Here is a 144179-nt window from a genome sequence, read left to right on the forward strand (position 1 = left end):
CGGACTGAACGACAGGATTCGTTTCACAGTTCCTGTAGGCTGACTCTTTCGTCCTTATTTTTAAATGATAGCGCAATGCTCGTTAACTTGCAGTTTCTAACTCTATTCTGACAATACATCCTATTGACCTTTAACCAGTTTTTAAAGAAATTACTAATTAATGCGGGACCCTGTGCAAGTAGGTAAGAAGTTGATGCTTTTTACCGTTGACACTGAACAGGATTTCAATTTAAATCACAGCGACGAATAAATACTACGAATCCTGTAGGCCAGGAAAAGTTCTGCAGAAACTGCAGTAACAGTGGGCGGGTGCTGTACCTGCAAGTACATTTACACTTTATTTGTACGCTCCATACGTTACGTAGGAAACGGTAGACGTTCTCAGATTTTTAAGTAAGAGGATTCAGGATTTTCTCTGCATTCCGAAAATGTTCCATAGTTCGCTTTTTCTTTAGGTAGGAGAGACTGTCGACCTATACAACAACCTACAAGGAAAAATAAGAATGGTAGGCCAGCAACGAAACGTTCAGGATGAAAAATGTGTCTTTAGCCCTTACGGTTCTGGACATCGAAAGAGCACTGACTGACAAAAAAGAAAGGTACCGGAGTGGGATTAAAAACCAGAGACGAGAGATATCAGTGAAGAGATTCAATGATGACATCTATCTCCAACGAAAGTGAGAAAGAATTTCAGGACCGGTTGAATGGAATGAAAAGTCCAATCAGCACATGTTATGGGCTGAGAGTGAACCGCCGGCGGCGGTGGCCGAGCAGTTCTAGGCGCTTCAGTCCGGAACCGCGCCACTGCTACACTCGCAGGTTCGAATCCTACCTCGGGCATGGATGTGTGTGATGTCCATAGGTTAGTTAGGTTAAAGTAGTTCTAAGTTCTAGGGGACTGATGACCTCAGATGTTAAATCCCATCGTGCTCAGAGCCATTTGAACCATTTTTGAGAGTGAACCGGAGAAAGATAAAATTAATAACAGGTAGTAGGAACGATACCAGAGAGCAACTTAACATCAAAATAGTGTACCACCTAGCAGAGAAAGTATAGAAATTCTGCCACATTGGAACCAAAGCGATGGACGAAGCTGACCAGCACACACGAAGATGTGTCTACTTGCGTCAAAGGCCTTAATTTGAGCAAGAAATTTCTGAGAATGAACAGCTGGGGCAAAGTGTGTATAGAAGTAACAAGTAGACCATCGAGGTTTTCGTGTAGATAGATGTTGGACGTTTGGTGTACTGGTAAGGTAGGATATGAGGAGGTTCTCCATAAAATCAGTGAGGAGAAGGGAATGCGGAAAACGTTAAAGGGAGAGTCGACAAGAAGATAGGACATACATTAAGTTTCCATGGCACATGAAGGAGGCGTAATGGTGAACACTGTGGGGAAAGAGAGACTGGAAGTATCTTAGATCATATGGCTGTCTGGGTGATGGGAAGTAAGCACTTCGCATATCCCTCGAACTGTTCTATTAATCAGAACACATTCCTGTATGGCTTCCTGCAATTCCAAGTTTCTTGGTCTTAATTCATCCAGAATTCCCTCACTAAATGAGGCAGTAGTGACGAATCAAAGGTTGGTCCTAATCACCTCTCATAGTTAATAACAACTAAAATAATCAAAGGGTTGCAGGGAAATGTGGAACTACAGAATATTATAATATGAACCAGGCCTACCTGTCAGCTTCGAGAATGGCAGCTTTTCTTTGTGCACGTCATGAAAATACAGGCCGTACATGGAAGAACGGAAGAATGGGAAATAACGTCCCTTCGGATGACGGGGTCACTATGAGTCAGAGCGTAAACTCCGACTGGGAAATGAAAAAGATCGTATATACGGAATCTTGTGGGATTTTTGCCTTGGTCAGTTTAGGGAAACCTTCGCAAAAATACTTCTTTAATGGCCGGACAGGAAATTATTTCCGTTTCCTTCGAATGGAAGTCCGGTATCTTAAGCACTTTAGCACTTTGCTCAGACCCGTCCAAGGACATAGTTTTGCTGTAGTGCGAAGTGTACGTACGAGGCGAGGGCTAAGGAGATCCAGAGTCGTAAACACTGTAGAATGCGTCGTTAGCGAAGTATGACAGACCCTTCCGCCCCATGACAGTGAAGAACTGTTGAATTGTCTAATATTGGCACGGAGATGGGGCACAGAAGCGCATGATGCGCTTCGCGACGTGAGTAAATATTTAATTTCGAAGGATATCCTTGATTCACAACCAAAGACATCTCTGCCAGTAGAGGCTCATACGTAGAGCACTGCATGGCAAGACAAGATTCACTCCAGTTATAGCTGCACTGGTTGTCAAGTACACATCGGTCGTTGGGAAGATGGATACCATTTCCAATATTACATCAAGCAGTTTTGCCCACAATGACCATGTGACTTAGTTATCGATTAGTGTTTCAAAATAATATCCGTGCGTCTCGAAGGAATTAATTAACCGACTAAGATATCAGAGCTTGGCAGACAAGCCAGAAACGTCATGCCTGTTCTGCCTGCTCTGACACGGGCGTATTGCCTTCTTATTCACTGGTACTATATGAAAGGAGTAAATTTCCCTTCCACTCTGTGTTGAGCATTCTTCATGTGTGGATACTAGCTGATACAAAGTTGGTGTGCACTCTGTATGACGGCCCAACTGGGTGATTTGTATATTTTTGTCGAGCTGTAAATGTACAAACAGGTTGGGCTACGAATCCTATTAAGCAAAATCGTGTAATTTATGGAAGGCAGTGCGTTTCATACCTGCCTGGTGGTCAGTCAGAACAATGTTTGCTGTATTTGGTACGTAATGACCTTGCGTAACCTTTGTCATAATGGCAGTTTATGACACACGACTCTCCTTGCCATTTTCTATAAAATTTCAAGTCTACAAAAGGCTAGCTGTTTCAGATAAAACTAGTTATCATGATCATAAATAATTTCTTGGATCTTGAATAATAAATGGTTATTTATAAGAATCTGTAACTCTGATCGCTCACTCGAACCTGACTGTAACGGGAAACAACACAAAAACATCATCCTCCAACCGTTTCTTCGTGGTCACCAAAAATCACGAGGGTTAGAGCATTAAAAGCAGAAATACAGATTCCATGTTCGATCGCCATCTTCGACACATTTCGTAATGACAGTGAAACTTAATTTCGATCAACAAAGCAGCACAGGAAATATCGTTTCCTTCATCTACGTACATACTCCGCAATCCACCATACGGTGCGTGGCGGAGCGTACCTCGTACCACAACAAGTATCTTCTCTCCCTATTCCACACCCAAACAGAACGAGGGAAAAATGACTGCCTGTATGCCCCTGTACGAGCCCTAATCTCACTTACCTTATGTTTGTGGTCTTCCCGCGAAATGTAAGTTGGCGGCAGTAAAATTGTACTGCAGTCAGCCTCAAATGCTGGTTCTCTAAATTCCCTCAGTAGCGATTCACAAAAAGAACGCCTCCTTTCCTCTAGAGACTCCCACCCGAGTTCCTGTAGCGTTTCTGTAACACTCGCGTGATGATCGAACATAGCAGTAGCAAATCTAGCGGCCCGCCTCTGAATTGCTTCTATGTACTCCCTCAATCCGACCTGAAAGGGATCCCAAACGCTCGAGCAGTACTCAAGAATAGGTCTTATTAGTATTTTATAAGCGGTCCCCTTTACTGATGAACCACATCTTCCCAAAATTCTACCAATGAACCGAAGACGACTATCCGTCTTCCCCACAACTGCCATTACATGCTTGTCCCACTTTATATCGCTCTGCAATGTTACGCCCAAATATTTAATCGACGTGACTGTGTCAAGCACTACGTTACTAATGGAGTATTCAAACACGGCAGGATTATTTTTTCACCTGCATTAATTTACATATATCTATATTTGGAGTTAGCTGCCATTCTTTACACCAATCACAAATCCTGTCCAAGTCATCTTGTATCGTCCTACAGTCATTCAACGACGACACCTTCCCGTACACCACAGCATCATCAGAAAACAGCCGCTCATTTCTATACACTCCATCCAAAAGATCATTTATGTAGACAGAAAACAACAGCGGACATACCTCACTTCCCTGGGGCACATCAGATGATACCCTCTCCTTCCATGGGCCATCTCGTAAATTGATCTCGTTCCTTGCATTAATACACTAATACTTCGAGAAATTGTTTCTATGAATTTAACTTATTACAAGGATTTACGGCAGCAAGATGAATATTACGATTTGGTCTTTGAGAATCACACATCAAGTGATTTGAGTACCTCTGAAATACCTTTGAGCCCGTTCTCAAGCGCATGTTGGTAGCGAGAATGTGTATTTGTGTGTGTGTGTGTGTGTGTGTGTGTGTGTGTGTGTGTGTGTGCGTGTGTGTGTATGTGCGTGTGTGCGGCACAGTCGATAGCAGCCGCTGGCGAGCGCGCTTTACACATGGGCCGCCGCTTTGTGGCTCTCCGCTGGGACGTGAGTTTTAATATCCAGCTGAATGACGCCGCTGCTGCCATGTTTTTTGGATCACCGATCGCTGCCTGCGATTGCGGCCGGCAGGAGTACCATTCCATCCGATGTCAGGGCCGGAGAACGTAGCACGCATGAAGAATCATCTCCAGCGAATAATGACATCAGGGCGCCCACAGTGTTTGAACGCTACTTGATCATGTCTAAGAGTCTGTTCCTTCTTCATAATATTGCTGTTTATTGGCTCTTTATTGCTTCCGCCTTTTCTCCATATAGTCGTCTTCCGTGTACACCTTTACACAAAATTCACTCCATTATCCCACCTCCTCCACACCCCCACCTCTCAGACTTAGAGGTAAGTGCGACCAGTTGATAGCACGTCAAAAACGGAACACAATCGCGCAAGAAAACAGGAAGAAGGCAAACGGAACAGTGAAAAAAAATACAGTCAACGGTCCAAGCACAGAAAATGCGGACCGCTAGAGCAACGGCGTCATTGTTAAGTGGTTACAGTGTTGGACTGAAAAACGGGCAAGCCGTTCTGGGACCTACCTCCTTAGTGCCAATTTTTTTCCCGCTGTTCACCGTATTCAAATTTGTGTCTACGTTGAGGTGTAACGTCCGTTTGCGACAGCGAAGTGTAAGGTATGGGCCAAATAATGACAGCTGATTCTGCACAACTTCTCTGTTAGCAACCAAAGGAAAGTGGCTTTCGAATGGAAACTGCAAACGTTTGAAGACAAGACCACAAGTCAACCGTATCCTCCACCGGAAAAGAGGTCTGGTGTGCCTTACGTGGCGTTAGTGACACTACGTGTGTCATATGATATCAATCTCTTATCAATGAAGCTAATTTGTATGTCTGGTAAGTGATTGAGATATGCCTCCTTGCTCGGTTCAGATGTTCGTATGTATGTGAATGCGATCACTCCCAAGGAAATGATCAAAACTTAATAATTTTTCACTTAAGCTGTAATAAATGAATGTAACAGTTTCGCAATCACACAATATCTCTGAGCTCTTTCAAAACATATATTTTTAACGTTTTTGAAGTAGCATTCCGTTTTGGAAGTCTTGACCCTTGAGTTCCTTTATTGTAACATTGTTCACAGCTATTTTCATTTCTTTGAGACTTCTATGTGGTGTCTCGCCTGCTCTCATTATTCATCACATTTACTTGCCTCGGTAACGTATTCTTACAACATGACATAATCTATAGCCAATGTACAGTATGACAACTGTCAAGACTACAGAAAGAGAACAAAGATTTCAGTGACCAGACGGACAGTTCATGGTCTTGTGAGAAAAACAAAACGATCGAGTGAGTTTCATCACGGCTTCTCCGCTTTACAGTCAAACACCGTGACCACATATTCATTCTTTTTTGGAAAGTAGCCTTCCTGGGGGCAAACTGGTCAGCGGTCGCAACCCGAGACCTGGCCACCATGTCCCGTTCCTACCCTCTAGGAAATAAAGAAAGCGTGGAGTACATTTACAATGTTCATCGTTTGTTTATTTATTTATTTTCCTTTTCTTTCTTTTTCACTTTTATTTATTTATTCTTTGCATTAATATCAAGGAGAATAACAAGAAAACGGCGTCGCAAGGAGGAGAGCGCATCAAGACGTCAGACTAATTGAGACTAACAACTGAAACCTTCCCGTCTCCTCTACAATAACCTATGAAACCTTCGCTTTGGATTTCTACCTCTTGCTTAATAATAACATATGAAATCTTCCCTTTGAAAGTAATTCTCAATCTTCGCATACAAATTTAAATGCTTCTTATTAAAAGTTATTTTCTGATTATTTCAACGGAACGTAGAATGTGTGTTCTTCGTGGCCCTCTGTCGTTACCTGAAATAACCCAAAACTGTCCCTTACCTTTTTTACTGTTACTGGATCGCCATCTGACTGCTACATCGAACTGCGATATGAATATACTTACTCTGTTTTACTATACTCTATTAGCTGCTGGTGGGCTTTCATAATAACTGGCTGTATTTATTACCGAAGCCGACGTTATTCTTTAATAGCAAAGCTGACGTTATTCTTGAATTAATTTGACTGAAGTTACGTAATTCATAGTTAAACGTTTTCTTGACAACAATAAAATTTTGCAAAGTTTTACGTTGATGGTTTTTGGGATGGATTATAATCATAAATGCAATATTGCTGGCAAAAACTAACTATATTCTGAATGAAATGATTTTACAAACGTTGAAATGGAACTTAATTCTTACAATAATCTTACAACTAGCATTGCGCAAACATACCTTGAGTAGTCTTGAGTTTCTCAAAAAAATAATTCAATTATATTAGTTCCTCTTATGATAATAGTTAGCTGATGTCTCTGTAAATCCGTTTATAATCTCTTATAAATCATAGCTGGTGGCTGGCAGGCACACCGCTCCTCTCAACCTCTCGCTTCAGACCTGCTACCGACTCGCTTCACTTCTCGCTTACTACTGACTTCCTACGAACGTTAAAGTGCGGTCTCTCCTGCCAACTTTCTGGTGCAGACAATCCCTGCTACCATTTCAAAATGTATCAATGCGCGATCTTTCCCGCTCTTTTCTTAAAATGTATCCATACGCGGTCTCTCCCGCCGTTTTTAAAATTATATCAATGTGTGGTCTCTCTTGCCAACAATACTTTGATGCAGACATTCCCTGCTAGCACAATTACTTCCGACATGAGAAATATTAATTATTCCTACTTAATCCCATTAATAAAATATAAACATCCTTCATAAATTGTGGTTTGACAACAGACAATAGAAATAAACCTTTTTCAAACGTATAGTTTTCCCTAGAAGAACATTCCGAGAACTAGAGAATATATCGATTCTAAGGGTGGAAGAGGCGGGGATCAACTCTTCATGACAGAAACACTCCAGCTCTGGAGTGGATTAAGGAAGGCACTGCAAACATAAAAACACAAAATGTCAATGAATATTACTTATTTTGCTATTCGCTGAAAGATCAATGTCTGGTACCACTTTTCGAGTAATGCTGGTTCTAAGTCAAGTTCTGAAAATGAAGTCTGCCAGTGAGTTTCTGTGGGTGCATTTCGTTCTCTTCATTTCGTAAAAAAGCAGCATGTACTTGTAAGTCTGAACATCGACATGATCGTAGCTGCAGAATTGTAAAGTCGTGAAAATTTACTTTGAGGAAACAGAAGTCTACGAGACTAACTTTGCTGTGAAAGTAATCACGCCGACGTCCCTGAGTAGATGTTTAAGTTCTAGCAGCACCCGAGTTTCCCCACTGACAGAATAACCAGAAAATCTGGGAAACTGCGCAACACTTTGCAAGCTGAAAATCAGTATGATATGTCGATGTAGCTGCAGTTTCATTCGTTGAGTGTTCCTCCTGAGAACAAAAATGTATTTTCATTATGAAAATGTTGTGAAAACTATTAAGACGTTTATTTCTCTGCTCCCATATGATGAATACTTTCTTCGGTCATTTCGCCTAAAAGCAACTTTTTTTTATTTTCCCAATGTTCGCCTTCCAAGTGTGCATAATCGTTTACATGGAATCTATTATAATTTAGTTGTAAACTGAATTTTCTCGGTGTGTTGAAAGTGTTGAACCACGTTAATAAAACACTGAGTGTATGAATACGCCATCACTTACGGTAAACATATCAAATAGGCATCCTGCACTGATTTGTTAATGCTGATGTCTCTAACAATTTGAAGTTCCTAACACGACCATCATGTTACTCTCCGTATTAAGGGAAGACTCCACATTAAAAATGTTATTAAAAAATTAATCACTATTTCACAACTCTGGAGTGCTTACTCTTAGATCCCAAAACAAGTGGGCTGTGTTCGAGATTTATCACCATTAAAAAAAAATTACTTTTTCTCCAAAGTTGGTATAAGCTAAAACTGGGAAAACAAATTCCAATTTTTCAGGAAAATTGAAGCGAAATAATTGGCAGCCAGTCGTTGGAAATCAATTATTTTGCCTGTTGATTGTGTGAAAACAAATTTGGGGAATACACTGAAGTCCTGCTCAGTACAGTTAACAAGCTCCAAGGAAACTGGCATTGGCTTACAATTAGATTTCCCTGCCACTGTACCTTGTCAAGAAGACTGTGAATAAGTTCTTACTCATAAAATTCAAGAAAAAGGCTACCCTGAACTTGAAATTATTTTTAAGCGGGAAAGAAAACCTGCTTTCACCCAAATCGTTTCTACGAGTTTCCTTCTCAATTAGATTCAATGCACTGTTCTTTTCTGTTGATATCAAACATCCTTTTCCCTCTGTGATGTACAAGGAAGCGGTATGGATTGCCTTAGGATGAGGCTATAAGCTACACTAATGTGTGCAGATTACATGTGTTTTTAAAAAATGACCACTTATTTCAGAGTTGTAGGATACAAGGCATTGCTTCCCTGATGTGAGATACTACATAATTTTTTTCCATGTTGCAAAATATATTTTTCTGAAGCCATTCTACGTCAATGCTTATCTTCCATTTTCAATTATTCAGTTCAACGCTTCCTTGGTTCTACCTCATACTTACAATAATTACCACAATTATTGCTGTTGTAGGTTTGTTACCAACGATGTTAGTTTCAGATGCAAGAATTGCGTTAGTGATGAAATAACTTTCGAACTTCCAACGTATTTTCATTTGCTTTTACACGACCAAGCAAAGATCAGAGGTCACGCCCAACGGAACGTAGACAAACTATGTGACATGCAAAACCGTACATTACACGGCAAAAAACAAAATATAAAAACATAGTGAACATAGAAAGAACATGTTTTCGCGAGTAAAATATGTCTGAGAAACTTCTGAATCAGAATACAGTGCGAGGTGGCGCACGTTGGAGAGGAGTAGATTTCAAATTTCAGTCCGGGCATCCGCTATGCTGACAAATACAGCTATACAAATCAGAAAAGTCTGACGCAGAGGGTAGGTTTCATTACATCGTATATTCACGTTTAATCCCGTTCCATTCACGGATGGAGCCTGGGGCCGCTTATATCACCCTGCACAAGCTACTACCTGTCAAACCTTATCTGCGAGGTCTGTACGGGATAGACTCACGAAGTGCTGCACGGTGTTCGTTTCACTATACTCTACACAAATTCTAGCCAAATGCAGGGTGATTTTTCGAGTGTCTGTCACTCCAACGCTTCTGTTACACTCGTCCGGTTGTTAAACAAGTCTGTGACATTTTGAACCTCTCTCCTTTTTCAACAGTCCATGTCTACTGTTAGTCCGACGTCATGTGTTGGTACCACAGACTTGAGCAGATTTCATGTATGGGCCGTAGCTGTGTTTTGTATGCAATTTCTTTTGGAAAGAGGTGCAGTGTTTCAATAACTGAGTATAAATCATCCACTACAAAGATAGCTTACAATATCCTTGTTCTACCCTCTGAGTTTTTTTCGTCGCTCTGGGACCCTTAACAACCAGGAGTAACTTAAAAGATAGAGCAAATTCGAAGAAGAGCCTTACGATTCATCATGGGTTTGTCTGTTTAGCCAGAAAGTGTTACGGAGATTCATCGGCCAATCGAACAGCAGGAGGGAGACCAGCGTTATTGAACTATACAAGATGTTTAAAACATTTAGGTGTGACGTATCACATCACTGGGAACCACATTTGCTAGATAAAAAGTGGTCGCTTATACTTACCAGTGACGCTAGGAGTCCTTTAGCACCTACCGGTCCTGGGCCAGGTTTCACCGAACTACCAGGGTCTATTAACCAGGTGTGCAGCATACAAAGTCTACCACAGTAAGCTGATAAAGTTATTTTAAACAAGAATGACTGTCTGTAAGCACAGAGAATGACACTTGAGAAGTGAATAAGAAACTTCTGTTTAGCTTATCCTCCCACCTTTCACGCAGAGCCGATGAAGATAGGCAACACACACTGCGTATGAAGGTGGGTCAGCACCTGCACCGCTCCCCCTTTTAGCGGCACCAGCAAAACGATGAATAACGTTGTCAGGGAGTATCAGCGACCAATTTTTCTCTTAGAAAAATTATTCCCGATGCCATGATGTGTAAACCGTAGACGTTTGTCACAAACAGAATGTATACTACAACATTCTGTGGCTTGTGAAGTACTGGCATATAAGGATTGCGTGGTAGTGCAGTTCTTGACATGTGTCACACACGCTCATTAATGTGGTAGAATGCGGTATGTAGAGGGTCTCTGTGAATGCTGAAGGTGAAAACCATACATACATTTCCGAGATTTTGCTGGTAAAGGTAGCAGATGTAATGCGTTACCCTTTATGTGTGTGTGTGTGTCTGCGTGTGTAAGGGGGCAGGGGGGTGGATGGACGGGAGTTGGGGGAGGCTTATGGCTCATGGGCGCTCAGTGACAAGCTATCAGAGTCCTTACTAACTTCAGTGGACGTGGTAAAACGTCTAAAATGTGAAAACCTCTTATATAAAATTGCGCTTGTTTTCTACCTGTCATATTCACTCAAGCACACATATGCGTTATCTCAGACTCTTTAAAATACCATTAACTTTGTCAAATTTTCTAAAACTTTCTGTTAAAGGACAAGTAATAGAAGAATATATCCAATCAGCCAGCGACATGCTGCTGATAGCCCCCCCCCCCCCCCAAAAAAAAAAGGTCGATGATCCAGTTACTCTCATAATTATAACATATTTACAACCTACCCCTAAAATTTTAGTGGTCAGGTCGGACATTTCACAGTATCTTAAAAGTCAATGGGCAAATTTACAGGTAAATTACCGGCAGTACTCTTATATTATTACAAAACACAGTGAAATAAAACGTGGCGAACTGTGATCTGTACGCCACAAGCACCGCATATCGGAGTCTCCTCTCACTGGACAAGAAACGCAGTCCCCATGCACCGTGGGGATGTGTCCTGTGGCAAGACATGCGAGGATGACCGCATCTCGCCTATGTGGCTGGAAGCAGGTGAGCCACGGCCGTGATACACGCTGTACAAGTCGCAGCATTGCTCTGTTCGTCGACAGCGAAGTCACATTATGCAGGAGGACGGCTCACTGGACTACCTGGGTAGCGCCACACGCCTCCTTAGATGCTAAATCGGATGATTCGTTTCACTTCATACACATGGGACCTGGAACCCAGCAGCAACGCTGCCTTCCCCACTCTTTGTAGGAAGAGAAGGACGTCATGGATATTGCTGGATTACATTGTACGATAGATACAAATGTTTTACAGGGTGTAAAGGGCACTAACGGTCGCATGATGTAACATCGTAAATGCAGATAAAATTTTTCGCCATTTAATATCCGTTGATAACTTGTAATACATTGTTAATTCTGAATCTGTGAGCTTTATTACAGAAACTCCGATTAATGCGTAATGGATTTAGTAGTTTATTCAATTTCGACTGTGTATAATTGATAGTAGTTATAATGCAAACACTGTAAACTGCTGAGTAATCGCCAAGGGAACATTGAATGTATCGATAGCAGCGGGGAAATTACAGTAGTTGTGCCGTTGTTTATTTTTGCGTATGGAAAATCTCTGTCTTGCAGCGAGCAGAGAGGAGACACAGCAGTTTGAGTCTTGAAAGAGCGTGGTAGTGTTTGTTGGTCGCTCCCGCAGACGCAGGGTGCAGCTATGAACGTGCCAGTGTAGGCGTGCATACTTTATTAACCAGTGAGTATTGAGAGCACGGTACGAGAGGACAGGCGGAGGAAGCTGAAATTCTGACTACCGCCTGTCACATGGTTGTCCGTGGCTCTGGAGACGACTCATGGTTCTCAATCTGCAGCAGCAGCTCAGCATTGTCGTCAAGGGAACTGATTTGGAATTTTGAGAGTTAAGTTCACTCACTTACGGTAATGTAAAATTTCACTGGCAAAACTAATAACTACACATACAGCACAAATTAAGAGCGCGCTATTTCGTTTATTCTGTATTTAAATTAGCGACTGACTTCTGTTGGGTTGGTACGTATTTTATTATTATTTTGTTGAAAGTAAATCAGATGCTCATTTGCTTATAACAAATTCAATTGAATCTTTCAATAATTAAAGCAAACAGCTAGTCTTTTTACCAATTTTGCATTACGTCACGTTGAAGCTACTGAAAGTCATTTTTTATGTAATAAAGTTTCAATCACATCCAGTAAATTCATTTATCTTAGTTTTCAAAATTCAGTATTTTAGAATAAGTAACTACAAACTCAGTGCTTTCTGATACATTTATTTCCTTCTGAACGGTTGTGTTGTGAAAAAGCTTAACAATATTCTATTTCCACGTCATTGCTTGCTTAATTTTCTTTGTCATTGCCTTTCTTAGGATCTTGGGTAGTCCTTGCCCCAGTGGGCTGGTGACCGTCTAATTATCCCTGTTCTTTCTAATCATATTTTTTTTGTATTAAATATTGCATGGCACCCTTTCCCCCTATGTGGCTCGTGAGTGACTACACTATATTCCACCATTTCAAACTTATCCCTTCTTAGATTAGGTTTGGAATAGATTCTTCCTTCAGAAGTGTCTGTTGTACACTTTCCTACTGCTAACAGGTATTGTTACCGTTCAGTAACGACTGCCTTACTCACTGTAAAGCGCATAAACCATACGCGATCACGTTCATTCATATCGCAATCCAGTGGGCCAAATAGGACGGGTTACAAGCAGATGAGATTATCAGCAGCTGAGAGGGTACAAGCAGATGAGAGAGTTAGCAGTCGCAACACGTCTCATTTGCTCCATTACCCTCAAGACTGTATACAATTCTGCACAGAACAAATTAATTCTATAGGCCACCCAATCTTGACGACAGGAGCACGGGAAACAACATAAAAGCCAAGCGGTTCCATCTGCTGAGACTTATCTGTGACTTCATCTTCATAATTGAAGTGTAAGTTTAAAATTGAATAAAACGTTGCATTGAAGACATATGCAGGACAGAACTCTTTCCAGTGCCGCACCAAATCAGAAATGACTATGAGCCTCTACAATAACCAAGATGACAGTCGGATCCATCACTGGGTTTGGTATTTATTTGACCACCACCGAATGATTTCAACTCATGGTTCACGTAGATCTTAGACATCCTCGTTGCGTTGAATGATTGGAGAAAAGTTGTTGTTTAACCTGACAAGGACGATGTGGTATGTTGATGAGTTTTGAACGGTGACCTTACATACATGAAACACGGTGAGGAGTTGGCGCAACGATACCAGCGGCAACCGCCCTGTATCAGCACAAGGAATGGGTTAGGGGCTTATAATGCTGTACAGTCATTTGATTTCTTGTCAGTATCCCTGACTACATTGCAAACCTCTTCGTAGTTACTAGGTGGATTATGGATGGTATGGAGATATTAAGCTCAAAGACTCCAATTGTGCTTTCGCAGAGATATAAACTGTGCTGGAATCCAAAACAAACCCTCAGCTTTCACTTAACCGCATCATCATTCATTTCGATCATATATTTTGAAATTGATGTATTTTCTCATGGATTAGAATAAGACAAAGGTACAGAATTTAGCAAAAAGTAGTGTCAGATAAGTCACACAGCAAACGGATGCACATATTTCGTAAGAAAATAAATGACAATTTCTACACAGAATAAACTTAAAGCTAGTAAAGGTAGTTCCAAGTTTTAGTTGTTACAATTTCAACTACTACTACTACCACAGACATGAGTCTTAAGTGGATAAAGCGGCTGTCTAAACAACAGAATTAAACATTTTCATGATTTTTATGAAGGCAGGAATACTGTAACCACTCAGAGATCAAATTTGCTACGAGAATACTGCACAGAAACGTTACATCCATTTAAAATTTTTTTGCAGAGACCACATAAATCCACTGCAGCCGTGATAAAAAATAAAAGGAAATAAAATGAAACATGGGAACGCATTTCGCGTTGCTTCACTGATGGTGCGGAAAATTAATTTATATCAACAAGTACGCAGTACACGGATTCTGTGTGGAGTATTTCACTGGTGCGAGGCTGCCGGTAGCACACAGTCTTTCACCAAGTTATTTTTGTACAGTACTTGAGAGCTTCACTGGCAGAAAATCGTTTTAATTTATTAGTGCCGTCTGATTCATTTCCGTACCTGTCATACAGAAGCAGCCGTAGTGTATAAAATCCTGTGGCTTTTGTGGAAATTAAGACTTACTAGGGATCAGTAAAACTTCGAGAAAGGGAGTTCACTCTTCAACAGAAGATTCGCCCAATTTCCAAAGCTTTATACCAATATCTTATTCTACGATTGCTAAGTAACAGAAAACTAGAAGCAAGGATTCTTTCCTGGTAATAGTCGCCAGAGAGGCGAAATGAATAGAAGTTTATTGAGCTTATATTGAATGTACAACTCTCTACGTCGAGGACGAAGTTTTACAATAACTTTACAAGCCTTTGTCTTTTGGCTTTTCTCAAGAGCGATTCCAAAGCTCTGTACTCTGTCACAATTTGAAGTGTTTACTGAGATATGTTCCCTCGGTACCAGTTCTAAACACTATTAAGGACACTACATTTATTTAGCAGTAAATGATAGAAACGACTGCTGCCCCGTACACGAGTCGTTGCCACTTTTTCAGACAGTGCTCTCTCATTTGTTGCTTTCCTTATTTGTGTAGAAGCACAGAATTTATTTAGCAAAAACAACAGGTTTCACAGAAAATATCAAGCAGGAAGTCTTTTTTTCTCAGTGACCAAAAGAAGAATCACGGAGCAGAATACAAAAGACACACACACACTACGGGAACTTCAAGAAAATAACGTCATATTAAACTGCATCCATTAACTGGGTTTCTTAAACAAATAGCCGTCAACCAAATTCGGTTAAACTACGACATTCGAGTCATGGATAAACTATATGTCAAGTTAAAGGAAATACACTATGTGATCAAAAGTATTCGTGGATGAGGAAGGAAGTCCACTGAAGTTTTGTGAGGTCCTCTCGGGTGCGCGGACTTGTGTGAGGCCTTGTGTTGTCATAACGGAGGAGAAGTTCGTTTGCATTCGTCGATCATATCGAATGAAAGCGTCTGTCCGTTCCAATGCTGCAACAATGACAGCTACGTGCGGCGGGCCGGCGGGCGGGAGATCTGACAAGCTTGCTCGACCTTGTTGGATGATGACGGGTGCATCGCTCAACGACTCACCGTGCATTTGTCCACTGCTAGGTCTCCTTAGACCTTCTGCAAACGTGTATGAATATCTGCGGTGCTCTGGATTTCTCAATGATAACTTTCCGCTTGCAATCCACTTCCGTTACAGACGCTATTCTGAAGCCTACGCATATTGCTTCCACCTATCTCTACTTCATTAAACTATAGGGTTGAAGTGGGAATATTCCGCGATGTTCCACAAGAAATTCCACATTTTTTTTTCAACAGAAATTGGCCGACATAAAACATGTTGCTTTACTTATTGAATGCCTCTCACATTGCTTGTTTATCATCAGTCACAACAAATGCACGTACATCTACCTGACACCTTTAACTTGATGTAGGGTTACTTTGAAAGCTGATGATGATTTCTTAACGGAAACTATTGGCATGTGGAAAAAGTATACATTACAACAGCTTTTGTTCCACGTAGTGCGACGTGTAGACAACCTCCAGAATGGTGTATCCCGGGCAACGGACTACTAAGGCTGGACAGCGAGAAGTCTATGCCAACGGCAGCCTTACTAGATTTCTCACGGCTATTCAAGACAACGGCACAATAAAACGAAATGCAGCAAAGGCTCTTCTTAGAGCCAAACAAAGATGACGAAGAATTTTTGACATGGTGCCACTAGAAGCCTTCCTAAAAGACAATTTCCATTCCTTCCGAACTGACTATGCGAATGTAGACGAGATGTGGCTCAAATTCAAAGATATAGTAGCAACAGCAATTGAGATATTCATACCTCATAAATTGGTAAGAGATGGAACGGATCCCCCGTGGTACACAAGAAAGGTCCGAACGCTGTTGCAGAGGCAACGGAAAAAGCATGCGAAGTTCAGAAGAACGCGAAATCCCGAAGACTGGCTAAAATTTACAGACGGGCGAAATTTGGCACGTACTTCGATGCGAGATGCCTTTAATAGGTTCGACAACGAAACATTGTCTCGAAATTTGGTAGAAAATCCGAAGAAATTCTGGTCGTATGTAAAGTACACAAGCGGCAAGACGCAGTCAATACCTTCGCTGCGCAGTGCCGATGGTACTGTTATCGACGACTGTGCCGCTAAAGCGGAGTTATTGAACGCAGTTTTCCGAAATTCCTTCACCAGGGAAGACGAATGGAATATTCCAGAATTTGAAACACGAACATCTGCTACCATGAGTTTCTTAGAAGTAGATACCTTAGGGGTTGCGTAGCAACTCAAATCGCTTGATACGGGCAAGTCTTCAGGTCCAGATTGTATACTGATTAGGTTCCTTTCAGATTACGCTGATACTATAGCTCCCTACTTAGCACTCATATACAACCGCTCGCTCACCGATAGATCTGTACCTACAGATTGGAAAATTGCGCAGGTCGCACCAGTGTTCAAGAAGGGTAGTAGGAGTAATCCATTTAACTACAGACCTATATCATTGATGTCGGTTTGCAGTAGGGTTTTGGAGCATATACTGTATTCAAACATTATGAATCACCTCGAAGGGAACGATCTATTGACACGTAATCAGCATGGCTTCAGAAAACATCGCTCTTGTGCAACGCAAGCTAGCTCTTTATGCGCACGAAGTAATGGCCGCTATCGACAGGGGATCTCAAGTTGATTCCGTATTTCTAGATTTCCGGAAAGCTTTTGACACCGTTCCTCACAAGCGACTTCTAATCAAACTGCGGAGCTATGGGGTATCGTCTCAGTTGTGCGACTGGATTCGTGATTTCCTGTCAGGAAGGTCGCAGTTCGTAGTAATAGACGGCAAATCATCGAGTAAAACTGAAGTGATATCAGGTGTTCCCCAGGGAAGCGTCCTGGGACCTCTACTGTTCCTGATCTATATAAATGACCTGGGTGACAATCTGAACAGTTCTCTTAGATTGTTCGCAGATGATGCTGTAATTTACCGTCTAGTAAGGTCATCCGAAGACCAGTATCAGCTGCAAAGCGATTTAGAAAAGATTGCTGTATGGTGTGTCAGGTGGCAATTGACGCTAAATAACGAAAAGTGTGAGATGATCCACATGAGTTCCAAAAGAAATCCGTTGGAATTCGATTACTCGATAAGTAGTACAATTCTCAAGGCTGTCAATTGAACTAAGTACCTGGGTGTTAAAATTACGAACAACTTCAGTTGGAAGGACCACATAGATAATATTGTCGGGAAGGGGAGCCAAAGGTTGCGTTTCATTGGCAGGACACTTAGAAGATGCAACAAGTCCACTAAAGAGACAGCTTACACTACACTCGTTCGTCCTCTGTTAGAATATTGCTGCGCGGTGTGAGATCCTTACCAGGTGGGACTGACGGAGGACATCGAAAGGGTGCAAAAAAGGGGAGCTCCTTTTGTATTATCGCGTTATAGGGGAGAGAGTGTGGCAGATATGATACACTAGTTGGGATGGTAGTCATTACAGCATAGACGTTTTTCGTCGCGGCGAGACCTTTTTACGAAATTTCAGTCACCAACTTTCTCTTCCGAATGCGAAAATATTTTGTTGAGCCAAACCTACATAGGTAGGAATGATCATCAAAATAAAATAAGAGAAATCAGAGCTCGAACAGAAAGGTTTAGGTGTTCGTTTTTCCCGCTCGCTGTTCGGGAGTGGAATAGTAGAGAGATAGTATGATTGTGGTTCGATGAACCCTCTGCCAAGCACTTAAATGTGAATTGCAGAGTAGTCATGTAGATGTAGATGTAGATGTATCCATATTTTACAGATAAATGTAGAAGGACTATAAAAAGACAAATGTGAGTACTTGAGCAAATAAGCCATTGATCACAACAGCGTTATCATAACTCTTCAAGAATTCCAGCAAAATGAACATAATACAACCAAAGGTAAGGTTGCAGTATACAAAATGACGGGATACCTGTCATCATCAGTACACTCACTCCTTGATGTTAAGGGAGTGAGTTGCCAAGAGATCAGGGGCATAGAAGTAATCACTGTGGAGATGAGTGGCTTAACTGTTGTTTCAGTGTACGCACCATCGGCTGTCCAGTGACTCACTCCAGTCTTACCCTCTGTTCCTCAGCTGTGTATATGCTTAGGTGACATCAACAGCCATCACACACACTGGGAGTATAAAAACAGTGATGGTAATGGAGAGAAACTAGTAGAATGGGAAGAAGGTGAGAAACGCCAGAGAAGTGAAAACCTTTCTCTCTGCTAGACAGCAAACTGATACCAATTCTGACCTGTGGTTTCTCTCCTCTGATGAAAACACACTTCGTTTGAGACATACCGGTACCAGGAAAGTTCGAAACAACTTCGCAAGGAGACTGCGCTGCCCTACAGTAATCTGGAAGGAGTGGGGGGGGGGGGGGGGGGGGGGGAGGGGTTGAGATACCTATCACAAATTCCATTAACAAATCGAGATGGAATTTCAGGAAAACTAACTGGGATCAGTACACTCGTGAGGTCGACAGCAACTTACGTAGACTAGCCCCAAAAGTAGAAAATTGTAACACATTCGTGGCAGTGATCACTGCGGCAGCAGAACCCTAATGCTGCTAAAAGAATACTACATGAGCTAACCGAAGAGAGAAAGCGGAAAAGGATAGACTTTACTTCCAGTTTAAATTTCACTCATTCAACCAGAAAGGCGTGGACATTATTAAGGAAACTGGGCACTTAGACCAATATCTGCAATCAGCAGCCGAAGATAGCGCCATCAGAACTAGCAATAACACATCTAATCAAGAGATGAGAAGGTCTCCATAGATTCAACCACCAAAGAAAAGGTAAAGGATGAACTGAATGAAATCAATAGCTGTCTTCATGATATTACCACCTTCTCAGACTTCTTTGATTAAAAAGGTATAAATGAGGCTAAGAAAACATTGAAATTGAAGATATCATCAGGACTAGATGGCACATCCCCTGAATTTGTAAAACATAATGGGGAACATTTAAGAACTTGGTTGAAGAGGTAGTACAACGATATACTCGAGACTGGAAAAGTACCTCAACAGTTCAAATTTGCACACACTCTAGCAATCCTCAAGACAGTTGATGAACTCGCAAGTTACCAGCCAGCTGCGCTACTCAGCGTTTGCTTCAAACTACTGGGTCGACTTATCCTTGACAGACTTCAGGGAATAATGACTAATGTAACTCCAAAATACCACGCTGGGTTCAGAAGCCAGTGCTGCTCCTGCATTCGGGTTCTAGCCTTGACATCCTACACTGAGGTCAGATTCCAGAAGAAACTAAAGAAATCGGTGGCCTTTGTTGATATGTCAGCAGCATATGATACTGTCAGGCTGGGTGGACATTCTTGCTGAAACTAAAAAAGCATGCCCCTAATATGAATGACAACACTTGTGGGGTGTCCCATTTATCTTGACCACCCTAAATGACTGTTTGTGGATAAAAATTACAAAATGTTTCAAACAAATGTTCTTTAGCCTTCAGGGGGACATCAATCAGCATTATTGCCTTCGTTGTAGCTTTATTTTTTTTTTACGAAGATATGAACAGCGGTATGACTTTTTAAAATGGCATCCTGTATTTTTTTATTCCATAATTCATTTCCTCTCCTAAAGACCTATTCAAAAATGTATCACAATGTACCATTCCCTGAAACATGACGTTATTAATTACATAACACAGCATTGACGTTGACGCTCCCAGCACTCAGTTCAGGTACTCTGGGTAATGGTCGGCGGCGGTGGTCTCGCGGTTCTAGGCGCGCAGTCCGGAACCGTGCGACTGCTACGGTCGCAGGTTCGAATCCTGCCTCGGGCATGGATGTGTGTGATGTCCTTAGGTTAGTTAGGTTTAAGTAGTTCTAAGTTCTAGGGGACTGATGACCACAGCAGTTGAGTCCCATAGTGCTCAGAGCCATTTGAACCATTTGAACTCTGGGTAATGGAACACATCCAAATGCTGTCGTTGACAAATGTACACATAAGTAGAATGCACACCCGTCATTCCTTCAACCATCATCAGTTGAAAAGTTGTGTGACTAGAATGTGCACCAACTCATCTATGGGTAATGTAAGTTAGCAGAAAAGTAATTGCAATACTGTTTTCTTATGTGCAGGTACATTTAGTACAGTAGTTTAGTCATTTTAAATACTGTTGTGTAGAGTAGGCATACAGTAAAGGTTGTTCTTCCTACAAAATACATCGACCTAACGTTTCTTTTATTGTTGTTGTTGTTGTTGTTGAAGGTAGGCGAAATGCTACGCAGGCAGTGGAACTGTACAGAGAGCGATATCCTGACAAGAATCCACCTTCCCTACGGATGTTTTCTCGTCTTGTTGCGACGCTTCAGGAAACGGGAAGTTTCCACCCACGAGAACGCAATTATCATAGCACTCGCAGAGACGAAGCTTCTGTTGCTATGAATCCACATGTGGGCACACGACAGCTTGAACACGAGATTGGCATTTCTAAAACTAGTGTACATCGTATTCTTACTCGTCACCGGTACCATCCTTACGGTGTACACCAACATCAAGAATTTCATAGCAACTGTTTCCAGAATCACGTGCAGTTCTGTCATTGGGCACAGCAACTAATCCTCGCCAACCCGAACTTCTTCTCCAGTGTTCTATTTACCAATGAATGTTTCTTCTCAGACAAAGGTCAGGGAAATACAAGGAACATTCATTATTGGTCCAGCAACAGATGTAGCATTGGCGTCAATGGAGAGTTAACGTCTGGTGTAGTATGCTTGGCACTACAAATATTGGCCCTTATTTCATCAACGGTAGTTTAAATGGCACAGCGAATGCCAACTTCTTCAGACGAATTCTTCCTCCTATTCTGGATGATGTGCCGCTAAGAACCAGAATGTTTATGTGGTATAAACTTGATGGATAGCCAGCACATAATGCCTTGCCTGCACGTCGTGTTCTGAACTGGAGATATCCTGCCACATGGATTGGTCGAGGAGGAACAGTTACGTGGCCTGCTAGGTCTCCTGATTTAAATACTCTGGACTCTTTTCTTTGGCGATCCATTAAAAACGTGGTCTGTCGCGATATTCCAACAACTTCAGAGGACATGCAGGAACGTCTCGTGCTTGCTTGTAATAATCGTCAGGAGCCAACACTGGAAGCTGTAAATAATTCTTTCATTCAACGAGTTCACCAGTGTATTGGAGTCCAAGGTTACCACTCTGAGCACCTTTGAATGATCTACTCCTGGACAATAGTACAGGTTAGTCAAAGTCAGTTTTGTGTTATGCTTTTACTTGGTTTTAATTTGTTTTCTGATAACTATAGCAAGTGGACGAGTTTATGATCCCGGGCTCAGAGTCAACGTTGTGTTATGTAATTAATAATGCTGTGTTTCAGTGAATGGTATTCTGTGATACATTTTTGAATAGGCCTTTAGGAGAGAAAATGAATTACGGAATAAAAAATACAGGGCAGCATTTAAAGAAGTCATACCACTGTTCATGTCTTTGTAAAAAACAAAGCTACAACGAAGGCTGTTTTCCTGTACATACTATAATCACTATAAAGTACGTCAATTACAAAGTAAAAGCACCTGAGGCACAGACATTATCCATTAGTGTCTTACAAAACTACATCTTATAATTTACCTTTATTCATATATAGACGTCAGGAATATGCACACAGAGAACTGTTCATAACTCGACTTAGGTACAATATGACAAGCGATTAAAACCTGTATGTTGGGCTTTACCTGCCTAGGCACTATGGTCTTAAGTATTGTAAGCGCTAAAAAGGAACGTATTAACTTGCTATAAAGTCTCTCACCATCTATACATTTGTTTTGAGCAAGGTGCGAATCAACTACGAAAACCTACATAGGCACATGGAATTAAGGAATGCCAGGTCAGAAGCAAACCGAAGGGCACAGGAACCGGGGAGAAAATGACATGCGGACCAAGACTCCACGTACGCTCCCATCTTCATGGCACTCTTTTCGTCCATGGGCCTCACCGAATGGGGAATAATGAAAAACCATATTACTATGATACCAAAAACACAAGCGTTCTGGCTTCATTGACAAATATGTCTGTAAAATATAGAAATAAATAAAATAACGTAACGAAGACACGCTTGGCAGGCAATGGTAATCATCGAGTAAAGTTTTACTGGCGAAGCTGGCCAACTATATTCAACCTTTATAGCAAGTATTTACTTTACTGAGGTAGACCCTCCTTCCAGCACCTGAATGAAATGATGCGTGCGAGAGTGGAAGCTGTCATCAAGGCCAAGGGTGGGCCGACACCATACTGAATTCCAGCATTAACGATGGAGGGCGCCACGAACTTATAAGTCATTTTCACTCAGGTGTTCAGATACTTTTGTTCACATAGCGTATTTTGGAGATCGTGTTTTCTAAAGCGTCCGAAGGCGGTCCACAAAACATGAAGAAGAAATACTGCAGTTAATCAAATGGTTCAAATGGCACTATGGGACTCAACTGCTGTGGTCATTAGTCCCCTAGAACTTACAACTACTTAAACCTAACTAACCTAAGGACATCACACACATCCATGCCCGAGGCAGGATGCAGTTAATCGATGAAAGAACGAAGTACAAACATGTGCAGGCGAGTTCAGGAATACAGACAGACAAATAATTTTGAATGCAATAAATAGGAAATTCAGGGAGGCTGAGGCGAAATGGCTGCACAAAAAATGTGAAGAAATCGAGAAAGATATTTTAGTCGGAAGGTCTAACTCGTCGTTAGTCAAAACAACTTCTGTGAAATTAAAAATAAGGGTGTTAACATTATGAGTATAGCTTGAATTCCACTGTTAAATTCGGAGAAGATTGTGGGTAGGTGGAAAGAGTAAATTTAGGGTATGTATAGGGGGAAGATTAGTCTGATGACGTAACAGAAGAAGAGACAGGAGTCGATATAGGAGAGATAGGGGGTCCAGTATAACAATCTGAAATTAAAAGAGCTTTGTAAGACTTAAGATCAAATAAGACTGCGTGATGGAATTTCTAAAACCATTTCGGGAGGTGGCAACAAACATACTCTCCACGTTGGTGTGTAGAATGAAAGAGTCTGGCGATCTAACATCTGACTTTCGGTAAACATCATCCACACAATTCCGAAGCTTCGAAGAGCAAACAAGTGCGAGAATTATCACAAAATCGGCCAAACAGCCCATGAATCCAAGTTACTAACAAGAACAATATACAGAAAAGAAATTTGAGGTGTGTTGGATGAAGATCACTTTACTTTAAGGAAGGTGGGGGGACCAGAGGAACATTTACGAAGTTGCGGTTGATAATGGAAGCAAGACTGAAGATAGATCAAGACATGTTCATAGAATTTGTTGACCTGTAGAAAGCGTTCGCCAATGTAGGCTCCAGAAATATGTTCAAACGTCTGAGGAAATTAGAGGTGTGCCGTAGGGAAAGCTGGGTAACATACAGTAAGTACAAGAGTCAAGAAGGAACAATAAGAGTATAAGACTAAGAACAAAGTGCTCTGATTAAATAGAGTATAAGAAAGGGATGTAGTCTTTCGCCCCAACTATTCAATCTGTACATCGAAGAAGCAATGACGGAAACAAAAACAAAGTTCATGAGTGGAATTAAAATTCAAGGTGAGAGGATATCAATGATAAGATTGGCTTATAACATTACTATCCTAATTGAAAGCTGAGAAGAATTACAGGATCTTCTGAAATGGATGAACAGTCTAATGGGTAGAGAATATGAATTGAGAAACACCAAAGTAATTAGAAGAAGCGCCTAGAACGTTAACATAAAGACTGACGACCATGTAGGTAAGGAATTACGCTAACTAGGAAGCAAAATAGCCCATGATGGACGGAGCAAGGAGTACATAAGAAGCACATCGGCACTGGCGAAAATGGCATTCCTCGATAGCAGGAGTCTGCTGGTATCAAAGTGCAAGACAGCAGTAGTCTTGCGATTTGGTTTGAAATGCTATGTGCTAATGTAAGTTCACGCCTTGAGAGCAAACATTTTAACTTGTAAGCAGTCTACCTATCTACCGGCTCATGGGTCTGCTAAATTGATTCTGCCCTGTGAGAGTGGTTGTTGTTACTAACCTGCATTGGAGGTTATCATTTTTACCAGAATCTTAAACATAGCTTGACTGCAGAAATAATTTAATGAAGTGGTTGCCATCTCATTATTGTAATCAATAACTGATGTGTGATTAATATACCAACATGACACTAATATTTTGTAAAAAATTATGGCCAAAGTTTATTGGTCAATATATAGGTCAGACAACAAGAGTTAGGAGTGGTGACATATAAATCATGAACTGTTGGTAACACAAATAGACGCAGCAAGTAATTAGTGATTGGTTATCAATGGCAAAACTATCCAACTCTGAAGAGACTCTGATGGTTTAGTCTGCACCGTCTATGTTGGTGCAGCAGAGAACAAGTGGCAAGACTATGATTCTGTTTGCCGTAACAAACCGGAGCAGCAATCTATACCCCTTCCTAAGAAAAAATGGTTCAATGGCTCTGAGCACTATGGGACTTAACATCTGTGGTCATCAGTCCCCTAGAACTTAGAACTACTTAAACCTAACTAACCTAAGGACATCACAACATCCATGTCCGAGGCAGGATTCGAACCTGCCACCGCAGCAGTCGCGCGATTCCGGACTGAGCGGCTAGAACCGCTAGACCACCGCATACCCCTTTCTCGATGGAGAGCACTGTCTCACTTGACAGTTGTGATGCCTGCATCTGCAGAGTAGCAATGTGCGGCACCTGTAACTCGTTAGCATGGTCACGAAATATGCAAAATCATGAGGTGGTGATTCTGTTAGAAAGAACGCAATTACTCTCTGATGGAACACTGAAATCTGGGCATATTCCAGAGTGTGACACTCCCAGTCGCACGATGAACTAACTTGACTCACTTACATGGTAGTGTGCACAAGGAGATCAAACATCAAGGTGGCAGACCTGATACAAATAAGAATGTCCTCAGTGCAGTGAGTTGTCCGACATAACCGAGTTCTAAACTGTCGGTACAGTTAAGACTTCACTACAGACTCTACAGCCAAGATCAATGTCAGTGTGAAGCCATGCTTAGGATAAGTTTCCCAAGAGAAATCCACTCGTAACAATAGTGAACAGCAAAATCTCCTCTTCAAACCAGAGTCTGAAACTGAAAACTCTGTTTCTCCGCTTCTCCCTTTCCATGAAACCTCGGTAAACTCGAAAAATGCACCCATGCAAATGCCCCACAAAGGTTTTATGCCAGTGACTCTCGGGTCTTCTCGCTCACCGGATCTATCCTTCAGTCAGTCCTACCCGAAATTAGGAATATTGTTCTCCTTACTGGAGAAGCAGCCAACCCCTGACTTGCAAATTGCTGCGCAGGGGAGAGAAGATCTTAGGATCTAAAATTGTTTTTCCCATGGTCACTTTGGGCAGCGTGTTTTGAGTTTCCCTTTAGGCCTAAAGTGACAACACATTTATCACACAGATCATTATCTGGATATGCCGAACGTTACAACATGTCCGACCAGGGGCCTCAGCCAAAATGAGAGAAGTGCTTTTGTGTGCCAACATGGACCATTTCAATGCCGACATAAATGTTATGTTCCATCCCGAAATACACTCCTGGAAATTGAAATAAGAACACCGTGAATTCATGGTCCCAGGAAGGGGAAACTTTATTGACACATTCCTGGGGTCAGATACATCACATGATCACACTGACAGAACCACAGGCACATAGACACAGGCAACAGAGCATGCACAATGTCGGCACTAGTACAGTGTATATCCACCTTTCGCAGCAATGCAGGCTGCTATTCTCTCACGAAGACGATCGTAGAGATGCTGGATGTAGTCCTGTGGAACGGCTTGCCATGCCATTTCCACCTGGCGCCTCAGTTGTACCAGCGTCCATGCTGGACGTGCAGACCGCGTCAGACGACGCTTCATCCAGTCCCAAACATGCTCAATGGGGGACAGATTCGGAGATCTTGCTGGCCAGGGTAGTTGACTTACACCTTCTAGAGCACGTTGGGTGGCACGGGATACATGCGGACGTGCATTGTCCTGTTGGAACAGCAAGTTCCCTTGCCGGTCTAGGAATGGTAGAACGATGGGTTCGTTAACGGTTTGGATGTACCGTGCACTATTCAGTGTCCCTTCGACGATCACCAGAGGTGTACGGCCAGTGTAGGAGATCGCTCCCCACACCATGATGCCGGGTGTTGGCCCTGTGTGCCTCGGTCGTATGCAGTCCTGATTGTGGCGCTCACCTGCACGGCGGCAAACACGCATACGACCATCATTGGCGCCGAGGCAGAAGCGACTCTCATCGCTGAAGACGACACGTCTCCATTCGTCCCTCCATTCACGCCTGTCGCGACACCACTGGAGGCGGGCTGCACGATGTTGGGGCGTGAGCGGAAGACGGCCTAACGGTGTGCGGGACCGTAGCCCAGGTTCATGGAGACGGTTGCGAATAGTCCTCGCCGATACCCCAGGAGCAACAGTGCCCTAATTTGCTGGGAAGTGGAGGTGCGGTCCCCTATGGCACTGCGTAGGATCCTACGGTCTTGGCGTGCATCCGTGCGTCGCTGCGGTCCGGTCCCAGGTCGACGGGCACGTGCACCTTCCGCCGACCACTGGCGACAACATCGATGTACTGTGGAGAACTCACGCTCCACGTGTTTAGCAATTCGGCGGTACGTCCATCCGGCCTCCCGCATGCCCACTATACGCCCTCGCTCAAAGTCCGTCAACTGCACATACGGTTCACGTCCACGCTGTCGCGGCATGCTACCAGTGTTAAAGACTGCGATGGAGCTCCGTATGCCACGACAAACTGGCTGACACTGACGGCGGCAGTGCACAAATGCTGCGCAGCTAGCGCCATTCGACGGCCAACACCGCGGTTCCTGGTGTGTCCGCTGTGCTGTGCGTGTGATCATTGCTTATACAGCCCTCTCGCAGTGTCCGGAGCAAGTATGGTGGGTCTGACACAGCGGTGTCAATGTGTTCTTTTTTCCATTTCCAGGAGTGTACTTCCAACGGCCTGAAGCTCCCCAAAAAAGCCGGGGAGGGTACGAGACCACCTGATGGCTTCATCGATGGGTCCAGTCGAAGCTAAACATGGAGACGCTCGGTTTTCTATGGGCACCATGCTTTTACGCAAGGGGCTTTTATGACACTGTCGAAACTCCTTGGCCTGGCGACCTGCTTCTCTCCTGTGTCCCTGTCGCTGCCGTGGCCAGAAACGCCTGCCTAACAGGTAGATCCAGGTAGATATTCGCATCGTTCGTCGAAAGCATAGCCTCCACATCGGTGCGAGAAATTCTTCAGACTAGCATTACGTTCCCAGTAAGTGCATCGAGTTGTTCCTCTCCTTCATAGCTACACGTGGCTTCCAAGATCGAAATGTCCATTGAAAGACGTAGTATTAAATGACAAAATTTACAGCTTGTTTTCAACTCCAGAATATACTATTCGAAGGAGAGCTACCATAAGGATCGTGCATGCATTAACAATGTACATGCTCCCATCAACGCCTGCTCACGTTGAAAACTTTATGTTGTCTCACAAAACTGATGTCTAGGGTGTGATAACAACATTATTCAGTAACACTGAAGACGAAAGTGAGTGAGAAAGTGACTCGTGTTCGCTCAAAACGTAGGGATTAAAATGAGAAAGAAATTTCTGAGTATGTGTGTTTGGAGCACAGCATTGTATGGCAGTGAAACATGGACTGTGGGGAAAGAAGAAAAGAAGAGAAAGGCAGCATCTGAGATATGGTGCTACAAAAGAATTATGAAAATAGGGTGGACTGATAAGGTAAGGAAAGAGGACGTTCAGTGCAGAACTGGCGTGGAAACAAATATGTGGAAAACACTGACAGTAACAAGGGACAAGATTGTAGGACAACTACTAATCCATCACAGAATAACTTCTATGGTACTCGAGGGAACTGTAGGAGGGTAAAAACTGTGGAAGATTTAGGGACACATCCAGCAGATAACTGAGGATGAGGGTAGAAAATGCTACGAAGAGGTTGTAAGAGCACAGGAATTAGTAGCACCTGTCGAAAGAGTGATGATTCAAACGAGAAAAGTTTACTACCTTCTCGGACGCCCAGTCAGCTCCAGTTACAGCCAATCCTCTGGCCTCTTCTATGCACCCAAAGAAGTGTCATTTTGCATAGCATTCTCCTTTCGCCCCATCTCATTTATACAGCACAGAGCCTTCTCATGTACCCAAAAAGCATTCAGTAATCACTGAGTAACAATGTTAAAGTAGGAAAAAGAAGTTACATAGAGCACTGTACTGCCAGTCACTGTCGTTCTAGAACTTTATCTATGCAATTCCCACAGTTAACTTCTTCTGATCACTCATCAGTCTCAAATCATATGGAAAGGGCATGTAAAATTTCCTGTCACATTCGGATGTAAGTAAGGTGGTCTGCCACCTGACATAGGTCCTACCTCAGTCAAGCCCAGACGCATTCTCCTCCACGCAATGGTCTGTTGTCATACTTAAACTTTTCAGACTACATTGACAAGAAACTTTAACGGAACTTTCCTCTTCTGCCCATTAGAATTCAAGCCGTCACAAAAGCGAGGGATGAACACATCCTATATTAATTTTACATTGCTGCTATTTTTTGCTAGGTAAATACACTCCTGGAAATGGAAAAAAGAACACATTGACACCGCTGTGTCAGACCCACCATACTTGCTCCGGACACTGCGAGAGGGCTGTACAAGCAATGATCACACGCACAGCACAGCGGACACACCAGGAACCGCGGTGTTGGCCGTCGAATGGCGCTAGCTGCGCAGCATTTGTGCACCGCCGCCGTCAGTGTCAGCCAGTTTGCCGTGGCATACGGAGCTCCATCACAGTCTTTAACACTGGTAGCATGCCGCGACAGCGTGGACGTGAACCGTATGTGCAGTTGACGGACTTTGAGCGAGGGCGTATAGTGGGCATGCGGGAGGCCGGATGGACGTACCGCCGAATTGCTCAACACGTGGGGCGTGAGGTCTCCGCAATACATCGATGTTGTCGCCAGTGGTCGGCGGAAGGTGCACGTGCCCGTCGACCTGGGACTGGACCCCAGCGACGCACGGATGCACGCCAAGACCGTAGGATCCTACGCAGTGCCATAGGGGACCGCACCGCCACTTCCCAGCAAATTACTGCACTGTTGCTCCTGGGGTATCGGCGAGGACCATTCGCAACCGTCTCCATGAACCTGGGCTACGGTCCCGCACATCGTTAGGCCGTCTTCCGCTCACGCCCCAACATCGTGCAGCCCGCCTCCAGTGGTGTCGCGACAGGCGTGAATGGAGGGACGAATGGAGACGTGTCGTCTTCAGCGATGAGAGTCGCTTCTGCCTTGGTGCCAATGATGGTCATATGCGTGTTTGGCGCCGTGCAGGTGAGCGCTACAATCAGGACTGCATACGAACGAGGCACACAAGGCCAACACCCGGCATCATGGTGTGGGGAGCGATCTGCTACACTGGCCGTACACCTCTGGTGATCGTCGAGGGGACACTGAATAGTGCACGGTACATCCAAACCGTCATCGAACCCATCGTTCTACCATTCCTAGACCGGCAAGGGAACTTGCTGTTCCAACAGGACAATGCACGTCCGCATGTATCCCGTGCCACCCAACGTGCTCTAGAAGGTGTAAGTCAACTACCCTGGCCAGCAAGATCTCCGGATCTGTCCTCCATTGAGCATGTTTGGGACTGGATGAAGCGTCGTCTCACGCGGTCTGCACGTCCCTCACGAACGCTGGTCCAACTGAGGCGCCAGTTGGAAATGGCATGGCAAGCCGTTCCACAGGACTACATCCAGCATCTCTACGATCGTCTCCGTAAGAGAATAGCAGCCTGCATTGCTGCGGAAGGTGGATATACACTGTACTAGTGCCGACATTGTGCATGCTCTGTTGCCTGTGTCTATGTGCCTGTGGTTCTGTCAGTGTGATCATGTGATGTATCTGACCCCAAGAGTGTGTCAATAAAGTTTCCCCTTCCTGGGACAATGAATTCACGGTGTTCTTATTTCAATTTCCAGGAGTGTATATTGCAGTCAATGACTGTAAAATGTCGATGTATGACGCAATGCTTTCTGTAGCCACGAGAGGAAACGAAAATTCGGTTGAATAACTGAAAGTTTTGCGTTGCCGGTCTATCCATATGGTATTGTATCCTGTGTTCATAAGCTACACTCGTGTTATCTTTATTTTGTCCTAGTTAATTATCTGCTGAGTCACTGCAGTGTAAACCAGACCTTCGTAAAGTAGCGATTATTGTCGAAGATAACGGCTTCTCAATTGCGTTGAAACAGACGCCCGCAAAATTTTTGGCAACAGCTCACGAAACTGCAGCATCTGGATGTGTAACACAGGACAGAGTCTTGAGACAGGGTAAGTCACGCAGAGTATGTGGTCATTGTCAAGGTCCCAAAACAGCTCCCTTCAATCGATGCCACACGTGATCGACTGGGTTCATGGCTGAAGAACAGGCAGGCCACTCCATTCTGATGATATCAACACGCAGAAGGAGAGTGTTAACGACAACGGAACGATGAGGTCTCGAGTTACCATCCAGCAAGTTGAATTTGCCACCAAAGTATTGACGATACGGTCCAATTACTGGTGACAGAATCACTTTCCTGTATAAAGCAGTGAGGTTACCCTCAACAACATAGAGAGGTGTACAGTGACCCCATTAAGGCGACCTCAGAACATAACTACAAAACCACAGCTCTGCAGATGTGGGGCACAGTGTTCGAGACGTTCGATATTACCGGGTGGTCTCCAAATACGTTGTCTGCTATTATCGGGGTTCAAACATATCGGAGTGCCGACCGTAAACAACAGCGAACGACAATCCTATAGCGTCCTTTTTGCACGATTTTTTGTGCGTTTCTAAAAGAATCCATGTATAACAATATTTGTTTATGGTTTGTCTAATCTATTTTAATTTTTTTGCTTAATATACAGGATGTTACAAAAAAAGTACGGCCAAACTTTCAGGAAACATTCCTCACACACAAATAAAGGAACGATGTTATGTGGACATGTGTCCGGAAACGCTTAATTTCCATATTAGAGCTCATTTTAGTTTCGCCAGTATGTACTGTACTTCCTCATTTCACCGCCAGTTGGCCCAATTGAAGGAAGGTAATGTTGAATTCGGTGCTTGTGTTGACATGCGACTCATTGCTCTTCAGTACTAGCATCAAGCACATCAGTACGTAGCATCAACCGGTTAGTGTTCATCACAAAGGTGGTTTTGCAGTCAGTGCAATGTTTACAAATGCGGACATGGCAAATGCCCATTTGATGTATGGATTAGCACGGGGCAATAGCTGTGGAGCGGTTTGTTTGTATTGAGACAAGACTTCCAGAACGAAGGTGTCCCGACAGGAAGACGTTCGAAGCAATTGATCGGCGTCTTAGGGAGCACGGAACATTCCAGCCTATGACTCGCGACTGGGGAAGACCTAGAACGAAGAGGACACCTGCAGTGGACGAGGCAATTCTTCGTGCAGTTGACGATAACCCTAATGTCAGCGTCAGAGAAGTTGCTGCTATACAAGGTAACGTTGATCACGTCAGTGTATGGAGAGTGCTACGGGAGAGCCAGTTGTTTCCGTACCATGTACAGCGTGTGCAGGTACTATCAGCAGCTGATTGGCCTCCACGGGTACACTTCTGCGAATGGTACGCCTCTCAACAACAGATTCGGTGACCGAAGGATTGGTAGAGAGGGACCAATTCCAGGGCCTCCACGCTCTCCTGACCTCAACCCTCTTGACTTTCATTTATGGGGGCATTTGAAAGCTCTTGTCTACGCAACCTCGGTACCAAATGTAGAGACTCTTCGTGCTCGTACTGTGGACGGCTGTGATACAATACGCCATTCTCCAGCGCATCATACGACGGAGGGTGGATGCATGTATCGTCGCTAACGGAGGACATTTTGAACATTTCCTGTAACAAAGTGTTTGAAGTCACGCTGGTACGTTCTGTTGCTGTGTGTTTCCACTGCATGATTAACGTGATTTGAAGAGAAGTAATAAAATGAGCTGTAACATGGAAAGTAAGCGTTTCCGGACACATGTCCACATAACATATTTTCTTTCTTTGTGTGTGAGCAATGTTTCTTGAAAGACTGGACGTACCTTTTTGTAACACCCTGTATACGCCTATTGGTACTATATTTTCTGTCTATATTTAAGCAAAGTCTACTATACTGGTAGTTGAAGTTCTTTGCCTTGTATGTGAGTAAAGTATGTAAAATATTATGTAAATTATTTATTACGTTAAATGATTTTCTGATGAAATTTTGTTTTTAAAATTATTTGTGTGTTTAAACTGTTCATGTCTATGTAATTTGAAAATTGTAATAAATGGTCACGCTTAGGAACAGTGTAGGAAATAGGTGTTACGTAAAGGCCAGTGTGCTTTTTTTGGAAACGAAAGTGGCTCTGCGGAGTGGGAAAGGTGGCAAATTGGCGCGCTACCTAGAGCAGGTGCGGGAAGTAAGTCACACATCTGCAGGCTGCAGTGATTGAGGCAACATCCTTGTGGAGCAGGAGAAGCTTTGCCTAAAAATTTCCACAAGAATGCCTCGGATGAAGACTGCGAACGGCTTACGACATACCTGCGAGTTGCTGGGCTACTGTACGTAACACTGAACGACGGCAAGAAGAGAAATTTAGCCCATACAGAGAGATACTTGCAGGTAATATTGTGGGTAATGTTGCTGTCATAATTGTTCGCCACACCCAAGCCTACAGCCACCACATAAGATATATTTATATTTTAGTTTTGTACAGTTTGAACCATTAGTTTTAACTGTGTTTTGCAAATCACTCTGGAACTTCAAAGAAACTGGTTCATCCTGTTATTTCATCCTAATCATACACCTAGATAAGGTTCCTTTCTAGTGTTTGATTAATCCGAGTATCCTGTTTTACAGACTTATGGGGTGCCAAGTTAATATAAAGAGGCACCATTTAAATTGTTTTTGTGTAAATAATGAGAAAGTTTTCTTTACTACCGCGAAGTGTTATAGTAAAAGTTTGCTTACGTAAAATTCAGGCAGAGTGAAACAAAGTTACTAAAACCTATTAAATGAATATACATAGTTCAAAGAGTAATAGCTTTTGAAAGTACATTCCAGTAAGAAAGAGGTTTCCTTGAAGAGAAATGTTCAATATAAAAAGAATGTGCTTTAGTATCGTAGTATTTTAGTATTTAAATGTGTTGATTATGGAAAGTGCTTTTCTGAAGGTTCCCCGAGGCCAAGGTTTTTTTAGCTTCCTTGAAGTTGTCTACTGGGCTTTTTCTCTTTGAAAAACGTAATTAATTAGGGTGTAGTCCAACATTTTCTAAGTGGAGTAATATTTATTTGAAGAAGCAACGTAAACATGATCATGAAATTAGGCAAAATTTGTACTTCTGCTTTCCCAATACTTCACTGTTTCACTTGCTGGATAGGCCGGCAATCATTAGTACAATTTCAAACTACTAAATGAACTTGGAATTGAGTTGTTATAGCTTCAATATAATACTATTCGTTCTGCGTTTCTTTCTAACCGCTGGGTAAGATCTTAGGAAAAGAATTGAATAGAATTACTTATCCATTAGATACAACACACGGTCAAATCCTGTAAAAGGAGTAAGTCTCTTGATTAGCTTTTCCTGCTAACAGGACTATTCTCCCATAGTGTACTTTATTTGGAAACTAAACTAAATTTAGTAAGAGGGCTATACGTGGCAACATAGACACAGGGTTATTTAGGTATACTAAATTACAATAGTAGTGGTAGGGTTAGACGTGGCTTTTCCCGTGACATGATTATTTTTCTGTTAGGGTGTAGTGTACGTGGTATTTCGGTATATGACGCACTGTTTGCCATGGTTATCGAGGAATGGAGATTTGCATTATTCAAATGTCTCTTAACCGAGTGATGCAATAAATGACGTCGTGTAGCGTCTTCTGACACCGAATTCGGTTCTGGAGAGCTCAGCACACGGTTTCTATGACTGAAATGTCATAGATATCGACCACCCTATACACCTGTCGAACTTGGATAACCTTTTCGGTGTAATTCCTCAACTGTACCTGTTAAAGTAGAGCCGATTTCATGCCCCTAACACATCGTTTTGGTTCCGATGTACATTGCGAGCAACTTCCCTGGTTGACAAGCTTTCAACACGTAATGCAATGATGTGGACGCATCATCGGTCGCGACTACCCTTCATGGCATGATGGCACTCTACTGTTCCACACGCGTCTCTAACACATTAAACCTGCTACTTTACTTTCAGGTGAAATGCTCTAATCAATTAGAGAGCGGCGCTCTGTCCGTAATTAACGCTCATGGCAACTGTATTTACGCAACTGTACTTACGTTTACAAACCACGGTAGGAACGACCTTCCGATTGATACACAAACGGTCATAATAGCAACACACCTGCACGAAATATCGGGATGATGCAACACTTTAGCTGATTTGAGTAGTACTTGCTGATTAATGCTTAATAAATACGTACAGTGTTTGCCTGTTGACGTAGGAAAGTGGCACAATAAAAGACCCGTTAAGACTCACTGCAGTAGCTTTGTCATTACAGCTGCAGCGTCGAAGATGTCATCATCATCGCTGGCGGTGATCCTGTAAGCCGACCACGCAATTGTATGCAGGGTAATGGTGCTTGCCCTGCAAGCTAATCATCACTGTCCCACTAAATAGTATCCAGTCCATTGACCATAAGTGCCCTCGCCTTACAGTGTGTGTGTGTGTGTGTGTGTGTGTGTGTGTGTGTGTGTGTGTGTGTGTGTGTGTCTGTGTCTGTGTCTGTGTGCAACTCAAAGACCGGTATCTAACGGTATTTGAAGCAAATAGATTAACTACCTCACGATGATTAAATATATAAACATGTAGGTAGTCCAGTCGCAAATCTCTTACTCTATTTTACATTAATATCTTTGATTTTCAAGTGAAGGTTATAGAAATAAGATATATCTTTGATTTGACACCATTTTTATGTAGCTAACTACATGATTCTTGTATTACACTGTCTAATACAGAGATATGCAAGTGTAAGCAATTCAGTGGTAAATTCATGGTCTGTTCACATTAATGTGACCACCCCCACGTTCGACGTCAACGTACAACAACTACTGACATACGGCAGGAGTAGAACTAGCAGTGGAGGATATAAAACGTGTGTTGGGGAACGCGGAATATAGTTCTGCCGTTGTGGAAACGGGGCGATTTACCTCATGTTTAAAATGGAATGACCATTGGCCCAGCGTGAAAGCATTTCTCAATTCGCTAAGTTTGTAAAGTGTTTGAGTGTCGTGGTGGTTTAAGTGTATCGTGCACGGCAAAATGGTTCTATCCAAAACCAGTACAAAGGCAACTGCGGAGTACCACGGGCCACAAATGACAAGAGTGAAAGACGGGGGCGAAGATGGGTTGGGGCGAATAGACGTGTATCGGACAGGTGAACACTGATGCGTGCGACGTGAAATATCTCAAAGCAAACACCCTGCAACAATTATTCTCTAACGAATGTTTACGTGGAATTCCCCAGTGACCTTGTCTTTCTGGAAGGCGCAGTGGATCAACACCAGAGTACATGTATTCTTGGGGACAATGTCTCCACTCCTTCATGCTGTTTGTTTTTCCTCGGCACAATGACATCTACCAGCATCACAATGCAATGCATCACACGGCTCGTACTCTCTTGACCACCCAACTACCAAATTTCAACCGAATCGAGAATCTGTGCGGCCACCTCGATTGGGCTATTCGCGCAATTGATCCTAACCCCTAGCACTAAGGGTCATGTCACTGGAGTGGTCCCTGCTCCACATCCCTGGCGGTACCACTCAGAACCACATTAGTTTAATTCGTGCACGTCTCGCAGCGGTCAGGGCTGCAAAAGGTTGTTATTCAGGTTTTTGGCTGGAGGTCACTGTAATGTGTGACGTTACGCTAATTTATGCAAATAGCTTGGTACCCATCCGAGTATAATCTATAGAAAAAATGCATATCTTTGACCTCGACGCCTATCAGGTGACGGTTACATCAATTTTTGCTGCAAAATGTATCTTGAAATTTGGTTCCAGAAGTTCGCATCGACATTCTGACTGACCGCCCTGCTTGTTGTTGCATTGTGTTGACTGGAAAGGATGACGTGTGTGGGATACAAAATACATCTTAGCCAGTTTCGTCATCTTGTATCTTTTTTTAACTTTCCACGACCTCACATTTTTAAATTTCCTACCATCTGCCGTCGTTGACTTTGAATTTCCCCAAGACGACCAAAGTCAAAGGCCCCACTACTGTGGCGCCAATTAGAGGCGCAAACTTGATCTATGCACCAAAGACTACGTTGATGTATCACTAATACAAATGAATCGAGGCACTCTATATCCTAGCCCTTCACTGACATCGAAGCGTTTACTACACTACTGGCCATTAAAAGTGGTACACCAAGAAGAAATGCAGATGATAAACGGGTATTCATTGGACAAATATATTATTCTAGAACTGATATGTGATTACATTTTCACGCAATTTGGGTGCACAGATCCTGAGTTCAGTACCCAGAACAACCCCCTCTGGCCGTAATAACGGCCTTGATACGCCTGGGCATTGAGTCAAAAAGAGATTGGATGGTTTGTACAGGTACAGCTGCCCATGCAGCTTCAATACGATACCACAGTTAATCAAGAGTAGTGAGTGGCGTATCGTGACGAGCCAGTTGCTCGGCCACCATTGACCAGACGTTTCCAATTGGTGAGAGATCTGGAGAATGTGCTGGCCAGGGCAGCAGTCGAACATTTTCTGTATCCAGAAAAGCCTGTACAGGACCTGCAACATGCGGTCATGCATTATCCTGCTGCAATGTAGTGTTTCGCAGGGATCGAATGAAGGGTAGAGCCACGGGTCGTAACACATCTGAAACGTAACGTCCACTGTTCAAACTGCCGTCAATGCGAACAATAGGTGACCGAGACGTGTAACCAATGGCACCCCATACCATCAAGCCGGGTGATACGCCGGTATGGCGATGACGAATACACGCTTCCAATGTGCATTCACCGCTATGTCGCCAAACACGGATGTGACTATCATGATGCTGTAAACACAACCTGGATTCATCCGAAAAAATGACGTTTTGCCATTCGTGCACCCAGGTTCGTCGTTGAGTACACCATTGCAGGCGCTCATGTCTGTGATGTAGCGTCAAGGGTAACCGCAGCCATGGTCTCCGATCTGATAGTTCATGCTGCTGCAAACGTCGTCGAACTGTTCGTGCAGATGGTTGTTGTCTTGCAAACGTCCCCATCTGTTGACAGGGATCGAGACGTGGCTGCGCGATCCGTTACAGCCACGCGGATAAGATGCCTGCCATCTCGACTGCTAGTGCTAGGAGGCCGCTGGGTTCCAGTACGGCGTTCCGTATTACCCTCATAAACCCACCGATTCCCTATGCCGCTAACAGTCATTGGATCTCGACCAACGCGAGCAGCCATGTCGCGATACGGTAAACCGCAATCGCGATAGGCTACAATCCGACCTTTAGCAAAGTCAGAAGCGTGATGGTACGCATTTCCTCTCCTTCCACGAGGCATCACAACAACGTTTCACCAGGCAACGCTGGTCAACTGCTGTTTGTGTATGAGAAATCGGTTGGAAACCTTCCTCATGTCAGCACATTGTAGGTGTCGCCACCAGCACCAACCTTGTGTGAATGCTCTGAAAAGCTCGTCATTTGCATATCACAGTATTTATATATGTACATATATACATGCACACTATATATATATATATATATATATATATATATATATATAACTATTTATTTACAGCTCGTACAAAACTGTATGTGCTAGATCATTGTACTGCAAAATGATTGTCAGGTCCTGCATAAAGTGCCATCACTTCTGTCTCTATGATGTTCATTTTTGGAACACAACCTACGACCAGCTTAGAGACAGAAGTGATGGCACCTTCTGCAGGACCTGGCCATCATTGTGGAGGACAGTGCTCAAGCGCGTACAGTACAAGCTGTAACTGATTTGTCTGACTGAAGGCGCTGCTAAGTGCTATACCACCTACTGCACTCCCTTGACTTAAGGCCTCGTAAGTTCAACTCGATTTCTAAACTGAAGGAAACACTTTACGGTATTCACTTCAGTTCTGCTACAAATTCGTCGGTCGACAGACCGCTCCGCTCTAACTGTCAACACAACTGGCACTGCTAAGAGTATCCTACGACTTTCACATCGCTGCAACGGGTTATACACGATACTGGGGACTACTTTGAAGGCCAGTAAAACTTGGAAACACGTATCTATTTTGTACGAGCTGTAAATAAATATTTGCCACTATTCAAGTTCCAACTCTCGTATACCGATACCATTGTTATCGCAAGAACAGAAAACAAAGGAAATAAAATCACAAATAGAAGGAGGGAACAATTATAAACGAAGAGAGTGTTTCAGAGATAGCATTTAAAACGATGAGACAGAGATTTTGAATTAAATACAATTATTCGGAGGTGTCTTCGAAGCATGAAGAAGCCAAAGAGGGAATTTATATTTGGTAGGGGTCACATCTCATCAGTTAAGACCACAAATGGTCCTGGACAATTCGTTAAACACCCTGAAAAAAACTGAAATATCCAAAAGGGGTTGTCTGATGTCAGTGTAATTTCGTACATGTACATATCATCAGTGGGAATGTAAAGTATAAAAAGAGTTGCAATTTTGTGTGATAGATGGAACGGCCACCAGATTAGTGTTGTTCATCTTTGCTGCTGTTACAGGGGGTGGTACAGTGAATCAGTGTGAAGGACACTCGTCTGAGATGGTGCTGTCAACAGCTGGCAGATTTTGAATAGGGCCTAATTGTGTGTCCATTAGGCCGTTCGGTCGAATCGAGCAATATTCAGATTTGTAAGACAATCTGATGTGGCAGTGGGCCGATTTTGGAGTGCATGGGAGCATGAGGGCAATCATATCTACCGTCAAGGTTCCACTTGCCCAAGCCACTTGCCCAAGCACAAGGCCACATCACTGTAATCTGACCATCCACGTCACAACGCCTTGTGATGTACGTGACTCATTTCAGTTACAAAATTTGTCGAAATGTGAAGGAAACTTTCCTCCATGATCCACTCTTGGTAATTTTGACTACGAGTTTAAGTCAAAACTTGATTTGAAAAAGCTTGATAAAGTAGATTTTGGTTATTTAGGCTAAAAAGCAGCCGTTTCACTTCCGAAGTTAATGAGAAAAGGCATGTCAGAATTTTGATAACGATCCCAGCAAAATACAACTCACAAAGAATTCCCATAACAAATTTCGTAAATTGTGATGGAACCAGCTGCAATTGCCAAGTCATATAGTCTCGCACATGATAGTGAACATGTGGTAACATGAGGTTCCACTGAATGTAAACACAGTTCACGTATTTCGATACATGTCAATGTTAACGTTCCCGCCGTTAGTGCGCCTCCATTAACAGGGAGCGAGCTATGATTGGTCGGCACTCAGAACCTACTGGTTGACACCACAACTTACTCGAGTTATTACATAACACAACAAAACAGGTCAATGCACTTGATAAAAGTACTGCATACAAGTAAAAGTACGCGACTACAGAAACTACGAAACAACACACAGACTAATAGCTACAGTAAATAAAAAGCAAAGAAAGAGGTGACAGATAGTAATGAGTTAATGGTGGAATCAACGGTGGCAACACCGATAACGAGCAAACTTCACAGAAATTACATACATTCTAAGAAAAGCAAATATTAGGAATAGTTTCTCCCAACAAGAGAAGAAATTACAATGTTAACTGTTTAAAACACACTTAGTTTTAATAAGCAGAGAGCGCTTTGCATTGTAGCTTATATTTGACGTCGGTGCCCTCGATGTCATTAAAATGTGTTCGTCAGTTGTGAAATTGCAGCTGATACGTCCTCTTGCTTGGTATGATTGCTTCTGGCAGTTATTTGATCCTTCGTCGCATTGCTTCTGGCACGGCCGAGTCGTACGTAATTGTTGCTGTACAGAACTAAGTTCGTTTTTCTGTGATTGCAGTTTTCTTCACACACAAGATTCTGTTATCAACGTCCCATGCACAGTTTTAACATGATGTAACCTTCATTTCAACATGGCGATCGCGAAGTTACAGTCTATCCACTTTTAGCGAGAGTATCAAGACTGCGAATTCATAGTCCCAGAAAAAGCATTCCCACACGTTATAAATAGCTCAAATGTTTCCGCAGAGGCGGTTAATGTGTTCACTTTTGTGACAGTTCATTAAATAGCTAACGAATTAAACTCAGTTAAGCGAAAATAGACGGTTCTAGTTATGACAATTACTGTACATTCTTTGGCGGGGGGGGGGGGGGGGTCGATTCTTACTGTTGTTTGTAACACTCCACATAGCTTGCAGTATTCCAACAGCCTAATATTTTCTTTTATTATATTTAAGTAGAACTGGTTTAAAGCGTGGCCTAAACCTGAGAACGCGGCAGTAAATTTTAAGTGTTTTTCTATTTGTTGCGTTTATAGCACATTACACCGCAGTTCATACGACATTTTTGCATATTTGGTTTTAGATGGTGTTTTTATCAAAATAAGTTGACAATTAGCGTACTCAATTAACGCGAGATCCGTGTAGCAGCATAGATAAGGTAAAATGTAGTAATATTTGATACTATAGAAGAAAACTAAAAAATGTTGTAGATTGTCAAAGAAATGTGTACATAGTAGAAGGAGGAAGATATTTATGTAGTGCATTCAGCAATATCTTCACACTCTACACAACTGCGCCCGCCATCCCAGAACAAGTAATTCTGTTCTATTATAGTTTCATCTTGCTCCATAGCCTGTAGCACCCGGTGGTATAGTGTTACAGTCCCAAGCATAGGCTACTGTGAACAACCAGGAACGGCAGCATGGCCGTGAACGGGAAGCAAGGACTGACGATGAATGGCATCGCATTGTGTTCAACGACGACTCACAGTTCTTCTCTACTCCGGATGACCACTGTCGACGAATATGGTGGCGACCTTGGGAAAGGTCCCATTCATCCAGTGCTTTGGGGAGGCTCAGCGGTGTTACTCCTGCAGTCACCGTGTGGGATCAATCGGCTATGATTTCATATCACGGCAGTTAGTGATTGAGGGAATACTGATGGCACCACAGTACATCATGAACATGATAGTGTTGGGGTGCCATTTTTTAACAGGACAATAATCGATCACACATGGCACGAGTCTCTATGAACCGTCTACAGGATGTTGAGGTACTCTCATAACCAGCAAGTAAATTCTGCCCATGATAGTACACGTGTGAGATCATTTCGGACGTGAACTTTGTCTCAATGCTACTATCCACGATATCAATGACCAGCTACAGCAGTTGTGGGCCAGCTTCCCACAGGAGACCATACAACGGCTCAATGATGTCCTTCCGAACTGAATGTGCGCCTGTACCCGCGTCAGAGGTGATGGAGCGTCATACTGAGAAGTCGGCTCATACTGCCTAGTTTTTTGCCAACTTGACTCGATACTGAAAATACTGAAATATTATCCCACAGCCCCTCGAGCAATAAAGTTTCATTTTGTTTCCTTTCCCTTTCCGTGTGCTTCATCTTTTATGACAGGCACTGTATTTGTGTACTTCAAGATACGAGAAATCGGTATCAGAAAAGCTAATATTGCAAATAAAACTGGATGAGGTTTACAAACTATTTTCTGGAATGGCGTAGATTCAGCTGTAATAAAAATAATGCGAAGCGCATATGCAAAATATTTAGAGAATCTCTTTCGAAGAACTCATTCCCAGAAACAGTGACAACACTGTATTTTTCTAGTCCACAAGAAAGAAGACAGAGGAAAAAAGTAAAAAAAGTGAAGGAAACTCTGATTCCGTTTATTCGCCTACAGCACACTGCAGGCGACTGGTGTCATCAGTAAAACACTGCGTCACTTCATGTCTTCCGAACATAGGACAAGAGGATGTTTGATTTCTGTTCGTCCATCATGGCCAGGAGATGTTTGGGTTGTCTCCCAAAAATACTCGGCGTCAAAGCTACTGAACACTTCCTTGACATCACATAACGAATGTTCCTTGGGACCAGCTCCGACCCGTCTCCATGAGTTGCTTACTACATCGAAAGTTCATTGTTCAAGATGGCCCTTAAAGCTTTTGGTTCTTCGAGGAATGCCTGTTACGACGCGACCCTTCTGTCATTTGTATGACTTGCTTGTTTCCAGTGAATGTGTTCATGTGATTATAGATGTGAAATATTCTCATGAGATGTGAAAAGCTGAAATTGATTCATTATATGGAGCATTCTCTGCATTAAAAAGGTTAGCGACCTATACGTAACTTCCACCTTGATATCAGACAACCATATTTCGCGCACATCAAAAGCAAAAACCAAGTGGCTGACGGCCTGATTCAGACCACTTATTTGAAGTTTCTTCGGCAGACTTTGTGTAAGATTCACTTCTTACTTCCTCAAGAGGCTCCTCTTTTGGTCTCAAAAGTATCAGATGACCCTGCTATAGACCATGCCATCCCAGATAAACGTGATGCAGTCACCAGAATATGGTACCTGATGCACCTTAGCAGTCAGCGGCGCTAAATGCATTTCCCATTTTTTAAATAAATATATATCAGTCAGTATCTCCTGTCTTTCCTGGTGAATTTTAGAATCAGATTCATATATTCGATGGTCCGACCGGGATTTTAGAATTAGATTCATATATTCGATGGTCCAATCGGGATTAAAGACAGACATAAATATCCTGTGGCCCGACCAGGGTTCGATCCTGTGACCTTTCGGTTTCTAAGCACGCAGTTTTAAAGCAAGAAAGCCTTCTTTTTTTAAATTTTTATGGTGATCAGTAGCCTAATACTTATCAACTGAGGATTTTTTGTTTTGTATCTCCCGCCAGTTTTGCTTTTCCGACTGTGGTTCCTTCAAAATTTCTATCCGACACTCTCTGTCTTTTCTTTTCTAATTCTCTTTCTTAGTGGATTTTGGCCTTCTCTCTTATTTTTTTGATTAAAATTCATCGCGCTTTAAAACGTAAAAAAAAGAAATTCCTTTCTCATGATCTGGAATTTTCTATATGGTCTACTGAAGACGATTAGCACTCAAAGAGTGTCCGTCTTCGTTCAGTTCTAACTTGCGTCCGTCGTTAGTGAAACCTAGAGAGCTGATTAATAACTTCTGGAATCACTCGGCGTATTTTTTGCTGCATATTTGTTACGTGATCCTATCCGTCGTAGGTTCTACTGACTGTCCAGTTCTTCAGGGGTTCCTGTGGTTATTGAGTAATATCAGAAATGAGCCACGTACCAAGTGTACGACCAGCGTTCGCTTTCTTGGAATATGAGCCAGTCCAGCTGGATAATGGCATTCAAGTCTATGGTTATGGGGTTGGTTCTCATATAGAAAGCTAGTTTCTTCCTCGTCCACGACTAAACTGAATTTTTGTCAGAACAAACGAATCTATGCGCTATGATGTCCTGTAATCGTCATTTTCCGTAGGGAGGGGCTGGTGTGTAACTTCTCTCCTCTTGTACTTCATCATAGCGTACATCGAACCAACTGGTATCGACACCTGACTGCAGTAATTTGTCATAGACATACTTGCCAACTCCGTTCCAGTCTATCGACTGCTAACTCCCGTAAGGCAGGTGTATTGGTGTGTGCTGAAGCGCTTGTTAGTATTAAAAAAAAACCTGTGGAATGGTGGATGGAATCCTACCCCAAATAATTTGCCAAAATGAGGTGCCACTGCACATAACGAGGAGAGGTTCTACTTAAGGCATGAATATTGGCACCGACATGTCGACTGGACGACAGGCATTCAACAAGGTCCCAAGTCACAGAATTTCTAATAGGTGTTAAGTAACTGAAACTACAGCCTAGGCCAAAAAGTACGACACACTACGAAGGAATTATCTGAATGGGACGGAAGTCGTTAGATGTGACGTATATGTAATGACAAACAAACTAGTAAAGCATCAGCTACACGGACTGAGCAAGTCAGTAACGCATTGTTCAACGTCTGGCCCTTGTGTAAGCTGTTATTGGGCTTGCCATTGATTCCCAGAGTTGCTGGATGTCCTCATGAGAGATGTCATCCAAAATTTTGTCCAGTTTTGTTAGATCACCAGAATTACGAACTAGTTCAAAGGCACTATCCAGTCGTTCACAAATGGGGAGAGATCCAGGGACCTTTCTGGCCAAGGTGGAGTTTGGCAACCACGAAGAGACCTAGCAGAAACTCTCACCGTGTCCATACGGGCATGCCATGAAGGACAACGAAACTGGTCGTAGAATATCGTCGACCTACCACTGTGTTCTAATGATGCCGTGGATGACAACCACTGGGGTCCTGCTACAGAATGAAATGACGCCCCAGACTATCACTCTGGGCTGTCCGGCCGTATGGTGGGTGACACTCACGTTGGTATACTACTGCTGTCTGGGGAGCCTCCAGACACGTTTTCGCTAAGCATCATGACTCAATTCGAAGCGACACTCACCACTGAAGACCATTTTACTCCATCCATGAGATTACAGGCCCCAATGGCCTTCAAAGACATACCTGGAGACGCCCCAGAGAGAAGTAGGATACCAATCTGTTGTGATGGTCCTAAGTACCATTTCGTTTCATAGTAGGACCTCTTTGTTTATCATCCATGGCATCAGTACAGCACAGTAGTGCATCGACAATATTCTACGGCCCGTTTTGTTGCCCTTCATGGCCTGTCATCGTGGGCTTTCTTGTCAGCAAGAGAATGCCACCTGCTCACATCAAGAGTTTCTACTGCTAGTCTTCGAGTTTGCCGAACACTACCATGGCCATCAAGTTCACCGGATCTCTCCCCAGATGAGGGCGTTAGGAGCAATATGGGCAGGACCCTCCAACCAGCTCGGGATTTTGACGATGTAACGCGCTAACTGGAGGACATCCAACCACATTACCAATCAATGACAACACGCATAATTACTTGCATAAATGTTAAGAAGTGGACCAACGCGTTGCTGAGTTGCACAGTTTATGAAGTTTTCTATTAAATAAGTCATCCAATTCTTCTTAAGTTGTAACAATTTGTTTATATGTACATGTGCGTCACAATTAAATCCGTCGGCCACTGTGGCAGAGCGGTTCTAGGCGCTTCAGTCTGGAACCGCGCTGCTGCTACGGTCGGAGGATCGAATCCTGCTTCGGGCATGGATGTGTGTGATGTCCTTAGGTTAGTTAGGTTTAAGTAGTTCTAAGTCTAGGGGACTGATGACCTGAGATGTTAAGTCCCATAGTGCTTAGAGCCATTTGAACCATTTGAAGCATCTAACTCCATACAGGAATCAGAAATGGGTGTGGCTGTCGTTAGAAACGGTAGCTTGACACGGTTGTATGGCTAGCTAGATTGTCTAAGCAACAGCTGCAAGAAACTGTTCTGCCATGTTGACCGGAATGGGGAGTGCTGAAGCGACATACTTCGCTAATGCATATGTTTTAACGAAGTGAGCCATTTTAATCTGCAAAAGTGCCGTAGTTGGTGTTCTCGTTACGTTTATCCAAAGTGATTCCATTTTGTTCGTGCAGTGATTGTATAACATATCCTTGGCGTTTGCTTACGAAATGTGGACTATTGGTACTCAATGCAATTGGTGCCTCGCTTGTTCACAGCCCACCTGTAAGAGGACTTATTTTTCTCTACGCACAAGGATAAATTTTCTTTTTCCGTTTTGTTAACCTATGGAGATCTTTCGCGTACAAATTGAGGTTGAGTTCTTGTTATTGTACGGCCAGGGTATAAATCCGCTCTGCGACGTTTCATTGTAGGTTCCTTTCTTCATCGCTTGGTAGAGGGGTAGAAGGATCATTCACAGAACAGGTACTTTGATTAAAGGAAAGTAAACTTCGCAGTAAAGTCCACCCGTAACAGTTAGGTAAAAGACAGCTGAATGATATATATATATATATATATATATATATATATATATATATATATATATATATATATATATATATATATATATATATAATTCTCATTGATGGGTTTTCTTCCGTTGCTGGGTATTAAGAAATTTAAGTGAAAATGAATGTACAAAGTTTTTAATAACTCTACCAGTTTTATTTGCAAATACCGTAGTTCTGAATGGTGATTGTGAAGACGTTACTAATTGTTTTTGTTGCCTTCAGTTCCGAGACTGGTTGGATGTAGCCCTCCATACTGTGCAAGATTCATCATCTCCAATTACCTACTGCAACCAACATCCTTCTGAAACTGCTTAGTGTATTCATCTCTTGGTCTCCCTCTACGATTTTAACTCTCCACGCTGCCTTCCAATACTAATTTGGTGATCCCTTGATGCCTCAGAACATGTCCTACTAACTGAACGAACACTCCTTGTAATCACGTTGTACCACAAATTCCTCTTCTGCCCAGTTCTATTCAGTACCCCGTCATCAGATACGTAATCCACCCATTTAGCTTTCAGCATTCTTCTGTAGCACCACATTTCGAAAGCTTCTATTCTCTTCTAAACTATTTATCGTCCATGTTTCACTTACATATATGGCTACACTACACGGAAATACTTTCAGGGAAGACTTCCTGAGACTTAAATCTGTACTAGATGTTAAGAAATTTCTATCCTTCAGAAACGCTTTCCTTGTTATTGCCAGACAACATTTCATGTCCTCTCAGCTTCGACCATCATGAGTTATTTTGCTCCCCAAATAGCAAAACTCGTCTATTATTTTGCTCCCCAAATAGCAAACTTCATCTACTACTTTAAGCGTCTCATTTCCTAATCTGAATCCTTCAGCATCCCCGGATTTAATTCTACTACATTCTATTATCCTAGTTTTCCTTTTGTTGATGTTCATCTTACATCCTTCTTTCAAGACACTCACTGTTCATTCCGTTCAACTGCTCTTCTAGGTCATTTGCTGTCTCTGACAGAATGCCTCTAAGAAAACTAGTAGGGTCAATACTGCCTCTCGTGTTCCTACATTTTTTGTAGAATACAAACTAGTCATTCCCGTGGACGGCTTCTACCAGTTTTTCAATTCGTCTGTAAATATTTCGTCTTAGTATTTTTCAGCCATGTCTTATTAAACTGATACTCGTAGTTCGATAATTTTCACACCTGTCAAAACCTGCTTTCTTTGGAATTGGAATTATTGTACTCGTCTTGAACTCTGAGGGTATATTTCCTGTCTCATACATCTTGCTCAATAGCTGGTAGAGTTTTGTCAGGACTGGCTCTCCCAGAGCTATCAGGAGATCTAATGGAATGTTCACTACTTCTGGGGCCTTGTTTCGACTTAGGTCTTTGCTTAGAACTGGGTTTTCATCGGAGCTCTTGATGTTTATGCAAGTGGTACTCTTTCCTCCAAAAGTCTCTTTAATTTTCCTGTAGGCAGTATCTATCTTATCCTTAGTGATATATGCCTCTACATCCTTACATTTGTCTTCTTGCCATCCCTGCTTGGCCATTTTGCACTTCGTGTCCATCTCATTTTTGTGGTATTTGTCCCCTTTTTGTTTGCTTCATTTACTGAATTTTTATATTTTCCTTTCATCAGTTAAATTTAATATCTCTTTTGTTACCCAAGGACTTCTATTGGTCCTCGTCTTTTTACCTACTTGATAGTCTGCGCTTCACTATTTCATCTCTCAAAGCTACCCATTCTTCTTCTACTGTATTTCTTTACCTCGTTCTTGTCAATCGTTTTTTAATGCTCTCTTTGAAACTCTCTGCAGCTTCTGGTACTTTCAGATTATCCAGGCTCCATTCCTTAAATTCTCTTAGCAGTTTTAATCTACAGATCATAGGCAATGGATTATTGTCAGAGTCCTCGTCTACCCCTCGAAACGTCTAACAATTTAAAGCCTTGTTCCTAAATCTCTGTATTTCCTTTATATAATGTATCTGACTCCATCCAGTGTCTCCAAGCCTCTTCCACATAAATAACCTTCGTTCATGATTCTTAAACCAAGGGTTAGCTTTGATTAAGTTATGCTGTATGCAAAATTCTACAAGGAAAGCCGCCTCTTTCATTTACTACCCTCACCTACTACTTTTCCTTCTCTTCCTTTTCTTACTATCGGATTCCATTCCCCCATGACTATTAAATTTTCGTTTCCCTTCGATATCTGAATGTTTTTTTTTGTCTCTTCATGCTTTTGTAATCTAGCTGCCCGATTAAGGGACTAGACATACCACACTCCGATCCGTAGTACGCCAGTTTTCTTTCTCCTGATAACAACGTCCTTCTGAGTAGTACCCTCCCGTAGATCCGAATGGGGGACTATTTTACTTCCAGAATATTTTACCCAACACGACGAAATCATCATTTAACCATAAATCTGCATGCCGTTTGGATAAATTACGGCTGTAGTTCCCTCTTGCTTTCAGCCGTTCGTAGTACCAGCGTTACAAGGTCGTCTTGATTGATGTTACAGGCCAGATCAGTCAATAATCCAGAATGTTGCACCTACAGCTACTGAAAAGGCTGCTGCCCCTCTTCGGGAACCATACCTTTGTCTGGCCTCTCTATAGATATCCCTCCGTTGTGGTTGTCCCTGCAGTACTGCTATTTGTATCGCTGAGGCACGCAAGCCTCCCCACCAACAGCAAGATACGTGGTTCGCTGCTAATTATGAATGGTAATTTTTTCTGTCGCTTTCCTTTTATACGCATCTTTGCTGATTAAAATGTCTTTTTCAATAATGTACAGTGTGTAACAAGTCTAGCATACAGTCGTGATACTGCTGTGGAAAATGTTAACGTTTGACAGCTGAAACGGCACTAGCTCCCCTAACAACGAGATGGCAGCCCGTAAGATTAATGTTTCGCTTTAGTTATATTTCTAATTAAGTAAATAAATAATAATTTTTTTCTGCTTTTCAAGCACCAGTAAACTATGAAGACCCATTCACCATAGTGAAATAAATATAAAACGAGCGAATCTCACTGATTCAGTGACCCAAGCTATGACTTATTCATCAATAAATACTATCGAATGTATGTTAATTCAGCTTACTCCGCTGAAAGGAAGACAATATGAATATAGTATTTCATGCCTGAGAAACATATATTTGTGTTTCTGTCTTATAATGATAGGCTATTTTCCTGACACGTAGATGTTTTTTATAATACCTAATTGTTCGCACCTTCTAATACACGGATATTTTTGTAAAATTGATTATTTCTCCTTCAGAAGCGGTTCTAGGCGCTACAGTCTGGAACCGCGCGACTGCTGCGGTCGCAGGTTCGAATCCTGCCTCGGATATGGATGTGTTTGATGTCCTTAGTTTAGTTAGGTTTAAGTAGTTCTACGTTCTAGGTGACTGATGACCTCAGAATTTAAGTCCCATAGTGCTCAAATCCATTTTAACCATTTTTGTTTGTGGTTCAGATGTAGTAACAACGTGGAATTGGCTTCTTCTCTGTTAGAAAGTAGTTATATTGCTTTTGATTTTTAATCATTATATCTGTTTTGGTTAATGTAGGTATTGCATTCCAAACTCGATTGTTTTTTCCTTTCAGCTTCACTAATGTTGCTGGAACTGTAGTGGACGGGATTCGACTGTGTTGAGTATATTCACGACGTTTTTCTGCCAAAGGTCAGGTCTTCTACTGTTTAATATACATTTTCTGGTCTTAAAAGAAAATGACAATCTTCATTATATATCTGTAGGCACTATGAAAATTGTAAATAAACTGTTTTGTAATGTACCTCTCATACGTCCTCAGTCCTAGAATGCTAAAAAAGGACGAATGTGGTGTATTCATCTTTTGCAGTTTATTTCGGTACAGACGCCCCAAGTTGGTGAAAGCTGCTTTACAAACCAACATAAACAATAACGATTCTTCTTCTCTTCCACTAGATCCCGCCGAATTCAACAGTTTAACTCGTTGGCCGCATGGCGCGCTCCTGTTGCAATGGATAACATAGACGAGACGGAGTATTGCGAGTGTTATGTTAGACCGTGGTGTAACTGAGTATTACTTTTATTCCGATTCGATACGAAATCCCTTATTAGTATGTTTTTTGTGTGTGCAATAATTTTAATTTCATACTGATATTTCAAATAAATTTAATAACTATAATGCGAAAAAGCGAACTGATGTACGAACACGACAGCGAGAGTCATATAGACAGCTGAGAGTCGAGCTCTTGCGTGTTGGCAGATATGCTGTTAACAATGTGACGGGTCTGCGTCGGATTATAACGTATGCCTTAGAACGTTGGACTATCATCATAAATCTAATAATGACGAAGATACTGAGAAATGAAAGTGCAAAACTGTTTTGAGCAGTGTGAGTCCAGGTGAGTGCTATAAACTGAAACAACCATGGACGCGCGAGTGACGAGAGACTGTTGTCCGCTGGACTAAATTGCTTGTTGTGGCGTGACTTGCCAAAGTAATGTACTCTAAGGTCATTCATTTTCGACTTAATGAGGTTTCGTGAGAGTTAAAACATTAACAGCTGCAATACAAACAATGTAGCAGTTTTCTATTTTTGAAAGTTACTCGCCAGACTGTATTCGCGAGCGTGGAGAGTGTGGCAAAATGGAGGAAATTAATTTTGAACGTTTTCAAAATTGTGAAGGTGTGACCGACAAGCTACTGTTGTAAACGAACGACCTTCTGTTTAGATTTAATGTTTCTTCCAGAGGGCCTGCACCAAAAGGACGACAGAGAAATAATATTACTGTCAATTTGATCATGCACTAGACAAAATGATGTAACAGTTGCAGTTTGTCACTGACGGACCTGCTATCATTTCACCGCCGAACCACCTAAATTCTGACATCATCACACACCGTCTGCCACACACAAGTAAGTTCTCTCTCTCTAACAACTTGGAAAACAGTATCAACTATTTTAAAAGCGATTTCATTTATCAACGTGTGTTTCTTTGAATAGTCGTAGTCTCATCGTGAGTGGATTCAGTGCATATTGTCAATATTTGCCATTTTATTTCTCTACCTATATGGTTTGCAAACCCTGCCTCTCTTTTCATGTTGGTAGCAATTGTACGTATCTTTTGGGGGATGTTCTTTTATGTTGTGCCGGAAATAATCTTGTTAGGTAATTTTACGGATCTAAATGTTGTAGTTGGTAAAATGCGGTAATCTGTAACTTCCACCGTAAGTTTCCAGACTGACCAATCACAATAGAGCAGGTCATAACTCACTGATACCAGATATAAACACAGTTTCACTTCGGAATTTGACAGCTGTCAGCTTATGTTTACGTTTTGAAATCTCGTCATGCTGCAGCATTCTGAAAGATGCAAGTGAGCTTATTTGTTTTTGTAGATACCAAGAATGTTACAAATGGTATAACCGTTTCGTGAAAGTGTTCATGGCATCTTTGTAGTTTATATTCTTTTAGAGTTTTGTTTAGTAAATTCGAAAGTGATCTTTCCAGTAATTATTTCCTCCATCGCTAAAATCACTAAATTTCACTTGATTACCTTACCGAGTTGTATAGTTAGGTACATTAAAGGTCATTATGCGATGTAGTACAATTTCTGACATTGACATTTCAGTATCCAGTAATGGTGAAGAAGATAGTTCTGGTAGTCTCGAATATTAGGGTGCATTGCCTTTTCACCTATTTAGAAAACGTGCTTTCCGACCTACCAAACAGTGCTGTTACGTCTTTCGTCGAGGAATAATTTCCAGTCTGGCCGCATCCCCACGCAAGCGGCAATGTCAAATTTTAAGATGTAGAATAAATATTACTCTTTCCGTGGGTCGACATGTCCGTAGCCCATAATAGTTTGTTAAAGACAATATGAATCTAATAGTGACTACACTTTTTCCGTTTTTCCATACCTTTTAATTTATTCTAGGAGGTGTTAAAAAGAAATTCGTGTGAGTACGTCGTCTCTTACACCCGCTGACAGAGTTACCGTCGACCAACAGTTTTGGTGCTCTTGCCTTGAAATGGCAACAGTCTAGGCACTCCAGCCTTTATTAACGGGTCTGTTCTTTCGAGATACAAAGCGGACGACATTATGATGATAAGGAGTGTTTTATTACATTGCTCATTTGTTTTGCATGAGTCATGCTATCAAGCAAGGAAAAAAAAGTAACAGTCCAAAATACTCGCCTGCCGTCATTCCACCAATATCTACACCGATCTTTCCTTGATGTATTGCTCGTGGCAGTGGGTTCTAGGTTAATTATAATCTTAGCCTCGCTGTAAGAATATATCGCCCAGGCCGGCATGAGTACTCGCTTAATAAACACGTTCCCATTTTTATCCGTGCGTGTTATTGCAGTTATTTATGCCAGTCAGATAAGCCGCTAAGTTAATACGGCCACTACGAGCAGTTTCTTCGTGAGAACAACGGAGATCTATATAAAACGGTGGCGAGAATTGCCGCTGCTTGTGGGTCGCTAAATAAACCGGGGATTGTTTCTGACACGCATGCTTAATACCTCACATATTTAACGATTCACTGGCTGAAAGTTAAGTCCACCACTAACTTCATGTGGTTTTACTGGTGCCACTATTAAACTGCTTACGAACGTTTGGGAGTTTTGCACCGTAAGTGCACATATGTTCTCTTAATGCGAGAACGTGCTTTAAGTACACCTTCACTCTTTTTGTTTCCTTTATTTGCAATGAGAGTTTTGGTTTTCTGTAAATATGGATCAGAGTGAAACGCTTTGGAATCCGTATCACTATTGTGAGAAACTGATTGTAGTTCATAGTACTATTGTAAGGAACTGATGGTAGCTCATTGTCGCGCCATTTCTGAGCAAAATTTGAAGTCTCAAACACTTCTAGTTGGTAGGTGCGTCAAGCGCTTGTATTAAACGAAAGCACAAAGAATACTCAATAAAACTATTGAGCGTGTTTTTATTCATTATTCAAATAGTACATTATGTTGCCTGTATTCACGAAGACATTGAACTGTTAGAAACGTTACCAATCTGCAAAAATGCGGGCTTCTTTAAGTTCCAAATCTTTAAATACTTATTCTTTAAGTATTCGTCAACAGACATATACACTTGAAACGTGAGAAGTTTATTTCATTGTTTTTATTGCAGGCGGTGTCTTAAAAGTAGTTCACGAACGGAGGTCTGTATTTGAAATGTGAGAACTTTATTTCATAAACTCGTGTAATGTCTTACAATGTCGTTTTCCATGTTTCTTAGCGTTACGCGGAGCACCTAGGCATAATGAGGAACTGGACAGCTGATTCCGGTTTACAAGTTCTATTCAAATGTGATACGTTGTAGTCTGCAGTTTCTAATTTTATATACTATAATTTTTCGATAACAGTAATGTTTACGATCTTGTTCTAGTTGTTCATTAGCATGTTATCGTTTTACATAAAAATAACTCTGTAGATAGCTTATTTGCCTCTCCTCTATCGGATTCATAAACGGAAAAACTTTCTAGCCATAGCATTGATTCCAAACGAATATCTGCCAAATAGTTTTCCATACTTATCTTTGCAACAGCTACGTCTCCGGCTGAAAGATAAGTAACTTTATTTTCAGCATTTCGTACTATTACTACGAACTTGGAGTACTATATGTGATTATTATCACCTCTTTCGAAAACTAAAAATGATACACTATGATTTCACAGGTAACACGTAATTTCTTCTTACTTCACAATGACTGTAAATGTAAGTCGGAAATGTGTGATAGTCTAGGGGAAATTATAGTAATCTTTATCAGTAGTATGTCACCCTGAAATACTTTTTATAGGCTATTTATGTAAGGGGGGATGTGCATGTAATTGACCGAAAATGTCAATTGACAGTTTATTTTTATTTATGAGTAGAATTCATGGAAAATAAGTTCCTAAAGTTTCAATGATGAAATCGAACCCGAAGTGCCTGGAAATATTAAAGGTGTGACGCAGCCATTCTGTCACGCCCCATTTTTGAAGCAACAATTAATACCCACGGGGTCACTGGAATAATAACCCCTACATTCACAAGGAGAGGCTTCGAACGTCAGGATGAATCTGGGAAAAACCGGGCAATTTCTTCGTCCCGGAGAAAACCGAGAAAAAGCGGGAATTTTTTAGACTTCCGGGAATGTTTCATTGTTTTAGTTTTCAGTTAATTTTTTGTAAGAGCTGATACTCTTACAAAGAGTTTTACTGTATCCCGCTACTTCAAAATAATACTGCAACAATAAAATATAAACGAGAGAAAATAGCCAAAATAAAAACTATGTTTCAAAGGAAAAGCGTCATTTACATCAACAACATAGCGCAGTACACACAGGAAGATGTGTTAAAGGCTTTAGGACGAAGCTATACCATACTCCATATCAACAAACGGCTTCCGACGATCGTGGCTCCACTACTGTTTGTATTTGGTCCGCTTGAGGCTATAACATCCCAGCTCTTCACCAAATTATAACATCCCAGCTTCCTCAACCAAATTATAACGTTGCATTAGGAGGTGTCTGCTTCGTGCAAAAGGTCTTGAGTTCATATTGACGACAACAAGTAATTCTTCATTACAGACGTTTATTTACAAACAGAACTGACAGACTTCACAGACTCAACAACTGACTCTCCGAGCTAACCGCACTGCATATCCGAACTGAACTGACCTGACAACTCCTAGGTGTAGTAATATCTTTCCAAACAATGAGTGTCTTTGACAATGTTTCGTTTACAATACGATAGCAATTCACGACTTAAAACTAAATTAGACATTACAGAATTTTAGTACAGATTAAAGTAAGTAAAAGTCAGTACATATAAATTCTTACAAGCATAATTTCCAAATAGATTTTATAACATTTTTCTACCAGCTTCTGGATAACCTTCACCTGATTTGTACCGATGTTTCCAGAAATATCTTGACATTTGATTCTGGATATTTCTTGAGTGATTTAGAGCAACTATTTATATGTAAAATGATTTAAATCGTGTTTCAAAACGTAAATAAATCTTTTTTAGCAATATTTCTTGATACAAATCGTCTTTCGAAATTAGGTTATGAAACAGTTTTCACAAGTTTTCGTATTTTTGCGATCATAATATAGAATTTCTCCATAGAAAGTTCCAGAAGTGTGCATTAAACGTTCATTTTCAGACTTTCTCTTTAGCTGGTGAGTTTTTAAAAGTATCTTGTCCATATTATACGAAATAATTTAGCTCAAAACTGACAATTTATACAATTAATCAGAGCTACAGCAAACAGTGAGTCTTTCTTTTACAAAATGAAATATAATTACAAAATTGAATGAAAATAGGTTACTAACACTAATATATATTTACATTAATTCTATTTTTGTTCTTTCTGTGCAAAATGTCCTAATATTGACACAGTACAATATTTAAACATCACCAAAGTTTCCCTTTACATTTTTCATATCTGTATCGACATCTCCTAAAAGTCTACAGTATCGAATACTTCAATATGTCCTAATATGTCCTGTAATGTTACAAGGCGCATGCATCATGCGCCGTTCAGTCGCGTATGAGCAGTACCTTCTCCTGCTCCTGACTACTGGAAGTGTGGCAGAAGTAGCAACAGCCAGGTACTTCTACCCGGAAACATTTTTCTGGTGCACCGAAGCTGCCAGGTTCACGAATGGGCAGAGCAGTTTGAGTAGTAGTCAACGCGATCCGTGGTTCCGTTTAGAGATTTGCTGTTTCGTCTTCAAGTGAAACGAAGACCAAACGGATTTCTGTGACCAGGAGAAGTCAAGTCAACTAAAAGGTTTAATTACAAAAGGATAAAATATGTTACCAGTTTCAGTTATTTTACTTCCCCGTATTTGACAGTTGCATTAATCGCCGTGCAGAATAATGCATTTGTTTTTGTCGTTTCGCTAAATAAATTTGGCTTTCATTAATCCTTCCCGCAGTAACAGTTCCTTCCCGCAGTAACAGTCAATTTAGTTGAAACGAAGTGTTCATTCCACAGTACTGGCAATTGTTCGCTAATTCCAAGTGCACAATTTCATATTAGGGCACGAATAGCATTTTGCCATAGTAAAGAACCAAACGTGTATAACGCAGTACTGGTACTCCAAGAAAATCCATACGTCTCGAAAGCCGTACGGAGAAGCATAATATCAGGTTGGGCCCTACTTCATTGTGAATCTGGATATATGTATAGTACATTTTAGCATGGTTTACGACATTCCGATGCAGTTAGAATATTCTCTGATATCCTGTTTCTTCTATGACGTGATATAAAATCTCTTAATGCTATATATATGTTCGAACATGCGGACTTCCTTCCTCATTCGTAGCTGAGCACACGCAGTAACGCCTGTTCTCCGGCAACTGCTGAAACGAACCTACATCTAACAGATTGTGGGAAAATATTGCGGATGGTGCTATGAAAAGCATTGCTTTCAAAGTAAATTTCCTTTTAGGCAAGATGTGTGAGAATGTGCGTTGGATTTCTTAAATAACAGAGCGTTTGACACTCTTTTAAAACTTTGACGACCAGCCACATAGAACAATTTCGAGCCCAAAAGACCAGACATTTACGTCATTATTTAAAATTTTACTGGCGCGTTTGGGTGATGCACGTTAAGATCAGATAAGATTCAGTTTTCATTTCATAAACCAAAAAAAATGTAACAGAGTCAAAAAACGATCAGTATGTGTGAAATCATGTGTTTAAATCATTAACTTTTCCTATTTGTGTGTTCTCGCTACTAGAGACTGATGCCGGTAGTGGCTCACCACAAAACGTGTCCTATGCTACGAATTTCTGCTGTCATCGGCTGGCGATACCACGTGACATGAACTAAGATTAATTTTCAAAAGCGTATCGCAATCCCAATTAACCTGCTATGTTTGGTGGAATTCGAAATTATACTTCCGTATTACGAATATGTGTATAAAATCTTGACCACTCAGTGGGTTGATACGTTTTCGAGCTCTTTGGGAAAATATACTGTCACTTAACATAGAAAGTGCATTTTCACCTGGGAAAAATTATATTTTTAACTTAGAGATCAGGGAGAAACCAGGGAATTTTTTTCGGTGTCCGCTTACACTCCCTGGCATCCTGTTTGTTGTCAAGCCCACTCACACGTTTCTGGCCCATCCTGATCTTCTAAAAATATGTCTTCGTGGCAAAACCGAGAATTCAAATGAGTTTGTAAATTCACTGACATGGAAACGATGTCAGTTGTCAGAATTGCAACTTACTATGCGGTTATGATATTTAGTGAAAGGAGCACAGCGACCATGAAGGTATTACAATGGGCTTTAAGATAGGAAATTTCTCTCATCTTGAGAAAAACAGCTTAACAGCATCTCTTTGCAGCTGAGGGGAAGTCCGTTGAAGGAAAAGTCTGGTGAAGGAAAGAAGGCAGAAAACAAGAAACCATAAGAGAATCTTTGAAGGAAAAGAGGACCCTGCGTACAAATCTGGGGCCTTTTGAAGAAGTGACATAAGAAGAAACTTTAGGTTCAAATTTAAATTCAATTTTCTGACAATTATGTTTTTTGAAGTTTATGTAACTTTTTCTCATAATCTGTGAAGTCTACAATTATGAAGTTTTGTAACTCAACTCTATACATCAATAATCATAATTGTCCCAAGAGCAAATTTACGCTGACACACGGGGTAAAGTGCTTGGAATTTCACTAGAATTTTGTATTATACTTACAGAATTATAGTTAAAAATTATTAAACTTCACTAACTCGATATATTCAAAAAGTATTATGAGAGAAGCTTACGTTTTGCAGAGAGATTAAACAGAAAATTTTTGTAGGAATTTCGTAAATAGACTCTGAGGAAAAATACATATACTCCGTTTTGAAAATATTTTTTTAAATTTCATGAAAAAGTTAAAATATATACAATCCAAGAAACTTAACTGTAAATGTGTTAATTTCATGAAAACCATGGTAGAAACTTTCATTGCCTTATCTTCAAAACTACGGATTTCGTGCATATTTTAAACTGAATGCTTTTGTTGAAATGATAATTTGATCATGCAGTGGGCATCCTTGGGTTGAAGATTTGGGTATCGGTATTTATCGGTAAGTCTAGTAGAATCAAGAAATACCATTGCCCCATTTAACTGTTTGCGCCTTATATATTTTAGTGTGTTCTCTGATGATTCGTTTAAAGAAGAATTCTCTTCATCTTTATTTTTATGACAGAAATATGTTCACGCCTGTTTATCTGGGACTTATTTATTTCTTGTGCCTAGAGATCAAACGCATATTCCGTTTCTGCTTAACATTAGAAATACAAGCCAGAGACTTGTTTAGCTTGTAATATGTGCCTTACGATAAGTTCCAGCAGCAAAAACTCTCTCAATGCAAACGCGAAGCGTGAGTGTGGTTTTGTTGTCCTACATGGGACTACTCAAGTTGCCTTCGTTTCCAGTCTCCAACATAACCACTGTAGATGTGGGTGAATATAAGAACATGAAGACGAATGTTCTATATCCAGTTGGTGTACTGAATGATGACTGTCTTTAAATGTGCATAAAAGTAATATAATATCCATAACGAAGAAAACAAATTGATCGTATCTGGCTTTAAATTCAGCGGTAATTTTCTGGAACTATTGAAATATGTACAGATGATGTAGAACGGAAAGGGCACACGAAATCTGTAAAAGATGAATGATATATATACCGCTAGTCTTCCGCTAAAGTTTGGTGCTCTTATGGAGGTAACCATACAGAATTTAGGACGATCGAGTCTACATTGCTGCTCCAGCCTTTTGAGTCCTTCTCAGGTAGGCACGGCAGCAGACATGGAGCGAATTCAGAGATGTTGTTGTTGTTGTAGTCTTCAGTCCTGAGACTGGTTTGATGTAGCTCTCCATGCTACTCTATCCTGTGCAAGCTTCTTCATCTCCCAGTACCTACTCCAGCCTACATCCTTCTGAATCTGCTTAGAGTATTCATCTCTTGGTCTCCCTCTACTATTTTTAACCTCCACACTGCCCTCCAATACTAAATTGGTGATCCCCTGATGCCTCAGAACATGTCCTGCCAACCGGTCCCTCCTTCTTGTCAAGTTGTGCCACAAACTCCGCTTCTCCCCAATTCTGTTCAATACCTCCTCATTAGTTATGTGATCTACCCATCTGATCTTCAGCATTCTTCTGTCGCACCACATTTCGAAAGCTTCTATTCTCTTCTTGTCCAAACTATTTATCGTCCATGTTTCACTTCGATACGTGGCTACATTCCATCCAAATACTTTAAGAAACGACTTTCTCACACTTCAATTTATACTCTATCTTAACAATTTTCTCTTCTTCAGAAACGCTTTCCTTGCCACTGCAAGTCTATATTTTATATCCTCTCTACTTCAACCATCACCAGCTATTTTGCTCCACAAATAGCAAAATTCCTTTACTACTTTGTCTCATTTACTAATCTAATTCTGTCTGCATCGCACGACTTAATTCAACTACATTCCATTATCCTCGTTTTGCTTTTGTTGATGTTCATCTTATACCCTCCTTTCAAGACACTGTCCATTCCGTTCAACTGCTCTTCCAAGTCCTTTGCTGTCTCTGACAGAATTACAATGTCATCGGCGAACCTCAAAGTTCTTATTTCGTCTCCATGGATTTTAATACCTACTCCGAACTTTTCTTTTGTATCCTTTATCGCTTGCTAAATATACAGACTGAATAACATCGGGGATAGTCTACACCCTGTCTCACTCCCTTCCCAACCACTGCTTCCCTTTCATACCCCTCACCCTTATAACTGCCATCTGGTTTCTGTACAAATTGTAAATAGCCTTTCTCTCCCTGTATTTTACCCGTGCAACCTTTAGAATTTGAAAGAGAGTATTCCAGTCAACATTGTCAAAAGCTTTCTCTAAGTCTAGAAACGTAGGTTTGCCTTTCGTTAATCTTTCTTCTAAGATAAGTCGTAGGGTCAGTATTGCCTCACGTGTTCCAGTATTTCTACGGAATCCAAACTGATCTTCCCCGAGGTCAGCTTCTACTAGTTTTTCCATTCGTCTGTAAGGAATCGTTTTAGTATTTTGCAGCTGTGGCTTATTAAACTGATTGTTTAGTAATTTTCGCATCTGTCAACATCTGCTTTCTTTGGGATTGGAATTATTATATTCTTCTTGAAGTCTGGGGGTATTTTGCCTGTTTCATACATTTTGCTCACCAGATGGTAGAGTTTTGTCAGGACTGGCTCTCCCAAGGCCGTCAATAGTTCCAACGGAATGTTGTCTACTCCGGGGGCCTCGTTTCGACTCAGGTCTTTCAGTGCTCTGCCAAACTCTTCACGCAGTATCGTATCTACATCCTCTTCCGCTTCCATAATCTTCTCCTCAAGCACATCGACCTTGTATACACCCTCTATATACTCCTTCCACCTTTCTGCTTTCCCTTCTTTGCTTAGAACTGGGTTTCCATCTGAGCCCTTGATGTTCACACAAGTGGTTCTTTTATATCCAAAGGTCTCTTTAATTTTCCTGTAGGCGGTATCTATCTTACCCCAAATGAGATAAGCCTCTACATCCTTACATTTGTCGTCTAGCCATCCCTGCTTAGGCATTTTGCACTTCCCGTCGATCTCATTTTTGAGACGTTTGTATTCCTTTCTGGCTGCTTCATTTATTGCATTTTTCTATTTTCTCCTTTCATCAATTAAATTCAATATTTCTTCTGTTACCCAAGGATTTCTACTAGCCCTCGCCTTTTTACCTACTTGATCTTCTGCTGCCTTCACTACTTCATCTCTCAAAGCTACCAATTCTTCTCCTACTGTATTTCTTTCCCCCATTCCTGTCAATTGTTCCCATATGCTCTCCCTGAAACTCTGGACAACCTCTGGTTTAGTCAGTTTATCCTGGTTCCTTGTCCTTAAATTCCCACCTTTTTGCAGTTTCTTCAGTTTTAATCTACAGGTCATAGCCAACAGATTGTGGTCAGAGTCCACATCTTCCCCTGAAAATGTCTTAGAATTTAAAACCTGGTTCCTAAAACTCTGTCTTACCATTATATAATATATTTGATACCGTTTAGTATATCCAGGGTTTGTCCATGTATACAACCTTCATTTATGATTCTTGAACCAAGGGTTAGCTATGATTAAGTTACGCTCTGCGCAAAATTCTACCAGGCGGCTTCCTCTTTCATTTCTTAGCCTCAATCCATATTCACCAACAATGTTTTCTTCTCTCCCTTTTCCTACGCTTGAATTCCAGTCACCCATGACTATTAAATTTTCGTCTCGCTTCACTACCTGAATAATTTCTTTTATCTCATCATACATTTCATCAATTTCTTCGTCATCTGCAGAGCTAGATGGCATATATACTTGTACTACTGTAGTAGGCGTGGGCTTCGAGTCTATCGTGGCCACAGTAATGCGTTCACTATGCTGTTTGTAGCAGCTTACCCGTACTCCTATTTTTTTAATTCATTATTAAACCTACTCCTGCATTGCCCCTATTTGATTTTGTATTTATAACCCTCAATTCACCTGTCCAAAAGTTTTGATCCTCCTGCCACCTAACTTCACTAATTCCCACTATATCTAATTTCAACCTATCCATTTCCCTTTTTAAATTTTCTAACCTACCTGCCCGGTTAAGGGATCTGACATTCTACACTCCGATCAGTAGAACGACAGTTTTATTTCTCTTGATAACAACGTCCTCTTGAGTAGTCCCTGCCGGAGATCCGAATGGGGGCTATTTTACCTCCGGAATATTCTACCCAAGAGGACGCCATCATCATTTAATCATACAGTAAAGCGGCATGCCCTCGGGAAAAATTACGGCTGTGGTTTCCCTTTGCTTTTAGCCGTTCGCAGTACCAGAACAGCAAGGCTATTTTGGTTAGTGCTACAAGGCCAGATCGGTCTATCATCCAGACTGTTGCCCCTACAACTGCTGAAAAGGCTGCTGCCCCTCTTCAGGAACCACATGTTTGTCTGGCCTCTCAACGGACACCCCTCCGTTGTGGTTCCATCCACGGTACGGCTATCTGTATCGTTGAGGCACGCAAGCCTCCCCACCAACGCCAAGGTCCGTGGTTCATGGGGGATCGTAAAAGTCGATGCCGCAAGTAGCAAGCTGTGAAAGAGATGCATTAGTTTCTTATCTGGGAAAAAAAGCGATGTTGTTCTCAAGGAATCCTGTTCCACATATTTCTTAAATCAATATTCGAGGAAGATTGCCCTAGCCTGCATTTCCCGTAGCAATCGTGATAATGTAAAAAGAGAGAAAGATTAGAGAACGTAGTAGGCAGGCAGTCGTTCTTCCAGTGCTTAACACGTACAAAAAATAGAAAATTGGATGATGATGGTACTAGGAATCGTCCGTCACGATTAGTCTAGAGGCTTCCGGAATTAAAATTTAGTTGTAGAACATAGCGTAGCACACGCTATTTATTGTTCAGCCCTCCATGTCGTTCACCTGCAAACAAAATTTATGGAATCTTTCTATAACTTGTCCTTTCCAATATGTGATTTCTTGAAAGCAATTTCTTTGTGCTATTCTGTAATTTTTTTTAATAACGTACATGTTAATATTTTATTCATACTCACCACACATTTTATAAAACGGAACCGCGCATACAGGACAAACTGAGGCCTTTTTTTTTATCTGATACACATCACGCAGTTGGTCGCCATCAGTGCTTCATTAAATCCCGACAGTGACAGACTTCACAGAGTAATAAACGACTGGAAATGGAAGTAATATTTAGAAGTTCAAATAACGATCCTCTAATACCGTCAAGACGACCACTTTGATTTACTTTGTTATCATAACAGAAGCTTTCAAATTAAACATATTGATATTTACATTCGGAGGTTTTTTAATTTCTACTGCATTAATTATTTTCTATTTTAAATTTATCATACTTGGTGCGGAACTTTCACCTGCATAAGCTAAATGTTTCTTCAGAAAAATAAAACAGACGATTAAAGTCAACAATTCCTAGCAATAAATGGACACATGGAGCGAACCACAGCAATATTGCGACAGTAAAGAGAGTACTGAATAAATTTCCTTTACTTTACGTCTATGTTCACAAAATTTTTTATCAACAGGTTACTGGTTTCGGTCAGTGTCGACAATCTTAAGATCTATTTTACGAAAACAATATCCTTGTGAGAGTATTTAAGGTTTGCGGAACCTGCAGCTTTCGTTTGCATCTGCTTTCACTGCCTAGCAGTTTACCTGTTGGACTTCCCTAAACATGTAGTATCCTTCTGTTCACTTAGTAAGTGGATTTTCTCAGTAGAGAATTTCCATGGCGAATTACACGAAACAGGAGATAGTTTGGGATAAAAGAGGCCACTGATCATTCTCCCAGGATTTTATTTTCTTTTTTTTAAGAGAATAGCAGCACACGTCACTACACTGAACATTACTAACATAGTGAATCGAACGCCACTTTTTTGTAGTAAGTCTGTGCATCATCATCCCAAGGATAAGAAGAGCGGTACACATTAACTTCACGTGAAGTCTACGTATTGTCTGTGATAATTTGAGATAAATGAGTTCTTCTATCATGTAAAAGAATGCTTTCGTCTTGTTATATTTGATAACCATTTCTGTCTTTAAATTGATGTGCAACTGGCAGTTGTCGGCGTGGCGCTTTCGATTACATGTGAAATATAATAACGAACGTCTTCAGTCACTAATATTCCTACTGATGATCATCAGGTGTAATTTCGATCATAATTTTTTTCTTGCTCTTGATCTATCTGAGAAGAAAGTGCGTTCCTTTAATGAAAACACTTAGTGATTTATTATAAAACACCCGTAAAGTTTGCAGAAGATAAGTTACACGACAAGATAAAGTTAAGCAGGCATTAGATGATTTAAAATATTCTGTACTTAACAGAATGAATCACGAAAATAAAGTTGATAATGAGAATGTTAAAATTTAAGAACTCATGCATAAAGCCGGTTGAGATTTGAAAAAAGGAAATGCGCTGAAGAAGATAGTGTGCAAGGTGCGACATAAGTAATCCAAAAAGACTTTGCAAAATTCTTCCAAAATCCAAAAGCAGAAGGCAATTCTATCAAACTCGAACACTGATGTAATAGTTGTCGTTAATCAGAAAGGAGACACGCTGTAGCTGAAAAGATATAGACGCATCAGACTGACATTCGTAATATACCTGATACGCACTAAAATTGTCACTGTATGGATAGAGAAAAACGTTAGACACCGATGAGCAAAGAAAGGACTGGCTTTTGAAATGGGCAGAGTTCAACACACTATCTGCAAGTCTTGAACGAAATGATAAATGAAGGAAAGAATATCAAGTACCACGTGGCCTAGGATTAAGAGATTTTTGAAAGCTTTTGCAATATAGGCTATGTCAGTGAAGTGAAAGCAAACAGAGAATACGTGTAAATGGAACACATCTGACCTACCTACTTTTTGCTGATGACATTGTACGGTTTGCCTCGAGTTTAGATAAAAAGGAAAAAAAGAAGTAATTAGATTCGTAGAGTACGTCGGCAAGTAAGGCCGCAGATCAAGGAATGTGTGACTGAAGTAACGTCTACTTCAAACACAGAACAGAAAACATTTCACATAAACGTTACAATTACCAAATGGAGTGACTGATTCTTGGTATTTACCGAAGTTGAAACGGCTGAATAGACAGCAGAAGAAAGAAAAAAAATACTATAAATGATTTGAAGTTGTAAATAACAATTTTAGGCCTACAGTAATGAGACACGGAATTATAATGTCAAAAGCTGTTCACAGGAGATGGCACCACATCTGCACACACAAGTCACCTAACGCTCGTAAATTCTGGGACTGGGTCGTTGAGCAATGGTGCTCCCTTCAATCACATCCCAAACGTGTTCAATTGGGATCATATCTGGTGAGTTGGGAGGCCAGAACATCAATGGGAAGTCTTCACTGCGTTCCTCGAATTATTCCATCACCCTCCGGATCCTCTGAAATTCCGCATTATCTTGTTGAAAAATGCCACTGCAATCGGAAAATGTGATAGTAATGAAGGGGTGTGCTTGGTCTGCTACAAGTGCTGGATACTCCTTGGCCATCGTGGTGGATTGCACGAGCTCCGCTGGACCCTCACCTGTCAATGTGAATGTTCCCCAGACCACGACAGAGCTACCAGTTTTTCACTAGCCAGGTGTCAAGGAGCTGTTCTCCTAGAAGGAAACGGATTCGCGCACTCGAATACACATTATGAAGAAGATATAGGGATTCATCAGACCATGAAACTCTCTGCCACTGCGCCAGTGTGCAGAGCTGAGGGTCACGTGCCCATGTGGTGGTGTTAGCATTGGAACATGCATGGGTCGTCGGCTGCAGAGGCCTGTCGTTAGGAGAGTTCATGAAACTCTCTGCCACTGCGCCAGTGTGCAGAGCTGAGGGTCACTTGCCGATGTGGTGGTGTTAGCATTGGAACATGCATGGGTCGTCGGCTGCAGAGGCCTGTCGTTAGGAGAGTTTGGTCCACTGTGTGTTCAGGTGCAACTGGTACTCCACCCACCTTTATAGTCTGATGTTAGCTCCGCCACAGTTCGTCATCCTGTTTTACCAATACGCCCAGTGCACGATGTCCAACATATGTAATGAAGGCTGGCCACCACTCCCCAAAGCTGGCCGGGGTGGCCGAGCGGTTCTAGGTGCTACAGTCTGGAACCGCGGAACTGCTACTGTCGCAGGTTCGAATCGTGCCTCGGGCATGGATGTGTTTGTGATGTTCTTAGGTTAGTTAAGTTTAAGTAGTTCTAAGTTCTAGGGGACTGGTGGCCTCAGAAGATAAGTCCCATAGGGCTCAGAGGCATTTGAACCATCTGAACCCTCCCCACGACGTCTGAACGTCCTTTCACCTTGGTGTTGAAGATAGTAACCTCAGCACTCCTCAAACAACGGGCAAGTCGTACAGTTTCGGAAATGCTCATGCTGAGCATCCAGGCAACCAAAATCTGCCCTCAGGTAGATTGTGCCCCTTCTCCATCCCACACACGCACAGCACTCTCACTCATAGAAGCACCGTACATGACATTTTTCCATAGATCCCTTGGAAAGAAGTCTCTGACATGTGGAAAGAGTCGAAGATTTTTTTTATCTCAGATACATGGATATTGTACAATTCTAATGCAGACAGAGTTATGGTCTATAATACTTGTGAAGATATTCATCTATGGAGTAGAGTAGAAGGAGTTGCCCAACAGGAAGTTCTTTAATTCACTCTGAAACCGATCTTTATCACTTACAAATCCTTTGATATAAGCTAATAAGTTATTGAATATATTAGTACCCACAGATTTGACTCTTTTTTGAACTAATGTTAAGCTTTTATTGTTCTTATACAGATTTTGTTTGTTCTAGTAATATAATGATGTTTTGCACTATTTTGTGTAAAAAGAGACATGTTGGGAATGACAAAGGACATCAATGAGTGTATGTACAGAGAAGTAGTAGTTAGGGTACCAAGTTTCTGAAAGAGGTCTCTGCATGATGATCTAGGACTGACATCAGATGGAGTTCTAATGACTCGTTTCTGAATTTAGAAAATGTTTTCTTTGTGAGAGGAGTTTCCCCAGAAGATGATTCCATAACTCATTATTGAATGGAATTAGGCCGAATAAGCTAACTTCTTCATTTTTAAATCACCAAATTCTGCTATCATGTGAACTGCAACTGTAGCTGAACTAAGGGGTTCCATTAAGTCTAGGGTGTGAGTTTACCCACTTATATTGTGGTCAATTTGTAGCCCTAAAAATTTGACACTGGCTACAGCTTTAATTTCATTGTTTGAATAGATTATACTCATTGGGTCAGGTACGCTTTTTGAGGTACTAAACTGTATGTACTGGATCTTGTCAAAATTCAGTGACAATCCATTTGCTGTGAGCCACCCACTGATACTTACAAAATTTCATTAGCTGATTACTCAGTGAGATCACGGGAACTGTTTTGTATAGCAATAGTAATATAATCTCCAAATAAGACAAAATTTTCATTTTGGGACACTGCATATGGAAGGTCATTAATAAATAATAGGAGCAACAAGGGGCCTAAAATAGAGCCCTGGGGCACCCCTTGTCTGATAGTTTCATATTTTGAATGTCTATTGTTATGTGTCAGACTAGCAGGTTATATCGTCAGCAGGTTGTTGGTCATGATGTTGTGGCTGATCGTACTGTTGGGGCTGATCAGTGTAAACTGATGAAGCAGCAGATTGAAGAGTTTCTATCGGTAGTAGGTCGGTGGTGATAATGTTGTAGCTGAACAGTGTAACTGACCAACCAGCAAGCTGAAGAGTACAAAATAATTTAACTGCAGTAAGATTTGAAGCGGACAGGTCATGTGTGGGAGGACCAAGAAAGTCCTTCAAGATTTCAAGAGATATTAAGAAAATAGATGATGGCCTACTGGCTGGTGGGTGAATGACACTACGAAAGATAAACGTACTTTCGTACAATACAGGACTTTAATACATGTAGGTTTAGAGGTGATCCGTGCCCAACAGTGGATGGTAAATGGAGCTGTCAATAGTTTTAGTGAAGATCACAGAGAAACTGACACGTGACCTAAGGCAAATTTCCTGTCAAGTTGAAATATAGAATATACTCTCTAAAATTTAACGAGGGTACCGTACATTATCTGTCAGTGAGCCTGTATTGGGTCTTAAAAGTACGGAAAGGAGTGACGAATTCAGCTGCAGAAACCTTAGACCACTTATCCAGTGAAGAGTAGAAGCTAACAGAACATGAAATTAATTTCTAAAAAGTGCAGTAACATCTGCCAGAGAATTATTGTCACTGGATGCTAGAATCTCCAAACATTTGAAACTCAAGTGTGATTATGCACCATTTTATTTGTGTATACTCGCGTGTGTTCGCCAACTCTGTTGCATACGTAGTCCTCCGAATGTATCAGCACATAAAACAAATGAAAGATAACTGAAGATTAAAGAAATAGTCTCATAATGATAAGCATACGAGGGAGAACAAAAAACGGGATAGATAGAGAGAGAGAGAGAGAGAGAGAGAGAGAGAGAGAGAACGGAGAGAACGGATTTACATTGCCGTGAAGCATGTGTAGGACCCATTTCTGACGCTAGGCGTGTGTAGCACTGCTCATTGTTAGTTCAGTGCCCCTATTATTGTCGACCTGGTTTGTTCTGTTCATCTGCAGTGATTGTTTCTGCTAGCGCTGTTTTGTTCCTGTTTCGCTTTTAATGATGGCAAGTTTAAGTGAACGAAGAGCAGCTGTGAAATTTTGTTTTCTGTACTGAAACTCTTTTAACGTTGAATACAGCTTACTGAGATGACGCTATGGGAAAAACTCAACTGTATGCTTGATCTGCTCGATTTAAAAATGGCGACACGTAGATTGATGACAAAACATCGTTCTGGACGTCCATCAACTGCCCGAATCGACGAAAAAATTGAAAAAATTCGAGAGCTTGTGCTCACTGATCGTCGACAGACAATTGATCAACTGATTACTGGGTATCTGGGAACTATGTTCAATCAAACAAAGACACGATTTGTGACAGACAGGAGACTGGTTCGTCCATAACGACCACGCACCTACAAACACAGCCATCTCTGCTAGTTTTGGGCTAAAAATGATATGGATCCGTTGTCCCACGCGCGTTAATCGCCTGATCTGGCTCGTCTCACACTACGACACAACAACCTCACGGATACAAATAATTTTGCACAATTACAACTTACTCCGATGCTGAATCGCCATCTTTGATGCCGACGAGCCATACTGGCTCTTTATACCACCTTTCCATTTCATTTGGCTGCTCTTCAAGAACTTGGCTTAACACAAAACTTTTCAGTCACACGAAAGAGCCTGACCCTCGGTCAGCTCTTTGCAGTTTCAGTCATATATTGATGGCCCGCTACTCTACGTATTTTCTAATGTTGGAATCCTTCACTTGCGACAAGGGATGTCCCGTAGCTGTAACTGCTACATCTTCATGATTTTAAAATGCATTCTTTTCAGTAAAACTCTACACTTGTATGAAATCGACATTTTAATGTTCACTAAAGACTGCAGATGCACAAGCCGCTGAAGAAACAAATAAATAATACCACGTAACACGTATTGTGTACCGCATATCCACAAGAGGTATTCTTTGGGAAAAATCTAAACTTTTTTTTTTTCAAACAATGCGTCTGTTACAGCGTCACATTTCCTAAAAAGAGAAGCTGCTGTGTGATCGTACGTCTCCACTTCTTCGTGACCGAGGTGCAAACATGAGGATTCACTAAATCTATTATAACACAGGCAACGGCCTTTCCGCTGTGGTAACACCGGTTCCCGTCAGATCACCGAAGTTAAGGGCTGAAGGTGTGGGTTGCACTTGGATGGGTGCACTCAGACTTTGTGAGGCAAACTGAGGAGCTACTTGACTGAGCAGCAGCGACTCCGGTCTCGTAAACAGACATACGGCCGGGATAGTGGTGTGCTGACCACATCCCCTCCATATTCGCACCCACTGACGGCTGTGGGTTGATGATGTCACGGCGGTCGGTCGGTGCCGTTTGGGCCCTCTGCGGCCTCTTCGGACGTAGTTTAATTTATTAAAACACAATGAAATCTAACAGTATGCACACTTGGCACGCAACTTGGCACTTGGCGTTCTAGCAGTCAACATCAAAAAACTCCGCTTTTCCAATACCGACGCCCTTGACACGTGCTGTCCTATTCCGTGGCACCGTAGTATTATAATGACTTCATTGAAATATACATTGATGATGAATAACGGAAATACTTTCGACAACACTGAAACATACACTGAAGTGGCAAAAGTCATGGGATACCTTCTAATATCGTGTCGGATCTCCTTTCGCCCGATGTAGTGCAGCAATTCGACGTGGCGTGGGATCAACAAGCCGCTGGAAGTCCCCTGCAGAAATATTGAGGCATGCTCCTTCCATAGCCGCCCATAATTGCGAAAGCGCAGCCTGCGTAGAACTTTGTGCACCAAATTACCTCTCAATTATGTCCCATAAATGTTCGATGGTAATCACGTCGGGCAATCTGGTTGGACAAATATTTCGCTTGAACTATCCAGAATGCTCTCTAATCCAGCCGCGAATAGTTGTGTTCAAAAAATGTGTGTGAAATCTTATGGAACTGCTAAGGTCATCAGTCCCTAAGCTTACAAGCTTACACACTACTTAACCTAAATTATCCTACGGACAAACACACACACCCATGCCCGAAGGAGGACTCGAACCTCCGCCGGGACCAGCCGCACAGTCCATGATGAACAGTTGTGGCCTGCTTGCACGGCGCCATCGCATTCATAAAAATTGTTGTTTGGGAACATGAAGTCTCCAAATAGCCAAACATTACTATTTCCAATCAATGATCGGTTCAGTTGGACCAGAAGACACAGTCTGTTCTATTCACACATAGCCAGCACCATTATGGAACGACCACCAGCTTGCACAGTGCCTTGTGGACGGCTTCTTTCCAAAGTTTCATGTGGTCTGTGTCACACTCTCTAACCCTACCATCACCTTTTACCAACTGGAATCGGCATTCATCTGACCAGGCCACGGTTTTCCGGTCATGTAGGGTCCAAAGCATATGGTAACGACATCAGGAGATGTAGTGCTGTTAGCATAGACACTCGTTTGTCCGTTAGCACTGACAACTCTACGCAAACGCCTCTACTCTCGATCGTTAAGTGAAGGCTGTCGGTCACTGCGTAGTCCGTAATGAGAGATATTGTCTGAAATTTGATATTCTTGGCATACTCTTGACACTATGAATCACGGTATGTTGAATTCCCTAACGATTTCCGAAATGGAGTGTGCCAAAGCGTCTAGGTCCAAATACTATTGCACGTCTTCTAACTGCGGTCGTGCGGTCCAAATGTTGGAAACCTTTTCAATGGTTCACCTGAGTACAAATGACAGATCCGCTGAACTTTTCATACCTTGCGTATGCACTGCATAAGTGCATATCGCTACCCTATGACTTATCGCCTCAGTCCATACATGACATAAAGTAGAAATTCTGACATCGGCCGCATTTGGGCATTGAAATGAATTCGGTGGCGACCAGTGAAGTGAAGTGCTAGATCGGGATTTTAAACCGGATTTTCCGTTTCACGCTAGCAGTCGCTGTAACCGCTTCTGCTACCCGTCGAACCTGTATTACCAACGTCTGTCACATTACTTACGCAGGGTCCCCTGTCCACCATACTCTTTGCGCGCAGCCTCACACTGATTCCTTCAATATTTAGGGAGAGAGAGTGCACCCTGACGGAAATAATACGAATGGCCGACATGGAGTATATATTTATGCATTTGTGTTGTTGATCTTTCGGACAATTCAACATCAGTGTTAGCTTTTTCACCGGCCCGTTTTTGCAAAGAGGCTGTTGCTGATTTTATTGCAGGTAAACGATGGTTCCTCAGTAAAGACACCCTACAGGAAATTCATTAACAGTATGTACTTACATAAATTTTTCTCACTTCACAAAAATTTCTCCTGAGGCACTTTACACGCTGGTGGCACTGGAGCAACTTTGCTCTTTTCTCGTGTGCTGTATTGGTATAAATATCATTTGTGAAGATGTTCTTGTAAGCCTAGACATTAGCTTAATGTAAATCTTTTTTTTATTTTTTACTTCTTTTCTTTGGGGCCTACAGTGTTGGTTGGGGTGTCCCAATATAGCTTACATTGAGGAAATAATACATATATGACTGTGCTAAAGATTCTCGGAAACAAAATTCTATAGGGTATTCTTCGATTGTATACCTTCTTTGAGATTGTCTAACTAAAACGCTCGCATTTCATTGCAATAACCTATATATATAGGCTACATCATGTCAACATACTCTGCGTGTGTAAACACTCGTGTCACCACGTTAATGAGTGCGAAATGTACCAGGATAGCTCTTCAACCTTCCGAACTGAAGAAGGTCAAAACAGAGAAATTTGAAACCTGCGGTAAGGACTTAAGGGTCCAAACTGCTTAGGTCATCGGTCCCTAAGCTTACACACTACTTAATCTAACTTAAACTAACTTACGTTAAGGACGACACACACACCAATGCCCGAGAGAGGACTCTAACCTCCGATGGGGGAAGCCGCGTGAACTGTGCTAGACGACCAAGATCGCGCGGCTACTTCGCGCTGCCCCAAAACAGTGAGCTCAGTACTCTTGAGTAGGCATGACTCTGCTGTGGCGAGTTGGACTTTCGATTGGCTAACACTATGAGTCTGCAACAGGAAAGAGTTGAAATTAATCACAAGCGAGTACATTTATACACTCCTGGAAATGGAAAAAAAACACATTGACACCGGTGTGTCAGACCCACCATACTTGCTCCGGACACTGCGAGAGGGCTGTACAAGCAATGATCACACGCACGGCACAGCGGACACACCAGGAACCGCGGTGTTGGCCGTCGAATGACGCTAGCTGCGCAGCATTTGTGCACCGCCGCCTTCAGTGTCAGCCAGTTTGCAGTGGCATACGGACCTCCATCGCAGTCTTTAACACTGGTAGCATGCCGCGACAGCGTGGACGTGAACCGTATGTGCAGTTGACGGACTTTGAGCGAGGACGTATAGTGGGCATGCGGGAGGCCGGTTGGACGTACCGCCGAATTGCTCAACACGTGGGGCGTGAGGTCTCCACAGTACATCGATGTTGTCGCCAGTGGTCGGCGGAAGGTGCACGTGCCCGTCGACCTGGGACCGGACCGCAGTGACGCACGGATGCACGCCAAGAACGTAGGATCCTACGCAGTGCCGTAGGGGACCGCACCGCCACTTCCCAGCAAATTAGGGACACTTGCTCCTGGGGTATCGGCGAGGACCATTCGCAACCGTCTCCATGAAGCTGGGCTACGGTCCCGCACACCGTTAGGCCGTCTTCCGCTCACGCCCCAACATCGTGCAGCCCGCCTCCAGTGGTGTCGCGATAGGCGTGAATGGAGGGACGAATGGAGACGTGTCGTCTTCAGCGATGAGAGTCGCTACTGCCTTGGTGCCAATGATGGTCGTATGCGTGTTTGGCGCCCTGCAGGTGAGCGCCACAATCAGGACTGCATGCGACCGAGGCACGCAGGGCCAACACCCGGCATCATGGTGTGGGGAGCGATCTCCTACACTGGCCGTATACCTCTGGTGATCGTCGAGGGGACACTGAATAGTGAACGGTACATCGAAACCGTCATCGAATCCATCGTTCTACCATTCCTAGACCGGCAAGGGAACTTGCTGTTCAAACAGGACAATGCACGTCCGCATGTATCCCGTGCCTCCCAACGTGCTCTAGAAGGTGAAAGTCAACTACCCTGGCCAGCAAGATCTCCGGATCTGTCCCCCATTGAGCATGTTTGGAACTGGATGAAGCGTCGTCTCACGCGGTCTGCACGTCCAGCACGAACGCTGGAAATGGCATCGCAAGCCGTTCCACAGGACTACATCCAGCATCTGTACGATCGTCTCCATGGGAGAATAGCAGCCTGCATTGCTGCGAAAGGTGGATATACACTGTACTAGTGCCGACATTGTGCATGCTCTGTTGCCTGTGTCTATGTGCCTGTGGTTCTGTCAGTGTGATCATGTGATGTATCTGACCCCAGGAATGTGTCAATAAAGTTTCCCCTTCCTGGGACAATGAATTCACGGTGTTCTTATTTCAATTTCAAGGAGTGTACATTTTTCTTTCAGAATTATCTCTTTTATCTTCGCTTCAGGCGTACCTGCTTTCTTCGGAGACGGCATCCAGTCACGCAATTATTCCTTTATCACACCGAACAAAGGCGGTGTTATGAATGTAAATTTTCAGCCTTACGGCAATTGTGGGAAAATGCAAGTTACGATGGTCATGAACTGTAGCTACTCGGTGTAATAACTTATTTATTTTTTAAAGAGGTAAAAATTTGTATTCAGATCTAAAAGAATTCATAGAAATACGTTAAAAATAAAATATTAAGCAATAAACGTAGATAATTGAGACAAGGTATAAAACAAATATTTGCTGCCAACGGTATTTAAATTCACCCCTGGCACAGCATCAGATGCAGCTCGGAACAGAGCGGTAATCACTGTAAGCAGTACAAATATTTGTTGTTTACAGGGAAGCTTTGTTTATGTGTGTACCTCCATTTTGCTTCTTTCGACACTTTGAAATAGTGTTTGTCGTGCCTGGTACACACGAGATGCACAGCCATTTATGGAGTGTATTCGTTAGTTTCTCCGTGGTATGACTCAGGAACATTCCAAAACCATTCGGAGCAAAAGTCTTTTATATTAATACTGAGCGCTACTGAGCACCCCTTATGTATTTACTTCATCTCTGACCTCTAACACGCAATCACATAACTTTAGTATGGTAGAAAGTCAATATGAGACGACGGCTTCGGTCTAGCAATCCTCTAGTGGGATTGGCTGAAAATCTGTTGAACAAAATAAATACCAACGGCCGTAATTTTATTAATTTTTTTGACAACTGGTTTAGGTGCCTCACTGGCACAATGTTAAGGCCCATATACACGTAACTAGATAAGTCATCTAAACGTCCGTGGTATTATAGGGATTAGCTAACTTATCTAGGAAAGTGCACAGAGGCCTGAAAACTGTGGCAGTCAGGAACCGAAACTGGTAATTAAATGAAATAATTAATAAAATTACGGCTTTTTACATTTATTTTCTTCAAGCCCTTGACCAGCCACAATCCCTTTCCATTTAGACAAGATGGAACCACAGAATATCTGTTGGGACGAAGAGGGCAAAGCGTTGACGAATTATCCTTGATTGGAAAGTTTTTTGAAAGAGAGTGGTTTCCCTAAACCGTGTCAGACACCGTAATGTGTTGCGTTTTTGTGTTTCCATATTGTTGTCCCCCCTCTCCTCCACTTCCGCATACATGTATATCACGATCCCCGGACGGGAATTTCACCCGCCTCTCCCTTTAATCCAAGTCCACATCTGCTTCAATGTGGTGGTCGATAGAAGGGTGAACTGTTAACTGGGTGTTGTTGATGTTGTAGGTAGATGCAAACAACATATCCTCCTCTGACGGCACCAAATCTGTCCCCGAATTTGACAACCCAATCCGAGTATGCCCAAAAATGTAACTCTTCGCCACTCCAAGAGTCCATCACCTCGTTTCCAGGTGTGGAGTGATCAGATGTTGAAGAGCTCTTCCACCAGTCAAATTCACTAGGTCTATCTCCATGTCTTTCGCCACGGAACTACCTAACTTTATCTACCCCTCTTAAGGAAACAGGATACAGCTGCTCCTATTGGATTAGTATTGATTATTCTTCAACATATCAACGTTTTTAGTCTAAAAATTTCTAATATCAGCACACTAACACACTGACACCAGCATTCACAAATCGTTACAATTATTCAACTGCCAAAAGATCGTAAACCTCTGATCGTGCCCGTCCGTTACCAAACGTCTACAAAGTATATACTAGTCAGTAGTTCAAAGAGGTTGTCACTGTGTGTTCTATGAGACTGGGTTGCTAGCGATATATGAAGATGGCCCCTTTGCTGTCAAAACAGCAAATGTGTATTCTTAATCGCAGGCCACAAGCTCCTATACAACATCAAGCATAAATTTTCACGCTAACAGAATCATTATATTGGGAGAATCGAAACTGAGAGAGGACAATTTACACTGTCTCCTGTTTTTCTAAAAATTATTAAAGATTTTATTACAGCCTGAGCCGCCTTGGATGAGATTCCAGAAAGTTAATGGCCTGAGAAGACTTTGATGGATCCTATTAGGGCGCAAAAAGTATGTGGTGATTGTTGCTGTGGTATTCAGTCCAGAGACTGGTTTGATGCAGCTCTCCATGCTACTCTATCCTGCGAAAGGTTCTTCACCTCCCAGTACCTACTGCAACCTACAGCCATCTGAATTTGTTTAGTGTATTCACCTCGTGGTCTCCCTCTACGATTTTTACCCTCCACGCTGCCCTCCAATACTAAACTAGTGATCCCTTGATGCCTCAGAACATGCCCCAGCAACCGATCCCTTCTTCAAGTCAAGTTGTGCCACAAATTCCTCTTCTCTCCAATTCTTTCAATACCTCCTCATTAGTTATGTGATCTACCCATCTAATCTTCAGCATTCTTCTGTAGCACCACATTTTGAACGCTTCTATTCTCATCTTGTCTAAACTATTTATCGTCCACGTTTCACTTCCATGCATGGGTACATTCCACACAAATACTTTCAGAAACGACTTCCTGACACTTAAATCTATACTCGACATTAACAAATTTCTCTTCTTCAGAAGACTACCATTGCCAGTCTACATTTTATATCCTCTCTACTACAACCATTATCAGTTATTTTGCTCTCCAAATAGCAAAACTCGTTTACTACTTTAAGCGTCTCATTTCCTAGTCTAATTCCCACATCATCATTAATTCGACTACATTCCATTATCCTCGTTTTGCTTTTGTTGATGTTCATCTTATATCTTCCTTTCAAGACACTATCCATTCCGTTAAGCTGCTCTTCCAGGTCCTTTACTGTCTCTGACAGAATTACAATGTCATCGGCGAACCTCAAAGTTTTTATTTCTTCTCCATGAATTTTAATTCCAACTCCGAAATTTCTTTTGTTTTCTTTACTGCTTGCTCAATATACAGATTGAATAACATTCCCTTCCCAACCACTGCTTCCCTTTCATGCCCCTCGACTCTTATAACTGTCGTCTGGTTTCTGTACAAATTGTAATTAGTCTTTCACTCCCTGTATTTTAACCCTGTCACTTTCAGAATTTGAAAGAGAATATTACACTAAATATTGTCAAAAGCATTCTCTAAGTCTACAAATGCTAGAAACGTAGGTTTGCCTTACCTTAATTTATTTTCTGAGATATGTCATAGAGTCAGTTTTTCACATGTTCCAGCATTTCTACGGAATCCAAACGGATCTTCCCCGAGGTCGGCTTCTACCAGTTTTCCATTCGTCTGTACAGAATTCGTGTTAGTATTTTCCAGCCGTGGCTTATTAAACTAATAGTTCGATAATTTTCACATCGCCTGTCTCGTACATCTTGCTCCCCAGATGGTAGAGTTTGGTTAGGCCTGGCTCTCCTAAGACTGTCAGTAGTTCTAATGGAATGTTGTCTACTCCCGAGGCCTTGTTTCGAATTACGTCATTCAGTGCCCTGTCAAACTCTTCACGCAGTATTATATCTCCCATTTCATCTTCATTCTCTTCCATTTCTGTAATACTGTCCTCAAGTCCCATGTATAGATCCTCTATATACTCCTTCCACTTTTCTGCTTTATGAATTTCCTGTAGGCAGTATCTATCTTACCCCAAGTGATATGTGCCTCTACATCCTTACATTTGCTCTCTAGCCATTCCTGCTTAGCCATTTTGCACTTCCTGTCGATCTCATTTTTGAGACCTTTGTATTCCTTTGTGCCTGCTTCATTTATTGCATTTTCATATTTTCTCCTTTCATCAATTAAATTCAATATTTCTTCTGCTACCCAAGGATTTCTATTAGCCCTTGTCGTTTTACCTACTTGATCATCTGCCGCCTTCACTACTTCATCCGTCAGAGGTACCCATTCCTTTTCTACTGTATTTCTTTCCCCCATTCCTGTCAATTGTTCCCTTATGCTCTCCCTGACACTCTTTACAACCTGTGGTTTAGTCAGTTTATCCAGGTCCCATCTCCTTAAATTCTCATCTTTCTGCAGTTTCTGCAGTTTTAATTTACAGTTCATAACCAATAGATTGTGGTTTCCTTCTCTCCCTTTTCCTACTACCGAGTTCCAGTCACCCATGACTCTTAAACTTTCGTCTCCCTTCACTATCTGAATAATTTCTTTTACTCATCATACACTTCATCAATCTCTTCGTCATCTGCGGAGATAGTTGGCATATAAACTTGTACTACTGCGGTAGGCGTGGGCTTCGTATCTGTCTTGACCACAATAATGCGTTCACTAGCTTACCCGCATTCCTACTTTCCTATTCATTATTAAACCTACTCCTGTATTACCCCTATTTGATTTTGTATTTTAACTCTGTATTCACCTGACCAAAAGTCTTGTTCCTCCTGCCACCGAACTTTACTAATTCCCACTATATCTAACTGTAACCTAACCATTTCCCTTTTTCAATTTTCTAACCGGCCTGCCCGATTAAGGGATCAGATATTCCACGCTCCGATCTGTAGAGCTCCAGTTTTCGTTCTCCTGATAGCAACGTCCTCCTGAGTAATTCCCGCACGGAGATCTGAATGTGGGACTATTTTACCTCTGGAATATTTTACCCAAGAGGACGCTATTACCATTTAACCATGCAGTAAGGCAGCATGCCGTCAGGAAAAATTGTGGCTGTAGTTTCCCCTTACTTCTAGCTGTTCGCAGTACCAGCACAGCAAGGCAATTTTGGTTAGTGTTACAAGGCCAGATCAGTCAATCATCCAGACTGTTGCCCCTGCAACTACTGGGAAGGCTGCTGCCCCTCTTCAGAAACCACACGTTTGTCTAGCCTCTCAACAGATACCCCTACGTTGTGGTTGCACCTACAGTACGGCTATCTGTATTGCTTGGGCACGCAAGGGTGCACGGCAGGGTGCATGGTTCATGGGAAGTATGAGGTAAACAAAAGAAGCATGAGGTATTTTTATGATTCTTAGCTTGTAGAACCGGCATATTGGGAGTTGGGAGCAATTGGCGGCTAGCCCATCCCTTAGTAAATCTTGCCAGACAGGTCCACAGCCGTACAGGGCAGACAGGGCAGTCCCTCATCAAGACAGATTTCCACCAGAACAATGCCATGCTACTTACTATGCCGTCAGCAGAAGCGAGGGCTGAGGTGACGGTCTAAAGGATTGCATCCACACAGTGGAGTTGTAAACCAGGCATTGTGTGCAGAGCCATGCATAATAAAAATTCATGTTTTCGTATTCACCAGCAGTGTAAATAGACCAGTGAACCATTTCCCTACGCTGCCTCGGTTGTATAAGAAAGCACCGCTGTCTGAGAAACGTTTAGAGATAGAATCATTATTACACCTCATGGATAGGACAAACAAGCTCCATGGCACAGGCGGTTTAGATAAAGATCTTTGAGATGGTATCTGTTCGCTTGTTGCCTTGGGAAGACACATGACTTAGGATAGAATCATCTCTTTCCCCTCTGCAAAAACTTAAAAAAGCCAGTAACTGGCGTGCACGTTTCTTAACTCTTGCTCTGGTTCTACATGAGTTTTGAGTTTGTGCTGTCGTGTGGGAGGGGATATTTAGCGCCTCTAGAGTCCTGTGTTTGGCTTAAGATGGGGTGAAGACAGTGTCATTTGTGCACTTTACGCGAAAACGGATTTTTTTTTCTGGAGAGCTGCAAAGCACTCTAGTGCTGGACTTTGGTCTGGTAAGCGCTTCTGTTCGAAGCTCTGGCACGTGTGGTTGGTACTTGGGACCTATCCTGAGACCGACTTCACTTGCAAGTAGTTAGGACTGGGGAGCCTGTGATGATGTTCTTACTGTACTGTGATGATGTTCTTACAGTGTGACTTCAAACGTCTTGGACTACTCGTTTGCCGAGGTCACGCTTATTCGTTTTTGGTTTACCAGTCTTCACGCTTGATATCATTATGCCATCTGTCGTATAAGTGAGCCAAATTGGTAGTTGGTACGACTAGCGAACGGCTGTGTCACACACTGAAATCTACCGTGATTTCAGGGCTGTGGTAGAGAGCAAACTGTGATCCATCTGCTTGATCGCTAGACGGTGCGATTTTTGCATTTCTTTCGTGGACGTGAACGAATGACAGGTGCTGCCTCCACTTTTCACCTCTGCCGCACACAATTAGCCAGCTGCAAGTCACGTCGCCGCACGAAGCAAACAGAGTAACGTACTGCCACTCCGGCATTGTCAGGGCGTACAGACCTTAATCGTCCCTTGCTCTCAGCTGCTCCTATGTAGAGAAACTTCAATAGATTTTATCAATCAAAGTAATCTTAGCGTCAGATCAATTCAGCCTGTGCTATCCACATTTTTAGAGCAAGAGTACTTGACTTGCTGTTCACCTAGTTAAACTGTCTTTGCCACCCATGATCCACCAAGTGTAGTTTTAAAGCACCTGTTAGTTGTTTAGGGTATTCGATCTATAACTTGTTTAGTACAATTTAGATCTTGTGCGAAAAAATAAATGCTGTTAATACACTAAATTTTGTCTACATCGTCAATCGGTGCATAGTAGAGTTACCTTTTAAAATCGTCTCTCAGTTTTCATTAAAATCATGTCCAACAATACAGAATTACGCAATCTGACACGTACACAATACTTTCCTCTATCAATCTGGGTGAATCCTACATTATCTCCTGAAATACAAGTTTATATTCCAACTAGCTCTGCAGATGACGAAGAAATTGAAGAAATGTATGATGAAATAAAAGAAATTATCCAGGTAGTGAAGCGAGACGAAAATTTAATAGTCATGGGTGACTGGAATTCGAGTGTAGGAAAAGGGAGAGAAGGAAACGTAGTAGGTGGATATGGATTGGGGCTAAGAAATGATAGAGGAAGCCGCCTGGTAGAATTCTGCAGAGAGCACAACTTAATCATAGCTAACACTTCGTTTAGAAATCATGAAAGAAGGTTGTATACATGGAAGAACCCTGGATATACTAAAAGGTATCAAATAGATTATATAATAGTAAGACAGAGATTTAGGAACCAGGTTTTAAATTGTAAGACATTTCCAGGGGAAGATGTGGACTCTGACCACAATCTGTTGCTTATGACCTGTAGATTAAAACTGAAGAAACTGCAAAAAGGTGGGAATTTAAGGACATGGAACCTGGATAAACTGACTAAACCAGAGGTTGTCCACAGTTTCAGGGAGAGCATAAGAGAACAATTGACAGGAATGGGGCAAAGAAATACAGTAGGAGAGGAATGATTAGCTTTGAGGGATGAAGTAGTGAAGGCAGCAGAGGATCAAGTAGGTAAAAAGACGAGGGCTAGTATAAATCCTTGGGCAACAGAAGAAATATTGAATTTAATTGATGAAAGGAGAAAATGGAAAAATGCAATAAATGAAGCAGGCAGAAAAGAATACAAACGTCTCAAAACTGAGATCGACAGGAAGTGCAAAATGGCTAAGCAGGGATGGCTAGAGGACAAATGTAAGGATGTAGAGGCTTATCTCATTTGGGGTAAGATAGATACTGCCTACATGAAAATTAAAGAGAACTTTGGATATTAAAGAACCACTTGTATGAACATCAAGAGCTCAGATGGAAACCCAGTTCTAAGCAAAGAAGGGAAAGCAGAAAGGTGGAAGGAGTAAATAGAGGGTCTATACAAGGGCGATGTTCTTGAGGACAATATTATGGAAATGGAAGAGTATGTAGATGAAGATGAAATGAGAGATACGATACTGTGTGAAGAGTTTGACAGAGCACTGAGTTGAAACAAGGCCTCCAGAGTAGACAACATTCCGCTGGAACTACAAACGGCCTTGGGAGAGCTAGTCCTGACTAAACTCTACCATCTGGTGAGCAAGATGTATGAAACAGACGAAATACCCACAGACTTCAACAAGAATATAATAATTCCAATCCCCAAGAAAGCAGGTGTTGTTGTTGTTGTGGTCTTCAGTCCTGAAACTGATTTGATGCAGTTCTCCATGCTACTCTATCCTGTGCAAGCTTCTTCATCTCCCAGTACGTCGTGCAACCTACATCCCTCTGAATCTGCTTAGTGTAGTCATCTCTTGGTCTCCCTCTACGATTTTTACTCTCCACGCTGCCCTCCAATACTAAATTGGTGATCCCTTGATGCCTCAGATCATGTCCTACAAACCGATCCCTTCTTCTGGTCAAGTTGTGCCACAAACTTCTATTCTCCCCAATCCGATTCAATACTTCCTCATTAGTTATGTGATCTACCCATTTAGTCTTCAGCATTCTTCTGTATCACCACATTTCGAAAGCTTCTATTCTCTTCTTGTCCTTACTATTTATCATCCATGATTCACTTCCATACATGGCTACACTCCATACAAATACTTTCAGAAATGACTTCCTGACACTTAAATCTATACTGTATGTTAACAAACTTCTCTTCTTCAGAAACGCTTTCCTTGCCATTGCCAGTCTATATTTTATATCCTCTCTACTTCGACCATCATCAGTTATTTTGCTCCCCAAATAGCAAAACTCCTTTACTACTTTAAGTATCCCACTTCCTAATCTAATTCCCTCAGCATCACCCGACTTGACTACATTCCATTATCCTCGTTTTGCTTTTGTTGATGGTCATCTTATATCCTCCTTTCAAGACACTATCCATTCCGTTCAACTGCTCTTCCAAGTCCTTTGCTGTCTCTGACAGAATTACGATGTCATCGGCGAACCTCAAAGTTTTTATTACTTCTCCATGGGCTTTAATACCTACTCCGAATTTATCTTTTGTTTCCTTCACTGCTTGCTCAATATACAGATTGAATAACATCGAGAAGAGGCTACAACTCTGTCTTACTACCTTCCCAACCACTGCTTCCCTTTCATGTCCCTCGACTCTTATAACTGCCATCTGGTTTCTGTACAAATTGTAAATAGCCTTTCGCTCCCTGTATTTCACCCCTGCCACCTTCAGAATTGGACAGAGAGTATTCCAGTCAACATTGTCAAAAGCTTTCTCTAAGTCTACAAATGCTAGAAACGTAGGTTTGCCTTTCCTTAATCTAGCTTCTAAGATAAGTATGTGTTAACAGATGTGAAAATTACCGAACAATCAGTTTAATAAGCCACAGCTGCAAAATACTAATGCGAATTCTTTACAGACGAATGGAAAAACTAGTAGAAGCTGACCTCGAAGAAGCTCAGTTTGGATTCGGTAGAAATGTTGGAACACCTGAGGCAATACTGACCTTACGACTAATCTTAGAAGAAAGATTAAGGAAAGGCAAACCTACGTTTCTAGCAGTTGTAGACTTACAGAAAGCTTTTGGCAATATTGACTGGAATACTCTCTTTCAAATTCTAAAGGTGGCAGGGGTAAAATACAGGGAGCGAAAGGCTATTTACAATTTGAACAGAAACCAGATGGCAGTTATAAGCGTCGAGGGACATGAAAGGGAAGCAGTGGTTGGGAAGGTAGTAAGACAGGGTTGTAGCCTCTTCTCGATGTTATTCAATCTGTATATTGAGCAAGCAGTAAAGGAAACAAAAGGAAAATTAGGAGTAGGTATTAAAATCCTTGGAGAAGAAATAAAAACTTTGATGTTCGCCGATGACATTGTAATCCTATCAGAGACAGCAAAGGACTTCGAAGAGCAGTTGAATGGAATGGACAGTGTCTTGAGAGGAGTATATAAGATGAACATCAACAAAAGCAAAATGAGGATAATGGAATGTAGTAGAATTAACTTGGGTGATGCTGGGGGAATTAGATTAGGAAATGAGACACTTAAAGTAGTAAAGGAGTTATGCTATTTGGGGAGCAAAATAACTGATGGTGGTCGAAGTAGAGAGGATATAAAATGTAGACTGCCAATGGCAAGGAAAGCGTTTCTGAAGAAGAGAAATTTGTTAACATCGAGTATAGATTTAAGTGTCAGGAAGTCGTTTCTGAAAGTATTTGTATGGAGTGTAGCCATGTATGGAAGTGAAACATGGACGATAAATAGTTTGGACAAGAGGAGAATAGAAGCTTTCAAAATATAGTGCTACAGAAGAATGCTGAAGATTAGATGGGTAGACCACATAACTAATGAGGAGGTACTGAATAGGATTGGGGATAAGAGAAGTTAGTGGCACAACTTGACCAGAAGAAGGGATCGTTTGGTAGGACATGTTCTGAGGCATCAGAGGATCACCAATTTAGTATTGTACGGCAGCGTGGAGGGTAAAAATCGTAGAGGGAGACCAAGAGATGAATACACTAAGCAGATTCAGAGGGATGTAGGTTTCAGTAGTTAGTGGGAGATGAAGAAGGTTGCGCAGGATAGAATATCATGGAGGGCTGCATCAAACCAGTCTCAGGACTGAAGACCACAACAACAACCACATCGTGTAATCAATCAAGAATATCCGAGGTGGTGTGCTGAACATGAGTATTCTCGACGAACGAAAACCTTAACGTGTTTTTTTTTTTTTTTTTTTTTTTTTTTTTTTTTTTTTTTTTCACTGAGCGATTCCGACGTGATGAACAAGTGGGCAGCGGAAAACTCCACTAGTTCACCAATTAAAACCTGAGCTTATATTCCAATGATCAGTATTTACAAGCTCAGAAGATGTAAGCCAAACTCCAAACGAGACCTCTAATAACACTTATACCAATCACTAGACGTCACATCGCGACACACTGATAAGTTGCGTCCACATTCGACGAGGATCCAGCCGCAACTGACCGATTGACTAGCCACGTACGACTCACAACAAGTCCTCACACCTTTACGTCTGCCAGTATCACTTCTCCTAACTTCGATTCTCGGTCCAGTGCACAATTTTAATGTGGCAGCGAGTTTCGTATAAGCCAATACTGCGACGCAGAGTGAAATTGTCGTTTTGGAAACTTGCCTCATTGTGTGGCTGAGCCATGTGCCAAAAGTAGCATTTCTTTAAGGAGTGCTGGTCTTGCAATTTTCGCAGGAAGGTTTCTGTGAAGTTTGGAATGTGGTTGAAGTAAAGCGGTGAGGACGGGTGGTTAGTCGTTCTTGGCTAACTCAGTCGGTAGAGCACTTTCTCGCGAAAGGCGAAATATCAGAACTCGAATCTTGTCCCGGTACATAGTTTTAATCTGCCAGGAAGTTTCGTATATGCGTACACCCCGCTGCGGAGTGAAGATTTCATTTTGGTATTATCCAAAATTGCCTTTCACCCTGGTACTATAATCTACTGAAAGGAAGAGGGAAAGTGCAGTCGTTGTATTCCGCCAGGACATGCAGTGGTGTGAGAAGTACAGGAAGAGGGAGGCTCTGAAAGGCATGACAGGAATGTGGTACCAGGCCAGCTGTCCTAAGTTTCTAATTTGGGGATCCATGATGTCTCTTGCTTTAACCCCGGAAATTTGGTGGCATTGAAAATCCAGCAAACTCATCTTCGAACCACGCATATTTATACTGCGAGCTGTGTGACAAATTGATCTGGCCTGTTGGTAGGTGTCACTGCGCCGACGAAAAACAAATCGATAGACATGGTCCCCAAAGACTGATACATAATTTGGTTGATCCATTGTGCCTTTCAGAAGTATGAGGTTACAGAAGAAAGCCAAAAATAAAATACCAACAGCCGTTATTTTGGTTTTAACTAACAAATAAAGCCAAAATAACGGTTGTTGGTATTTTATTTTTTGAAATCGACCAGCCGAAGTCCCGCACTCTGGACATAAGATGTACATTTATTCACACAGGAAATGCCCTCTTGCCTGGACCTTTACGACGATGGTTGCACGGTGTTTGCTTTCACGCCACGCACGGCAACGGCCTTCTGTCCTGTGGAGCGTAAAATGTGGATCATCTGAAAAGGTCACCAGTCGCCTGTCAGTAGACGTCCAGCGGCGATACTGGCGTGCAGATTCCAGTCTTCGTCGCCGCTGAACAGCCGTCTATGGACCAATTGTCTGCTGCAGAGGCGCATATACAATCACAGCAATGTTCACTGAATGGTCGTTGAGAAGACATTTCTGGTAGCCCTTGTTTCATCTGGACGGGCAGTTTCTCAGCTGTTGCTCGTCTTTTGCCCACACAAATTTCCACAACCGTCACTCACCCCTGTCATCTATGGAATATGGGGCACCACAATTTGCTTGGCCCGTGTTTTGGATAGTTCCATTTTGCCAAGAATAGTACACTTGGCAGCAGGCAACAGTTTGTCAAATTAGGTACGTCAAAATTGCTTCCACCTTTAGCTCGAAAGCCAACGATCATGCCTTTTTGGATGTCAGAAAAATCATTTGTTTCCGTATTGTGATAACGAATATGCTGTTATCTGCGATCGATCACCCCCTTCACAATGTGACGTCGAACACAGGTGGTGGTAATGTGACTCGACCGTGTATAAGAGTGGCATCCTTCCGGGTAAAATACTTCGGAAGTAAATTAGTCGCCCATTCGTATTGCAAGCCAAGGACTCCTCAATAAGATTTTGCTATCAGGAATGACACATCTGATTTTCTACCCTTAACCGGGCACGTAGGGTAGATAGTTTAGAGACATTCAGAAGGGTGCACATCCTACTTATTAATCTTTTCCTGTGGTGCTACTACTCATATAGAGGCTATAGACCATTGTAGTCTAAAGTCCGAAGACTGGTTTCATTCAACTCTCCATGCTACTCCACCCTGTGCAGGCCTCCTCATCTCCGAATAACTGCTCCAACCTACATGCTTCTAATTCTGCTTATTTTACTCGTCTCTTTATTTCCAACCACGATTTTCACCCCCAAAACTCCCCTCCAGTACTAAACTGGTAATCTTTCCATACCTCACAATATGTCGTTCTCTACTCAAGTTGTCCACAAACGTCTTGTCACCCCAATTTTTTCAGTACCTCATCATTAGTTACTTGATCTACCCATCTAATTTTCTGCATTATTCAGTAACACCACATCTCAAATGCTTGTATTCTTTTCTTGTCTAAACTGGTTATTGGCCGTCTTTCATTTCCATACATGTCCACACACTACACGAATAACTTTAGAAAAATCTTCCAACACTTAAGTAGGTCTACATATTTCCCTTTTTTCGGAACGCTTCTCTTGCCGTTGCCAGTCTATGTTTTGTGTCCTCTTTATTTCGGGCCACATCATTTATTTTGAAGTCGAAGTCGCAAAACCCATCTGCTACTTTTAGTGTCTCGTTTCGTAATCGTATTCCCTCAGAGTGACGTGATTTAATTCGGTTACATTCCATTATATCTCTTTTGTTTCTGTTGATGCTCATCTTATTCCCTGATATCAATGCATTGTCCATTCAATTCAGCTGTGCTTCCAAGTCCTTTGTTCTCTCTGACAGAATTACAGTCTCATCAGCAAACCAGAAAGGTTTTATTTGTTCTCGTTGAACTTCAATTCCTACACCAAAATTTTTCTTTGGTTTCTATTACTGCTTGTTGAGTGAACTTTTTGAATAACATCTGGATAGGCAACGATGATTTTTCACTCTTCCATACATGTCCACAAACTACACGAATAACTTTAGAAAAATCTTCCAACACTTAAGTAGGTCTACATATTTCCCTTTTTTCGGAACGCTTCTCTTGCCGTTGCCAGTCTATGTTTTGTGTCCTCTTTATTTCGGGCAACATGATTTATTTTGAAGTCGAAGTCGCAAAACCCATCTGCTACTTTTAGTGTCTCGTTTCGTAATCGTATTCCCTCAGAGTGACGTGATTTAATTCGGTTACATTCCATTATATCTCTTTTGTTTCTGTTGATGCTCATCTTATTCCCTGCTATCAATGCATTGTCCATTCAATTCAGCTGTGCTTCCAAGTCCTTTGTTCTCTCTGACAGGATTACAGTCTCATCAGCAAACCAGAAAGGTTTTATTTGTTCTCGTTGAACTTCAATTCCTACACCAAAATTTTTCTTTGGTTTCTATTACTGCTTGTTGAGTGAACTTTTTGAATAACATCTGGATAGGCAACGATGATTTTTCACTCCCTTCTAAACCACTGCTTCCCTTTCATGCCCATTGACTCTTATAAATGTACTCCGACTGCAGTACAAGTTGTAAATAGCTGCGGCTGGTCCCAGCGGAGGTTCGAGTCCTCCCTCGGCAATGGGTGTGTGTGTTTGTCCTTAGTATAACTTAGGCTAAATAGTGTGTAAGCTTAGGGACTGATGACCTTAGCAGTTAAGTCCCGTAAGATTTGACATACATTAGAACATTTTTTTTTTTTTTTTGTGAATAGCTTTCCAATCCCTGTATTTTACCTCTGCTACCTTCAAGATTTGAAAGAGCGTGTTCCAGTCAACATTAAAAAAAAATCCAAGTATTTACAGAGTCGTTATGTTTATCTGGATTTGACAGTGTCAGTTCGTGACCATGTATAATTCCTGTCACTAACCCTGTCCCCCCCCCCCTCCAACCATTCCCTCCACCGCCTTCACCCGGAACGGAATTCGTGTAATCCACTTATTCGCATTTTGTGTAAAGTGTGAGAAGTTCCTCAGACGTTTGCGAATTGTGTACCTGCAGTGGCACCTGAGTCCCAACACGGGTTTCACCTAGTTCGCCTCCCCGAATCCCCTCCCCCTGAAAGTCAAAATCGTCTTTGGTGATAAGAAAGGAACGTCATACACTATTACTGTTTCTGCCGGCCACTAACACCCAGATCAGGCTGGACTGACGCTTCAATGTGCCCCACACAGTGTGCAACCTGTGGTGGTCCACAATCTTGTCCGCCCGATTCCAGGGGAGGTACGTCGTTTATCGCAACCGCAACGGCACTGGCGAGTTGGGACATCACAATCGCAGTTTCATCTGTATTCGCCGCACGCATGCGCAGGTCTGCCTTCGCCCTTGAGATAACCCGGGCTGCCGACGTGAGCCGCGCGCGAACGGAATACGGCGGGCCGCGCGGGCGACCTCCCAGACCGCGTTGCCGCCGTGGGCTGCTCGCCAGCGCGCGCTGGCCGGGCAGTACCACCACTCCGCCTCGCCCTCCAGCTCTTCCGCGGCCAGCGGAGGCCGCGTCTCTGAAGAGATTGCGTCCTCCAGAGAAATTAGCACCACTCGCAGTGTGCACTATTGGCCTCCGGAATACAAAGCAGGTCCGCCGTGAGCGCGGCGGGCCCACCGACGCCGCCCCCGCCGGCGCCGGTCCCGGCGCCTGAGATCAATACCGCCAAGTCGGTCACTAGATAACCGCCGCGCCGCCCACAAACAGCCCCGGCGCCGGCACGGCAGACGCTGTTTACAGTCAGCGGCGGCGGCGGGCGCCGAAAGCATCGCGCCGCCCCACCGTAACTCCGCGATCGGGCGAGTCGGAACGGCGGCGGCGGAGGCGAAAGCGGAAAGGGCGGCCGCTTCTGAATACCCTCTCTCTACTGGCTCTGCAGTCGACCCGTCTCCGCCCCTTCATTGTCCGACCTCGTCTGCAGATTCGCCGCCGTGTTTCCTGGTTTTTTTATGTGTGGTGACGTCATTCGGCAGGGCTTCCGTGTCTCGTTATTGCCCAGAGTTTCACTGTTTACTGCTTTTGTAGTCGGAGACTGTCGGTTCTGCACTGACGTAAATGGAACATTTTGTTTTCTAAAGCACCACAGTACCTGTTTCTGGTAAGACAAGAACATCACTGTTCCCTGCGGATGCATGGTTTGCGTGCTATATGTATCGATAAAATTCTCTCGAGCTTCCAGCCTTTGTCAAGTGGTGAATATTTTTTTTATTTTATTTTTTTATTTTTTTAAAATAGAGGTGGAGTCCCTCCACGCCCACACCGACATGATGGCCAACTCAATAGGTCTACTGCCATCTCTGCAAAAGGGTCAGTTTTCACTAAGGTGAGGTGTCGCAGGATGTGGGTACCGCGATGTTTACGTACGCCTGGTTAAGGTTAACCATTAAGATAGATAGAAAGAAAGATCCCTTATCATTTAGCTACAATATAGCAGGTCAGCAACTGCAGTACGCTTTTCGCCCACTGCTTGAATACTGCTGAGCAGTGTGGGATCCATACCAGACAGGGTTGATAGAAGAGATAGAGAAGGTCCAACAGAGAGCAGCGCGCTTCGTTACAGGATCATTTAGAAATCGCGAAAGCGTTACGGAGACAATAGATAAACTCCAGTTGAAGACTCTGCAGGAGAGACGCTCAGTAGCTCGGTACGGGCTTTTGTTGAAGTTTCGAGAACATACCTTCACTGAGGAGTCAAGAAGCATATTTCTCCCTCCTACGTATATCTCGCGAAGAGACTATGAGGATAAAATCAGAGAGATTAGAGCCCACACAGAGGCATACCGACAATCCTTCTTTCCACGAACAATACGAGACTGGAATAGAAGGGGAACCGATAGAGGTGCTCAAGGTACCTTCCGCCACACACCGTCAGTGGCTTGCGGAGTGTGGATGTAGATGTAGATGTAGATGTAATACGTGCACATCTGGGGATAGATTGGGTCGAAGTCGAACGAAGGATAGCGGTTTGAAGGGCAGAGGAAAAACAGTGCCAAGGCAGGAGCCAAGGCAAAAAAAACCTCTGTGATAGTTAGGTCGGGTGGTAAGAGCGGTAGCGGATGTCTTGCTGCCTGCGATAGGTCGTGCAATGGTAGGTTTTGTTAGTAGTGGGTATCATGGATGTCGCTACCTTTGACGTTGTGCGTTGGTGTTGCTCGGAGGCTGCCGCTGGGTGCCGGTGTGGAGCTCTCGACCAGCGTCGGCAACCTGCAGCAGTTAGGTTTATTATCATTTTTGTGTCCGATAGGTCATATATCGGATGCACAGTGTAAGGTAATGTTGGCGGATTGTTCGTGCATCAGTGGGCGGGCTCGTCGCTGTCCCTGCCTGTTGGACGGCTCTAATAGCAGCTGCTAATTACCAGTCAGTGTTGCTGATATGCAGGGGCTTGCCGACGTTTGTCGCTTATTAGTGTATGTTAGTTTACCATAGGTGGCTATAACCTTGCTAGTAGTGTCTCTGGCCGCTCGTGCTTCCACCTATGGTTGTGATCGTAGTTTCCCAGAGTCAGGATGAAAGGATTGTTCGAGTGTCGTTTGATTTCTGTTACCGTTCTTACACAGCTGTGCTGTAACGTCACTGTTGCTCGCTCCAGTGCCATGTGTGGTAATATTTTCATTATGCTCTCGATGCGCCCGCTTCAGCCTTCCGACGGCTGGGTTCTACTCTGTGCCTAGCTGCAGGCATCCGCCATAGTTTCACGAGGAATCCACAGAAATTCGTTCGCCGTGCAGATCGACAACTCAATATGCCCCCGACCTCCGTCTGGCGTGTGTTGTGTCGACGTTTACACATGTAGCTATTGCAGGCTCTCCATGAAGCTGACAAGCAACAACTGTAATTTCGTTCTTGGAAAGTTGGAGGATGGCAGTTTCCTTCTGCGCTTAGTGTTCAGTGACGAGGCAACATTAGATTTAATGGAAAGATGAACCGTCATAATGTGAGAATGTAGGGCATGGAACAACCATATGGAGTTGTAAATGAGAGGGACTCTCCAAAAATTAACGTGTTTCACTGGAAAAGGTGTATGGTCCATTTTTCTCTGCCTAGGACACTGTTACAGAAAGCACATATATTGATATGCTGGAGAACTCACTTTACCCACGGTTAAAAACTGATTAAAAGGAATTCATTTACCAACAGGATGGGCACCGCCACTCTGGTATGTGGGAGTGCGGAAATTTTTAAATCAAAGTATTACTGAACGATGTATCGGTCGTACTGGAGGATTCAGCTTTACATTACAGGCCTGCAAGGTCACCGGAGAAGACTGTATGTGATTATTTCATGTGAGGGTTTATAAAAGACTCTGACTATGTGCCCCCGTTACCAACAACAACGAATGAGCTAAGACATCGCAAAACAGCACCTTTGGAAACTGAATACAAACTCGCTGCATTATGGGAAAAATCTGGATACCGCATTCACGTATGCCGTGCATCTCAAGAGCGGGGGTGGGGGAAGGGGGCGGGGGGGAGGGGGGAGAGAGGAGCATATTGAGTAAATATGAAACGGGATAAAAAAAGACTTTTTGTGTTTCCCGTTCATCAAAACCCAAAAATCGTTGTATATATTTATTAGTTTCAGAAATATAGACGATTATTTTTGATACACCTTGTTTTTTTCCATAAGTGATCTTCATAGCTACATTTCAGGATACATCATCCTCTTGCATGAGATGAAATGTTATTATAATTAATGAAATTACATTCCATATTCGAAATGACAGCTTGCAACAATGCCTCTAATTATAATCCTACTCTCCGCAATTGATAAATCAGAAGCAATTAAGTTCATTGTATACGTAATGTTCCACATTACATTCACAGAGATTTCGTATCACGAGTTACAGATAATTTGCCTCTCGCAATCGTAATGAGGCTTTGATCCGTATAGATCACTTGTGCAGTTACGTACAGACATTTGTGCTGAAAGAGAAAAAGTGAAGGAGACAGGACTATACCACAACTGCAATAAACTTTAAATTTCAGTTAAATTTGATTGTAACTAATTGAAAGGGATTATTCAGTTTTATTGATTCATTAACAATGAATAACTATCAACCATGTGCATTTGCAAACGGAACAAAATTTCATACATTAACCATTTTTTACAAAATTTCTGTACATTCTCTTCACGTTACCATTGGGTTACAAAAGGCTGTCTCGTTTGGTACAAGGTTGCTGAGTTTAACGTGTGGCGAAGCAAATATCTCACTCTATAGCACAATCATGGAAGATGACAATACATTCAGGTCTACCCAAGAGGAAACTGTATTGCAGATGAAAACCATGAAAACTCGGAAAATAGGCCCTCAACTTAGACCTGTTAGCGATATATAGATAAGATGGATATTAAAATTCTGAAAACCACACAGAAAAGAGAAAACTAGAATGGCATGTAAAAATCACCTTCGATATTTTAAAAAGGTAACTAATTTTGTTTGGTGAAGTGTGTTTAAAAACGTTCACTGAACAAATAAAAAACAACAATCTGTTGTGGTAAACCTTCCGGGATGTAAGATCGTGGTCCATGAAACTCTTCAGCTCCTAACGTTTCGTCCAGAGCTGCGCTGGACATCTTCAGAGGGGTGTTTCTCCTCCTCGGCAAGACTCACCGGAGGAGAAACACCCCTCTGAAGATGTCCAGCGCAGCTCTGGACCAAACGTTAGGAGCTGAAGAGTTTCATGGACCACAACCTTACATCCCGGAAGGTTTACCAGAAGATATGTCATCCGGTCGTGAAAGCCTTCATGCTATGAACAATCTGTTGGTTTGAATAGACGCATTCAACGTAGGTTGATGGAGCTGGATGAAGTTGGTTGTCAGATGGATGGCTAGATGTCGAAGGCTGACTGGAACTGTTGGAGGCTGATGTAGAACAAATCTTGAGGGGAACCAGGCTGTTGGAAAGTAGGATGATCTTCAACCTGGGTGCACCAGACAGGACCAATATGGCATGAAACAATTTCAAACATTTTATCAATCCGAGATCTTTACCTTACATAGTGCAAAAGAACAGGTTAGTGACACATTTCTCCATCGGATCCACTGCAGTGTCGACTGCATAGCAATCGATTTTATCTGTTTTAAACAAGTCTCTCCAAAATAAATCAATGCTCTGATCATTCCTTTACATTCAGGTGTTTTTGTACTATGTGAAGTCGGCAGACCATCCAATACTTTTGCTAACCACAGAGTGGTAATCTAGCTTTTAATATGCTCAAATATCCTATTGCGGTAACGGAGTGTTCCCGTAGTGACATTAAGTTATTTTTCGAAGTATTTTCTTAACTTCCCTTGCCTGAATGAGAATTGTTCAGGTTAAAATACTTCTTGGCGCGCCTTTGTTGAATTCCGTGCGACCTGTATTTTGTTAACAACGACTGTTCAAAATGCATCGTAAGTCCGATAAGATTCGCATGTGTCGATTGTCCATAGTCCCCTTCTCTTTGAATATAACTTGACGCATATCTTGTCTTCTGTGCAGTATTCCAGTTCCTTGGTAAAGCTCCCCTTAAGCTGCGCTCGAACACTAAGGGATTCGCCGTACTCTTAACGGGATTAAATATTTGAAATTTGCCGATACTTGGCCATTTTCTTTGCTATATCAGGTGTAGAATGCATATACTGGCCCGTAGCGGCTTCTTGTGTTCTGTATGGGGGGTTACAGTATGGCGAATACACGTTTTGATTTCCGTAACTGGATGCGTCGCCCGACGTTTGTTGCTGTGGAGCTCGATATACTGCTACCACTGTTCACTGCCCCTCGAGACTCTTCAAGCTTTCCTTTGGTCACGTTAATAGATTCGTCGTCTTGCCCCTTCTGTTTCATAAAGTCGGCGCCTAGCTGAGACCGAGCGAGGTGGCGCAGTGGTTAGCACATTGGACTCGCATTCGGGAGGACGACGGTTCAGTCCCGTCTCCGGCCATCCTGATTTTGTTTTTCCGTGATTTCCCTAAATCGTTTCAGGCAAATGCCGGGATGGTTCCTTTGAAAGGGCACGGCCGATTTCCTTCCCAATCCTTCCCTAACCCGAGCTTGTGCTCCGTCTCTAATGACCCCGTTCTCGACGAGACGTTAAACACTAACCACCACCACCGCCTAGCTGAGTATTAACCTCTTCTAACCTTTTCGTAAAGAAATTGCCTTCTGCAATTTATCCGTGGATAGGATGAGACACTAGACTTTACACTATCGGCCATCGCCTGATACAGCTTCTGTTCCTTCCCCTTTGCCCATATATAGATGTCCTCCGAAAAGTATTATATACCTCAAAATTTTCTTCGATTTAATCTTACTGTCCTGAGGAAATGACTTGCGCTGTTCTGCTGAGGCTAGAAACCGTTCCTTCTACATGATTCCGTAAATTTATTTTCATTGCAGAACAACCAATCTTTTCTATCTCTATCGGAAATTTGTCTTGAGTCTGTCGCAAATTCTTGTAACTCACTCGATACTTCCTCGTGCTTTCTGATGAGATCAGCTGTCGTCTCTTGCGTATCGTTTTAAATTTGCACGATCAGCGGAAATAAGTCAACCTGTGTCTGGATTTCAGACTGCGCTTGTGCCATGGCTGAGTGTGACTTTGCTATCTGACCGACTTGAGTTTTCATATTTCTTTTGCGATTGTGCCACTGTTGACGGCGATTGTGTCATGTTTGACTGCAAATGTGTCATCCGATCGACTTTTCATACCAGATAGCACACCAAGCTTTTGCATAATTACGGTCCTATCCTGCCTCGGGAACGGATGTGTGTGATGTCCTTAGGTTAGTTAGGTTCAAGTAGTTCTAAGTTATAGGGTACTGATGACCTCAGATGTTAGATCTCATAGTGCTCAGAGCTATTGAGCCATAATTACTGTGACGGGATGAATCGCGGATGCTAACGAGTCCGCACCACAGCTGTGGGGTCATCTATAGCGTCCGTTTCGTTAGCTGACTGCATTTCGCTTTCTTGTTCCGCTTGCATTTTAAACTGCACCCGAGTTAAACCCCTGAAATGCTGTCAATACATTCGTAGACTCTACTTTTTCGATTGACAGACACAATAAATTGAGTCACCATTTCATACGGAATTAAAATCTCGTAGCACTTCACATACTACCGCTACAGAAGTTTGACTACAGAATTATAGCGAAAATGGAAAACTAACCTTTAGCCTACATAGAACAGCAATAGGGTCCTTGACACTTCTACTCTCTACAAGAACCAAGCTGGTGGCAAGAAAGATGCAGAACGATAATTGGTTGGAGGTCCGGCCTTTATATATTGTCTTCCGTTGAGATCTTGGTCTGAAATTCCCATGTGGAAGAGTTGCATAGTCTGCACCCAGTGTCGTAGCCACAGAACTCGTCCCCTTGTGACAAGAAAGAGATACACGCGAATATTATACACAGAGTCGTGGCCTAAACAATCGCCGATTTAACGTCTCTCCAAATTAAACTGAAAAATTATTATGACTGAATAATACCTAGTAACTTGAATGGAAACTTTTGGGCATGAGAAGTCTCATCCCCTACATTTAAACACAAATACTTCCCACACTCCCAGGCGCAAAAACAATTCCTATTTGAATTTTCAAATATAGAAAACAAAACGATTAGACCGATACATTCTTAATGACTCTGTTCTCTGCCTCTCGTTATACAAATGAACACCTGAAATAAAATTTCTGTGGCTCTGCAGAATTCCGGCGTGCGTCGACCCTGAAATTCTTAACAATAGTCAGAGCATTGCGGAAGCCATCTTGGTTGCTATGACGTTCTCGCTCTGCATCTTGGGAATCAGTTTCCAAGTAGTGTATTGATTTCAATAAATGTCCAAAAATTTATTACTCAAAATAGAGCATAAAAGACCGTGGTGCAGCTTTTACTGATTTTCCACGATACTAAGTTCCTACGAGTTACGACAACGGACAAGTTAAAGTAACCAAAGAATTAAACGTACCCTCTCCATTCATGAAATTATATTTTTCCAAAAATGATCATTACAGCTACAGTTCAGGGTACATCAGCCTCTTGCACGTGCTGAAATGTCATAATTAATCAAACTATTCCATAATCAAAATGGCAGCTTACAACAATGATACTAATTGCAGTTCTGCTTCTACCTTACTCTCCGCAATTGCTAAATCAGGAGTAAGTTAATTCCGTAGTATACGTAATGTCCACAGAGGTTTTACACAATGAGACAGAAAAAAATCTGTCTCTCGCAGTCGTAATCAGTCTTTGATCCTTATAGATCACTTGTGCAGTTAAGAGTAAACGTTTGTGATAAAGGTGATAACCACATGTTCGCATTCAACTTACGAGCACTCGGACTGGAAGCCAAACTGCGATAACACCTCATACATCTTTTGATGAATGATGTTACTCGTGGCACATGCCGCTCCTAGAAATCTGAAGTCGGCCTTCCAGTATTTCATGAGAACGAAGAACTACGATCATCTGTGCATGGCTATGATTATGGTGATACTTCGGTTTTACTATTTCCGTTGGGAACCCAAATTAACTTTCAAGTGGAAGGTGAACATTACTGTAGATATTTGCTTAAATGTGTGCAAGAATTTTTTTTTATTTAACCTGGATTCTCAGTCTCTTTCTTCTCAGTTTGATTGTCTAGATGCACCTTTTTTAAAAAAAAATCTAATGATTGTCAGTGTCATAAATTGCAGAATCAGCATTAAAGATTAATATATTTTTCTGCTCAAATAATTTTTCCACTCTAATGCTTCTGAAAAGAGCAAGTATTTCAAATGATTGATGTACGACTTGAACGCCACGTTCTATCACTTTGGCTGAGTCGTTATAGAATGCTAAATGTGTCTACTAATGGCCCAAATGGAACCACCAGAATTTAAATTGTGTGCACCGATTCGTGTGATTAAAATTATCTTTCATTTGCTCATTTCTAAAAATATGACTGCTGCAGGTATTATCCTATTCATTAACGTCATTACAGTAGCATATTTCTATAATTCTCGTTTTCCTGTCTAATGTTGTGTCAAGTTATTTATGATCCGGTCTGTAAATGTTTTACGATACGTTTTTGAGAATACGTATTTCATATTTAAATTTGTTCTTGATAAACAATCAGTAACTTAATAGTGATCATTCTTGGTCCGATCGCCATTAATTAATATACCAACAGAGTACCCAGTGTTGCGATTAAGATAAAAATGTGTCACTGCAATGAATATTTGAAATTTAGATGAGAGCAGCTCAATCAGTATCGGATTCATTTCGCCCAAAATAACTATTTTTGCTTAGGGTGATGTTAGGTTGACGTACCGGTATTAATAAGAATGAAAAGAGCCTTTCTGTTGCTATTCGACAAACCGTAAGAAAAACTTGTCTTCTCTGTATGTGTATGTTAATTGAAATCATTGCCTTCATGGTCAGCTGATGGCCCTCGCTTCTTCGTTAAGAAATTAATCTTTGGTACAGCAAGCTAGAAATTTTTCCTTCACTATGGAATTCACCAATACGTATACCGCCAGACGTCATGTTGTTGTTGTTATTGTCTTCAGTCCTGAGACTGGTTTGATGCAGCTCTCCATGCTACTCTATCCTGTGCAAGCTGCTTCATCTCCCAGTACCTACTGCAACCTACATCCATCTGAATCTGCATAGTGTACTCATCTCTCGGTCTCCCTCTACGATTTTTACCCTCCACGCTGCCCTCCAATGCTAAATTTGTGATCCCTTGATGCCTCAAAACATGTCCTACCAACCGAACCCTTCTTCTAGTCAAGTTGTGCCACAAGCTTCTCTTCTCCCCAATCCTATTCAATACCTCCTCATTAGTTACGTGATCTATCCACCTTATCTTCAGTATTCTTCTGTAGCACCACATTTCGAAAGCTTCTATTCTCTTCTTGTCCAAACTAGTTATCGTCCATGTTTCACTTCCATACATGGCTACACTCCAAACAAATACTTTCAGAAACGACTTCCTGATACATAAATCTATATTCGATGTTAACAAATTTCTCTTCTTCAGAAACGCTTTCCTTGCCATTGCCAGTCTACATTTTATATCCTCTCTACTTCGACCATCAACAGTTATTTTACTTCCTAAATAGCAAAACTCCTTTACTACTTTAAGTGTCTCATTTCCTAATCTAATTCCCTCAGCATCACCCGATTTAATTTGACTACATTCCATTATCCTCGTTTTGCTTTTGTTAATGTTCATCTTATATCCTCCTTTCAAGACACTGTCCATTCCGTTCAACTGCTCTTCCAAGTCCTTTGCCGTCTCTGACAGAATTACAACGTCATCGGCGAACCTCAAAGTTTTTACTTCGTCTCCATGAATTTTAATACCTACTCCAAATTTTTCTTTTGTTTCCTTTACTGCTTGCTCAATATACAGATTGAATAACATCGGGGAGAGGCTACAACCCTGTCTCACTCCTTTCCCAACCACTGCTTCCCTTTCATGCCCCTCGACTCTTATTACTGCCATCTGGTTTCTGTACAAATTATAAATAGCCTTTCGCTCCCTGTATTTTACCCCTGCCACCTTTAGAATTTGAAAAAGAGTATTCCAGTCAACATTGTCAAAAGCTTTCTCTAAGTCTACAAATGCTAGAAACGTAGGTTTGCCTTTTCTTAATCTTTCTTCTAAGATAAGTCGTAAGGTCAGTATTGCCTCACGTGTTCCAACATTTCGACGGAATCCAAACTGATCCTCCCCGAGGTCTGCATCTACCAGTTTTTCCATTCGTCTGTAAAGAATTCGCGTTAGTATTTTGCAGCCGTGGCTTATTAAACTGATAGTTCGGTAATTTTCACATCTGTCAGCACCTGCTTTCTTTGGGATTGGAATTATTATATTCTTCTTGAAGTCTGAGGGTATTTCGCCTGTCTCATACATCTTGTTCACCAGCTGGTAGAGTCTTGTCATGACTGGCTCTCCCAAGGCCGTCAGTAGTTCCAATGGAATGTTGTCTACTCCGGGGGCCTTGTTTCGACTCAGGTCTTTCAGTGCTCTGTCAAACTCTTCACGCAGTATCGTATCTCCCATTTCGTCTTCATCTACATCCTCTTCTATTTCCATAATATTGTCCTCAAGTACATCGCCCTTGTATAAGCCTTCTATATACTCCTTCCACTTTTCTGCCTTCCCTTCTTTGCTTAGAACTGGGCTGCCATCTGAGCTCTTGATATTCATACACGTGGTTCTCTTCTCTCCAAAGGTCTCTTTAATTTTCCTGTAGGCAGTATCTATCTTACCCCTAGTGAGATAAGCTTCTACATCCTTACATTTGTCCTCTAGCCATCCCTGTTTAGCCATTTTGCACTTCCTGTCGATCTCATTTTTGAGACGTTTGTATTCCTTTTTGCCTGCTTCATTTACTGCATTTATATATTTTCTCCTTTCATCAATTAAATTCAATATTTCTTCTGTTACCCAAGGATTTCTAGCAGCCCTCGTCTTTGTACCTACTTTATCCTCTGCTGCCTTCACTACTACATCCCTCAGAGCTACCCATTCTTCTTCTACTGTATTTCTTTCCCCTATTCCTGTCAATTGTTCCCTTATGCTCTCTCTGAAACTCTGTACAACCTCTGGTTCTTTCAGTTTATCCAGGTCCCATCTCCTTAATTTCCCACATTTTTGCAGTTTCTTCAGTTTTAATCTACAGGTCATAACCAATAGATTGTGGTCAGAGTCCACATCTGCCCCTGGAAATGTCTTACAACTTAAAACCTGGTTCCTAAATCTCTGTCTTACCATTATATAATCTATCTGATACCTTTTAGTATCTCCAGGGTTCTTCCACGTATACAACCTTCTTTCATGATTCTTAAACCAAGTGTTAGCTATGATTAAGTTGTGCTCTGTGCAAAATTCTACTAGGCGGCTTCCTCTTTCATTTCTTAGCCCCAATCCATAGTCACCTACTATGTTTCCTTCTCTCCCTTTTCCTACACTCGAATTCCAGTCACCCATTACTATTAAATTTTCGTCTCCCTTCACTATCTGAATAATTTCTTTTATTTCATCGTACATTTCTTCAATTTCTTCATCATCTGCAGAGCTAGTTGGCATATAAACTTGTACTACTGTAGTAGGTGTGGGCTTCGTATCTATCTTGGCCACAATAATGCGTTCACTATGCTGTTTGTAGTAGCTTACCCGCATTCCTATTTTCCTATTCATTATTAAACCTACTCCTGCATTACCCCTATTTGATTTTGTGTTTATAACCCTGTAGTCACCTGACCAGAAGTCTTGTTCCTCCTGCAACCGAACTTCACTAATTCCCACTATATCTAACTTTAACCTATCCATTTCCCTTTTTAGTTTTCTAACCTACCTGCCCAATTAAGGGATCTGACATTCCAGGCTCCGATCCGTAGAACGCCAGTTTTCTTTATCCTGATAACGACATCCTCCTGAGTAGTCCCCGCCCGGAGATCCGAATGGGGGACTATTTTACCTCCGGAATATTTTACCCAAGAGGATGCCATCATCATTTAATCATACAGTAAAGCTGCATGTCCTCGGGAAAAATTACGGCTGTAGTTTCCCCTTGCTTTCAGCCGTTCGCAGTACCAGCACAGCAAGGCCGTTTTGGTTAATGTTGCAAGGCCAGATCAGTCAATCATCCAGACTGTTGCCCCTGCAACTACTGAAAAGGCTGCTGCCCCTCTTCAGGAACCACACGTTTGTCTGGCCTCTCAACAGATACCCCTCCGTTGTGGTTGTACCTACGGTACGGCCATCTGTATCGCTGAGGCACGCAAGCCTCCCCACCAACGGCAAGGTCCATGATTCATGGGGGGAGGCCAGACGTCATATATTGTGGTATTACGTGAACCACACATCCGGCAGCGGACATAAAACTGCTCATCACGCTGTACGGTCATGAACGTAACGCTTTAACTTCTACATCTACATGTACATCTACATCTACATGACTACTCTGCAATTCACATTTAAGTGCTTGGCAGAGGGTTCATCGAACCACAATCATACTATCTCTCTACTATTCCACTCCCGAACAGCGAGCGGGAAAAACGAACACCTAAACCTTTCTGTTCGAGCTCTGATTTCTCTTATTTTATTTTGATGATCATTCCTACCTATGTAGGTTGGGCTCAACAAAATATTTTCGCATTCGGAAGAGAAAGTTGGTGACTGAAATTTCGTAAAAAGGTCTCGCCGCGACGAAAAACGTCTATGCTGTAATGACTTCCATCCCAACTCGTGTATCATATCTGCCACACTCTCTCCCCTATAACGTGATAATACAAAACGAGCTGCCCTTTTTTGCACCCTTTCGATGTCCTCCGTCAATCCCACCTGGTAAGGATCCCACACCGCGCAGCAATATTCTAACAGAGGACGAATGAGTGTAGTGTAAGCTGTCTCTTTAGTGGACTTGTTGCATCTTCTAAGTGTCCTGCCAATGAAACGCAACCTTTGGCTCGCCTTCCCGACAATATTATCTATGTGGTCCTTCCAACTGAAGTTGTTTGTAATTTTAACACCCAGGTACTTAGTTGAATTGACAGCCTTGAGAATTGTACTATTTATCGAGTAATCGAATTCCAACGGATTTCTTTTGGAACTCATGTGGATCATCTCACACTTTTCGTTATTTAGCGTCAACTGCCACCTGACACACCATACAGCAATCTTTTCTAAATCGCTTTGCAACTGATACTGGTCTTCGGATGACCTGGACGGTAAATTACAGCATCATCTGCGAACAGTCTAAGAGAACTGCTCAGATTGTCACCCAGGTCATTTATATAGATCAGGAACAGTAGAGGTCCCAGGACGCTACCTTGGGGAACACCTGATATCACTTCAGTTTTACTTGATGATTTGCCGTCTATTACTACGAACTGCGACGTTCCTGACAGGAAATCACGAATCCAGTCGCACAACTGAGACGATACCCCATAGCTCCGCAACTTGATTAGAAGTCGCTTGTGAGGAACGGTGTCAAAAGCTTTCCGGAAATCTAGAAATACGGAATCAACTTGAGATCCCCTGTCGATAGCGGCCATTACTTCGTGCGAATAAAGAGCTAGCTGCGTTGCACAAGAGCGATGTTTTCTGAAGCCATGCTGATTACGTGTCAGTAGATCGTTCCCTTCGAGGTGATTCATAATGTTTGAATACAGTATATGCTCCAAAACCCTACTGCAAACCGACGTCAATGATATAGGTCTGTAGTTAAAAGGATTACTCCTACTACCCTTCTTGAACACTGGTGCGACCTGCGCAATTTTCCAATCTGTAGGTACAGATCTATCGGTGAGCGAGCGGTTGTATATGAGTGCTAAGTAGGGAGCTATAGTATCAGCGTAATCTGAAAGGAACCTAATCGGTATACTATCTGGACCTGAAGACTTGCCCGTATCAAGCGATTTGAGTTGCTACGCAACCCCTAAGGTATCTACTTCTAAGAAACTCATGCTAGCAGATGTTCGTGTTTCAAATTCTGGAATATTCCATTCGTCTTCCCTGGTGAAGGAATTTTGGAAAACTGCGTTCAATAATTCCGCTTTAGCGGCACAGTCGTCGATAACAGTACCATCGGCACTGCGCAGCGAAGGTATTGACTGCGTCTTGCCGCTTTTGTACTTTACATACGACCAGAATTTCTTCGGATTTTCTACCAAATTTCGAGACAATGTTTCGTTGTGGAACCTATTAAAGGCATCTCGCATCGAAGTACGTGCCAAATTTCGCGCGTCTGTAAATTTTAGCCAGTCTTCGGGATTTCGCGTTCTTCTGAACTTCGCAATCTTTTTCCGTTGCCTCTGCAACAGCGTTCGGACCTTTTTTGTGTACCACGGGGGATCCGTTCCATCTCTTACCAATTTATGAGGTATGAATATCTCAATTGCTGTTGCTACTATATCTTTGAATTTGAGCCACATCTCGTCTACATTCGCAGAGTCAGTTCGGAAGGAATGGAAATTGTCTTTTAGGAAGGCTTCTAGTGGCACTTTATCCGCTTTTTTAAATAAAATTATTTTGCGTTAGTTTCTGATGGATTTGGAAGAAATGGTATTGAGCCTAGCTACAATGACCTTGTGATCACTAATCCCTTTATCAGTCATGATACTCTCTATCAGCTCGGGATTGTTTGTGGCTAAGAGGTCAAGTGTGTTTTCGCAACCATTTACAATTCGCGTGGGTTCGTGGACTAACTGCTCGAAATAATTTTCCGAGAAAGCATTTAGGACAATTTCGGAAGACGTTTTCGGCCTACCACCGGTTTTGAACAAGTATTTTTGCCAACATACCGAGGGTAGGTTGAAGTCTCCACCAACTATAACCGTATGAGTGGGGTATTTATTTGTTACGAGACTCAAACTTTCTCTGAACTGTTCCGCAACAATATCATCGGAGTCTGGGGGTCGGTAGAAGGAGCCAATTATTAACTTAATTCGGCTGTTAAGTATAACCTCCACCCACACCAATTCGCACGGAGTATCTACTTCGACTTCACTACAAGATAAACCACTACTGACAGACACAAACACTCCACCACCAATTCTGCATAATCTATCTTTCCTGAACACCGTCTGAGACTTCGTAAAAATTTCTGCAGAACTTATTTCAGGCTTTTGCCAGCTTTCTGTACCTATAACGATATCAGCTTCTGTGCTTTCTATTAGCGCTTGAAGCTCAGGGACTTTTCCAGCGCAACTACAACAATTTACAACTATAGTTCCGACTGTTCCTTGATCCAAGCACGTCCTGTAATTGCCAAGCACCCTTTGACATTGCAGCCCATCCCGCACTTTCCCGAGGCCTTCTAACCTAAAAAACCGCCCAGTCCACGCCACACAGCCTCCGCTACCCGTGTAGCCGCCAGCTGAGTGTAGTGAACTCCTGACCTATTCAGCGGAACCCGAAACCCCACCACCCTATGGCGCAAGTCAAGGAATCTGCAGCCAATATGGTCGCAAAACCGTCTGAGCCTCTGATTCAGACCCTCCACCAGGCTCTGCACCAAAGGTCCGCAGTCGGTTCTGTCAACGATGCTGCAGACGGTGAGCTCTGCCTTCATCTCGTAAGTAAGACCGGCAGCCTTCACCAAATCAGATAGCCGCTGGAATCCAGAGAGAATTTCCTCAGATCCAAAGCGACACACGTCATTAGTGCCGATATGTGCCACCACCTGCTGCTGGCTGCACCCTGTGCTCTTCATGGCATCCGGAAGGACCCTTTCCACATCAGGAATGACTCCTCCCGGAATGCACACGGAGTGCACACTGGATTTCTTCCCCTCCTTAGCCGCCGTATCCCTAAGGGGCCCCATTACGCGCCTAACATTGGAGCTCCCAACTACCAGTAAGCCCACCCTCTGCGATTGCCCGGACCTTGAAGGCTGAGAATGATCCTCTGAAACAGGGTAGGCAGCTGCATCTGGCTCAGCCAGAGACAGTGCCTGAAACCGGTTTGTCAGACGCACCGGGGAGGCTTTCTGATCAGCCTCCGGGGACGCCTTTCGCTGCCTGCCACGCCTTGGAACGACCTCCCAATCAACTACAGGCGAGGGCTCAGCCCCACTGCGGGCAGCAACCGGGGCAACCACAGCGGCGGACCGATCTGGGGACAGACGGGACGAGGTTGACATCCCCGTGATACCCGAGTCCGGCTCCCCACAGTGGTGCCCATTGGCAACAGCCTCAAGCTGCGCGACCGAAGTCAGCGCCGTTTGCAGCTGTGAGCGAAGGGATGCCAAGTCAGCCCTCTTCCGAACACAGCAATCGCAGTCCCTGTCCATTCTAATCGATGTTGAACAACAGTTACTGAAACACGAGTCCGTGCCTAGATAACGCAAGCGAAACACACAAAGAATGTATCAACTAACCTGTACAAATGCCTAACGACTGCGCTACAATCTGCTGAATTTACGATTGCAGTAACTAAAACTCGAAATTACACCTCCTATACGAAACTCACACGCAATTTAAATAATAATCTACGAAGTAAACACTAAAGCGCAATGCTACAACTGTCAAATACTATAATACGCCCGAAATATATGAATTAAACAATGCAAGTACCCAAAAACACGCAAAGAAATTAATTAAACTATCTAACAAACAAGTAAACTAGGGTTATACGACTTGCTGCTGCAGCTGCTTATCCAACGACGGCTGGGAGCACAATGGCTGTAACCAACCGACACTGGCTGTTCAAAACAAAAACAGAAGACATACGACTACGCGAATTTATACTATTCAGGTACTAAGGCGCGATGCTACAACCCTCAAATACTATAATACGCCCGAAATATATGAATTAAACAATGCAAGTACCCAAAAACACGCAAAGAAATTAATTAAACTATCTAACAAACAAGTAAGCTAGGGCTATGCGACTTGCTGCTGCAGCTGCTTATCCAACGGCGGCAGGGAGCACTTCAAAATGTTCAGACTCCTTGTAAATGTTTCTTTACCTAAGGGACTCCGGATAGGTTCAAAATCATGGAATGTTCAATTTTTTGTCTTTTGCATTTTGTAAATTTACAGACGTTCCGCTTTCAGTTGATTTATAATTTATTCAGTTGAGAAAACTACAATTAATTTTTAAAATATCTTTGAAATGTGTTCTGCATGGGCGTGACCCATTGTGGCGCTGTTAAAATACTGCCATATGTTGTACTCATGAATGAATCTACATGCTTATCATGACAGTTTCGTGACGTGAGAGAAAATAAGTGCTACAGAGTGTTGTGGCAAATCAGTGATTGTTGATATATATCGCTCGCTCGGTTCTCACGTGTTTCTAATTTATTTACACTTATGTAACCCTGAAAATAATCGTAGTGAATTCTGCTCATTGAAGTGTCTGTTCTATTGAAGGATAATCACAGGTAAACGTAAAGTGGCTACAAATCTTCTGAAGGCTTTTAACAAAAGGAGAAATGTAGGAAATCCAAAGGCAGGTGTTATTACCGTGAACAATGAAGGTGATAACGAAGTGTGTGAAACTAGCCATGCTGGTACACCTCCCCCTGCAATGAAAGTTAGAAAGAAACTACTTGGCAGAGGGAGCTCGGTTTAGTTAATGAAAAGTATGAATGTTTTATTGACGAATCGGGTGAGAATGGAAAATTTGATGTGTCAGTTCTCAAAGGAATTTTTGCAAACTGTGTAAGATGTATTCAGTGTAGTGAAGTCTGTCTGGAACTCTCTATAAGAAATCACGTAGAACGTGCCAGTGAAATGGAACTGAGGTGTGGTAAAGGTTCATACATGACAACCTTTCGTAACAGTGTTGCCGTAATTCCAAATGAAGAAAATGGTAGCAAAACTATGAACACAACGTTAGATTTGTTTCTGCCTTGCTTATAGTTGATAAGGGTGCTACTGCGGGTGCAGTTTTCTGTGGTATGATGAATCTTCTAAATCCCGAAATCAAGTTTAAGAACTATAATAGGTTTGTAGGGTCTAAAGTGGAAGATTCCTGTATAGAATCTATGAAGAAAGCTGTGGAAGAGGCAGTAACAGCAAGCCGTGGTAATAGAGCCTTGAATACAGCTATCGATGGTACCTGGCATAAACTGGGACACGTATCTCGTCACGTTGTAGTACCTGTCACGGGTGTGCATACAGGGAAAGTCCTAGATGTAGAAGTAATATCTAAGTATTGTAAATGCCCTTAAAAATAAAGGTACACATGAAAAGAATTGCACAACTAACTATAGTGACAGTAGTGGCGGAATGGAAGTGGCTGGTGTTGTCAATATATTTCAACGTTCTGTTGCGAGTGATAAAGTGTGGTATGTGAATTACCTTAGTGAACCTGATTCTAAAAGATTCAAACATAGTCAAGAACTGATTCGTTGAATCTTTCACACATTGACACTTGTTGACGGCCCAGCACTGAAATTTGCAGAAATCTGCGGAGAGACTGCACTTCTGTCACGTTGGAAGATTCTCTCCAATCGTCGTTGGTCCCATTCTTCCAGGATCTCTTTCCGGCCGCAACGGTGCCTGAAGTTTGGTGTTTTAGCGGATTTTTTTATATTCCCGCTACACTCGAGAAATGGTGGTATGGGAAAATTCCCACTTCATTGCTGCTTCGGAGATGCTGTGTCCCATCGCTGGTGCGCCGATTATTACACCACGTTCAAAGTCACCTAAACCTTGATAATCTGCTATTGTGGCAGCAGTAACCGATGTAAGAACTGCGCCAGACACTTGTTGTCCTATATAGTCGCAGCCGTCTGCAGCGCCGTATTCTGATTGTTGACACATATCTGTATTTAAACACTCATGCTTAAACCAGTTTTTTTGGCGCTTCAGTGTAGTATTGGGAGTGCTAAAATTTGGAGCCCCATACGCGTCTTTGACGGACGATTGTTATGTTTGCAGGTCAGGGTTTCACCGATAACTGGTGGGATATGTAAAGGGTATAAACAATTTCAGCTGTTGACTGATAACTATGAACGACACGCATGTGCCGCTTATTCATATGAGATAGGTTTATCAGCACCTGACACAATTCGAGATAAACCTCATTCAGGGACTCCATTCGACAAGGTGGTCGAATCACGCAGTACCCATATCTGTGGGATATTCGGATTTAGCAGTGAACTGCATGAGAACGTAAAGACAAGCATACTCGTCTTAATGGTTCTGCTCGACCACGTCTGACCGACACAAGGGGAGATCGCCGTATTCTGCAAGTACATCGCAAGATCGTCATACGTGCGGCTACCGTTCCTGAATAAATAATAGCCTCCTTCCAACATCCTGTTTCAATACGTGCCATTGGTCGCAAGCTAGTAGTAGCAGAACTTACCGGACTTGCCGAATACCGTCGCATGCGTAGGCTGAGATTAACATCACAGCACGAGCGGTTACGCTGGAATTTGTGCTGTGCCTAGAAATGATGGAATGCTGACGAGTGGCATCAAATCATGTTCTGCGTTGAGTTATAGTTCTGCGCCACAATGGATGATTTTAATTGCCGAGTATGGAGGTGACCAGGACAGACATCACCATTCTTCCTAAGTTTTGGTAAGGCAGAGCTGTGTAGTTCATGAAGTCATGGGCTTGGGAGAGATTGGAAATGAACTCGGTTCAAGCCTGGAAGTGGCTAAAGGGCTTCTCACTGCACACCAGTACGTCACGGTCATCCTGGGTCAATGTGTGTGTCTCAATATCGTGATGGCATTTTTCAACAGATTTATACTGGAACGAACATGGCACATGTCTCTGTAAAGGGATGAATCCATGCACTCCAGTGAACAGGACGATCCCCGCTTCTGCCCTTCACAGAACATGTGTTGGACCTTCTAGGAGGTCAGCCCCATTCCACTGCCAGTATACACGATATCAAGGACCAGTTCAAACTGATCTGGGACAGCTTTCCTCAGGAGAGGATACAACGGATCAATAACACCATTTTCAACGGAATCAGTACATTAATCCAGGCCATAATGCTACGTCGTACTGACAAGTGGGCTCATACTGCTAAGTTCCTTGTAGAGCTGACTGGATTTTCATTAACATCCTTTGTCGTTACTAATAATCCTCTTTTCACAAAAAAAGAATAGCGAAATGATTACAGCTCAAAGACGAAAAACAGCCTGTAGAAGACTGCTTGCCGTTAACATCAGTGAAGAAACGGGTCAGGAGCATAGGTACAAAGGTTTTTAAAACACCAAAAGAACACATAAAAAAGCGTTATGTGAACAAAGTTGTGGAGTTTCGAACTGAAATGAAGAACTTTCGGTTCAGCAACTGCATCTACTCCATGGAAGAGTTGCTTCCCAGAAACCTTTAAATGTAATGTTGTAGGTTAAAGTGTAACTAGAATTATCACTGCAATATACTATTATAAAATCTTTGACTGTATTGCATTTAAACGTACGTCTTGAAGTTCTTTCCACGTCCGAGGGACCACTCTCCGGGGGATTCTTGGGATGTGAATGCCATAGTCTGCTCGTTAGAGACGGAGCACTGATTTTGTTGGTCACGATTGGGTGACTGGTTTTTAACAGTGTACGTTTATACAATAATTATTTTAAAAAAATTAGTGCTGCATTTGTCGTCCAAAAATAAAGAATGTATTTGCTCTATTCCAGCGGTTTTTTCTGTTTTGTTCACCAAGGATATCTAAATGGAATGATCATATTAAGCTGATCGTAGGTAAAGCAGATGCCAAACTGAGATTCATTGGAAGAATCCTAAGGAAATGCAATCCGAAAACAAAGGAAGTAGGTTACAGTACGCTTGTTCGCCCACTGCTTGAATACTGCCCAACAGTGTGGGATCCGTACCAGATAGGGTTGATAGAAGAGATAGAGAAGATCCAACGGAGAGCAGCGCGCTTCGTTGCAGGATCATTTAGTAATCGCGAAAGCATTACGGAGATGATAGATAAACTCCAGTGGAGGACTCTGCAGGAGGGACGCTCAGTAGCTCGGTACGGACTGCTGTTAAAGTTTCGAGAACATACCTTCACCGAAGAGTCAAGCAGTATATTGCTCCCTCCTACGTATATCTCGGGAAAGCCCATGAGGATAATATCAGAGAGATTAGAGCCCACACAGAAGCATACCGACAATCCTTCTTTCCACGAACAATACGAGACTGGAATAGAAGGGAGAACCGATAGAGGTACTAAGGGTACCCTCCGCCACACACCGTCAGGTGGCTTGCGGAGTATGGATGTAGATGTAGATGTAGATGTAGGATATCAAATATTGAAGGCGTTTATGTAACAGCTTTAGTCAATCGTTTCACTGTTCTCGGTAATTCAGTGAACTTACTAATATCTACGCCTTTATTGCATTAAGCGATCTCTTATTTTCATTTCCATTAATTTATGCATTTCTTACTAATTTTATCCTCCACTCCTTGCTCTAAGATTTTGTGATGTTGTGTTTATGTTTCTGTAGATTAGAAATATTCAGCAACTGCTTTGGAGATATGAAATGAAAACTCTCAATTCTATGATTTCAGAGTTCGCACTAAGGAAAAACATAAATCGACGTTTTGTACTGGAGAAAAATTAAAAATAATTTCGTCAATGATCTATACACCATGAGGACTGATCGGTAGCTAGCTGTAAACGTACGTTTTCAACAAAAAAGTCTGTTTTCCGGTGCAGAGTAAGACAAACCTCACAAAGATGATTTCGTAGAATTTGATTTACAAGAGAAAGCTGAAAGATTGAGATGCCAGACTAAGAAAATAATTATTGAAGAAGAAATTTATTTCCTTAAGCGAATACTACACAAAAAATAAAACTGCACAATGCAAATGCCGGGAGACTCAACAATGAGGGATTAATCACCTGACAAACCGACACTTAGAAGAATTTATTACCATGGTTTCGGCACAGGCTGTTTACAATCAGGAGCCGGCGTCTGTGACAAACACTGGGCGCGCACTGTGTCTGGCACACTCGATAATTTCACACAGTTAGCTGGTCACAATTTGCAAATTCAAAAGGCAATTTTCATTAAAAACGGGAATGATTCGAAAAATACACGATAGTGAAAATATGAAAACAGACAATTTCAGTTACTCATAGAACACGTAAGACGTCAGAAATCTCACTGCTCGTAATAAATATTTACGAACGTCTTTAACTGTTCAATAAAAGTTATTAACTCTAAAAGAATGCAGAATATGCAACGAACAGTGCAGAAACCAGAACGTAATTAGCACAACACTTAACCTAAGGTAGGTATCCCTATATCAGACACTCTGGTAGTGATTTACAACCTGAAAGAAAATATTAAGGACACTAGTAGAACTGGACTGCACTGCCCCTAACACTGAAGGAGCAACTGAACCTTTGCGACTTGAATGAATGTAGCCAATGCATCAGTGACTGGCTTTGGAAAGCGAAACAGCCGATAGCGAGTTTTTAGGAAGCTTCTCACCAGCTTAGTTGTCTTCGTTTGTGCGCTGCCGCGGCATTAGACGAAGTAGGCAACAGCTAGTTCCTTAGACGCAGCTGGCCTCGGCCTGTCTCTAGTCCTAACCTGCTGACTACGGTTCATCTCGCAAAAGGAACAGAGCGGGAGCGTCTCCTCCAACGGGCTAGTGTAAGCAGCAGGTCCTACCACAGTGACTGGGAGTGCGCCGCAGAAACTGGTCAGCTGGAGCACGAAGACTCGAAGGTGCGTGAGGAGAAACTCATACTGAGACAAAGACAGCGCGGATATCCCTCTCAAAGCCTGCAGACAGTGCCGGATGCGCACTCTGACGAGACGTCATGGTACATGTTGCTACGTTACAGAGCCACAGATACGAAAACACACAGCTCGGATGTCACATCGATGGCATTATGATGTTTCACCTTCAGTTAAATTGCCTGCACTGTTTTTCTCTCTCTGACTTTGTGTAGATAAGCATGGCTGCATTTGTATTCAAGACAACTGCTCCCTTACCTCTGTGCAATATCATAATCATAATTCGTTACAGAGAAGCCCGCGCTACATGGTGATAATCCTAAGACGAATCGGGGTCCAAATGTCAGCGATTGCACTCAGCAGCATTGCGAGCATGTATTTCCCACTTCTGCAGTGACTAGCTGCTCCCAGCCTTCAACCTTATAAAGAATTACGGACTCAAATTCAACCACAAGCAGGTACACTGGCTTCTCTAATAAATTTCGGTACAGTTGTTTAACGTTGCTGTCAACGACATGTGCACATATTTGGATTCATGGGTGCTCCTAATTGCACATTCGGGATTTCGTAGGTGCTGTCAGTAGTGATATCATTTAAGATGGACTGCTATCCATGATAACAAGTACACAAACGAAACTGGTAATGAATTTGTGAAGTAACCATTTTTCCCCATCACTTCAAATGATGTAAGGAAACCGTCGATTATCTGAAGAATACGTCCGGGCATTACGCCAAGATCCTCGACAGTATGAACCACTTTCACCAGAGCACTGTCTCTGGTAATGTTTTCGAAGCAAAATTAACAAATGCGTGTTATTACATGATTTATTGTGCTTCTGAGACAGGTTAATGAAAATTATTTCATCGACGTCGCACAGTAAATTATCTTGCACTTAAGGCGTCACCATTCTCAAATGAACTGTTTCACAACGAATATGGCATTTCAGTCTATTAGTTTTTGTGACCCAGTCTCTTAGAGCTAATTAAATCACCAATTACACAATTTCCTGGAATGTGACGTAATGCAGCCATGTTAAATGTTTTAAGTAATGGGAATGTGCTACGTAATTGTAGGTGTACATAAGGTTGGATAAGGCCAACCACGAATTCCTCTCCTGTGCCAATCTCTTCGTCTCACAGTACCACTTACACACAGCGTCGAATATTTTCTATATATGTTTCAATATCTTCTACAGTTTTTACCCTCCGTAGGTACCTTTAGTATCATGGATGTTGTTTCCTCATGTCTCAGCACATGTCCTACCGGCCTCTCCCTTCTTCTTGTAAAAGGTTGCGACATTTTTGGGCCCTCGCAGATTCCGCGGAAAACGCCATTATTTCTTATCCTATCGGTCCACTTACTTTCGAAGTCCTTCTGCAGCACTATATCTCGTACGCTTCCATTCCCTTGTTTTTCAGTTTTCCCACAATCGACGATGAACTTCCATATATAGCGCCGTCGGACTTCCGTCTCTTTGAGACTCTAAAAGATTATGTGGCGAACATTTGCAATACTCAGACGCCGTTGTCTAGGCTGTAAGGAAGTGGTTAGCCTCAGCTGGCTCTGATTTGAACAATCGCGGCATGCAGGCTCCGGTTCTTCGTTGCCAAATGTGCATAACGAATGGTTGTGATTATGTAGAAAAATGACAGTCTGCAGCTGAAATAGTGTTATATATAGCTGTTCTGTTGTGTTTTATGTATCTCCTTTAGTTTCCATAAATAAAAATAGTAGGCATTACTTTCGGAACAACCCTTGTATGTTCTGTTAAGGTTGTTTTAAAGCTGTATTTTAGTGATTTAGATTTTACTAAGCTGTCTTAAGCGGTCCTGAGCTTATGGAAAGAGATTCTTTGTTAATTACAATCATTGGCCAATTAGATTACGGCAGTAACCGTTCTAAAACTGTACAGCTACTCCTAGAGTTTCATTTCCTACAAATAAATTAACTGACGATTATTTGCTGGGATGCCATTAGCTGACGCCGTGTATCTTTATTCAAATTTGGGTTTAAGTAAATGGAACACGTATTTTTATCTATCAATAATAACTACTGTGGTTGTTTATTACAATTCCCGAGCTCGGGGTAAGTTATGGGGTTTTGAAATAGTTGTATTCTTTTATTATATGTATGTTCGTTTCTTGTTTTAGAAGTTACATGTACCAACCTATAGCCAAACTGTTCATGATACTGGAGACAGCCGCAGTCGGTATAACATGGGACTTGCGGGCATGTTGTGCTCGTTTGTAACAGATGGTTGCACATCTTCGTAATTCCCAACTTTTTTTGTTACAAGTATTCAATTAATGTAAAGTTTTGTAATAAAGTGTTGTGAATTTAAAATAATACACAAGTGATCCTAGAAAACCATGCAAACTGAGTGTAAAGGTACTAACAAAAAGGAACGAATTGATGTTTGAAATAAATATCCACACAATTTTGCAATCATTTTATAAAAATTTTCACATTACTGATTAAATAAAACAAATCCACTTATGATGCCACAGAAGTGCTGAAACATATTTAGGAACTTGGAGAAACGGTGTTTTACGTAACTGGCGAACCTTGCATTCAACAATCTTACTGTTCTTTGCCAACGACAAACAAGAAATGAGGCAGTTCGACCAGAGAAAAAAAAGCGTCAAACATATTTGAAATTCTAAAATCAACAGACATTGTCTACATGGAAAGACAGGTAACGTATTACAATACGTACAAGATACCAAAGGAATTGATAAAAATGAAAGGTCGGGAACGAAGAACTCGAATTAAAGCGGCTGTAAGACAGAACTGCAGTGTTTGGCCCCTACTGGTCAATCTGTACATCACAGAAGCATTGACGGAAATAAGATAAAGGTTCAAGATTGGGATTAAAATTCTGGGTGAAGGAACATCAATGCTAAGATTCACGGTTGACATTGGTATCATTGTGAAAGTGAAGAAGAAATGGGAGCACCTGCTGAACGGAATGCCGAGTGACAGAATGTAGTGTGACAAAATGCAGAGGGACAGGAAACCGAAGAAAGACAGAAGTAATGAGGAGTAACACAAATGAGATTAGAGATATACATAACATAAAAATTGATGAGTACTAAGTAGACTAACACAAGGAATTCTGCTATCTCACAAGCAAATTAATTCATGACGGACGAACCAAGTGGGATTTAAAAAGCTTACTGCCACGATCAAATAAGACATATCTGTCCAAAGTAACTCTGTTGGGATTCAACATAGGCTTTAATTTGAAGAAGATATTTCTGATAATGTACGAAGGGAGCACACTATTGGAGATGAAGGCTGGTATTTTTCTCTGGCCTTGCCCCCCAATTCGGGCTTTCGGCTTAGTCAGTGTCGTCTTGTAGCGTGCTGTACTGACCGTTTCTCCACGTTCCAGGACATCCAAAAGAACCACACCCTGGTTACTCCAGAAGACTGTGCACTTCACTTTGCCTGACATCACTCTGCCTGTAGACAGCTGTGTCTTGAATTTCTTCTTAGGCGCAGACGTTCCATGCCGTCATTCCATGGACAGTGTTTTGGATTCTGGCTCATAGTGGTGCCACCAAGCCTCATCTCAGGTGAGGATGCTTCTCGGAATATTGTCACTTTCAGCTTCATATTGGTCCAGCAGGTCCCGAGAAATTTCCATTCCTTAATTTTTATGCTTCCTCTGTAAGCTTCCGCTGGACCCATCTCTCACAGACCCTGCGATGACCAAGAGATTCCAAAATTGTTTCCTAGGCATTACAGCCGACATTTAGCTTTGCATGCAATTCTGTGCTCAACATCCGCCTATCAGCAAGGATGAGTTGATCAAGGCGCTCTTCACTGCGAGGGCTGACAGCTGTGCAGGGTCGAACGGCCCATGGGTTGTCATGCACACCCCTTTCACCACCTTGAAAATACCGTACCCATCACCCGACATTACTCACGTCTATTGTATCGTTCCTATACACCTTCAGCAAGCATCAATGGATTTCAGTCGCTGATATGTTTTCAGCAGTGCGGAATTTATACCCGCGTCCATATCAGACTCCATTTCGGAACACTCCTCTGCTGATGCCAACTACTGCAGAACAACGGAACCACCTTCAAATGGAAGAGGATGGTACAACCATTAGCACTACACCAACGACATCTGGCGCGGATATCCAAAGTCACTACAAAAACGGAGACATTACTTTTGGAACGAGGCTCGAACAATAATGAGACTCCTGACTTTGACGTGCAGTCAGTACATCGACTGATAAAGACAACACAAAAAATTCACATAAAACCAATAGAAGTCAGTACTGTTCTAACATTCTGCGTGGTGTCTGTTTGTTCTAAGTCGTGTCTCCCTACCACGTTCGCACAACGACACACAGAGCGTGTTTTTTAGGGAATTGACTAGTTTGAACCTGGGACCTGTTGCTGGTAAGGAGACTCCAGACCACACATGACATTTAGAGTTCAGAAGAGTTCAGTGAGACTAGCGATGATATAACCAAATACTTAATGATTTCAGCGTCAGCTACACTGCATTCCCTGTAAAAGAATCTTAATACTAACTAAATTTAGTGGAAGGGGTTTAAGGCTTTCCTATTTTTAGTTAGCTGGTAAAATAACGTCGATAAAGCAGTTACGTTTACCAATGGAAATTTTATTCTACTCACAAAACATTGTTTATAAATTGCACTATTAGTAAAAGGAAATGTTTTAATACAGGATGGTAAAAACAAACTGCGTTCAACAAAAATGTGAACGAGTATTCCCTGAATGGGTATCCAAGTTCTACAATGGATCGAAGGATGACCTATGCCATATCACATCTATAATATAGGTTTATTTAAGAGAAAACTATGAAAATCCTCTACAGTGACCCTCAATTATCTGTAATTACTTATCTAACTTGTCGTAAATTACAGTGGCTAATGTGGCTTCTCAATAATTATATAACAGAAAAACCATCACATTTCAGATTTATACTTACATAGCAAATGTGAATACCATGCGCTTTAATTGACGATCGACACTCGTATTACGTAAAAAGGGGGTGTAACAGATGTGAATTCTGCAGTTCTGAGTGAAGCTTTATGCGCTGTTATGCGGCATCTCCTGCATTCATTACCTTGTCGTTGGTTAGGCAGCGTCAGGGAGCGGCGGGAGGCGCAGCTCCATACAGATCACTGTCTCCGAAGCAACTCCCTCCTAACTTCTCCTTACTACAATTTACCGAAGTTGGTTTAAAAAACTATCTGGCTTTGTTTTCATCTGACCAATCAGGGTCTCAATGTTAACATTAAGCTCTGCCTACAAAAATACTGTCTATCCAATGAGAAACGTTATACTATTCGTGGTTGGGCAATGTTTTCAACGTTTGCAACGTAGCAGACACGCGAAAAAGTCTCACGCTGTAACTTGCAGCTGGTGCGGTCGTTTCTGGAGGGCTCTATCTTTTAACATGTGTTGGGGGGTGGTCCTGGCGGTTGGCTGGCGACGTGGGTGTCCGACCCTTATCGTAGGGTCTTCTAGCTTAACACGGTTCTGCTCTCGGCTTCTGTTCTCGGTTCTCCCCTCGGAACTGCATCTGTCTCACGGTGGGAAGGTATGACATGCATTTAGGCATTCTTGTGTTAGTCTGTGGTATTCCATTTGCTCACCAGTTAATCGTATTACTTTGGTTATTTTAATGCCAGGATTTATTCGGAGCTATGTGACAAACTGCTAGATTTGCTTATCATGTCAGGGTTTTCATGGAAGGTGTTGGATTTGCTTGACACCTTACACTGTTGGGCACAGGGGTAACCCACTAGAACAACTGCAGCACAGGCAATGAACAAAGTTTTATAGACCTATCATGGTGAAAAGGAGTTCTTCTTTATCCGATATCTGGAATAACTTCCTACGAACCAAAACTCCTTCCCAGTTGACAGTAACTACGCTCTAGGCATTCAACGTACACCACTTCTGAGAGCCACACACTGCCACCGATCATTGCGTTAACAGAGGCCGACTCATCTCGCTTTCTTCATACCGGGCGCCGTACATCCATGCAAGCCCATACACGACGGGATAGAAACACTTAACGCTGAGAAGGTACCCTTCCGCCAATATAGCTTCCAGACATCACAATTGCAACCCACGAATGTGTACACATTTCTCGGTCTCCACTGCTGTCTACTGCGAGAATTAAACTACACTTTGGTATCACACCACCTAGGGGCTGCCATAAACTGAAGATCGAGGGAGCACAGTAAGCCGGTTGGCTTGACAAGCGGCACATTCAGCTGTCCGTGCCACGACTGTCCACTTGGTGGTCTGTCTTTATCTCCTCAACGCTATGATGATCTACGCCCGCCACCTAGCGGTGAGTGATACAAGGCGGGCAGAAACCAAAACTCTCTGAATTCGATTACGCACCGTCTTATGATTGTTATACAGATCCTTGCATTTATAAGATTGTAGCTTATTCGCTGAACAAAATTCTATGCCTCAATTTCACTAAGCCATTTTAATTCTAGCGTTAAAAGCTCCACCGCTCTGGATATCGCACTACGTAAACAGCGCACGCAATGCTGTGAATTTCCGCTAAATGCAACCACGAGTGAAATTTAAAACAAACGGAAAAAGAGAGAATCTTTAGTGTGAGGTCTTGTTATACTGAGTTACTATTCGTTTTTCGGTCTTAACAATAACATAAGAAAAATAATTCCGTACTTATTTCGCCTACTGTGTGCTCATTATCTGAACAACCAACTCAGATATCATTTTCCTATTTTTTGAGGGAGCGAAAACAGATAGTGGCTAGCAAAGAAGAACATTGGGCGTACCGTAGGGACAGTGTCAGCGCTTCATAAATTTCGAGCAGGGGCCCAAGCGGCTAGTGGATAAAGGAGGGCGAGACGAAGGAAGGCGCATTTCAAGCCAGCCCTTGACCACTCCGACGAAGTGCGTGGGAAGCAGCGGGCAACTCAGTCACGTGATGCTCTGTTTGAGAACGGGGCAGTGCGTGGAGCATCGATTGTCACGTCAGCCTGCTGTCGGCAATTAACTAGATCCTAGAATACAGCTGGAAATTCACGTTCTTCTTCCACACGCTTGGCGTCTGTTAACAACGGACCATCGTTCAAGGCGATGGGTGCGTTCTTGAAATCTTTGACACGTTTCAGGCTTCGCTGATAGACAAAGTATGATTACAGAAGAAACAGTATTTCGTACATCTGAAACAGTTTAACAGTAACTTACATATTACCTTTATTAAACTCAATTACAGACTCACGTAAGGAAAACTTCGAGCAGTATACTGAGCGTCCATAAATGTTTACCCCGATAACAAAACAGTGTAACTCTATACTGACTATAGTAAATGGAACATGCGTTACATTACATATGCTTCCGATCATTAAGTTTTGAAACACACACACACACATATATATATATATATATATATATATATATATATATATATATATATATATATATATTGAGACGCCACTGTTAGAATACCCAGACTAATGAAAGGGGTCGACATAGGGCTCGTGAACGTACACCACTTATTGTCCGAACCGGCCTTTTATGAGCCGAAATATCCTTTGAGAATTGGAAGAGTTATCCCAAAAAGTAGCACCATACATCACAAGTGAATCAAAATAAGCAAAGACTAATTTTCACTTGGAACGATCACTTACTTCAGATACCGTACGAATAGTAAAAAGTAAGTCTTCGAACAAGATCCTGAACGTGGGCTTTCCACGACGGTTTACTTTCTATCTGAAGTCATACGCCCATTCTGTGAAATTAAAACGTCGGGTTTTGTTGAATTGTGTGTTAAATTCTGTAAAAACTGAGTCTTTCTGTGATTTAACGTTAGTTTATTATCTACAAGCTATGAACTCATGTCATAACTGCACAATTTGAAACAGAGACAATGTTGCACGCAACATCCATTACTATCAAGCTAGTGATATCAGCGAACAGAAATATTTTAGAATTACTCGTGAAACTAGTGGGCATATCATTTATATAAATAAGGAGCAGCAGTGGCTCCAACACTTATCCCTGGAGCAACCACCGTTTGACCATGCTCCACTCAGACCTCACATCACAGCCATTCTCAACACTGTGAATAATGACCTTTCAAAGTAAGAGGTGAACCAATTGTGAGGTATCCCGTATTCCACAATGGCCCAACTTCTGGAGCAATATTTTGTGTTCAACACAATCAAACGTCTTAGTTAAATAAAAAAAAAAAAGGTGCCTAGCGTTCGAAACCTTTTGTTTAATCCATCCAGCACCTTACAGAGAAGCGCCCCCAGCTAGCCGCGCGGTCGGTCTAACGCGCTGTTTCCCGAGCGGGAAGGCGTCTGGTCCCCGGCATGAATCCGCCCGGCGGATTAGTGTCAAGGTCCGGTGTGCCGGCCACACTGTGGATGGTTTTTAGGCGGTTTTTCATCTGCCTCAGCGAATGCGGGTTGGTTCCCCTTATTCCTCCTCAGTTACACTATGTTGGCGATTGCTGCGCAAACACTGTCTCCACGTACGTGTACACCAGAATTACTCTACCACACAGACATTTGGGGTTACACTCGTCTGGTATTAAGACGTTCCCGGGGCGATCCACTGGGGGCCGAACGCACAATAAGCCTGGGTTCGGCGTAGGGTGGCGGGGGGTGGGGTGGGGGGGGGGGGGGCGGCGGGGGGGGGGGGGGGGTGATAGACTGCTGTAGGCTGTTGCGCGGTTACGAACCACTGAGAGCTACAGCAGAAGGAATCCTCTCCTTCGTTTCTAATTCCCTAGTTCAGTACACACGCACACAATACACCTTACAAACAGAAGAGAATATAGAATTTTCAATTTTTTAACCACTTCTAGAGCCGAACTGTACATCTTATGGTAAACTATGTGATATAAAGTAATCAATTATCCTTCGATAAACAGCCTTTTCAATGACTTCAGCAAACACTGACAGCATAGAAATAGGTCTAATATTGTCTACATTTTCTTTTCTTTCTTCCTTTTTTTTAAAAAAAAAGTAAAGGTGGAGCCCCTCCACGCCCACACCGGCATGATGGCCAACTCAAAATGTCAACTGCCATCTCTGCATAAGGGTTAGTTTTACAGACAATTAGGCATTTTTCACCGAAACTGTTTATACTCTTTAGAGGTTAAGGACTGCAGATCAAAAGATAAGATTTCTTAATGTTCCGGTCCTCAGTCGGAAAAATCGGAATCCTTACAGCAAATCGTAGTTGTGTGTCTGCCACGTCTGTTTAGACTCCTTTTTGTCAGGATCCAGTAGAAGCGTAAAGTAGAAATTATGTGAAATACTAAGGTCTACGATCGCTTGATGGTATAAAAAATTGAAGCTTCTATGTGAAGATATTCATACGACTATTTATGTGACATTTTTGATACTCGAAAAGGCACTCATCAAACCTATAAATGAATTTTATTACACGTCATTAAGTTTGTACGGAATTCACTCTCCTCCCATTTCATTTCTTCAACTCGAGAACCACTGTTAAAAAGAAAGAGATTGCATTAATAACCTCAGCTAAGGAGATGCTAGTGCGACTGTTAAGAAATTAGCACCTAATGGAGATGGGGACATAATGTGGTACTTCATGATACAAGATATGGATTCTCCCGAGATAAAAAAAAGGTAAATAAGGCTGTAATTCAAAATCACTGAACTGTGTATTATGCGCCAGTGATCATCCATCTGTACAAACACAGGTTCAATGTATACATATGCGAATAAGTAAGCTATTTGCTCTGTATTATTCCATTTGGCCCGAGACGATTGAACTAATTCGCGGTACCAGGCATTTCGCCAGAGTTCCGGCATGCGCCCGCTGGTTAGTTCTGTACGCTGTGCAAACAGAACAATTGTTGACACAAGAAAATACGGTACATCATTTGTCAACAGGGTTTTAGAAAGGATTACGCTAACACAGTATGTCACATGTACACTTTAAATACATGGTTAACATTTTTACGAATACTGGCTGTGTACAGTCATAGTGAAGATGACTTGACGATAGGAAGAAACAAAACCACAGTGACGTGTCTCTGCGAATGGTAGCCTTAAAGGTGGCAAAGAAAGAAGTTGAGGACATCTGGTGCGTGTACCGCAAGCCTGTGCAGCTAATGTCGGGCAGGAGCGACCAAATAAATTCACACTCGGATAGAGGCAGATTTGGTGCTAACGCTAGTATGAAAATTATTATAACCTCAAAGGGATAAGAAATAGACACAAAGATGTACATACCACTTATAAGAGGTTGATGAAGACAAAAAGAAAATTTATCACTCAATATGTCGATTCACCTTAATCAAAATCCAGATGGAATCTACCTCACACAGTGAAATTATATGGCTGACACTACGTACATGGATGGAGATTACTTCCTAACTGAAATTCATGGGCGATATATTGAAATCATTGTATCATCCAGTAAACAATATAACCACAGGCCCTTATTCTTAGGTGGTACTCTTGAAGCCAGCCACTTCAAGCCCTAAAAATTGTCAACATATGTTAAGTAAATGGCAGCACTCATCGTAAAAATTTAAATCTTTTATTTTACAGATCGATTTAGGTCACTGTGTGACCATCTTATCTGCAAACCGTCCGTATCTACAAGGTTCAAGTAGTTTTCACTGAAGATGGTCACACAGTGTCCGAAATCGATTTGTAAAACAAAAGATTTCAAATACAAGTTACGTTACTTTAATATACACTGAGGAGCCAGAGAAACTGGTACACCTGCCTAATAGCGTTTAGGGCCTCAGGAGCTCACAGATGTGCCTCAACACGACGTAGCATGGAATCGACTAAAGTCTGAAGTAGGGCTGGTGGGAACTGACACCATGAATCCTGCAGGGCTGTCCCTAAATCCGGGAGAGTACGACCAGGTGGAGATCTCTTGTGAACAGCTCGTTGGAAGGCTGTTTCTCAATAATGTTCATGTCCGAGGAGTTATGAGGTCAGTGGAAGTGTTTAAACTCAGAACAGAGGTCAAGGAACACTCTGTCAGAATTCTAGGGGTATGGAGTGTCGCTTTGTCCTGCTGGAACTGTCCTCGTATGCAGGTGATCAGACAGGATGCTTACCTACGTGAAATTTCCTGGCAGATTATAACTATCTACCGGACTGAGACTCGAACTCGGGACCTTTGCCTTTGCCTTCGGTAGAGCACTTGCCGGAAATAGACAAAGGTCCTGAGTTCGAGTCGCGGCCCGGCACACCAATTTAATCTAACAGGAAGTTTTATATCAGCGCACACTCCGCTGCAGAGTGAAAATCTCATTCTGGGAACGTCCCCCAGGCTGTGGCTAAGCCATGTCTCCGCAGTATCCTTTCTTTCAGGAGTGGTAGTTCTGCAAGGTCTGCGGTAAAGCTTCTGTAAAGTTTGGAACGTAGGAGACGGATACTGGCAGAAGTAAAGCTGTGAGGACGGGGCCTGCGTCATGTTTGGATGGCTCAGTTGGCATAGCACTGGCCCGTGAAATGCAAAGGTCCCGAGTTCGAGTCTCAGTTCGGCACACAGTTTTAATCAGCCAGGAAGTTTTATGTCAGGGTATACTCCGCTGAAATGTGAAAATCTCATTCTGAAGACATCCCCCAGGCTGTGGCTACGCCATGTATCCACAATATCCTTTCTTTCATGAGTGCTAGTTATGCAATGTTCGCAGGAGAGCTTCTGCAAAGTTTGGAACGTAGGAGACGAGGTACTGATAGAAGTAAAGCTGTGAGGACGGGGCGTGAGTCGTGGTTGGGCAGCTCAACTGGTAGAGCACTAGCCCACGGAAGCCAAAGGTCCCGTGTTGGAGTCTCGGTCCGGCACACAGTTTTAATCTGCCAGGGAGTTTCATATCAGCTCACAGTCCGGTGCAGAGTGAAAATCTCATTCTGCATATGTACCTGTCAAAACAGTATCTAGACGTATCAGGGGTTCCATATCACTGCAGCTGCACACGCCAAGCACCATTATAGAGCCTCGACCAACTTGAACAGTCCCCTGCTGACATGCAGGATCCACGGATCATAAGGTTGTTCCCACAGCCGTACACCCCCATCTACTCGAAAAAATTGAAACAGGACTCGTCCGACCAGGCAACATGTTGACAGTCATCAACAGCCGAAGGTCACTGTTGACGGGCCCAGGCGAGGCGCGAAGCTTAGTGCCGTGCAGTCATCTAGATTATACGAGTGGCCTTCGTCTCCGAAAGCACATATCGATGACGTTTCCTTGAATGGTTCACACGGTGAGACTTGCTGGTGGCCCAGCACTGAAATCTGCAACAATTTGCAGAACGGTGGCACTTGTGTCACGCTGAATGATTCTCTTTAGTCGTCGTAGGTCCCATTCTTGCAGGATCATTTTCCGGCCGCAGCGTTGTCGAAGATGTGATGTTTTCCCGCATTCCTGACATTCACGGTACACTCGTGAAATGTTCGTACAGGCAACGTCCCACATAATAGCTGCCTGGAAATGTTGTCCCCCATCGCTTCAAATGGTTCAAATGGCTCTGAGCACTATTGGACTTAACTTCTGAGGTCCCCTAGAACTTAGAACTAGTTAAACCTAACCTAAGGACATCACACACATCCATGCCGAGGCAGGATTCGAAACTGCGACCGTAGCGGTCGCGCGGTTCCAGACTGTAGCGCCTAGAACCTACGGCCACTCCGGCCGGCCCCCATCGGTAGTGCGCCGACTATAACACTGCGGTCGAATTGACTCAAATCTTAATAAACTGGAATGGAGCAGCAGTAACCCACCTAACAATTGCGCCAGACACTTGTTGTTTGTATAGGCATTGCCGACCGCAGCGCCGTATTCTGCCTGTTTCCATGCATTGTATTTGAATGCTGGCCGGGGTGGCCCAGTGGTTCTAGGCGCTACAGTCTGGAACCACGAGACCGCTACGACTGCAGGTCCAAATCCTGGCTCGGGCATGGATGTGTGTGATGTTCTTAGGTTAGTTAGGTTTAATTAGTTCTAAGTTCTAGGGGACTGATGACCTCAGATGTTAAGTCCCATAGTTCTCAGAGCCATTTTGTATTTGAATACACATGCATATATCAGTTTCTTTGGCACTTCAGTGTGTACTGCAAATTCTGTACCATCGGCAACAATAAATTGGAAGTTGCACTGTTATTCCCTTGGGAAGGGTTCTCTTATGGACTAGTCCACAGGATTCAAAATAAATGAGTCTCAGCCCGTGAAAACTGAGTCTTCATTTCTACTTCAGGTTTTCCTTCAGTATCCCTGCACCTGCTCCTCCACTTTTCAGATCTCGCTGACTTAACGCACCGTACTGAGTTTCGTTACTGGTGGTCACTAGCCAGATGTGCCATGCTGCCTCCTAGTGAATGTTGTTGACTAAATTCTGATAGGCTCTCTGAATTAAAACTCAGCTATCGCAACTGTTCATATATTCCAATCGTTACTCTGTTTTGAACAAACTTGCTGTAATAAAATACTGTAGCAATCAGAATGTTTCCAATCTAATTACATTTAACAATTATTGTGCTTAACTGTTTAATTCTTAGTTATCAACTTCAATATGCACAGTGTTGTGACAATATACCTACAGACTGAAAGCGTCAAGCCGCTAGTTAGTTTAATATAACTGGTTTAGCAGGTAAACAAACGTGTCTAAAAATAAAGTAACTGTAGGACGCTATTCGACTGTCAAAAACCACAGACGCTTTTTGTATAGCTGTGCCACAAACAAATAAAAAAAAGGTTGCAGGGAAACCGGAGGCACCTGATCAGAGTAGTGTGGCCCAGTTATGAACTGAGTGTGCACATTAAAAACAGAAAGCGAAGACGAATAAGAGTAAAGATACCTTGCCTTAGCAAAAATCAACACAATGAGAGATACAACTAAGTAATACTATCTGCTGAGTTCATTTTAGAATTTTATGAACCAGTAATTTTACACAGATGACGTAATTTAGCGCATAAGAATATCTGTTTGCCATATGCATTCATCAGTGTGGTAGTAGTAAACGATTTCAGTTTTTTTTTCAAATAGTTTGTTTGTCTTCTTGAGAGTATTAATTAAATTTTTGCCTTGAAATAGTTTCATGGCTGAGCTGGTATAATTTAAACTGTATTTGGAACTGTTTTATTTGGCTCTTATATGTATCACAGTTGATGGATAAGAATGTAGGAAGCAATAAAGTAAAATAAAAAATCCAGTTTTTTTCTCTTTCGTGATTCGCACACAGTTGCGTTTTTGACATCTACTAAATATGTATAACATTTGTTGGCTAAACATTATTGCAATGAATAAAGTACAATATAAAATCCTGCTTTCTTCTCTTTCATGTTTTACACACTCTTGTCTTCCTGACATCTAGGTAACTGAGTGTTCTCTATTACTTCTGGAAGGTTTTTTGTTGTATAAATTATGTTCGGGTTTCTTGACGTACCACATATGACAAATAACTCGAGCCTACTACGACTTCTACCAAAGCTATAACTTTCGGACTTTTATAGGTGTAAATAATAACAGTATGTGGAGTAAGTGTAGTCTTTGAGATGAAGAGAAAACATCTTCAAAAACGAACCACGCGAATAATTTATGATACATTCTCGTAAACACATTTTCATTCACATAATTTTAAACAAAATGCAATTAAAAAATGGTTCAAAAGGCTCTGAGCACTATGGGACTTAACATCTATGGTCATCAGTCCCCTAGAACGTAGAACTACTTAAACCTAACTAACCTAAGGACAGCACCCAACACCCAGCCATCACGAGGCAGAGAAAATCCCTGACCCCGCCGGGAATCGAACCCGGGAACCCGGGCGTGGGGAATGCAATTACAGAAAAGACGTTTGTGCCAATATGTGAATCACAGATGAAGGCGAAAATAGCGAATATGTTTGCCATTTCTGAAAGAACTTTCTTTTAGAAAAGTCAGATTTTACGACGAGCAGAGATAATGGATTACCGGAGTGGTCACGGGTATTACTTGTGACAGTGCTGTGTACTAATTAACCAGCTAATGGGTACTTTGAAACAAATGAAATAGTAAGAAGATAATATGAAAAGGGAGTCTCTTATTCGTGTCCGCTAAGACAGCTTCGTAAAATATATCTATGAAGCTGGGCAATCATGCTGCTCTTTTGCGTATGTCTCTTTTGTGTTAAGATTTTTCAACAATAGTAGTATGCAATGTCATAAGCAGGCAGAAATATCTTTTTAACAAGACCACATTTATACTTGTACAATAAGTAAGTGTTGATAAAAAGGGATGTTGACTTGAGAAATAATACATATGGTTAATATGCACATCATAATATTTTTATTCGGTTCGTAATAACCTCTCGTTAACCGCTATATTTCCACAAAAAAATTAAATCTTAATTCGTTTTCTACAGATATCACATGGCTTGGTATCCTAACCACTGCGGTAGGTAATTCATCACCAGTCATACGTATTTCAGGTGATTCTGCGTTCGGTGTTGCTCGGATACTGGAATGGAGACTGTTTACCTGCTCTTATTGCCAGGGAAGTTCGGAAACCATATTAACGATGCGGTGAAACCACACGTGGTGAACCGCTGATCAAATTACGTGGAAGGATGTAGTAACTCAAGTTAACCGTGCGGTAAGGAAAGAGGCTCTCTGGCTCGAAGTGTGTGTAAGAGGTAAAACTGGCCGCAGTGGTCTGTCCGTTTACAATTCATTATCGCAACCGCACATTGAAAGGCTAATAAACGATCGGGCGTGTTTTATGCGTTGCGAGCCACCTGAAAAATCTATTGGCAAGTAAATAAAAATAATTTAAAGAAGAAAAGTAGCTTAAGCTACGCGTAAATTTAGCTAATTCTGCATGTTTTAGGTATTTCTTTATTAGTCATGCTCAAAAATGCCTCCCCCCATGAACCATGGACCTTGCCGTTGGTGGGGAGACTTGCGTGCCTCAGCGATACAGATAGCCGTACCGTAGGTGCAACCACAACGGAGGGGTATATGTTGAGAGGCCAGACAAACGTGTGGTTACTGAAGAGGGGCAGCAGCCTTTTCAATAGTTGCAGGGGCAACAGTCTGGATGATTGACTGATCTGGCCTTGTAACAATTACCAAAACGGCCTTGCTGTGCTGGTACTAAGCACGGCTGAAAGCAAGGGGAAACAACGGCAGTAATCTTTCCCGAGGGCATGCAGCTTTACTGTATGATTAAATGATGATGGCGTCCTCTTGAGTAAAATATTCCGGAGGTAAAATAGTCCCCAATTCGGATCTCCGGGCGGGGACTACTCAAGAGGATGTCGTTATCAGGAGAAAGAAAACTGGCGTTCTACGGATCGGAGCGCGGAATGTCAAATCCCTTAATCGGGCAGGTAGGTTAGAAAATTTAAAAAGGGAAATGGATAGGTTAAAGTTAGATATAGTGGGAATTAGTGAAGTTCGGTGGCAGGAGGAACAAGACTTCTGGTCAGGTGACTACACGGTTATAAACACAAAATCAAATAGGGGTAATGCAGGAGTAGCTTTAATAATGAATAGGAAAATAGGAATGCGGGTAAGCTACTACAAACAGCATAGTGAACGCATTATTGTGGCAAAGATAGATAGGAAGCCCACACCTACTACAGTACTACAAGTTTGTATGCCAACTAGAAATTAAAGAAATGTATGATCAAATAAAAGAAATTATTCAGATAGTGAAGGGAGATGAAAATTTAATAGTCATGGGTGACTGGAATTCGGCAGTAAGGAAAGGGAGAGAAAGAAACGTAGTATGTGAATATGGACTGGGGCAAAGAAATGAAAGAGGAAGCCGCCTGGTAGAATTTTGCACAGAGCACAACTTAATCATAGGTAACACTTCGTTCAAGAATCATAAAAAAAGGCTGTATACATGGAAGAACCCTGGAGATACTAAAAGGTATCAGACAGATTATATAATGGTAAGACAGAGATTTAGGAACCAAGTTTTAAATTGTAAGACATTTCCTGGGGCAGATGTGGTCTCTGACCACAATCTATTGGTTGTGACCTGTAGATTAAAACTGAAGAAACTGCTAAAGGTGGGAATTTAAGGAGATGGGACCTGGATAAACTGAAAGAACCAGAGGTTGTACAGAGTTTCAGGGAGAGCATAAGGGAGCAATTGACAGGAATGAGGGAAATAAATACATTAGAAGAAGAATGGGTAGCTTTGAGGGATGAAGTAGTGAAGGCAGCAGAGGATCAAGTAGGTGAAAAGACGAGGGCTAGTAGAAATCCTTGGGTGACAGAAGAAATATTGAATTTAATTGATGAAAGGAGAAAATATAAAAATGAAGTAAATGAAGTAGGCAAAAAGGAATACAGACGCCTCAAAAACGAGATCGACAGGAAGTGCAAAATGGCTAAGTAGGGATGGCTAGAGGACAAATGTAAGGATGTAGTGGCTTATCTCACTAGGGGTAAGATAGATACTGCCTACAGGAAAATTAAAGAGACCTTTGGAGATAAGAGAACTCTTTGTAAGAACATCAAGAGCTCAGATGGAAACCCAGTTCTAAGCAAAGAAGAGAAAGCAGAAAGGTGGAAGGAGTATGTAGAGGGTCTATACAAGGGCGATGTACTTGAGGACAATACTATGGAATTGGAAGAGGATGTAGATGAAGATGAAATGGGAGATACGATATTGCGTGTAGAGTTTGACAGAGCATTGAAAGACCTGAGTCGAAACAAGGCCCCCGGAGTAGACAACATTCCATTGGAACCACTGACGGCCTCGGGAGAGCCAGTCCTTACAAAACTCTACCATCTGGTGAGCAAGATGTATGAGACAGGCGAAATACCCTCAGACTTCAAGAAGAATATAATAATTCCAATCCCAAAGAAAGCAGGTGTTGACAGATATGAAAATTACCGAACTATCAGTTTAATGAGTCACAGCTGCAAAATATTAACACGAATTCTTTACAGACGAATGGAAAAACTAGTAGAAGCTGACCTCGGGGAGGATCAGTTTGGATTCCGTAGAAATGTTGGAACACCTGAGGCAATACTGACCTTACGACTTATCTTAGAAGAAAGATTAAGGAAAGGCAAACCTACGTTTCTAGCATTTTTAGACTTAGAGAAAGCTTTTGACAATGTTGACTGGAATACTCTCTTTCAAATTCTGAAGGTGGCAGGGGTAAAATACAGGGAGCGAAAGGCTATTTACAATTAGTACAGAAACCAGATGGCAGTTATAAGAGTCGAGGGGCATGAAAGGGAAGCAGTGGTTTGGAAGGGAGTGAGACAGTGTTGTAGTCTCTCCCCGATGTTATTCAATATGTATATTGAGCAAGCAGTAAAGGAAACAAAAGAATAATTTGGAGTAGGTATTAAAATCCATGGAGAACAAATAAAAACTTTGAGGTTCGCCGATGACATTGTAATTCTGTCAGAGACGGCAAAGGACTAGGAAGTGCAGTTGAACGGAATGGATAGTGTCTTGAAAGGAGGATATAAAATGAACATCAACAAAAGCAAAACGAGGATTATGGAATGTAGTCGAAATAAGTCGGGTGATGCTGAAGGAATTAGATTAGGAAGTGAGACATTTAAAGTAGTAAAGGAGTTTTGCTATTTGGGGAGCTAAATAACTGATGATGGTCGAAGTAGAGAGGATATAAAATGTAGACTGGCAATGGCAAGGAAAGCGTTTCTGAAGAAGAGAAATTTGTTAACATCGAATATAGATGTAAGTGTCAGGAAGTCATTTGTGAAAGTATTTGTATGGAGTGTAGCCATGTATGGAAGTGAAACATGGACGATAAATAGTTTGGACAGGAAGAGAATAGCAGCTTTCGAAATGTGGTGCTACAGAAGAATGCTGAAAATTAAATGGGTAGATCACATAACTAATGAGGAAGTATTGAATAGGATTGGGGAGAAGAGAAGTTTCTGCCACAACTTGACCAGAAAAAGGGATCGGTTGGTAGGACATGTTCTGAGGCATCAAGGGATCACCAATTTAGTACTGGAGGGCAGTGTGGAGGGTAAAAATCGTAGAGGGAGACCAAGAGATGATGCAGTAAGCAGATTCAGAAGGACGTACGTTGCAGTAGGTACTGGGAGATGAAGAAGCTTGCACAGGATAGACTAGCATGGAGAGCTGCATCAAACCAGTCTCAGGACTGAAGACCACAACAACAACAACAACTCAAAAATGCATATGTTCATTACTAATTTCTGTAGAGGCACTGTTCGCCTGACGAAAGAAGTGAAGCACACAGAAAGCATGGTCGATAGTCAGTGTAACTTCGTACAAGTACACGCCGTCAGCAGTTACGTAAATGATTAGAGTTGCAATTGTCTGTGACAGGTAGAACGACCACCAGAGAACGTTAGTGTTGTTCGTGTTTAGCGTTGTTAGAAATCGTGTTATGGTGTGCAAGACGCGTGAACAGCGTCATACAGGGTGTTACAAAAAGATACAGCCAAACTTTCAGGGAACATTCCTCACACACAAAGAAAGAAAATATGTTATGTGGACATGTGTTCGGAAACGCTTACTTTCCATGTTACAGCTCATTTTATTACTTCTCTTCAAATCACATTAATGATGTAATGGAAACACACAGCATCAGAACGTACCAGCGTGACATCAAACACTTTGTTACAGCAAATGCTCAAAATGTCCTCCGTTAGTGAGGATACATGCATCCACCCTCCGTCGCATGGAATCACTGATGCGCTGATGCAGCCCTGGGGAATGGCGTATTGTATCACTGCCGTCCACCATACGAGCACGAAGAGTCTCTACATTTGATACCGGGGTTGCGTAGACAGGAGCTTTCAAATGCCCTCATTAATGAAAGTCAAGAGGGTTGAGGTCAGGAGAGCGTGGAAGCCATGGAATTGTTCCGCCTCTACCAATCCATCGGTCACCGAATCTTTTGCTGAGAAGCGTACGAACACTTCGACTAAAATGTGCAGCAGCTCCATTGTGCATGAACCACATGTTGTGTCGTACTTGTAAAGGCACATGTTTTAGCAGCACAGGTATAGTACCCCGTATGAAATCATAATAACGTGCTCCATTGAGCGTAGGTGGACGAACATGGGGCCCAATCAAGACATCAGCAACAATGCCTGCCCAAAAGTTCGCAGAAAATATGTGTTGATGACGTGATTGCACAATTGCGTGCGTATTCTCGTCAGCCCACGCATCTTGGTTGCGAAAATTTACAATTTGATTACGTTGGAATGAAGCCTCATCCGTAAAGAGAATATTTGCACTGAAATGGGGATTGACACATTGTTGGATGAACCATTCGCAGAAGTGTACCCGTGGAGGCCAATCATCTGCTGATAGTCCCTGCACACGCTGTACATGGTACGGAAACAACTGGTTCTCCCGTAGCACGCTCCATACAGTGACGTGGTCAACGTTACCTTGTACAGCAGCAACTTCTCTGACGCTGACATTAGGGTTATCGTCAACTGCACGAAGAATAGCCTCGTCCATTGCCGGTGTCTTCGTCGTTCTAGGTCTTCCTCAGTCGCGAGTCATAGGCTTGAATGTTCCGTGCTCCCTAAGACGCCGATCAATTGCTTCGAACGTCTTCCTGTCGGGACACCTTCGTTCTGGAAATCCGTCTCGATACAAACGTACCGCACTGCGGCTATTGCCCCGTACTAATCCATACATCAAATAGGCATCTGCCAACTCCGCATTTGTAAACATTGCACTGAGTGCAAAACCACGTTCGTGATGAACACTAACCTGTTGATGCTACGTACTGATGTGCTTGATGCTAGTACTGTAGGGCAATGAGTCGCATGTCAACACAAGCACTGAAGTCAACATTACCTTCTTGAGCTGCACCAACTGGCGGTGAATTGAGGAAGTACAGTACATACTGACGAAACTAAAATGAGCTCTAACATGGAAACTAAGCGTTTCCGGATACATGTCCGCATAACATCTTTTCTTTATTTGTGTGTGAGTAATGTTTCCTGAAAGTTTGGCCGTACCTTTTTGTAACACCCTGTATATTGAGTGATCACTCTGAAGTACACGGAGATGTGTATTCGCTTGAGGCTGCGTTATCAGCTCCAAGCAGTATTTCAAAAGAACCCCTTTGTGGAACTCCATTTAGACGGCTCGTCGGATCGTGGAGCATTCGGATTCGTAGGGAATTCGGCTGCGACAGTGGCCAGGTAGGAATGTATGGAAACACATTGTGGACAGAAATACTCGTCGCCAAGGCTCCAATCAACTACGTTTGACCACCAAAAGGAAAATCGACATGTTGTGCACGAAGCACATCGTAACCCATTTACATCGTCCCCTGCAATTCGAGAACAAGTAATGGACTCAGACTGCGTCATCCCGCACATCACTAACTGCAAATAATAAATGGGAAGCATATTGCTGTGTGTGTTCTACATGATTAATGTATTCAGTTAAATGATTTTCGGCCTACGAGGCCATCACGAGACTTTAGCTGACTAGCGTCATCTAAGAAGTTACAATATTTGTAAACAACTTTTGAAAAGATATTACTCATCTAGGCTGAGGCACAAACACACAGTAAATATCATCTCTGACAGTGCGAAGGTAATGTAATTAAAAAGTTAAAAAACTGAAGAATAAATAGATATAAACGATGAAACCCAAGAAAAACACTAACACTAAATTCCAAAAATGGTGCTTCTGTAACAATTTATATTAAATTAACAGTTCCAATAAAATATATTAATACTTGAGAAGATTACTAAAGAACAGCTTGAAGAAGTATTGCATATAATGTTGTTGTTGTTGTGGTCTTCAGTCCTAAGACTGATTTGATGCAACTCTCCATGCTAGTCTACCCTGTGCAAGCTTCTTCTTCTCCCAGTACCTAGTACAACCTACATCCTTCTGAATCTGCTTAGTGTATTCATCTCTTGGTCTCCCTTTATGATTTTTACCCTCGACGCTGCCCTCCAATACTAAATTCGTGATCCCATGATGCCTCAGAACATATCCTACCAACCGATCCCTTCTTCTAGTTATGTTGTGGCAGAAACTTCTCTTCTCACCAATCCTATTCAATACCTCCTCATTAGTTATGTGATCTACCCATCTAATCATCTGCATTCTGCTGCAGCACCACATTTCAAAAGCTTCTATTCTTTTCTTGTCCAAACTATTTATCGTTCATGTTTCACTTCCATACATGGCTACACTCCATACAGATACTTTCAGAAACGACTTCCTGACACTTAAATCTATACTCGATGTAACAAATTTCTCTTCTTCAGAAACGCTTTCCTTGCCATTGCCAGTCTACATTTTATGTCTTCTCTACTTCGACCATCATCAGTTATTTTGCTCCCCAAATAGCAAAACTCCTTTACTACTTTAAGTGTCTCATTTCCTAATCTAATTCCCTCAGCATCACCCGACTTAATTCGACTACATTACATTATCCGCGTTTTGCTTTTGTTGATGTTCATTTTATATCCTCCTTTCAAGGCACTATCATGGAAAATGATACAGAAACAGAATAAAATATAGAACTGACAGTGGTATCAACGTAATATGTGGAGTACATAGACAAGGGCAGTAGAATAAAAACAAATAAATACAGGAAAATGGAGGAACAGAAAGGAACAGACAGTGTAGTAAGTAAAGGAAAATTAAGAGGAGTGACTGAAGTTTAGAAGACGGGGAGTATTGAGCTGTGTTTGGTCTTTTAATATTAAATCAGGACAGTGGCACATGTTCGTTGATTTCCAGGTCTTTCAACAGGCTGAGTTTTGGTCCTTTGTTTGCTAAGTGGAAAACTGGGTACTGCAGCTGGCAGCGGTGACTCTTACTCACTCAGCAAATTTTTCAATACCAACTTGTTGGCTACTATACGGGTCTTATTTTTCCTCCTGAAAATACACAACGTTGTCGTGTTCCTTAAGTAGTGGGAAATCCTATAGCTGCAGGATTTCAGTGTTTTTACCTAACTCTGTGCTACCTGTCCTCGACATCATATTGTTCACTGAGGTAACAAAAGTTATGGTATACCTATTCATATCCTGCTAGACCTCCTTTTTCCCGCCGTAGTGCAGCATCATGACGTGACATGGATTCAACAATTCGTTGGAAGTCCCATGCCGAAATATTGAGCAATTTTGCCTCTATAGCCTTCCATAATTACAAAGGTATTGAGGTGCTGGATTTCCTCTCTCGATCACATCCCATAAATGTTGGACTGGATTCATGTCGGGCGAATTGCGTGGTCAAATCGTTCCCTCTAACTGTCCCGTTCTTCAGACAAATCGCGAACGATTGTGAATCGGCGCATTGGCACTTGCAAACAAGAAGTCCATGAAAGACAAAAAATTGTCTTCAAGTAGTCGAAAATAACCAGAACAAAGTCCATTCTATGTAAACACAGCCCACACCATTACGGAGCCACTACGAATTTGCACAGTTTCTTGTTGACAACTTGGGTCCACAAGCACTCGAACCCTTCCATCAGGTGTTACCAACTGAAATATGGACTCACTTGACCAGGCTACGGTTTTCCAATCGTCTTGGGCCCAACGATTTGGTCACGAACGCAGGAGACGCGCAGCAGACGATATCGTGCTGTTAGCAAATGTACTCGCGTCCCTTGTCTGCTGCTACAGTCCATTAAGGCCAAAGTTGGATACTTTCGTCTTGCGTCCCAAATTGATATCAGCAGTTATTTCACACAGTGCTGCTTGTTTGTTAGATCTGACAACTCTAAGCAGACGCCACTGCCCTCGGTCGTTAAGTGAAGGGCATCGCCCATTGCTTGTCCGTCAAGAGAGATAATGCCTGAAATTTGGTATTCTCGGTAGACTCTTGACACTGTGGACTCGAAGTACTGATTTCCCTAATGATTATCAAAATGAAATGTCCTATGCGTCTAGTTCCAACCAGCGTCGTTATTAGGTGTTTTGCCGCCCTAGGATAGAACTGAAAGATGGCGGATCCGGTCTTTAACTACCAAAGGTCTCCTCGGTATCCCCACCGCCTCGCTACCACCAACATCCAACGCCACAACTATTCAGATCTCTACTTATACTTTTAATCATGAAATTGAGGTGAAGAGATATCCTCATTTTCTGGGGACAGACCTCAATTTTCATGCTTCGTCCTTAGTTATTTACAACAGACGCTTGACAAATGATCTACACAGACAGAAACAAAAAGAGGAACTGAGGCAGGTGTAGTATCAAGTCGCAACCTGGTCTCAAATTAGCGCACGTGCCCCGCTGGATCACTCGAGAAGGTGCTGCTCTAGTTTTGAGGTAAGCAATGTGTTTACTTTCTTCAAAGTAAGTAAATACTTGTTAAGTTCCATATTCTTTTTAAAACAATTTTGTGTTTTCATTTTTCCTCTTTTTAAGTTTTTCTCTTCACTCGCTCAATTTTTCACCGTTTGATTTGAAATTAATTTTTTCCATCCTTTGCCGTTCCTAAAATTTTCCCTCCTTAGACGGCCGCGTGGTATTGCCTCATGGTAGAAGCGGCCTTGCCTCCAACTTCCACTTCGCGTTCAGTATCAGTCACGTCGTACGGTCATAATCACCTCAGAAACCTTTTTACATGAATCACCCGAGTACCAATGAAAGCTCCAGCACTGCACTGCCGTTCCAGAGCTGGTGTTCGCGATACTACGGTCATCTATACGTATGCATATCGCTACCGCATGACTTTTGTCACCCCATTGTACACCACATCCTGCAGACAGTGTACTGTGGTTGTGTATGTATTGCGTATAGACTGTTGTTACAATTGTCATTTCTGTGTTTCACTCTCTTTCTATATCACTTTCCATACATCATAACTCTTCAAGCAACTTTTTAGTAGTCTTGTCGAGAACTGATTTATTGTTGTAAGCTGTGGTTGTAAATTGTTCGAGTTTAATGTTATTCATTAACGGTGTTTTGTTTCCTTTATTATTTATTGTTCAGCTTTTTGCATTTTTAGTTGCATTACCGCTACACTGTGAAAGATGAAATTTATTGTGTGGGTGTGTCTCATTCTACATGACTAACATCTTTTCCAATGCTGATCACAAATGAAGTTCAAAATGTACAAATGTGTGTGATGTCCTAAGGGACCAAACTACTGAGGTTACCGGTCCCTAGACTTATACACTACTTAATCTAACTGAAACTAACTTATGCTAAGAACAACACTCACACCCATTCCCGAGGGAGGACTCGAACCGCCGGCGGGTGGGGCCGCCCAATCCGTGACATGGGGCCTTAAACCACGCGGCCACAGGCGCAGCCAAAAATGTAGTAAATTCCTTGATAACACTAGTCATTGAATTATGGTGGTCGCTTTTTAAGACAAAAATCCAGTGATCGTCAAACAGTGATCCATGGGCAGACCGAATCAAGTATTCGTGTGGCCAGCACTTCCCAGCCGTATTTTACAATATTATTCATCTACTATCCAACAGCCGATTCCAAAAACGTCAACCTACATTAAGAGCTTCTTAAAGGGTAGTTTTCCTACTCACTAACAAAGAAATATACCTAGAGTGACAGTAATATTATAGAATATACTTAATTTTAGCTGACGGTGACTTCGGCCGTGAGCGAATAAAGATTGTCATTTACGTGAGGGGCAGAGGCGTGAGCAGCGCATCCATTGCGGATTTAAACGATGTGACATCCAGTACTGAAAACTAAAGGGCGTGCACGACTGGTACCAATCGACTTCTGTAGTATAAGTCTTAACACGAAAATAAGATGGGTTCGTAAACGCGTATTATATATAGGGCCCTGCCATACTTACTTACACTAGGGAATACGAGTTAAATCAAGGCTCTTGTAACACAGCACACACAGTAGAACGAAAGAGGCATTCAAAAAATTTTGTAAAAATGCCTGATCGTGTCTCGTACTGGATTATGCATTTAAATATGAGTACAAGTATTATATTAATCAATTAATAAACACCACACTCAGGCAACAACAACACTTCGTCAGGGAACTACAGTATCACCACGGTGGAGCTGTTGAGGGAGACAGCTGTCTGAAGCAGAGAACAGTCCACACGAAGATCCCCGAATTTGGTTTGGTTGGTTTGTTTGGGGAAGGAGACCAGACAGCGAGGTCATCGGTCTCATCGGATTAGGGAAGGACGGGGAAGGAAGTCGGCCGTGCCCTTTGAAAGAAACCATCCCGGCACTTGCCTGGAGCGATTTAGGGAAGTCACGGAAAACCTAAATCAGGATGGCCGGAAGCGGGAGTGAACCGTCGTCCTCACGAATGCGAGTCCAGTGTCTAACCACTGCACTACCCCACTCGGTGATCCCCGAATTGTGCCGACTTTTATCAGTTAGTACTTGAGGGACGACGACTCGTTTATAACGCCCTTCCTACAGCTCGTCTACAGGTGACTTATAACAAACGTATGTTACCAATTGATAGTAAGATCGGTACATATGCAGACTGAGGATCGTTGCATCAAAAATATTTGACGGCCACTGCCATACAGCAATCACAATGTTGTGCTTTTAATTAATTATTTTGTTCTTAAAGGTATTTTCGTTCTTTCGTTTCAAGTATAAGGAAATGGGTGTTTTTTTTTTCACCTGACGCATTTCCGTTTATTGAGGTAAAGCATAATCAGTGGTGGTGATTCCCTCCTGCTTTCTCACCTAATTGCTCATGTGTGCCAAAAATTGTATTATGGAAGACATAAGAAATACTTAGTTCAGCAAAGGAACTAAAAATTTGACTACAATGAAGAAAGACACCAAAGATGTGCTTGCAGACGTCATTTTCCAATGTAGGCGAGAAACCAAGCGGAAATCACCATCACTGATAATGCCTTACTTCAATAAAGAGAAACGAGTGTCGTAAAGAAAGAAGAAAAAAACACACGCGTCTTCTTGCAGGTGCTACGACAGAAAAAAAATGCCCTCAGGCATTGTAAAGCAACTACGGACAATACGGCCACACAAATGAAGAATACTATGTTGTTGTTCCACCTAAAAACGACCGAAGTACTGTTAACAACCCTTCTTTGCGCCAGCCACTTAATGAACTCCTATTCTTGGCATAACACGTGACTTTGAATCTTCACTCTTTGAGGCAGCAACAGAATGGGTTGAAAGGTACTATACTTGATTTTTGTCTTTTCAAAGAGAGATGGGACAGTAATATGAAGTTAATAAGTTATCCAAATCTAAGGTACATTTGTAGATCATGTAATAAAGCAGATGACATTTTTCCCAGAGACCATAAATGTTTAAAAATCTGCGAAAGATAAAGTGACATAAGTATGTCTAGGCGCGCTGGTTAGTCGCGCGGTCTCAGGCGCCTTACCACTGCCCGCGCGGCTCCCCCCGTCATAGGTTCGAGTTCTCCCTCGGGCATGGGTGAGTGTATTGTCCGTATCTTAAGTTAGTTTAAGTTATATTAAGTAGTGTGTAAGCCTAGGGACCGATGACCTCAGCAGTTTGTTAACTTAGGAGCTTACCACAAATTTCCAATTTTTTTAACAGCCCTAGGCAGCTAGCTAGAGAGCAAGAGAGAAGGAAAGAGAGAAACATGAACCATACTCCAACAGTGAAAACTATGTAAATGATTGGAACAAACTTCTCTCATTACCTTCCAATCAAAGCACTCTGTTTCATTCCTTACAAACAGCGAACTGTAGAAGACTCATCTTCAGCTCCGCAACACTGAGGGGCCATAGAACTGCAGGTTTCTTAAGGTCTTACTAAGTGAATATAAATCGCAAATTCAAAGCCATAACCAAAGTGATAGCTCTATGAACTCGTAATTATGGCGTTCAAAATGGTTTAAATGGCTCTGAGCACTATGGGACTTAACTTCTCAGGTCATCAGTCCCCTAGAACTCAGAACTACTTAAACATAACTACCCTAAGTACATTACACACATCCATGCCCGAGGCAGGATTAGAACCTGCGACTGTAGCGGTCGCGGGGTTACAGACTGTAGCGCCTTGACCCACTCGGCCACCTCGGCCGGTATCGCGTTCAAGGGAAGTGCAATATCTAACCTCACTTCCCCTGTAAATTAATTCACGCCGATCGGTCAAGGCTACAGGACAGTTAAAAGAGACAAAAAGCCAAGTTGATAAATGACTCTGATCATGTTTCCCAATACGAAGAAGTGCCTTTTAATTTCATGAATATTAAATTTTCTGAGATTTAGGTGCACAAATTTTATATAGAATGTGTAAAAGTAATAATTTTTATTGACCATTGGTACCGACACAGTTCCCGACAATACCTAGACCCAATTGCGTTCGTATTAAGTGTTAAATGTAGTCCATTCTGACACTGAAGTTTGTCATTGCTGTATTGATTTTCCAAATCAGTCTTTCACTCTACTACTGCCTCCAATTGCCTTTCTGTAACTATTCAAATAATAATACAACCAACAGCTAAAGAAACTGTTACACCTGCCTAAGAGCGTGTAGGGCCCCCACGAGCACAGAGAAGTGCAACATCACGACGTGGCATGTACTCGACTAATGTCTGAAGCAATGCTGAAGGGAACTGACATCATGAATAATGCAGGGCAGTCCCTTGTACGACGGGGTGGAGATATCTTCTGAACAGGACTTTGCAAGATATCCCAGATAGGCAAAATAATGTTGATGTCTGGGGAGTTTGTTCGCCAGTGGAAGTGCTTAAACTAAGAAGGGTGTTCCTGGAGTCACTCGTGGCAACTGTGGACTTGTGGGGTACCACATTGTCCTGCTGAAACTGCCAAAATCCCATGGAATCCCCAATGGGAATGAATGGATGCAGATGATTAGACAGGATGCTTACGTACGTTTCACCCGTCAGAATCGTATCTAGAAGTATCAGGGGTCACATATCACTGCCACTGCACACGCGCCACACCATTACAGAGCTTCCACCAGCTTGAACAGTCACCTACTTACTCGCGGGGTCCATGTATTCATGAGGTTGTCTCCATACCCGTACACGTCTATCCGCTCGATACAGTCTGAAACGAGACTCGTCCGACCAGGCAACTTGTTTCCAGTCATCAACAGTCCAATGTCGGTAATGAAGGGCCCATGCGAGGCATAAAGCATTGTGTCATACAGTCATGAAGGGTGCACGAGTGGGCCTTCGGTTCCCGAAAGCCTATATCGATGATGTTTCGTATAATGGTTCGCACGCTGACACTTGTTCATGATCCAGCATTGAAATCTGCAGCAGATTGCGGAGGGGTTGCACTTCTGTCATGTTTAACAATTCTCTTCAGTCGTCGTTGGTCCCGTTCTTGCAGGATCTTTTTCCGGCTGCAGAGAAGTCGGAAATCTGATGTTTTACTGGTTTCCTGATATTCATGGTACAAGCGTGAAATGTGACCAGCACAAATCCCATGCACGCCCTTACAGCTGAAACCACTAACTGCAACACTCTACAAGAACGTACTTCAACAGAGCTGCATGTTGAATATTGACCAGAGTCACAGTTTTTCAGAATAAAAAGCGAGAGAGCACTGCTGTCACAAAGTATAACGTTAGCCACGAAGATGCACAAGATGTTGGGCGATATGCGAAAGTAGTGATATATTTTTATTTGAGGTTAATTAGTTTGTATAATGAGCAATAGAAAACGTGTAAATATATTCTCCAGTTTTCACTATAGATGTAATCTTCTGCAATCAATAATAAAATAGTGGCTTACCAGTAATAAGTCGACTCATCTCTACTTTCCACCTTGCAGCATAGTGTGTATTAGGAACATCTGAATTTGAGTGGCTGTCATTTGGGGTATTATGTCACTCATCCTTCAGTTAATAGTAATTCCACCATCAAGCATCTGTATGTTGAGTTAATGAGACCATAATACAGAGTCCAGCCGCAACACATTTCCAATTAATTGGTAAAAATATGACAGCACGAAAACAGCGATTCAATTATCATACAAATTAACAGTCTGTTTAGCTTCCATGGTTTAAAAATACCGAGCTATGTCGGTCTTTTTAATTATCGCGTTTCAATCATATCATTTGTTAACAAAATTTAATTTATGCACCTCTAGTACAGTTTTTAATGATGTGATTTTATTGCAATCTGGAGAAGCAGAGCACGGGACTGATTAACGATTCTGTCTAGAGTTGTAACTCTGATAGTTGATACACAACGATAGATCCTGGCTGGCCTGAGAATGGAATTCATTAATATGGACCAAACTCGTATCGTTAATGTAAGACTACATAATAAACTCAAGTACTATTCGTAATACAAAGAGATATATCAGTTCTCGGCCGCCCTTTAGGGAAAGCGGTCTTCGTTCTTGTTACCGTCAAAGTAGAGGACCGAAATATGGGCCTTTCAATTTCTTGATTGCATATGATAAAATTCTTGGAAAATAGTGGGCTCTGGTTTCTTAAGTTTAAGCAAACACCTCACGCTGAGCGTATGCCCTTCGGAGAGTACCCTCAGGTAATATCTATAGATGACGAAGTATTCAAAGTAAATTAATTTATCAAGCATAGGCTGGTCTCCATTATCGTACACAGACGTTTGAAGGCAGAAACAACTCTTTCTTTTTTTACTTCTGATATAGATGTTTCATACACTCTCTCATTCCATTGCTAAATGATGGCATTCCAATTTTATAAACTGCAGTATTTTTCTGATATTACATAAATTACTTCGGAAAATAAGGTATTTTATCATGTAAAAATATGTTCCAAGGTACAAGACGGTAACAGTCTATCGATATTTAAAAGTGTTGAAATCGAGAAAATTTTGTCAGTACTTCATGTAATTGTCTGTCTGCCATGTTATTACTTAACGACACACTAGCAATCAGTAGGTGAAATCAAAATAAGCAGAAGTATTGTCAGAAACCAGTTACAAGTTGAATACCTTTGTAAACTGAAGCTATTTGAAACCAGCACAACGTTCCATTTTCATGACATGTGGAACTGTGAAGGTATTAACGAAATTCGGTTCACTTGCAAATATCCCACGTCTCACCTTAAAACACCCTCTTCTATATCAAGATGCTAGATTATGTATGGCCGATATATACAGCTTTACTGTTCGCACTTTCTACAACTAGTATTAAAATTATTGAGATTTTACTTACCACAAAATTGAGTAACTGAAAAAATAACAATATCTTCCTGATAACTTGAGTGTATATATAATCGTCCTTTTCGTATATATAGAGTCATTAATTTCTGTCTGATTTGATACGGGCCACGAAGAATTGCTCTCCTGTGTCAAGTGATTCCTGTCACAGTAGCTCTTGGACACTATGTCCTCAATTATTTGTTATTTGCATCCCAATCCATGTCTTCCTTTACAGCTACAGCTGCCCTGCAAATTTTTCCCTATTGCCTATAATGTATGTCACATATGCTGCCATTAATTTATTTTCACTGTTTTCAATAAGTCACTTTCTTCGCCAGTTCTGTGGATAACCTCCTTATTCCCTGTCCTATCTGTCCACCTACCTCTCAACGGCCTTCTCTATCACCACATCACAAACACGCTTCGATTTTCTTCTGTTCCGGTTCTGTCACATTCGATGAATCCCTACAATACAAAGCTGTGCTCCTCACGTACATTCTCAGAAATTTCTTATTCAGATTAAGGCCTGTGATTGACAGTAATCGACTTCTTTTGGTCCGGAACGCCATCTCTGTCTGTACTACTCTGCTTTTAGTTTCTCCTTACTTCGTCCATCATGGGTTTTTTTCACTCCAGGGTGGCAGTATTCGTCAACTTTGTGTATTTCGCAATCACCAATTTTGACGTTAAGTTTCTCATTTTTGCTGTTACAATCGTCGTTTTTCGGTTTGCTCTCAGTCGATGCTCTGTACTCAGATGATTGTTCATTCTATTCAACATGCCCTGCAATTTTTCTTCGCCTTCACTGAGGATAACAATTTCATCAGCGAATATTATGACTGATATCCTTTAGCTCTGAATGTCAATCCTGCTCTTGAACCTTTCTTACATTTCTTCTATAGCTTCTTCTATGTGTATGTTGAACAGTAGGGGCAAAGATCTGCATCACTGGCTTGAACCTTTTTTAATCCGATCACTTCGTTCTTGATCTTCCAATCTTACTGTCCTTTCTCGGTTTTCGTACATCTTGAATATTACCCGTCGTTCCCTGCAACTTGCTGCTTTTACTCAGAATTTGGAAATACTTGCTCTATTTTACTTTCTCGAATGTTTTTTCTGGGTCGGTAAATCCTATGAGCATATCTTGATGTTTCTTCATTATTGCTTTTATTATCAAGAGCAACCTCAGGACTCTCTGTCTGGTGCCTTTACCTTTCCTAAAGTCAAATTGTCCGTCACGTA

This window comes from Schistocerca gregaria, chromosome 5 (assembly GCF_023897955.1).
Source record: "Schistocerca gregaria isolate iqSchGreg1 chromosome 5, iqSchGreg1.2, whole genome shotgun sequence".
In the NCBI taxonomy this organism is placed as follows: Eukaryota; Metazoa; Arthropoda; class Insecta; order Orthoptera; family Acrididae; genus Schistocerca; species Schistocerca gregaria.